Source organism: Haliotis asinina, chromosome 11 (genome assembly GCF_037392515.1).
Source record: "Haliotis asinina isolate JCU_RB_2024 chromosome 11, JCU_Hal_asi_v2, whole genome shotgun sequence".
NCBI lineage: Eukaryota > Metazoa > Mollusca > Gastropoda > Lepetellida > Haliotidae > Haliotis > Haliotis asinina.
In genome coordinates, this window is record NC_090290.1 from 47,314,161 (window position 1) to 47,443,097 (window position 128,937).

Below are 128,937 nucleotides of genomic sequence, written 5' to 3' on the forward strand. Positions count from 1 at the left end.
AAACATTTCTTTCATAACTGGGCAATTATATAAAAATTGGTATTCCCTTTGCACAACGATAAGGTGATGAAGTGTGGAGAGTTTAAAGAACTGACGGGCATTTACATACTATTTGGACGTAATTGTAGTTACATCAAGGCTTGGGGTGCAAAGCAATTCAGAAGTGACAGTGGGCCATACAATCCAGTGATCAACAACATGACCATCAATCAACGCAACTGGGATATAATAACGTGTCATCCAAGCCACTGAGCCCGATCTCCCGATCCAGTTTGTTGCCTCTTGCAACACGCATTGATAGCGGAAGACCAGTTCTAACCTGGGTTTTCCCAGGCCTTCTCAAAATGGAAGATAGATTCAACATTTGTATACTGTTTCTCTTAGCACTGAAACAAAACTTTCTGCACATGGTACAAACACAGATATTTTATTGAATTCACTTTTTACACACACAGGTTACATAAGAAGACTGACAACATACATGGTCAAACAAGATGAAAGGTCAAGGTTAAATGATGTACATCATTAAATGATCTGGTTAGTGCAGCTAAAACATCTGGATGAAGTCAAGTACTGCTGTCACTTGTAATGTCACACTGGAACAGATTGATGCCATAATACCTTGCAAAATAGGTACCAAACTCCTTTGTACCACTGTCCCATCTTGACACCAATGAAATATAATTTACAATGAAACTATTGCCGTGGGACGCAAGAATGAAAGTTGTTCAAACTCTGGAATAAGATGATGTCCATAACTCTCCAACAAATGTCTGGCTTTACAAAAATGTCGAACCTTGTACACACACCTTACCATAGTTCAGATTCACACTGTACATATCTGATCCTATGACTAGATTCAAGTACTACATTTGCAATAGTTATCATTAGAAATTGTTTACAATTATGGATATCTTGATAACTGACAGCGATGATAGAATGTTTAAAGGAAAAGAATAAAGTGCAATCAAATGACAAACTGTTGGAAGACAAAATAAATACATCCTGTACTTTCACTTCCAGACTATCTGTGAAATGAACTGAAAATGTAAATAAAACACAAATGATATAACTTATGGTCACCATTCTCATCTTGGATAAAATAACTGGGCAGTAACTACCTTCATTCATCAGACTACCATCACATAAATTATATATCTTATGCCAAAGAGAAGTATACGCTCAAATGGTAGGGATAATTCATTGACCACTGGGTGGCTAGTCTTCATAAAATTCATGGTCTAATCATAGATGTGTTTGTGTTCATGTGTGACCAATTCCCACCATCTGTGACTTTATTGGCTGTTCTCAACAGAGCTTGTGTCACCTGAAGACAAATCCTGGTTAGATTTAACCCAAAACATCTAAAGACTTCTCTGCAGAGGCCTTGAAACAGACGGAAATAAGCTACAGAAATCACCATTTACCATTGATCACTTGATCACCAATCATAAAATCAAATATATATCAATGATCCATAGAAAAGCAAAGAATATTTGTTAAATCTCTACGATCACTGATGTCATGAAATGTCTGTCTGATTAAAATATGTAAACTAAAGCTAAAAGTCTGCTTTTAATTTTCTCATCTTTACAGCATCCTGTGCCTATGTATGTCCTTTTTCTGTTTCTTCATAAAAGCCCACATGGCTGGTAACGAATGCGGCATTAATAAACAATGGCATTATGACTTACTTCTCCCATACATAGGTGAATTCTATGAGCATTTATGTGCTTACAAGGACAACTATGGCCTCAACAAATGAGAGGAAAATAATAATCTAAAGTAAAAGTCTTCTCTGATGATGTGCAGTGACAGATGTCCACAGCACAATGTTCCTTTCCCCTCTCCCTACCCAGGTGGTGTAATTTGTAAAGAACATGGTAGAGGTGTGACATGAAATGGTGGAATTATGGAACACCTTACAGTCATGTCTGCATGCCATGGCAATGTGCAACATGTTCCATTTCTAGTATAATGTATTCACACTTGGTTGGGTTATAAAGGGTCTGGCCAACTGCCTGAAGACACTGTCAGATTTATCACGCTACATGGCCTTCATCTTCATCATCTTCATCTTTGGCTGTTTTCTCTTCATCTCACGACGACTCTCACGTTCCTGTTAAAAGGAAATTACATAACGTATAACAAAAATGAAAGGATCTTTACTACTCCACCTGCATTTGAGTGAGTGAGTTTAGCTTTACACTGCACTCAGTAATACTCCAGCTCTATAGCAGCGGTCTGTAGTTAATCAAGTCTGGACCAGACAATTCAGTGATCAACAGCAGGAGACACAATGTACACAACTGGGAACCAAGGACATGAGTCACCCAAGTCAGTAAGCCTGACCACTCGATTTTGTTAGTTGCCTTTCATGACAAGCATGTGTTGCTGAAGTCCAGTTCTACCCTGGACCTTCACCAGTCAAATGCATTTGAGATAGATTTTGAGGTAGCTAAAAATATAACATTTGTTATTTGAGAAGGAAGACACATTGAACATCAGGAACTGCAACATACATTCAACACAGGAACACATATGGAAAACGCAGGTCTCCATACACTTACTGAAGAGGAAACAAGAGTTCTAATTATATTTATATTTGACTCATTCTTCAATCCCCGAGGACTGACATTTGATGTTTTTGGAGGAGCTGCTAGGCTTGCCTGCAAATAGATTTTAGTAAAGTTTGCCATTCTACGCAGACATGAATGGTCAAATGTATCTTGACTCAATCACCTATTATCTGAATCCCCCATGTTGATTTGGCATTAATCAAAGATGAAAGTAGAAGTGAATGCAGGTTTAATTATTCTTCTCACCTCCAATTTGCGGGCCTTGTCCGGATCTTCCTCTGACAGAAGCCGCTCCTTCTCCGCTCGTTTTTTCTCCTCTCTGCGAGCCTGAGCTGCCTCCTGTCTTTGGGCGTGGGCCTGCTTCAAAAATACTTCTTCGGCTTTCTGTCGATTCTTTTCAGATTTGTTCTTAGCCTGCCCAAAAACGACACATTAAATCAAGTGGAATGTGGAGTCTTGTTTCTGTGGGAAGAAACAGGGCTTTAAAGCCACATTCAAGACTGTTGCACTGAGTGAGTTTGGTTTTAGACTATGCTTAGCAATTTTCCAGCAATGCTACGATGTGGGACACAAGAAATGGGTTTCACACACTGTACCAATGCGGGGAATTGAACCCAGGTCTTCGGTGTGACGAGCAAACGTTTACACCACCAGGCTATCCTATCACCCCAAGACTGCTGGACTTACATAGGGACATGCATACATGTGCAGATCAATATCTCCTTGCTATAGGAACAGCTGAAATAACTCAGAAAGTGTGATGTCACATATATAATCCACATAATATGACACATATAATCCATCCATAATGAATTACAACATCCTCAGTGGCATTGTTACAGTCTACAGTACACTTCCCACTACACCACGGAGGGTCTGAGATATACTTACTTCCCGACTGAGCTGCAGCCGACCGACTTTGTCCATACAGTAAAACACAAGCTGCAGTAAGGGCCGGATCACCTCCATGTCAGAAGTTTTCGTCTTTCCTCGTCCAGGAACTGTCAAAATTAGGGACAACTGGAGACTGACAAGTTTCCGCCAGTTTATTGAAAATAACAAACCAGTTCTCTCAGGAATCAAACTCAAAACTAACTCTGATATTGTAAAAGGTACAAATTACCCATTGTTGATAATCTCCAAGGCACATATTTAGATACATCACCACTAGTACCCTGGATGCATCTACGTCTTAGCTTGAAAATTTTATTAACTCCCTTTGCTGGCTTTATCAGGTGTCTACAGATGGGAAGGGAAAAGTACAAATCGCAGTGTTTCTTTCATAACTCACTTCCATTTCTTAAGTAAACATTAATGTTAAGAGGCAGAAAGAGTTCCTGCATATATCGTTTAAGGTTTCAGACCCGTCAGCTCGTCTGCATGAGTTTTATCTGAGTTTCACAGCAATTAAAATCTTTTCAGCATCAGCCACCACCTTTGTTGACACTGGCAAGCACAGTTGTAATGGCTTATCCGATTGGCTAGTATGAGCAAAGGGAGGTAATAAAATTATCATGCCAAACCAAAGATGCATCCAGGGTAGCAGAGGAGTTTTTCGGGACATATGACCTGGAGAGTATCCAAGAAGATAACTTTGAGCAGATACTTACCATTAAAACTAAAGATTAGCACCGATTTGGTTGTGGGCATTTTGGTAGGCTGTGACTCACTGTAAAAAAAAAATTCAAAAATGTAATAACAACAATAACAACATATTACTGTTGCCAGAGATTCAGTTCACCAAATGAATGTTCATGGAACTACATTCACAAATCCATTATCCAGATCCAGCTTATTTTCATTTTCATCTCTCTTGTGAGTACTAATAAAATTAAGGAGCTCATCCCATCCTTCCTGGTACCCATTCACTGCTGGAACAGCAGAGCATACACTACCAAAATATAACTGCAACTAGACACCACATCTACTATTATTACATGTGCTTAAGTTTTGGCAAGACCAAAGCCCAAAACATCTCAGGATAAAATCTGTCAAACAAGATCTCCCATTCACCTACTCAATAACTTGAGGCTATGCCTGGTTGTTGGTTGGTTAATTGATTAACACTGAAGTCAGTATTCAAGCTGTATGGAGACAGCCTGACAATCCAGTGATCAACAGCATGAGCATTCTCCAACAAAACTGGGATGTACCATGAAATGTGTCAACCAAGTTAGTGAGTCTGACCACCTCTTACAACGAGTAACATAGAGTGAGTTTAGGTTTATGACGCACACAGCAATATTCCAGCTGTATGGGGGCAGTCTGTAAAGAATCCAATCGAGACTAGACAGTTCAAGGATCAACAGCATGAGCATTGATCTGTGCAACTGGGAACTGATGACATGTTGCAATAAGGTCAGCGAGTCTGACCACCCAATCCCATGGGTCGCCCTTTAGTATTACAACAATCATGGGTTACTAAAAGGCCAATATTCTAACCCAGATCTTCACAGGTAAAGTAACATAGAATATATCTAAATGGTTTGCAAAGTTTGGGTAAAATATATGCAGCATATTAGCATGAGGACATAGTCCTTGCAGTATAATAACTTGAACTTACTCTTGGTTTTTGGGGCCAGAGTATTGGTCGGAGAAATGCATGAAATCCACAAGACCTTCGAATTTTGTCAGCACCTGACACACCTGAAACAAGAACAAATGTGTCATAAACTTGTCTACAGCACTTACTTACAATCATACACTTTACATACAGCATGTCCACAGAACTGGGTTACACCTTTATACAATGTAGTTTGTAACTCTTGGTGCTTCCACACACTAAAGTGTTCATGATTACCATTCAGAAAATGTAACATATTTTACTTTTGGGATTAAATTTTCCAATTAAAGTACACATTCTAGTACTTTTGTTGGGCCAGGTCCCATCTGGGATTGGAACCACAACCCTGACGGTCTACTTTGAATTCTGGACGTCACAAAGCCCCCCACAAAAATAAGGAAGTCATCAGCAATATTCAATTCAAACATCATCTGAAGCCTACTGCTAATTACCTTCTTGTCAAGTATGGCAGATGTGGCTTCCCCTACTTCTGACAGCACTTGGTAGGAGCTGGGCAGGTCATACCGGTCAACATTCTTCCTCTCAGTGAACTGACTCTGTCAACAATAGGTCAGCATGGTGACACATGAATATAGCATGCTTTCACTTGTTCACAATCACCCACCATGACTTATGGACTACCTCGAAACATCATGTAATTCACCTCGATTGTAAATTTCAACCAAATCTTGAACATGTATTTGATAAGTCCCCACGTCAAGCCGTGCTTGTAAAAGACATTTTCTGAGACATTTTTGTGTGTGTATTTATCATGTCTCTGAAATCCACTTTATTTGTGTATATGACAAATCTCGAGAGTGTGAGTTCAGTTTTATGTTGCTTTAATTAATATTCCAGCAATATCATTGCAGGAGACACCACAAATGGGCTTCACACATTGCACTCATGGGGAATCGAACCTGGGTCTTCATAAATCTCTGCATCCCACCATGTTGTTACATTGATATGTTCCTCAGATCTATTATGTGCATGCATTTGATAAATCACAGTGACCCACTGTGTTCTCACTCCTCATTGTTTGTGTATTTGAGTAATCAATGAGGTCAATCATGCATTTGAGAAACTGCCATGTTCTTCTTGACTGCTTACCATATTTCAGTATTTAATAACACCCTAGAACCCTCCACTCAGTTGACTATATTTGCACATTTAATAATTTTGAGTCAACCATCACGTTTGTATAATTTGGAGACAACCATCACGTTTGTATAATTTGGAGACAACCATCATGTTTGAATATTTAAATCCATCAGAGGTTTCAGCTGTTCGTACATAACCAACTCACCAAGTCCTGCATATCTTTGTGCAGTTTGGTTGCGACCTTCTTGTGTGCAATACAGAACACAAACTTGTCCATAATAGCCTTCTCCATGTCCACAGTAACAACCTACAACAGAGGATCGCACAACATCAACAACAACAGACAAGTTCAGATCTAATTTCACACCTCACAACAGTGAGTTTGGCACAAGTGATGTAAGTCAGTGTCTTCAGAAAAATATCATTTATGAAGCAGGTTTCTGACAACATTCTTAGTTCACGTCAAAGATGGATTATCTCCCCTTGCAGAATACAGAGATACTCGTTAAATAGCAGTAAAGCTTAGTATTATGCAAATAATTCTCTCCCAGTGACAGCTCTCATGGAACACATGCTTTTTGTACACTGACAGTCTCATTGGATGATGTCAGGGCAAATAGATTGTAAAACTGTAAACCTCTTAGCAAGGGATATGCACCCATAAAAGACAATGTTTGGTTCCTGAATTCTGCTATTTGCTAGAGCTCTTGGCCTTACTTCTCCCGTATCCTCCAGTCTCGGGTCTTATTTTCCGAATCATAACCTCGGAGTCATGGTTTATCCTACACATAACACATGGTGCCTGCAGACTTACCACCTGGTCCGACGCTGGCTTGAAGAGACGCAGGAGGCAGTTGATGAGGTCCTGGCGTTTTAGCAGCTTCAGCTCCACCAACATTCCCTCCACACACGTGCGACCGCTGCACCACAGAGCGTACACATTCTCAGAGTCCTTCATCAGAATCCCTGAGGTCGCTTCTTTGGCTGAGCCATCATCACCTGGAATCAGAGTGAGAGAGTGAATGTATTTTTACGCCTCACTCGTCAATATTAAAGCTAAAAATAATCAGTCTGTAAATAATGGAATTTGGACCAGACAATCCAGGGATGAGCAGCTTCAGCATCGACCTACGCAAATGGGATATGATGTCTATCAAGTCAGCGAGTCTCACCTCCTGGTCCTGTTAGTCCCTGGAATCAAATGATCCTGGAGATAAAGACTCATGATCAACATAGTCGCAGTCTAAGTAAACTTAGTCTCAGTACTTTTCATTACACTCCACTACTGAGTCTAACAAAACCTAGTATGTAGCGTCAGGTAACCTTTGAGATTGACCAATCAGCTCAGCTTACCAAATCACGAAAGTGGACATTCGCACATACTTTTAAACTTTTAAACCTCAGAAAGGTCTGTACTCAAATGATTCCAAATGCTATTTTACATACAGTCACTACTGGGTACATTCGTAAATACTTGTATCATTCCGGCAAGCCTTCTTGCAGGTTACGGAAAGAGGCGAGTAGTTACGAATGTATCAGGTAATGCACATGGAACACGCTACACTACTGTCAACAGTGAGCAAACAGTTACTGAAAATAGCATTTTTGTCAATATTCAAGGATGTCAGCTTGTGGAAATATTAGCTCATGGTAATCATGTCGTCAAAAAGCCCTAAGCATATATACTGCTGACCAAATACTGACCAAATATGCAGATTTTCATTTATTGAGGAATCAGTGTCAGTGACAAGTGAATTTGTTAAGTCCAGCCAAACCCTAAACAGTAGCCGTTGTCTGATTGGTTAAAACCGTACAGCCTTCTCGGGTGTGATTGGATAGTCATAGGTCGCTCAAATGTTACGTGACACAACCTCCTACTACTTATCAGTTATGACAAAATTTTACCCCAAAACCACATGCTGTGACCCCAGAGAGACACATAGAAGGTTTAAGAAACTCTCAAACGAGGTTGGACAATATCTACTGAGCAACCCCAGCCGTAAGTGACGAGGTTTGAAGAAACTTACCAACGATGGCGAAGTTGGACTCCAGTATCTCTCGATGTGACCCCAGCCAACACTGGGCCAGTTTCCCATTCTTGGTCTTGCCTGCGAGGAAGTTGAGGAAATACACGCCGAGGCCTGCTATCATGAGCATCTCCAGGTAGAAGCTGTCCCAGTTGGTGCGGAGATGAAGAGGAACCTGGATAAGCAACATCAGCAGGGTTTCAAAAATAGGTTGAAATGCCACTTGGCACAGGGCAAGTGACTTCAAGAAAGTAACCTGTACTGACTAATTTTCCACTTGCCCTGATTTTATGACAATGTATGATGTTAATACCTCTACTTTATAATTATTGCAAACTTCAATAGTTTCATTATGAGCAGATATGAAACTAAACCCAAGATTACCAGCAGTTTCAAACCATAAGTGGAAATTATCTAGTAGTCCACGGAAAAGTAAGATACCATTAACTGATTGCCAGAAATGAAAACTGACTTGTCCCGGGAGTCGGGTTTTTGAACCCCTGATCAGTTTCTTTAAACCCTCAATATCCTCAGGGTGCAATATGTACCAATTACAGATGCCTCCACAATTGCCTCTATTACTGATGCTACAGTTACTAGTATACAACTGCCCTCGCTATATCTATGCGTGTAATTACATTCAACTGACTGAGATCGTCTCTGAGATTGCCCTTGTGAAGATCATGGTCTCACACATCACCAAGCATTGGTTCCATCGGAATGGCCATACCTCAACCAGACAATCCAGTGATTGATTACAAGCTGTGATACATGTTAATGTGGTATGATGACACTCAACCATATCTCCAAGGTGCTCTTGTACAAAAACACTACTGTCTTAGAACTGTCATTTCTAAGGTATTGGAGTTACCTTATTATCAAAGCATATTTGATATTCATGCAACTAGTGTTTGCTCAAGGTACTGGTATTTGCTTCCCTCGATCACTGAATGTCAATCTCAATAGCACATTGTACTAGCAATCTCAACTTCCTTGGGAGTACACATGTCTTGCTGCCTTCAGGTGCACAGAGTTTATTGTGGCTTTTCAACACTAACCTTGATGTGAAGGTTGCTTTGTACAACAGCACCGAGCCCTGCACACTGAACCTACTAAAGCACCTGTAAATATCAGTATAGGTGACTGGAAACATATTCTGACCTGTCCTGTGATGGCTTTGAATTAATGAACTGTATCCATCCTGAAATCAGCACTGTATATGGCCCTACCAATGCAAATATCTACTGCAGGTCGTCCTTTCCAAATGTACCCTCTCACCTTGGCCATCTCCAGATCAGGTAGCTTGTCCTGGGATTTTCCCTTGGTTGAACCTCTCTCCTTATCAAAACCTTCAAACTCTTCTTCGTCCTGAAGATGTTCAAACTCATCGTCTTCTGTCTGTAACAACAACAGGAATTTGAGAACATCGCACAGCTTGCCCTGACCATCAATAATCCATTAGTCTTGTTCCACACAGTTTGACTGAGTAATTTATGCATGGTACAGGCCACAAATATATGCCACAATCAAACTGTAAACTTACGAATTCTCTGAACAATTTGCATGTCTCTGTAAGACTGGCCCTGACAATGTGTAAGTAACCAGTCAGGCTCTAAACTAACACATCCCCTAATGGTTGGCATACCTCGGTAAGACTGGACCTGACCATGTATAAATTATCAGTCAAGCTTTGAACCTGTTGAACTAACATATCCTCTAATGTGTGGACTACCTCTGTAAGACTGGCCCTGATCATGCACACATCAAAACTGACACATACCTCTACCACAACTTCATCTTCCTCTTCTTCAGGTTCTTCTCCAGTGATGTCCCGCTGCTGCACTTTCTTCTCCACAATAGGCTCCTGCTCTACCACAGGTTCTTCTTCTGTACAACAAAGGTAGATGTATAGGAGAAAACATACCTCCAAGGATTTGGTAGACAATGTCAAACTGGAGGGGGAGGGATTTCCCAACCCCGATAGTTTTACACTGTCTACCAAAACCAAAGAGAAGTGTTTTCTCTAACTTATATACCATCAATGATGGGTAATTACAACATAGATGATCATTTAATGAAGCTACATAACAATAACTGGTGCGCGTGTATAATCAATTTAATGACAGTAACTATAAGTAGATAATTTAACCATACCATCTTCGTCAACCCAATGGCTGTGTGGTAGAACGTCTACCTATGAATCTGACAATTGCGGTTCTAATGGGAAAACATTTGTATCTTGAACAACATTGTTCAGTTTTCAATTCATGTATCATTTAAATGTTGACATAACATAATGTTAGGAAAAGTAAAACCTGGGAAGTGGTCTTTGTAACGAAAAGTAAAACCTGGGAAGAGGTTTTTCTAGCAAAATGTAAAACCTGGGAAGAGGTTTTTCTAGCAAAATGTAAAACCTGGAAGAGGTCTTTCTAACGTAAAGTAAAACCTGGGAAGAGGTCTTTCTAGCGAAATGTGAAACCTGTCGCTCCAAAACAAAAAACTCAATGCGGTTATTCTGGAAAAAGAAGAGATGACCAAATATATAGTGAGAAGCATACTTTAGCTTTACATAATGCGCTCAATACGTTAACCTTTTGGCAAACTAGGTGTGTGTGTGTGTGCTAAATTGCCAGAGGGATAGAGGCAAACCATTTAGTACAATACATAGGGTAACAGAGTTAAAATGTAACATTGCATTGCATACCTTCAGTCACACCATGACGACAACACTCAATAGAACTGGGGTTGTGCCAAATTTATATTCAGGCACAATGATTGAAAGCATTCTATGAGAGAGTGAGTGAGTTCAGTTTTAAGCTGCAGTTCTCTCAAATCGTTTAGTACAATACATAGGGTAACTTAGTTAAAATGTAATGTTGCATTGCATAACTGCAGCCATTCCATGAGAACACTCAAGAGAACTGTGCTTGAGCCAAATTAATATTCAGGCACAATGATTGAAAGCATTCTGTGAGAGGCTGAGTGAGTTCAGTTTTAAGCAACTTTGAGAAGTATTTCAACAATATTATGATGGGGGGACATCAGAAATGGGTTTACATATTGTACCCATATACCGGTAAAGTTATGAAGTGATTCTCGAACCTGGTAATGACACTGAAGACAGTTCTCTCAAAGTTTGATTAGATCATGGCAATGTCACGATGCAAAATATTTCTATCAGTGCGGAAAATAGCAACTGGTGGGTTAATATGTGGCTAGTGTGGCCAGTAAAAATCCTGTCAGGTTAGCATGTTAGTAAATCTCCATCGTCACATCATTCAACATCTGCCGTACAGCACAGGAATTTGGACATGTCTCATACAATACATGGAGTGAATTGAAGTGTCATGACCTCTGCTACATTTAAAGGATGGTGCAGATGTTGAATCAGAAACACAAAGGTCATCACTGAACATCTGCCATACATCACAGTAATTTGGACATGTCTCATACAATACAAGGAGTGCATTGAAGTGTCATGACCTCTGCTACATTTAAAGGATGGTGTAGATGTAGAATCAGAAACACAAAGGTCATCATTGAACATCTGCCATACAGCACAGGAATTTGGACATGTCTCATACAATACAAGGAGTGCATTGAAGTGTCATGACCTCTGATACAATTAAAGGATGGTGTAGATGTAGAATCAGAAACACAAAGGTCATCACTGAACATCTGCCGTACAGCACAGGAATTTGGACATGTCTCATACAATACAAGGAGTGCATTGAAGTGTCATGACCTCTGATACATTTAAAGGATGGTGCAGATGTAGAATCAGAAACACAAAGGTCATCATTGAACATCTGCCATACAGCACAGGAATTTGGACATGTCTCATACAATACAAGGAGTGCATTGAAGTGTCATGACCTCTGATACAATTAAAGGATGGTGTAGATGTAGAATCAGAAACACAAAGGTCATCACTGAACATCTGCCGTACAGCACAGGAATTTGGACATGTCTCATACAATACAAGGAGTGAATTGAAGTGTCATGACCTCTGATACATTTAAAGGATGGTGTAGATGTAGAATCAGAAACACAAAGGTCATCATTGAACATCTGCCATACATCACAGTAATTTGGACATGTCTCATACAATACAAGGAGTGCATTGAAGTGTCATGACCTCTGATACATTTAAAGGATGGTGTAGATGTAGAATCAGAAACACAAAGGTCATCATTGAACATCTGCCATACATCACAGTAATTTGGACATGTCTCATACAATACAAGGAGTGCATTGAAGTGTCATGACCTCTGATACATTTAAAGGATGGTGCAGATGTAGAATCAGAAACACAAGGTACCTTCATCTTCAAACTCTTCAAACTCTGCAAATTCATTATCATCAACATCAGCATCATGGGGTTGCCTAGCAACGGAGAGCGCCACAACAGACAACAGGAGCAACAGAATCAGTATCCTTTTCCCAGTCATGGTGTGTATATCTGAAAGTAAAGAAATGCATCCATCTTTATCATGTATCCATGGTAACAAGATTCATGCAGTGATGGATCTAGAGCATGCCTGGCACACAGAAACAAAAATAAATATGCAAATAATAAATATGATAAAAACATCTCCACAGACAAAAGCCCAAAAATAAACCATAAATATGAACAACCACTAAGACTGTTATGATTCACTCTGATAAAAGGTGAATCTAACTGTACCAACTGTAGCCCTACATAAATTCAATTCATTATTCATGGTTACCAGAACCTAATGTTAAGGAACATTTATGATTTTTTTATGGGAATATTTTCTATTTGAACCTTTATGTCCTTTTACAAAGTGAGACATCCCAGAAAGGAATACATATATACAGCATATATATACAGTAGCGTAATTCAAGTTAGTTTGCCAAGGCCACACATGGTACTGTCCACTATAAGTATAATTATTATACATACACACACACACACATATATATACATATAATTTGAGTGTCATGAGATCACTAGTGACTGTGGTGTGACAAATGAACACAGTCAACATGGATGTTCCACATTGTGTTTCAGTCACTGAACTACAATACAGTATTCACGAATAATTATTCATTTCACCACCCAATATTTGTGACACATATTATATTCACCACATGGTGTATTCATTGCAGCCCTAACAGTTAAACACTCATAATTTTAAGCGTAAAGTTTTCCAGAGAAAACTACCTTTCACTGACAAAAGCCTTGAGAACACAGATTATAATTTATAGCTGTCACACCTGCCCTTTTTAAAGTACATGTATTTGTTTGATTTTTTTCTCACTCTTAAAACTTTGTTAAAAAGGATTTCACAGAGAAAATATGCTTTACTTTTGAGCCTCACAATTTGTAAACACAAAGGCCCAAATATCATATATAAACCATGACAACAGCTGAAAGAAAGTGAGAAAGTATGGACCTGCAAAGGCCTGGGGTAAAACAGGCCTTCAGGAACCCATGCTTGCCATAACAGGCGACTTTGCTTGTCATAAGAGGCGACAAACAGGATCGGGTGGTCAGGCTCTCTGTCTTGGTTGACACATGTCATCGGTTCCCAATTGTGCAGAAAATGCTTGTGCTGTTGGTCACTGGACTGTCTGGTCCAGACTTGACTATTTACAGACTGCCACCATATAGCTGGAATATTGCTGAGTGTGGCGCAAAACTAAACTCACTCACTCACTGAGAAAGTATGTCTTCACATTTGTTTTTCACAATATCTCAACAACATCATAGTGAAGGGCACCAGATATGGGCTTCACACATTTTACTTACGATCTTCTTGGTTAACATTTTCAACTTAGGAACCAACACTTAAGATATTGTAAATAAAGATGTTATGAACAATACCGACTGACAAGTATTAGAAGAGTCAGCACAGTGAACGCATTTGTGACAAACAGGCGGGGCAAGTAAAGTGGACAAAAACACTTGGTTGTTACGTGTAGATTGGCGATTAAGCATGCGCAAAACATGCTGACCGTGGCATGAAAACAATACTGCTACTGTTTATTTAGTGTCTCGTAGAGCGATTTAGTTCAGCAAAGCAAAATCACAATACGATTTGCATGAGGAAATTTAACTTTTCAATATTTAGACTACAACCTGTTTCCCTCTTGTTTCAAAGGGAATGTTCTGGAGGGTGTTCCCATATATGCAAATTAGGGTCATTTGTCAGGTCATGGCTCATCTATTGCTTGTCAAGTAGTAGGACTGTACTGAAACAACATGATGCAGTTGTGGCTTGTTTTATGAATACAGTGTAACAAATATGAATTCTCTTTCATGAATACTTTATAGTTAATGTCTAGGCATGCAATTACATAGCACATGAAACATGTACATATTTTTTTTCAAAACAAGAAGCAATACACAGTGAACAATGCTGCTATTTGCCTAAAGACTGTGTGGTGAGGGTCTCATTTATATATAACCTAAACACTAATGCATGTCATGTCGGATGGATATATTCCACGTTGTGTATCTCATTTAGATCAACAAGTAAAAATACTCTCATAAAAAATTGCAAAGATTCATTACTGGTGACCATGAATAATGAATTGAATTCACAAGGGAATACAGCTCAATACACTAAATGCATACCATCAGACCTAATGAACATACTCTCAAAATCTCAACAACAAAAAACAAATGTGAAAATCTGAAAAAGAGCCTTCCTGTGGATAAGCTGTCTTCATTATCATTATTTTCATAAAAATGCTGTAACAGTGAATCTTAATTTATCACAACTAGTGTCTGCTTAACTGCAGCTAGGGACACCCAGAACTTGCACAGTGAAAATTGAAATGACATTTTGTTAAAACATTGCCAGTGTGAACAGATGAATTAATGCATGTAGATGACCTTGAACAACAGGTAATTATGTCAGAATTGCAGTACGAGGACACAATAAGTAATCAAAAAAACATGAATTCTGTTAATGAATACCATATGTTACATGAGACTAACAGAGGAATGTAGTACAATGGTGCATGCATTTCATTTATTGTACCAGTTTGTACATCTGTCATGTGGTCATGTCAGACAAAATCAACATGTTAATGTTTGTAACACGAAAATCAGCACTTTTCTTTCATCAAGACAGAAATAGTTACAAAATAAGCATGATAAATTAAGGACTTGTTACGGCAACAGAATTTAATGAGATGATGAAAAAAAGAATGTCCCTACATCATCCCATCCTTAATATTTGACTCCCCACTCAACTCCCCTTGCATGTTATGTACAAGATCAATGACTCCCCCCTTCCCAAGAACAAAATTTGTGAGACCCCTTAAACATGTTAAAACTATCACCACCCTCTACAGCCATAAATAATGAATAGTGCCTACAGCAGATAGACTACATCCATACCTAAATGATATAATTTTAATAGTCATTGTTATTAAGCCCAACTGTGGACATCACTAACATGATTTTCACATGCACTATTTGAGTTTATCAAAGAGGAAAGCTGTGTGAGACACCATGTCATCAGTTCAGGGATGAACATGAGCTGTAACATCACAAAATGTCACATTATTTTGGATCATTATATCGTTAAAAAAAACCATGACAACAAACAAGCTTCCTTGTACAGCTTGGCTTGCAGTGAATTCGTAGACCACACTGGTTCGTAGACGTGGAAATCCGGTGGATTCGTAGACGTTAGTAAATTATGTTAGTAACTGTTAGTTTGGTATTATTATTAATTCTGACATCAGTGCAAACAAAAAGTGTTTGAGTTTGGTGAAATAAAACAATATATTAGGTAATTATGGTCGGTGTTTCAAAAAAAACATGATGAGAGGTGTGCAAATAATATAATAATCTCTGAGTTTTCTGAAATAAATACCAAACCACACAATAGGTAACTATGATCAACATTCAACTACGGAAACAAGCTAACAAGTAGCAGTGGAGAAGAAAGATAGAGTGTGATGGTCACCGATAAATAATTAACAACACACTTGAGTATACATACATTATTTAACAATCAAAACAACTCACTACTTCCTATTCCCACTGAACTGACCAACATTCAAGGACACAGACACAAGCCCAGCAGCAGCACTGGAGAAGGTGGTTAGGTCACCACCAAAGTAATTAACAAAACATAATCAAAACAACTCACGAGTTCCTACTTAACATTCACAACAATTAAGTGCAACCGAATGGCTTAAATGAGTAAACAGTGATAACTGTTTAACTATTTCATTGTTTTCTTATTTGCGGAAAACAAAACAAAAAAATATTCACAATATATAAGCCAAGTGGTTTATCAAAATTAAGATGCTTGCAGAATAATATTATTCAATTATTTATACACGTCTATGAAACAGTCTATGTAACGAAATCACCGCGTCTACGCACTGGTTCAGTCTACGAAAATACCATCTCCCTACAGCTTCATTTGTATGATACATTGTTTTGTTTTGTGGATGTTCATGGGCGTATTTGCATTTCATCATCATTCTGTAGCAATTAGTGAAAGGCTTAAGTTAAATAATCACTGGTCACCTTGCTGTGAATGTCCACTACAACCACCTGTAGCAATTAGTGAAAGGCTTAAGGAATCACTGGGAACCTAGCTGTGAATGCCCAGTTCAACCAACTGTAGCAAATCATGAAAGGCTTAAGTTAAATAATCACTGGTCACCTTGCTGTGAATGTCCACTACAACCAACTGCAGCAAATCATGAAAGGCTTAAGTTAAATAATCACTGGTCACCTTGCTGTGAATGTCCACTACAACCAACTGCAGCAATTCATGAAAGGCTTAAAGGACCACTAAACTCAATTTTTTGGTACTCATTTTATCACTGCATATGAAAGACTTTTGGTTAGTCATGAATGAAACACCATTTTTTTATAAAAAAAAACTTGTGGTTAATTAATACCAAGCGCTTAAAAGTTGCTAAAAAGCCGCCTGCTTCTCTCTCACCAGCAAACGAAACCGCAGACAGGTTGCATAACTCTGTCGCCAGAGTGACATCATAGAAGGAACGATTTCCTGTTAAATGCATAGAAAGTGTGTAAGAAGCTCGTCATTTTGCCGATTTCTCGACGTCACCAAAGACATGCCGAATTGTTGTGTTGCCGTCAATTGTTCCTTGGGGTCGGGTGATCGTGTCACTATGCACAGATTTCCAACAGACTCTGTAGTATGTGCTTAAATTGGTTGTTTGTGTGTGCGAAGTGAGCCATGTGGAAGCCTGTGATATATACTAAAACGGATGGTTAGCCCCCTACCACGCTTCCAGGATAGAAAATGGAGTTCAAGTTTCATCAAGTTTATAAAATCAAGACTGCTTACTACATATTGCTGACCAAAAGGATTTTGCAAGGATAAAACACTTTCTTCCTCGGAAACGAGGTTGTGGTCGAAGTGACAATATTATCATAAGTAATATTATATTGACCCCTTATGTTGACCAATTCCAAGAGTGAAATTGTTATATTATAAGCAATGTCATGTAAAATCCTAATGTCCATCAATAAAATACATATTTTACTACCAGTGGAAAGTAATTTTGATTTTGTAAGTCGGTGAAAATAAACTTAAATAGCATTCATCCCAAGACAGGGCACCGCCATTTTTATAAATAGTGAAGTCAAATCCATTTGAATTGATGAGATTATGTATGGTTTGTTCATAGTTTGCCTATATGAATCATAATTCGCACGCACACCCTAGTGTATGTCGTCTGCATCATTACACTTCACGACGAAAACAATGATTCTGTTGAAAGCTACGACAACTTATTACAAACCAAAATGCAAATATTAAAATTAAAGTTATAGGAGCAATGTCAGGCTATTATCTTCTTCGAGGAATGCATCCATCAATATCCACAAAAACAAGTGATATATAATTCATCTGCAGATTTCCCAAGTGATGTGTCTTTTAACAGTCTAATATACGAAAACGTGACGTATCGTTTCAGGTTTTTCACATTGCTGTATAGTTTCAATGGTTACCCAAGATAGCACACCTGGCAACTAATTGCATAATGTGCGTCATTCTTTTTAAAAAGTATTTAGTTAGCCAATAATGAGCAATCAATCAATGTATTGGTGGTTAATCCTTTGAAAGAAGGGCGTTGTTGTACATAGACATAGACACGACAGAGTGTAGTCAGTATAGATTAGTAAATGTACATACGTACACACTACCTTTTGACAAATCCCCCATTTAAATCCCCATAAAACTAATTAATCAATCAGTGTGTTATCGGTTAATCCTTTGATCGATCCAGACAAAAGAAATGCCAAATGGGGGCAAATCTAAGTGGCGTTACCACTAATTATACCTGTTATAAATTCATTAACTGAGCATCATGTGAATGATGACAAATAACGTGTAGGTTTATACCACCTAACACGGATTACAACATAGCGACACCAAGTGATTTTGACAGAATCGTCTCTGAAAACAAGGGTTTAACTCGAAAAATAGGCAAAGCAGGAGACAAAACTAAATGATAGTAGATTGTGAGAACATATAGCTTTCATTTTTCTCAACAGCTTTTGCGATTTCAGGTTTGTACAAACCTGTAAATGAAATAGTTTAACCCCTGAAATGTAGATGAATACTGCACAGACCCTCATTTCTATACCCACAATTACGTCACGAAGACACGCCGCTCTGATTGGTTGAAATTTCGTTTGCGGCTGAGAATTGAGCACTGTTGACAAAAAGGTCGATTTAAGGTAATTAAAGATTGAGATGAGCAGTTTTAATGATGGGGTTTCATTTATAACGATGTCAGCAAGTGATTTTGCATTTGTACCCTTTTAGAGTATATGTGACCTTTAAGTTAAATAATCACTGGTGACCTTGCTGTGAATGTCCAGTACAACCAACTGTAGCAGTTAGTGAAAGGCTTAAGTTTAAGAATCACTGGTCACCTTGCTGTAAATGTCCAGTACACATAACTGTAGCAATTAGCTCTACTTAACTTCAGCAACATTTTCAGAGTGAATTAAAATTTAAAGTCAAACTGGCAAGATTCCGCATACACATACATATATGATAATTTTAATATCACTTTCCTCAATTTCATAGTCACATCTAATATAGTAAAATACTGTTGTAGCTGGTCTCAGTTGCATGACCAAATATGACCCCTATCAGAGCACCCCGACCCAATAATATTCAGTAGTATTCACATTCATAACACTTACTACGGCAAAATATTCTCCATCAATAAAGGCGATATATGGGAGAAACCGAGGTAGCTACTGGGTGTGGCTCCGAAGAATAGGATAATACCTATTACAGGTGAAAATGACGCGCGTCCAAATCAGCCCCCACCCCTTTCCATGTTCTCGAATCAATTATAAACTGACAAAAGCACTAATAAAATACGTTGTTGCTTTTGCATTCCACACAACACGGTCGTATTGTAAAACACATATTGCGATTATTCGTTTCTCACACGAAAACAGGTGACGCAGTTACCGGCGAAGCCATATACCGAGCAGTTTCAGACGCTCACTTCACAACTAAAGACACAATAGGTGTGTTTGACGTGTGGATGCATCGCATGACAAGTCGTGTGGCTGGTTTACGTGAATTTTGTTAACGAAAAAGCAACAGAAAATATAGAAAATATAGTTTCAATTCATACACACCCTTACCGCAAGATTTCCGATCTTCTCCTTGAAGAGTTCTTGAGCAATAGTAAAATGTAGATTACACTGAAAAGAAGAAATCTATTTCTTAGGATTGTGAAAGAGGAAACGGAATATGATTCCAGTATATTATTGACACTTTATATCCAGGGATATGTGAATGCACCAACGATATGTTAATATATCAGTCATATCGTGAAATCCAACAAAATATTAAATAGTATGAGTTCGAGAAAGTGGTGTAAGTACAATCGCATCCTTGAACCCTATGCTTAAACAACTCTCGTTTTGTATAGATAATTCTGTGTATAAACTTGTATTGAAAATCCAAAAGCTTTGTGTCTCTGATTGTTTGACTGTGTTGCGAAAATGTGGTCTTCCAGTCGATATGATGGTTTAGTTCTCTTTGGAAAGTTGGATTTAGACACTTGTCACCATGGGTACCTCTGCTTTCTGCATAATGTACCAGCAGGTTTAAAGCCCACCACAATGGCCTCGTGTGGATGTTGCAGTGCTAAACAACAGTAAAAAGCAAAATATTTACTTAAAGGGACACCTCAGTATTCACCTGCTTGATACCCATGCCGAAACGTCGCGCTCATTGCAATAAACAACTTGACTACCAATATAACCGTCACCTTAACAACTTCGAAAATGCCTCTCAAAGAAGTCAGGTGAAATGTACTAAACTTTTAATCACGTTGAATCCCATAGAAATAAAACCATTTAAACTTAACTGAAAGGAAAACCAAAGGAAAAACAATCCCCCCAAAACCAAAACATATCACAGTGTATTCATGTTTCCCTTTTATTTACTTTTTTCGACCCTGAATTGATCTTCAGTAACCCATGCTTGCCGAAAGAGGCGATTGACGGGACCGGATGGTCAGACTCGCTGACTTGGTTTATTATATATGACTGGAATATTACTGAGTGCGGCGTCAGTTAATGGTTGAAGCTGGATTTGAGAAACACATAAAAATATGAATGTCCTCATTCTGCACCTTCATACTTGAAAACAAATGACTGATAATTTTACTCCAACCTGATTTAGCAGGAGCTAACTACAGTGCATTTAATTTTACATGTACAACCACATTTTGAAATGAAAAGGCCATTTCTTGTCTGCATGAGTTCGGATGAAACGGCCTAATTTCGCACGTCAGCATAATTCTTCTCTGGAAACAGACACACGGAACTCTTTTAATTGATACCAGTGAATGTTATAATGTCCATTGATAGCACCGCCGTGCAGCAGGACGGTTTCACGTGACACCGGCTAGGTAGACTGAATCGCTGGAAAATCTCCAGCCTGGTTCCCTGGCCGGGGCCGGCGTCTGTCCGACGCTGAGAGTCAGAGTGCAGGCGCAACAGATCCAGGGAACCAGGCTGGGTTATTGCTGCTTGAGCGCCAGCGCAGTACAGCCCGGGGACCAGACCAGACTTTGCGAAGTGGCGTCAGTCACTGGGTAGCTGTCTCTGTAGAGATACCGAGGTAGGTTGATATGGACTGAATTTCAGAAGGAAATCTCGCAAACATGTAATCGTGGTTGATAATTCGTAAACTATACATTTGGCGCTCAGTTCAATTCGCCCGATTGTGTTTGTATATTGATAAAAACAGGTAAGCGGAGGTTGTATGCTTTTCTAGAATATTCTTAGCCCAACCAGTGAATCAAGTTCAGAGTGTTTTATCCAAAATGTTTTATTTTGCATTCACTTTTAACAGAAGGTAGCAACATGATTAAATGTTTGATAACACTGGTAGAATGTATTTCAGACATTCTATCCTTATGCGATTTCTCGGGTTACTGATGTGACATCGTGCATGTGGGGTGGGATGTTTTGAATATTGTCAAAGGACGCTGGAGACGTAATCCAAATATATACACTTTCGCCTAACAAGAATGTAAACAACACTTTGACCTCACTGAATTGTTACACAAAGAGAACATAGAGGCAACGAACATTTCAAGAATTTTCGAATGGTCTCCCCTGATAAGTGTATTGTAGACAGGTCAGTGTGACCTTTTGAGGGACAGTCTCAATGCATGCATACTGGATAAGCTTGGATAACCTTGACAACAAACATGTCCTTAGGACATTGTTCATCGATTATTCAGATCAAATTAACCTATTTCATTCAGAAGATGATTTCAAGTACCTAAAGATGACGTGGTAATAATATGAATGATACAGTATTGATGTGTTAGACACATTATCTGTAAACGTCTTTTGAGTGAGTTTAGTTTAGTTTTACGCGCTTTTAGCAATATTCCAGCAACACCACGGACGGAGACATCAGAAATGGGCTTCACACAATGTAGTAGTGACGAGCGAACATTCAAACCAGTAGGCCTTTGAAGTGGAGCGGCAGGGTAGTCTAATTTTACAAATGCAACCGTCTAAATAACCAAACCTGTAACAATAGTATTAGTATTAGTAATAGTAATAGTATTACATGTAGTTACAGTAATAGTAATAGTAACAGTGATAGTATTAGTATTGGTTACAGAATAGTATTAGTAATAGTAACAGTAACAGTGATAGTGTTAATAATGGTAATAGTATTAGTTATAGTAATAATATTAGTAATAGTTATAATTGTAGTAATAGCTATAGTTCACTTATATGGCGCTCATATCCAGGAACATTATACCTGCTCACAGCGCTACCTACATTGTTATTACTGATACGGGACGCCATATGGCATGATGCGATACTTTTGAACTCCCTGGGGAAAATACCGTCATGTTGCCTGTTATGCGCAAAGAACCGATCACTCATATTTGCAGCACGTCCTCACGGGTTCCGCTAGTATGACTGGGTGACCAGAAGCAATGTGGATTTAAGTACCTTGTCCACCCGGTACACAAACCTAGGTACCTCCACCGGGGATCGAACCTGGGCCTTCAGGCGTGGTAGGCAGACGCTTACCACAGCACTATGGCGCATTGTAAGTGAGGAGTGAAGGGGATATCGTTTCTATATATGAGCGTCAGGTTTCACAGAATTCTCAAAGAAGGGCATCGGGGATGTGTTTATTTGTTTGTTGTTAACGTCGCACTCAGCATATTCCGACTATATGACGGCGGTCTGTAAACAATCGGTTTGCACCAGACAATCATCTATGGATCTCATGATCATAGATCAACGCAGTTAAGGAGACAATGCCATGTGCCAACCAAGTCAGCAAAGTCGGCTCCTCTTAAAACAAGTGTGGATTACTGAACATCAATTCCGGATATTCACGGGTCGAAAATAAATAAAGAAAGAAATGAAGGGGAAAACGAATATGACCCTCTACTAAAGTATTAGGTGATCTTAGCGCATATGAACGTATATTTGGTCACACGACAAGTTAAACGTAACAAAATTAAAATATATATTTCAAGCTGAAAGAGGTCAAAAGAATAGTCGACGGGAAAATCTTGGAAGTTACCTTCGACTTGTGGCAGAATGTTTCCTCCATGTTGAGATAACTGAGGGAAAATCCTGACAGAAGGAGTGATTGAGTATGGTTTTACGCCGCATTTAGCAATATTCCCTCGGAGTCACAGCGGGGGTTACCAGAGAAGAGCTTCACACGTTGTTCCCATGTGGGGAATCGCACCTGACGAGCGGGCGCTTTAAACGTGAGCCATTAACTCTACAGCACAACATCGGCACCAGTCGTCATATACTTTTAGACGGATAATGTCGACACAGACGTTGAACCTAGAATATCTGATGACAGTATATCCATCCAAATGAACATGGTTTAGGGGATTTGCATCCCTAAGCGCAGTTCTTGATAAAACTGTACGGTCATGAACTACTAAATCCAGCATACTATACAGTAATGTAGCACTGACATTTTTAACATAAACCCCCACACGCATGGATTTATGTGCACGTAGGTGACAGGTGAACATTTTTCCCCACTAGCCAGACATGCTGTTTTATCACTATCACTGTTGTGATGTAATTAATAAGATTAGCACGGTCGTACTCACAGGCAGAACGGTCCAACACATACGCAGAACGGTGGTACACACAGACAGAATGGCCGTAAACACAGACAGAACGTTCGTACATACAACACACATTCAGGATGGCCGTACACACAGGTAGAACGGTCGAACACAGAGACAGAACGGTCTAACACACAGACAACCGTCGTATACACAAAGAAACAATCGTACAGATCTACAGAAAGGTCGTACACACAAACAGAACGACCTTACATACAAACAGAACGGTCGGACAGTTTGGATCCTGACTTTGCTGAGCTATACTTAATGCAAAAATGTACACAGAGGACCAACGTGGTCGAAAGGTTCACTGAGGAGAGCCCCACAACAACTACCATTGAAACGTCCCTTGACACAGATTACTCGTGAACACCCGGCGCATTGAAAGTATTTAGAGTGTGACTTAAAATTTTAGGTCAGATTTACAGGACTTCTTGTTTATAAAATTATATATGTTTATAAAATTCAGTCGACCGTAACGCGGTTTTTTTTTGTTTCGTTGAACTTGTGAGTACACAATATTATTGTCTTTGGCTACCCGCAGTTTGACTTATAACCTTTCGAAGCTGGGAGCCCTAGGAAAGTAGTAATTCTATTGATTAACCTAACGCTGTAGAGAAACGTTGCGTCGTATGTTGAAGCAGAATGTCACCTCACCTACTCAATGCCCCCCCCCCCCCCCTCACACACACACACACACACACACACACACACACACCCTCCCCATTCACCCACCCTTTCATCAGCCTACACGCTGAAACAGCTGAATTCCGTCTGTTCCACCTCCCCTAGCCACTCTCTCTCCCATCTATCCATCTGACACACAAAGACCCGGGGTAGAAATGTTCAGTGTTACCCATATTAATGCGCTTAATTTTTATACATGTGTCCCATCAATAATGTACCCGTGAACATCGGCTTCGTCTTCAGTTAGCCATGCTTGTGGTAAGAGGCGACTGAGAGGATCGGGCGATCAGGGTCTCTGGTTCACGTGTCATGGGCTCCTAATGGCGTAGATCTATCCTCCTGACGGTGATCAGCTTATCCAAACACGATTATTACCAGACCGACGCCATAAAGCTGGAGTACTGCAGAGTGTAGCGTTAAGCAGCAAACAAACAGACAATCTCCTTTTTTCCCTCCATGACACTGTCCCAGCTTCCACATCTTTCCACACCTGTATCCATTTTCTCATCCCCTCCACCCTACCCGCCCCTCTAATCAAACAACCACCAACTACCAATGAGGATAAACCACACATGCACTACAGCTTGTCATTTGCACCTGTTTATCTCTTGATGTCAACAGATATCAAACGGCCTACGTTTGCGAGGCAACAGTCCTTCCTTGGCTGTCCGGGTGAAACAGACTCGTCATGTCGACCGTGAGTGTTTATTTGTGTCGTCGCTTGAGTTCGGTAGCACTGTAGTCAGCGTGACTATTTTAAGTAAATATACTAAACATATCATATATATGATACACTGCACTTTGGTGGCCTCTATTTTGTCAGACATTGCATTTGTTCATAATACATGCGCACTGGATATACCGGAAACCCCCCTTGACTCCATATACATGTACATTGATGTCTGTGTTCGATTTCTCGTTATGCACCCATATGTGTAAATGCATGCTCGAGGATCTACCAGATTATCTGTGTTATATTAGACTGTAATTTTTATCCGGACACAGTTAGATAGTGGATCTGCCAGGTTTTCTGTGGTATATAACAATATAGAGTATGTCTGGACACGGTTGTGTGTTTCTGGGTTAGATAATGGATCTGCCAGGTTTTCTGTGGTATATAACAATATAGCGTATATCTGGACACGATTGTGTGTCTGGGTTAGGTAGTGGATCCGACCCGTGAAGGTCACGGGGTAGAATATTCCTTCAGCAACACATGCTTGTCATAAAAGGCGTGCTGTGCTTGTCGTAAGTGGCGACTTACGGGATCGGGTGGTCAGGCTTGCTGACTTGGTTGCCACGTCATCGGTTCCCAATTGCGCAGATCGATGCTCATGCATGTTGTTGATCACTGGATTGTGTTTTCCAGACTCGATTATTTACAGACCACCGTCATATAGCTGGAATATTGCTGAGTGTGGCATAAAACTAAACTCATTCACTCACTAGACAATTGATCTGCCAGGTTTTCTCTGGTATATAACATTATAGCATACATCTTTACATGACTGTGTGTGTCTGGGTTAGGTAGAGGATCGGCCAGTTTTTCTCTGGTATATAACAATATGGCGTATATCTTTACATGACTGTGTGTGTCTGGGTTAGATTGTGGATCTGCCAGGTTTTCTCTGGTATATACCAATATAGCGTATATCTTTACATGACTGTGTGTGCCTGGGTTAGATTGTGGATCTGCCAGGTTTTCTCTGGTATATAACAATATAGCGTATATCTTTACATGACTGTGTGTGTCTGGGTTAGATTGTGGATCTGCCAGGTTTTCTCTGGTATATAACAATATAGTGTATATCTTTACATGACTGTGTGTGTCTGGGTTAGATAGAAGATCTGCCAGGTTTTCTTTGGTATATACCAATATAGCGTATATCTTTACATGACTGTGTGTGTCTGGGTTAGATTGTGGATCGGCCAGGTTTTCTCTGGTATATACCAATATAGCGTGTATCTTTACATGACTGTGTGTGTCTGGGTTAGATAGAAGATCTGCCAGGTTTTCCCTGGTATATACCAATATAGCGTATATCTTTACATGACTGTGTGTGTCTGGGTTAGATTGTGGATCTGCCAGGTTTTCTCTGGTATATAACAATATAGCGTATATCTTTACATGACTGTGTGTGTCTGGGTTAGATTGTGGATCGGCCAGGTTTTCTCTGGTATATAACAATATAGCGTATATCTTTACATGACTGTGTGTGTCTGGGTTAGATTGTGGATCTGCCAGGTTTTCTCTGGTATATAACAATATAGCGTATATCTTTACATGACTGTGTGTGTCTGGGTTAGATTGTGGATCTGCCAGGTTTTCACTGGTATATAACAATATAGCGTATATCTTTACACGATTGTCCTTGTCTGAGTTAGGTAGTGGATCGGCCAGATTATTTGTGTTATAAGTATATAACGTACATCCGGTCAGGTTTGTCCTTGTCTGTGTTGTTAGACAGTAGATCTGTCAGAGTATCTGAGGTATGAAAGAATACAATATATGTCAGAGCACAGCTTAGATAGTGGCTCTGAAAGAGTGCATGTGTTATAAAAAATATAACGTGTATCTACACACGGTTGTCCTTATCTGCATTAGATGGTAGATCTGCCACATTGTCTGTGACATGTAAGAATATAATGCTTACCGGACACGTTTGTCGTTGTTTGAGTTAGATCATGGATATGTCAGATTACCTGTCGTAAATGAGAATATATTATATATCTGGACACCGTTGGCCTTGTCTGCATTAGGTATTGGATCTGCCAGATTATCTGTGTTATATAAGAATACAATTTATATCACAAGCATCTGCTGTTGGAAAGGTTGATTGCTTTTCCCGCTATGTCAGTAGGTATGCATATCGGCTGAAAATAAGCACCGTCGAGCTCGGGTAATCGTTTGATGGGTGACCGTGTTTGACACCTGGACTCTTGAGTGTTTTCAGGACTTCAGTCATGCCCCACAACGTGGTACATGTGGTCTCACCTTAGGCAAGAAAATGGGTACCCGGTCAGATAAAGTCATCTGGCTATAGCTTTCTAGTGCCTAAGAGGTAGCTTGGGTTATTCGGAGTAGTAATCAGATTCCAGTGAGCAAGCACTCAGATGGATACTATCTGCTATATAAGTTAATTATTATTTTAAAATTTTTGTAGCTCTACACTGAAACATGGTAATTACAGCAAGAAAAAAAGAAAGCGTAAAATGTGTTATCTACTGAATATGACAGCTGGTACAGTTTCTCTATGAATATATAATTTGCTCTATTACTTTCATGTGTAAATAGCACTCAGATTACAACAGTCGAGATACATGTGAGGGCTAGCCACTATGGAGGAGAGTTAGAACGTATATCCTGGAGATATCGAGGATGACTTAGTGGTTATTGTGGTCGTTCTTCACGCTAGAAGACCGTGTTCGATTAACCACATGAACACAATGTGTAATGCCTATTTCAGTTGTCCCCTGCCGTGATATTGCGGGAATTTTGCGAAATGATACAAAAGCCATATCCATGTGTATATATACAGATAAAAAACAAGGACACATGTAAATGAAACATATTAATGGAATTAAAATATACACGGCGTGTGACTTTAGGAGTATATATGTTATTAAATATGTTCAAAGTTTGATGAGGCACGTTTTTTTATAATTTTTTAAAAAGTGTTTTCATCTGTTCTTTTGGGTGTTTGCTTGGTTGGTTTTTTGTTTTTCATTTTGTTTTTTCTTTGAAGTCAACCCAGCAGCGCAACTGGAGAGGTTGCGGAGATATGTTTTGGCCTCTTCTTGTCTCTTCTTTGTAACTTGATCCTTTCACGCCCAGCATCCCTTCTCTATTCCCTTCTGCAATCTAAAAATCTATAAATTATATTGGTGTGAAAATTTTATTTGTGTATTTAAGAGTGTAATAGGGATGATGTTTGTGGGATTAGTTATCTCTCCTTTCCTGGGAACTCTGCAGAACCACGAAGGAGCATTTCCTGTGTCCACGAGAGAAGTAAAGTAATGGGCCGGTATTCTCTAAAGGAACCTAGCCACAGGATATCCTAACTTTGATCCTATGGTCTAGGATAGGTGTCCTACCTTATTCTTGAAAGATATGCTAGCCCTAGGACATCCCAACGTAGGACACATTCATCACTGAATTCTTTATGCATTTTAGAAACAAAAAGCAAATGGCTTTTCTCACTGAAACCAAGTGTCCCGATGAAATGAATGAACCGAAATAAGGTCGGTTGAATAACAGTAAACACAATGATCTTATACTATGGATACTTTCACTGTTATAATGTACATTTTGCGTATCGTTCAGACTTTTTAAATGAAACGAATATCATTTTCTGCTTTGTTCAGTATGATGTCATATACAGATAGAGTCCATAGATTTTTTTGTTTCATTTTTTAAAACTGTTTGTTTGAATAAACTGACGAGCAAAAGAAAGAACAAAGGGGTTGCTGTTGCTGCAGTCCCAAACTTGCGTTCTAATTCTTAAAAGTATTGAAAAACACCGATTGTATAGAGCGCATCCATCATGTTTCATTTGTCAAAATGCAACCAAAACATTTGTACATTTGTTTGTGTTCTGCACGAACGCTTGCAAAATTGTGATTATTGTCCTATGCACGATCATGAGTAGGTATCAAGCCTAACCTTTTGTTTGTCGTGAGCACTGAACAATCACTTGACAAAAATCTCATGAGAAAATGCCAAGATTGACGAGAACGGGCCGCAAGAATATCACAAATGGGTGCTTCCGGCAGCCATATTGCAGGGACATAGGGTTGCACAAGACAAACCATAATTCGGCCGTTGAACCGTTTCATTGTGACAGGTCAGACATGTGATCGACCCAGAATTGCATGTCCCAGAGTCACAATACCCTAAGAGTATATTCACCTCGGTGACGTCTTCAGCAGCCACGTGGCAAGACGACTTTGTGCTGCTGGTATATGGGCCCGCCGACAGCTACGTTGAATGGCCTTGACCTTGTAGCACCGTAGATAACTACGTCACTGTTTATTGTTACTATGTCATTTTGTTGATAAAACACGTGCATTGCAGTGTGCTGCATTATATATTTTCCATTTTATCAATAGTTTTTGTTATGTTTATCTTATTGGACGAAACACAATCTGTGTACTTTCGTTTTTGCCGTTAGTTTAGTATCTACAGAAGAAATTGAGGCTATGGTGTAATAGGAAACCATTTTAAATATTTACACAAGCGTTAGAGATAAAATGTCCTTATGCCGCGCAATATTCAATACTGGGAACAATATTACAATTTCATCTCAACAGGTTAATAAACCGCGATATAATTTAACGTCGTAATTAAACCTGAAAATATTCAAAAACATGGTTAATACATTTTAAAAAACAGCATATACACATACGTCTAAGGAACTGCCGTGTTTGTTGAATTTGTCCATTTCGATATTGATGTTTAATGACTGGCCATGTGCGTGTTTGTCTTAAATCTTTTCTATGAAATAATCAATTCATATTCGAAAACAAATATATTGTCACGACAGCACATCACACTTGAAATACATTTCTACGAACATGTACATGTAAATCATGTAATGGTTTACTGTGGAACAAACCTTTCGTCATATTCTGATAGTTCCATCGATAAAGGGTTATCAGTAATACGGAAGGCAAGATTTATCGATCTCAACTTCATTATTGTACTGTAGTGAATAAACAGGTTTCAGGATAAATATACTTACTCCTTCATGCCCCAGCATCAATTGAATGACAGTGTGTGTGTGTAGGTGAGAGAGAGAGAGAGTGTGTGTGTGTGTGAGTGTGTGTGCGTGGTGCGTGGCGGTGGTGGTGTGTGTGTGTGTGTGCGCGTCTGTGTGTGTGCGTGATGTGGGTGTATGGCATGTGCGTGTGTGTGCACTAAATCAACGTGGTCTTTAATGTGATAAGATATAGAGCAAAATGAGGAATTTAGAGGCTAGTGATAAGCCAAACAAATATTAGACTTGTCTCTTTGCTCAAAGGTGAACGTTACATCAGAGCACGTGTTCTAAAAGGGGGTCGTTTTGGAGGTAGGACATTATGACTTGAGATAGGATCACAGCCGCAGGAAGGACGTGTGTTTGAGGGGAAATTAAATCCTGTGAGTTGTCGAGAGGAGAATTTGCACATGGCTGTATTCTAAATCAGAGCGACCAGGGGTGGCAACGTTTCTACACGTGGATCCAGTTGTCTGGCAGTTTCTGAATCAGAGCAACGTAGAATTTGGACACGTTCGCTACTGACCTTGTGAACTCCTCGTGTGCTTTTAATCATTTGCAAAGGCGACTATGATTTTCGTAAGAGGCGACTAAGGGAATCGGGTGGTCAGGTTCGCTGACTTGGTTCTCACATGTCATCAGTTCCCGGTTGCGCAAATCGATGCTCATGTTGTTGATCACTGGATCGTTCACACTCGATTATTTACAGACCGCCGCCATATAGCTGGAATATTGCTGAGTGCGGCGTAAAACTCAATTCACTCACTCACTTAATCATTTGCACATGCAAGGTGCACTGTTCTTATGGACCGTCAATAGTTTCCATATCCATAAACAACGGTCTGTCCTTTTAATGACATTTCTTTCGCGGTAGTAATCTTTCGACACTGATTCTGCTTGTTGTTTATGTGTCACGAGAACGTTTGAGTAAAAGTTTGAACACGCTTGAGTTCTCGACTGAGTTTGTGTACCTGTCAGCCTGCCAGTGGTACATACACGGGGCAGCAATACATTAATGTCTCTTTATTTCAGTTCTGTACAGGCGAACAGTCATTTGAGTATCTCCATCTAGGCATGTGGGACTCTACCGCTAAAAACAAATAGGGTATATGTTATCACTATCGGGATTTCAGCACTGTATAAAAAAAGAAATGAGCGTAACAAGCTAACATTCCAAGTTCGCTTCACGGCGTTTGGACTAAACATGATGCAGTGGGCAATGCCAGAGCTAGACACACACGCACACGCACACGCACGGACATTACAGACGCACACAGACACATAGGCCCAGATAAATCCGTGTCAGCAGATAATCGTGACCATTAATATATTGACGTTGACGGTTTGGTTTTTCTTCCGGTATTGCTTCAGGAGTATGAGAATGGTATCGGTGGTACTGTCAACATGGCCATGTTTGGCCTTGGCCGTATCGGTAAGGTACATCTTCAGAATCTGTTGGACCAAGAGGATGTGTGTATCCGCTACCTCGTGGACGTCACGGCGGTACAGGGAGACCTGCATCACCTCGTGAGGAAGTATCGTTTAGCGGAGACAACGATGGTGTTAAGCACGGAAGAAGCCGACGTTGTTTTTAAGGATCCCTGGTAGGATTGTTCACAGTTCCTCTTGTTGAAACGTAAGAGAGATGCTGTTTTACGTCAGTTCGTTAGCTATATCCCATGGAATCGGAGAAGGGACACTGTGGCGTTGTCGCTGTCGCTAGAAGAAGCAAAATGAACCGAGCGCATATTAGGCCTTTTTCAGACATCTATTGGGCGACAATGCGACAACGCGACACTTTTGGCCTTGAAAACGTGATGGCAGTGTAACCTTTCGACAATGCAACAAATGGCCCAAATATCGCGGGTTTTTTTGTTTGTTAGTTTGCTTGTTTGTTGTTTTTTTTTGTTTTTTTTGTTTGTTTTATGTTGTGTCTGTGTGTTGGATACTTGCACATCAGCCTGAAAAAAGCAACCTCTTGCGCCCTCTCTAAATACATTTGTTTGAATAATGGGGCATTCGATTTCATAATCATGGTTTAAATTAATTAGCATAAATCATTCACATAATGATGCTTCCCTCATGTCCCAGACATTTGTATCTGTGTTCTACATGTTTATGGTTTTTAATAACGTCGTAATTAAACCGGAAAATATTCAAAAACATCATTAATACATTTTAAAACCAGCAGGGCTAGAACTGGTCTTCACCAACCCATGATTGTCATGAGAGGCGACTATATAAGGATATTGTGAACTTTGTGCGGCGTTAAACAACAAAAAATTACTTGTACACGATACGATAATTTACTCCTGGTAAGCACAAATATTATAATTTAATTAAATTAAACATTTGTTTGTTTTGTTTTAACAGCATAGATGCTGTACTCATATGCACGCCCTCGACATTCCATGAAGAAACAACAAAGAAGGCTCTCCAGGCAGGTATGTCTCCTCAAGCAGGATCCACTATCATCTATTCCGGAGGTCCATTATAGACGCATTATAATTAACATACAGACAGGCCTCGGTTTCACAAAGCGATCGTAGCGCTACGACTGTCGTAAGTCTATGTTTAAGTTACGATCACCGTAGAGCTACGATCACTTTGTAAAACGGGACCTGGTCAAGACTATAGTAACCCGACTGACATTGATTCCTTTGTTACAGATTCGACCGCCTCCGTAGAGCGTCTGCCCGGAGCGCGAAAGGTCGGTGGTTCGAACCCCGGCTCCGTTATACCAAAAGACGTTTAACAATGGTAGTTCCTGCTGGGGACTAGCAGAAGCAACCACAGGCACGTCTGTTGGTGCAAACACAGAGACACCACCCAAAGCAACAAGATACACACACACAAACACACACACACACAAACACACACACACACACATTCCACGAGCAGACACGCACCAAAAGTATACACACGTACGCTGACGTCGCTTCCTAAGCGTATAGATCGTAAACGTTACGTCTAACCCCCACCAATTCACTCCTAGACCATTCCGTCCAGTTTGAATGTATACAGAATGAAACCGGTTAAGTACATGTCATAATTAGCTTCGGAATGACCTGTGCCCTACGTCTCGCTTACATGCGTAGCAGTAGGTACATATCTTGTTAGGAAGATCTATTGAGTTCAATGCATTCTTTCGGTGCCTTTCGTCGCAGCATGGTTATTTAAGATGTCCGTGAATGAAGTGATTGTGTAAATCTGCATGGACGTGTGTGTTATGCTTAGTGTCTGCCTGCTTCTGTCCACACTGTCATGTGTGCAATGAATCCCTTGCGCGTAATGAAGGAATCATTGTCCTGGTCTGCTGCAGGGAAGCACGTGTTCTGCGAGAAGCCCTTGGCACTGACGCAGCAAGGTGTTCGGTCCTGCTATGACGCAGCAAGGAAGAGCGGCAAGAATCTCCTCTGTGCCTTCAACAGGTGAGTCGTTTGCGCGACACATCTCACCCATGCTTATGGATGATAGACAAACAGACAGGTGATATATGTCAGTATGAATGATGGGTAGATTGATAGGTGGATGGATAGACAAAGGTAGAGATATATACATAAATGGATAGACAGACAAGTGGATAGATAAACAAGAGTCTCGTCTTTTCTTGTGTTTTGTTATTTGAAAGAATAATTGTGTCAATTACATAATACAATATATATATTTACTTAATACAACGTTTACTTTAATACAACAATGCCATACAACTTTCTGTTACGTAATCACTAACTGTTTTCAAATTTGTAATGTAAAACATCCGCATTCAATGTTGCACTTGTTCTTTTGTTAACAGCTACAATATTCAGACCGTGTGATTATGAGTAATTTCGATTATTATGGACGCAACAAGGAATGTTTACTTCACCCACACACATTAGACTGTTGGCGAGGGGTGACGATGATGTTTATGGAGTTACATGTACAATGTGGTTGAACACCCCTCCCCTCTACAATTAATGTACAAAGCAAGTGCCCGCTCCTCCCACCCTCAACCCATAAAATAATTATCATTCCCCTAGTGGCCATAAATTATGAACGGTCCCTTACATCGTCATATCAGTGGTAGTCCGTCCCCTGATCCTACCTCCTCACTGATTCTGGATTGAATGTTTCTCGTAAGGCGATTTGACCCTGATCTTACCCGGATCCACAAGATGAAAGAAGATGGCGAGCTCGGCCGTCTCCGAAGCGTCACTGTGCTCAGCCTGGACAAGCACGTCCCGATCAGCTACATCAAAACATCCGGTACGTACATCGTGTCACTGCGCATGTCCCTGTTAACACAAAAGTGAAAGAAGTCGGATTGGAGCCGTTAGCTAGAACACTTCCCCGAACGTAGTTAACAAAAAGTCCCTCTACCTCACTCCGTTTCAAGCTGGTGGAATATAAGCGGCATAAAACAATACTCATTCACTCACTTCAAGCCGCTCTGTCCTAACCATCCTGTAATGTCATGCCCAACCGATTACCACCAACACATACGAATGCACTAGATCATCATTATAATGATTAAACATCATGGTATCAATACAGCCATGCATGAACTCAAGTGTCATACGTGTTAGAATTTATCACCCGTGAGTGCAAAATAAGATGTCACTTTACCGAATGTTCGTATACCGCACAGTATGTTCCTCAGCTGTCAAGGTGAATTTAGCCACAAGTTAGTTCCGTTAAAACCTAATCTCAGTTCACTTTCCGGGGGTTATTTCAACCGTTCAGCGAGTACAAACCAATGACAAACTAGTTTGTTTCTGAAAGAGCCCTTGATCACAAACGTGGCTCTTTCAAGATGTCTCACAGGGATAATACTGATTAACTTATGAAGATCATAACACATCTTGCAATGGAATAATTTTCGTTGTTTTCCAATTGTCGACAAGATGCTCTCAGCTGAAGTTACAGCTTTCAAAACATATCAATATTTTTAAAAAAACCAATCTGCAAACATAAATAAATGTAAAGTTGAAGAATTCTTCACTCTTTATCGCCTTCAACCTCTCGTAATGATAGGGAATGAGTCTTCTGGTCCGAAACACTGTTTCAGGTCCATACATCACTGAAGCTTTCAAGAGTATCTTATATTTTTCAATAAAATGTAAGATAAGTTCGTTAATGTGTTATTTTATATGTGAAGGGATAAGGGAAACTGGTTCTCAAAATTGTAGTTCTGTTCAAATGAACATGGAGGGCCACACATGTTTATATACATTTGTAGATGACTGGTACCAAGAATTTTAACTATTAACAACAAAATTGCTCAGAGCTCTGAGTCGCATTTACAAGACTGTGCAATTACAATGGACAGAATAATTATAAACAGATTTTATTCCTGACTGAACTAAAAACAGGTATGATGTAATAAAATATGACGAGTAGAAAGAGAAGCCTCCATGAGACAAGTATTAGTTGGTGTTAAGTGTGTATTTGTGTACAGTACCTAGGTCACAAAACAATTGAAGCTGAACAACTTTGGTCACAGAGTCTTGGATAGGTTACAGTGGTTGGCACCTTAACTTCGAAAGGATGGCCTAGAATTGTTATGTCCACCGGGTACCCATTCACTGTTGGTGAACAGAGGAAATTGTGAACAAACTCACTTGCCTAAGGAAACAGAACATCTCCCAATGCCCATCTCGATCTTCTGTGAAGGATCCATCATGCAATGGCGTACAGTTTGTTATGTCTAACATCAATGCTGTTCCATTATCTACAACGTCAAAAAGGATACTTGTACCCAGCTTGATGCTCGGCAGTATGGGTAAACAGGGACTGGTGATTCGGAGTCGCTATAATATATCTGAGAGGGGTATTCATGCTTGACTTCAACATGGTGTCTCAGTGAGCTTGCACTATAAACCAGCTTCTTGTCGAGTACATACAGCCACACACACACATCTGTATACGAGCGAACCATTCTTTAGTACGACGTTAAACCCTATTTCACCTAACCTCCACTATGTACAGTCCATCAGAAACCTTTGCGTCATCGGTCTGTCTGTGATTCATCAAGCTAATGAAATAGTCGAACTGATACAAACGTCTCTGGGCAGGGTGGAGGTTTCTTGTATATGTGGAAAGCCTGCGGCTGCTTTTTATTAGCATAGCTTGCATTGGCTTGTATAAATATATTCATGTTTCATACGATCCCAACTTTGTATTTTCTTCTCACTTGAAGTCAAGAAATTATTGACAGTGCAAAATAATTTACCTGACCCTAACATCGTTTTTTTTTGTCATATATTTTTTCATAGCCCCCAGTTCGTCCTGCTTATTCGATTGAACATCATTCGAAACTGATCTTTGATCATTATGAACAATAACCATCATCTTCCAAGTGTTTAGATATGCACATCTGTATGTCAGGACCAATAATCCAGGCTTTCTCTGTTTTGGTGTGGCGATGGGGTAGCCTAGTGGTTAAAGCGTTCACTCGTCACCCAGAGGACCCGGGTTCCAGTTCCCACATGGGCAGAATGTGTGAGGCTCATTTGAGGTGTCCCTCATCGTGATATTGCTGGAATAATGCATGAAGCGGCATAAAACTAATCTCACTCACTAACGTCGCTCAGTGGTAGATTGAAATTTTTAGGAATTTTAAAATGCCAATAGTAACGTCAGTACTGTGCAAAACAACTGGTGTGTCGCGCCGTGGTATATCTGGAATATTGCTAGAAGCGGTGTAAAACAGTACCCACTCACTCCCAATTTTGTGATATTTTTAAGAATATTTTCAGGAATTGTGTACATGTAATGTGTTGTTTTTTTAAATTCTTTTAAAACGTTTGTTATGCGATTTTTCTTATTGCTGGAAACATTTCTTCGCCACGTTGATCACGTTTTAACCCCTTCAGTTCCGAGAATTCCTGGCCAGAATTGGTCTTCAGCAATCCATGCTTGTAATTATTTAATGTTTGCATTTCAAACAAGGGTAAGAAAGACTATTTGGGGGACGTTTTTTTATGAAGTTCCTTGACAACAACTGCTTCCTGAGGCTACATATTGCTATTGATGAATGTCTGATTGTTGATATACACGAATGTCTGGTTGTACTACTGATAAGGCATTACGTCTGTGGTCATTTCAACTTCATAGTGTTTATCAGTGGCTCCGACTATTGTACGCCCGGTTTATCTTAAATAACATCAGAATGCCTGACCATAACATGGCAGGAAGATTAAGATAGATGTGCCAAAGGTTATCTCCTCTTTCCTTGGTTATCATGCGTTATCAGAGTGAGCGATAACAGGATAATAATGCCCCAGGCTTACTGAGCAAGGGTTTCTGTCTTCAGGAATGCAATATTGTTAACTCAAGGGAATTATCTATTGTACCTTTAGATGCTGTGTTATCAAATACGGCTCATGACAAGGAACTACCTACCTACATACCTACCTTCCTATCTATCTACCTACCTACCTACCCATCTACCTATATATATATACGCACCTACCTATACGATCTCTGTCCTTGTCTATCTTTATCTTTATGTTTCTACCTCTATCCTATCTCCATCTTTCTGTCTCTGTCGTGTCTTTCTCTGTCTTTTCTATCTCAACATTCTATCCCCGTCTTTGTCTGTCTATATTGAATTCGATCCATCAATGAATTTAAGTAGATTAATGCATCTATAGGTTTTTCTATCCTTCTGTCTATCCCATTGATCTATCTGTATCTCCTTTCTACCTTTGAATATGTATAACATCTTTCGATCTCTACCTCCGTCTGTATCTATCTTTAATGTCTCTGTCATTCTGTCTCTATCTGTTTATCTATCTATTTATATCTATTTTATCCTGTCTGCAAATATTATCTATCTATTTTGAGCATTTTTTAATTTTGAGCAGGGGGGTGTATTTGAGAACGGATATATAATTGTATACAGGTAGGACGCATTTATTCTGAGCAAGGGGGTATATACATGAGAACAGATGCGACACGTTCATCCTGACTGTGTAACTGTAGACACGTAAGACACCCTTTATCCGAAGAAAGGAGACATATAGGTTTGTAATCAGTTCTACATGTGTATACAGCCGTATATTTCAATGGTACAAGGAGTTGTATATCCCTACAGGCGGCATATATGTGGACAGTTGTGTTCATATGCTGGACTACGTGTGCTGGTTTATTGGGGAGAGACCGCTGTCGGTGTATGTATGTGGGAGCAACACCTCAGCGTACGCCGACGACTACGAGGCGAGTGACGACCATGACATCACTAACATCGTACTCACCTTCCCAAGCGGGGTGCTGGCTAACATAATGGCGGGTCGGGAGGTCACATATGGATACGATCAACACTTTCAGGTACAGTTAAACCAGGTGCCGGGTACAATAAATACTAGAAGTAGGTGCTAGGCACTGAAAATACTAGTAGTAGGTGCCGTGTACAATAAAAACTACTAGTAGGTTCCTAGAACAGTAAATATTACTAATAGGTGCCTAGTACAGTAAATACTAGTGGTAGGTGCCTAGTATAGTAAATACTAGTGGTAGGTGCCGGCCACCGTAAATATACTGAGTGGAAAAAGAAACTTCACAAAATGTAATATTTTAAAAAATGAATACTTTTCTCTGATGATACTTCTATGTATCCTAAATGGATTCCCGTTCTCTAGAAAAACGTTAGCAAAACCCACTGAAACCCATCCACTCGTCGTGCAAATGACGTTAGTGACAAATCAGGTTTTGCACGTGCTGTCGATCACGTGATCTTCACATCGAAGGTTTCTTCATTTGTTTGTGTTTGCATTGGCCTCAAGAATTGCTAAAAAAAATGTTTTCAATGCCACGGTTGTCAAATATGCAATGTGAACGTGCTGTTGGCATGTTGCAAGGAGGAAGATCATCTATTGACGTCGCAAGAGCAATGGGATGCAGCCTCGTACTGTGTATGATTTGCGAGGTCGTCTACAACAAACTGGCACCACTTCTGATCGCCCAAGGTCGGGTCGTCCACGTGTGACGTCACGAGCAGAAGACCGTCAAATCGTCCTACGTCATCTACGTGACAGATTTCTGTCGGCTACACGAACCAGGGCTGAGATGTTTAGAGGTCGACTGTCCTCACAGACCATTCGAAATCGGTTGCGGGCTGCCAATCTCCATTCTCGACGTCCATATCTTGGACCAATATTGACGCTGGAATTAGCTGCATGGACTGGTCATCGAGGTCCCCTGACCTCTAGCCAATAGAGCATGATTGGGATGCACTTGGGTGAAGGCTTCGTGGGCTTAGAATTTGCAGGAACTTGACGCTGCCTTGCAAGAGCAATGGTGCAGAATCCCCAAACATATGTTCACAAGCATCAGGCAGTCAATGAGGAGACCGTGTTTGGCAGTGGTGAATGCGCGGGGTGGCCATACACAGTATTGAACTGAGAAATTTCGACATTTTTTTCTTGTGTCTTGACATTCTGTATTCTCATGTTTTGGAACGGCGGTGTAGCCTAATGGAACTGATTGTGTCATTGTCAGTGTATGGAGTACATCACACAGATCTCAGCAATGAAATAATAACAGTTTAACCATCTTACCATCGCTTGTTCTTTAGTAGTGCCCTGAAGAAATAATGTAAAGTTTTTTTACTCAGTATACTACTAGTAGGTGCCTAGTACAGTAAATAATAGGTGCCGAGCACAGTAAATAGCAGGTGCCGATTACAATAAATATTTGGTTCAGACCAGCGTTTGCCTTTAACCCCGAAGAACTGCAGGCCCTAGGGAACCAGAGCCATAATACGTTTGGGGACCTGATCAGAATGTGTAGGTCCTGATATTTTATATAGAAATAATACTCTTAGTTATTGGGGATTAGAAAGCTGTCGGCCAGAACTCCCTACAGAAAACAAAAGCAGTGGGTCCAGGTGATTTTAAGTCAGCTTCGGTCTAAGGACCAACGCTAATTATAATACGCTGGTGCAGGCTACAGTAGTGAGTGAACGAGTTTAGTTTTACGCCGCTCTCAGCAGTATTCCAGCTGTATGGCGGCAGTCTGTAAATAATCAAGTCTGGACCAGACAATCCAGCGATCAACAGCATGACCATCGATCTGAGCAATTGGGAACCGATGACGTGTCAACTACCCGATTCCGTTAGTCAGCTCTTACGACAAGCATTTACCTTTATGGCAAGCATGGGTTGCTGAAGGCCTTTTCTACCCCGGATCTTCGCGGGTAAATACCCGTTGTTTTTTTTAGTGTTGCAAGTACCAAGCTGTGATGATGTTAGAATTTGTCTTCAGCAAACCATAACAGGCTGACAGGCGGCAGGCGACCACTGGATTATCAGATCCAGACTCAATTACTTTCATATCTGTAGATATTGCCGAGTGCCAAGTTAAGCAACGCAGAAACGAACAAACAAGCAGAAATTCCCGATTCCAGATACAGTAAAGATATAGTTCCGCGTTCGGTAAATTCCAGGCCCTCAATAAAGAATACACCAGATTTCGGGTGCAGTAAATATTAGGTTATTTGTGATTGAATTAGCAGTTAGAAAAGTTCTGAGGAGTCCAAAATTACTACCCGGGTACCGTGACCCCCTATTCATGTCGACCCGACCCGGATAGCCAATGTAATACTGGTAGCGAGTTATTTCCCTTAAAAAGCCAATCATGGCCGAGATTAGGTGGATTTGAGAAATATTTGGAATCCGTCACATCGCGCACAAGGACAGATACATGCAATGAATTTTTTATTTATTACTCACGTGATCAAAGTGGGTCCGGGTAATGTGATGGGCATCCGGTTTCAACTCTTTACCCACCCGTTCCAGTTATCCCGGTACAATGAACATCAAATGAAACGCAATTGGTTTTTTTTGTGTATGCTTATTTCTTTGTTTCTTGGGGGTTTTTTTTGTTGCTTTCTTTTGTCAGATTATTAATTGAAAACATAACATGAACGCTTACTTTTATGAGATTTCCGTTTTGTCGAAACCTGCGGGTTTTTTTGCTGTTCAGTGTATGTATTTCTGTGTTAGGTTCTGGGTTCAAAGAAGATGGCAATATCTAAAACCTACAGGAAGTCGGAGGTAGAGACTTGGGATGCAAATGGCTGTGTGGATGACAACCTGGTGGAGTCGTTCATCGAGCGGTGGAGCTCAAGCTATGCCAGGATTGTACGGCACTTCATCGATGTTGTTCACGGTGAGTGACAGAGAACAGTTCCACGTCGCATTTAGCAATATTCCAGAAATATCACGGCGGGGGACACCAGAAATGGGCTTCAAAAGTTATACCCATTTGGTAATCGAACCCGGGTCATCTGCGATACCTGTAACCACTAGGTTACCCCACCTCCCCAGCAATATATAGAAGAGCAGTAACTTCACTGGCTTCACACTTTATAACCATCTGGGGAATCGAACCCGGGTGTTCAGTGTGACGGCCTATACACCTCTACCACTGATTGTATCATGTTGTATACCCTCCTACCACTGACTGTATCATGATGTATACCCTCCTACCACTGACGGTACCACTACCTATAACCATCTGTGTCTGTACTGCACCCGTCTTCCACTGACTGTACTACGGTCTTTCTCCGTCTACCACTGATTGAACCACGGCCTACCACTGATTGAACCACGGCCTACACCCGCCTACCACTGACTGTACCACGGCCTACACCCGCCCACCACCCACTGACTGTACTTCTGTCTACACGTGTCTACTACTGACCGTACCTCGGTCTACACCCGTGTACCACTGACTGTACCACGATCCGTACTCGTCTACAAGTAATTAACTGACTGTAATGAGGACTAAACATGTCTACCACTGACTCTGCCACGGCCTATGTCCGCCTCTAGGTTAACTCTCCAAAGGCCTATACCTGTCTACCTCTCTGTCTCTCCCCCCCCCCCCCCCACCCCCTCTCTCTCTCTCTCTTTCTCTGTCTCTCTCTCCCATGGGGGGGGGGAGGAGGGAGGGGGTGCAGTATAATTCTTTCAATCTTGAAGGCGGCCTCGATCTGAAACTCACTAATATTTTTGACGCCACAGGACGTGAGGATTGTATGGTGTCAGCGGAGGAGTGTATACAGAGTCTGGAGCTAGCCAAGCTGTGTGAGGACTCTGTGAGGACAGGCAAGGTCGTCAGTGTTGCCACGAGAGCTCAAACGTGATGTCCATGGAGATCGTTGTTACCCAGAATGATGGCGACTGTATAATGGACATGTATCTATGCAATAAAACAAACTTACAATGATATGTGAAACTGTTTTTTCTGTACTAATTCCGTTTTATTTATCCCTAATGCTAAAGTTGTTCCTGTAGCGTAGACTCAGACTGGGTTCGTCAGCGAGCCTGACCATCTGAACCCGTTACTCGACAAACACGGTTTCTGAGCCCATTTCTTCACGGGTATGTGAAACCACTTGCAGCATGAACTGTTTGCGGAGGCTTGAAAGTGCCAGTAGCGACACAGGTTCTTTCGTATCCGTCAAACCCCATGGATTTTATTGCATTTTATAAATTTCATTACGTAAGCTTTGCCAACGTCAGCCTGTATGGGTTCAAAAAGGAACGGTGGATGATAAATTAACCCAAAATAAGGATAAGCGCACAAAACATAATAAAGACAATGAAACCTCTGTACTTGAAAGGATCTAAAATCTGGCATTTTATGATCGATCAAGGAAACAGTTGTTTACGAACCTGTCAAGTATACAACATTGTTCTGTTTTCACTCTTCACATCGGGGTGTGACAAACAGTTGTTACAACAGCCCCGGCATGTTCTTCGGGTGGACTTAATTCTGCACAGTTCCCCTTTTAGTCAAGAGATTATTCCAAATGCGCAGATCGATGCTGATGCTATTGATCACTGGATTATCTGGTCCAGACTCGATGGTCACCCGATCCCGTTAGTCGCCATTGACAACAAACATTAGCTGCTGACGACAAATTTTGATACGGAATCTTCACGGGTCGAACAGTCGAGTACAATTTCGATCGACTTGGTAAAACTGAATCTGATCGGTTCGCCATGCGAGGAAACATGGATTCCCACTGGTACACGTGATTATCGTATTTCATACCATCCTGCTGCATGCATTGCACCAGATGGTTGTTCAAGATAACCACTGATTAGCAGCTACAGTTTCTGTCGGTAAAGGCAGTGGAGTCGACTCTCGTGCTTTGCTGGTATCGCTGAACGACAGACTGGATTCACCACGGCGGCAGTATCGATAGCATACCGTATTTCCTCTTTAACTGCCCATTTCCAATAGCCGAGTTCATTTGGATTTTAAGTCACATCGGCAATATTCCTGCCATATAGTGACGAATAAGCGCAGGGGATAATGCAGCTGTTCAAGAATGCACTGGGTGTGCCACGTTTACAGTGGGAGTTCATAATATACCAATGGAGACTCTATATTGTCTGTGAAACAGTAGGCTGTTTTACTGGTTCCTGAATTAATAAGCACCCTGACACTTGTAAGAGGAAATAAGTCAATAAAATGGACACTTACATAGGGCTAAATTTTACGCTTGTATCCGTACTGCATGTGTGATATTGCCAGAATATAATTTTGTCTGTATCCAGCATTATCCAGTACTATGCATGCGGGATATTCTCAGAATCCACCACTACAGATCGGTAAATATTGTCTGAAATTCCAGGGTATACATATGTGATATTGTCTGATGTGTGAATGTTAAAGATGACAGGAAAGGAGTTCAAGACATTGCATTCTGTGACTGCTTCTCGTGACAGCATGGACAACTACCACATCTGAAAACTTCCTTGACATACACAGTCCATCCTCCATATGACAAGAAAGATATGCTAATAATGAAAGCTGTAAAAATCTTTATTACAACATGATGTCTATGACAACAGAAGACAGCAATAGTCTAGATGATTCTACAAGTTAGGGTTTGGCCAATCACAGTCGTTGTAAAATTTACAATGGTGTGGATGGTTCAAACCTGCCACAACCTCTAAGCATCACATCCACTCTTGCAAGCACCTGTCCCCACTGAACAGGCCAGTACGGGAGGAGTCACATAGGACATCACTTTGTACCTGTATCTGCCTTGTACACAGGGACCAAAACTGGCATTGCAGTAGTTAACAGTTGCATCTCCCAATCACCAAGGATCCGCCATTGCATAACCAACTGCAGAGTCAAGATGTCCAAGCACATTTACCAAAGGGATACAAAATATTATCCTCCATCAAACAATTAAAAGACTTTGTGCCTCTAAGCTTGTATTGCTACATTTATCTCCCAAACACTAAACATTAGTCTTTGTGTTAGGGTCATCCTGGGCCAAAGTCTTCTTTTCTGAGTATTTTAATAAATTTCATGTCACACCGCTGGATATGGGAAGAGGTTGTTTAGCATTTACCCTTTAAGACGCATGAAATAATAAAGCCAGAGAGAAACTGTAAAACTAGTGTTTTGTTTTCTAAAAAGTGACTACAAAGCCATGTAGATAAGATATTGTTCGTAGTTATCTTGAGTCACATAAAGTATACATGATTGTGGAAAAACACTAAAGTTTCTTAAAACTATAAAAAGCACACGATAAACTCCCCAAAATGTGTGGCCCACTGACTGCCAGGGGTGTTCAGTTGGCATCTTTCAATGAAGTTTGCTACTAATCACCCAATGTAGTTGCTACACCCAGAGTTATCTCCCTTCCACTGTAATCACACTATCGACAATAAGCTGCATCAGTCCAGTAGGGGGAATGGAATGTATAAATTTTGCATAAAGGAAAAGATTACATATCAAAATTGGACGTATGTGTATGTCAGTGACAGGGAGATAACTTTTGTTGTATAACACAGTTATAATGACTATAATCTATCTGTACACTGAGCGTCTCACCAGACCAACATGCACACAAATATTACATGGTATCCCACTGTTGTAACCTGTGCCACACTTCCCCATGAAAGTAGAGGTAGATTGCAAGTGTGTGGCTCTGTATTCTCTAGTTCTATAATAGCACTTGTCCAAGGCGGAGGCCGTACATGAATATACAAAACAATTTCCTTTCAGGCAAAAATAGTGTACATAAATACAGCATTTTTCTTAAAGGTACACATAAAACAACAATGAAATGCCCTTCGAGTGTGCCCATAGTGGAGTATATACTGAAGCTAGGGCTGGAGGGCAGGGATTGTTTATTAGGTAGGGACAGGTAGAAAAATAAATTTGCAACTACTTTCTTACGCTGTGTTCAGTGCAGGGGTAAGGGGAATCAAAGATGCATATTTAGGGTTAGGGGGATGAGGGTGGAGGGTTAACGGAATAAGGATGGCTGTTTAGGGTGATGACGGAAGGTTAGAGGGGTGGGGCATCCGAAATATACGAGTGGAAACTAAGGTTATCTGGGTGGCAGGAAAAAATATACCCTGAACATTAGGGTGAAAACTGTAGGCACAAGCACAAGGGGTCTTCACAAAATTTGAATAGGAATTATGATTGAATTATGCAAAGTGTGTTCTGGCTATTGAATACTACCTGGTCCGACGACAAGTGGGGATACTGGTATGTGATCAACATAACCATGTGGTTCAAATACATCACTGTGGAATATATACACGTATTGCAGCACAGTTTGGTCAGACATACAAATATGTTATATAACTAAGTTGGTACACTATATAACGACATACATACTGCATATTATTGCTGTGCATCAAACATTTCATCACATTAGCTCACAAACAGCCAACCCCAAGTCGGAGGACCACACGCAAGTGTTGATTACTAGGTTCGAAAATTGTGATGAACAATGAAATCCGTGTTTGTGAATATCAGAAGCAGTGAACTCATACGTTAGTCAATACTTACACGGCAAAACTCAGGCAGTAAAAACCTGTATCAAAGGTAGGCATAATTACAAGAATAACAGAAAGGCCGCTAGACAGAGAACTAAGGGAGACAAATTTAAGTAAGAATGTAACACACCTATACAACACATGAAGACGAACATAAGTATGGAACAGAACACACCATCTCATTGGATGATGAACTGAAGGATGACGTAATGTCTTTTTAACACAATACAGGTAAAAGTACTTCTGAAGTTAACACAGGTAACAGTTTTAGAACATGTATATACAAAAACATTGGTCTTCGAAACTAAAAAAGGCTGGTGAAAATGAAAAGTATCTTTCTCAGTTGTCTTCCCTGAATCAATTACACTTAACACATATCTGGATTTCAGGCAACAACACTAAACACTTAAAGTCCATCACAACTTAAATATTATTGCTGAGATGGAAAGATGATCTTTGACTGTCTGGAATAAAAGTCTATAAAACAACAGTGATCTGACTTGTAATAAAAGCAACCTATAGTAAGACAATGGCAAGAAATATTCTCTAAATAACCTTGACGTTCTGATAGTTGCAGTTTCCTTAAACTGGAACTGTACCTTTTTGAAAGCAAACTGTCACAGTAACCTCTTTATGACTATTATCTGCCCAAACTCCTGAGGTTTTCTCAGCAAACTTTTGATATATCAAACAGCCAGTTAATATTGTCAGCTGTCTGCCGGCTGAGTGGTGGGGAGGTCAAGTTGATCTTGTCTTGCTGTTGCCTCTTCAGCACTTGTAGCTTCTTAATCCCTACTCTTATTACTGTATTAAACTTCTTGCATAATCTCTGATGTTCATAACACCTTCTGAAGCAGTCCAGCGAGCAGGCATACCATCAACAGAGTTATGGCCCCTGACAGGGAAGTGGCACCATTCACTGAAACACAAATACCACAACATTAAGTGAGTTGGTTTTTAGCACATTCCAGCAATATCACAGTAGGGCACACCAGAAATGGGCTTCAAACATTGTCCCCATGTGGGGAATCAAATACGGGTCTTCAGCAACCCTCTAACAAATAGGCTATCCCACCTCCCTCTTAACAGATAGAAGGGCTGTAACTTCAGAGAGAGAGAGAGAGAGAGAGAGAGAGAGAGCAGGTTTATGTTCCTGATATTTTGAGCAATGTAACAGGAACATCACCTCTGAGGACAAAGGTAATCTGTTCCACAAACTGCACCCACATGGGGAATTGAACCCAGCTCTTTGGCGTGACGAGCACATGCTTTAAAAACTAGGCTTCTCCAGAAACGTATGAGTGCACCACATACATGTAGAAGTAACTGCAGATACACCTGTGTAAGGTTTACTCAAGACATCATATTCTTATCATTACTGGATCCAAATTAGGAATCGGATGGTCGGCTTGCTCAAAAACGTTCCAATGATTCGCATTTCGGTAAACCAACAATACCCCTTAATGTATTTCGGTGGAAAAGCGATTTCAAATTACGCCTCCTCATACTTTTGCTGACCAATCAGACAGTGAGAAAAAGAAACGAGAGTTGGTGAGTACGCTTTTATGCCACTTTTACAATATTCCAGAAAAAAAGACATGAGTTTCATGCATTGTACCCATGTGGGCAATCGAGCCAAATCTTTTAAGTGATGAGTTAACACATAAACCACAGGGCTAACACATCCACCAATAAGAAACAACAAACTGTTATGAAGACAAATTGCATTGCCATGTTGATACCATCAACCACGCATTGAGACTGGTCTGTTGATTCTATTCTGGCTTGTTCAATAAAGAAAGGTAAGTAGCTGACAAAATCTACCAAGGAAATGTCAAGGATGGGTACTACAAAATGACAATGGCTCTACGGTTAGTATCGGTTAACTGAAGGACATGCCCAATTGACAATGGTTATGATATAAACGTCACACAAAGGTAAACCGACACCCACCACCTTCATAAGAAGACAAAGGTTAATATGGGAGAGTTTAGTTTTGCACCACACTCAGCAGTATTCCAGCCATTAAGTGGTCTGTAAAGAATCCAGTGATCAACAGCAGGAGCCAGCACAATTGGGTGACAATGTGTCAACCAGGCCACTGAGCCTGATCACCCAATCCTGTTAGTCGCCATTTATGACAAAGCATGGGATGCTGATGATCAATTTCACTTGGATCATCAAAGGTTCTTAAGACATGTAAAACATGACCTACACAACTACGTTCTTTGAGCCTCTAAGATTTACGCAAGTTCTGCAACCAACATTCTTTTCTCTGCTAAAATTCAGTAATTTATGTTCTAACTATTAGAGTCTCAGCTACATTTACAACTGAATTCTGTGCGTTCTTATCAGTACTGCAGCTCAGATGAACATAAAAAGGCCAGGATCTCATACATTTATGAAAACAATTATAGTGCACATATAATCTGGGCCTGTTCAACTGCTTTCTTCCATGTCTACATGGAGGATGTTGAGCCTATACAACAGCATTAACTTACATCTGATACACAGGCAAAACTATATAAACAGAGGTGGAATTCAAACTTGTTGCAGCAAACTTTACGGGTAACAACTTCTTTTATTCATGAGTGTGATGTTTCCATGCAGACTCTTGTTTTGTTGTCAAACATGAATAAAAGAAGTTGATATCCATAAAGTTGGCTCTATGTTGTACTTCCCAACTTCCAAAATGCCACTCCAAGAAGCTTGTTGCTGCAGTCAACGACTGCGACTGTGTATGCGTCACCATTACCAAGATAGAGTGGTGTTGAAGAGTGAGAGTAAAGTTTCTGTCATATTTAGAAATATTCCAGCAATATCAGTGTGGTAAACAGCATAAGTAGGGTGCACGGATCGGAGGTGCTGGCGCAACGAGGTGATGAAAGAAATGGGTTTGACTGACAGATATGTGCTTGTGAGAGCTCTGATGGAGATGGTTCTGAGGGAGGTGATTCATAAGGTGTAGATGGTAATGTGGCAGTGCCGATGGGTGGGGCTGGTATGGAATGGGATGGGGATGGGATGGGGATGGGATAGGAAGGGATGGTGGTACTTCATGAGGAATTATGGAAGTGTAGGGAAGACAAAGTTGGGTTAGTGTAGGGAAGGCTGGTTTGTTGTGGAAAGCTACACTCAACAATATTCCAGTTATATGATGGTTGTCTCCATGAAAAAACTGAATCTGAACCAGACAATCTAGTGATCATTACATTTGGGAATATATTGTATTATCTTCCCACACATATAGTATGCTGAAGACCACTTTTAGTCAAGACCTTAACAAGGGTTGGGCTGGGTAGGTGTTTTTTCAGAGGCTAGGATTGGGGTATGTAACACAGGGTTAAAATGAGCAGTTGTGTGGCAGAACTGCATAGTGGGTGGGTAGGTTGGCTTGGCCATGGGGTTGGATGGAGAGGTTTCAAGAGGTCAGGAGAAGAGAGTCTTGGGGGTAGATGGATACTGTATGAAGCAGAGGGACAGACCCTAGATGGTAACAGCATTTCATTTTTCACCTGAAATAGTTCTTTGCACATAAAACCACACATCTATTTAGACCTGGGTAAAAACGCTTGCTTGCAACTTGATTACATGATATCAAAGCTATATGATCAAGCAGGGAAAGATAATAAATACTGTATTAACCTCCAGCAGCTGTAGCTGAAATAATGAAAAAAATAAATCAAATATTTATTACAAGACAAATGTTGCCCAGCTACTGCCAAGTAATCTAATGTACCATGTTATGTACCAAGACTCCAACTGGTAAATCATGTTGGCGCCAAAGTGTGGAACTCTCCTGCAATACTGAACTCAGAAGCAATGGTTTCCCCTCTCCCTTGTTGGTGAGTTGTTAATGAAAGGTTATGCAAACTCAAAGGCAACCTTGTAAGTCAACATGGTCAGACATGCAAAGAATTGAACAAGCCTGTAACATCAAATGGTTTGCAACTGCCACTACAGATTCTTGGCATGGCAGAAAATTCTGCATTACCCAAAGCTTGCAGGCAATGTGTCAACCAGTGCTGTCAGTCAATGCTTTAACCAGGCCTCCTGCCATTCCACAAACGAAAATTTGCAGTAGCTTGTTGTCAATGTGTGCCAATGCAGTCCTAGGCTTGATCAGTGTTTGCAGTAAACATGTCAATCAGTGCTTGCAGTCAGTGTTGGTCAGTTCTTACAGTCAGTGTGTCGGTCAGTGCTTGCAGTCAATGCATCAACCCAGATATAGAGTCATTGCTTAACCACATATTGCCAAGAGCCTGTCAACAAAAACTGGCTAAGTCCAAACAGGCAATGATGAGAATCAGATCTGCTTGAAATCTCAGTGTGTATACTTCTGAATCACAGGTGACTGGAAGAAACTGGTGCAAAATTGCCACATAATGGACTATGGCATGATGAATGAGAGTGAGTGAGTTATACAACAGTCAGCAATATTCCAAGCTCAGCCAAAAAAAAGGTGATTTAACAATCAAGTGTGGACCAGACAATCCAGATATGAACAAACAGCATGTGTGTATCGATCTACAAGTCTGACCACCTGATCCCATTAGTCGCCTCAGTTCTAATTGACATAGTTGGCATATGTCAGCATATCGTAAGTGCAGAGCAATCATGACGCTTGACAACTCCTGTTGTCAATCACTGGATTGTTTGACCCAGAATTGATAATTTACAGACCGCCACCATACAGCTGGAATACTGCTGAGAGTGGCATAAAAGTAAACTCACTGACATGTCTGTCTGAACTTTGATATGCAGTGGGGCACCTCACTCTCATTATGTCAGATACCATCATAATCCACGGTTACTTGTTTCTTTTTCACACCAGGTCTTGGATACTGAATAAGGGAACACATGAAAGCACAGGTATTCCTTTATCATTTTCAAGGTTTCTTTACAAGCTTTGTATCGCACTGTGGGTGAGAATAAGAGAACAAATAGTGGAACACTGCAATGAAGTGGTGTTCCCTTATTTCTTTCTCTCGGTATATGTTAGCTCATCAACCTCAACATGGTGTTAGTGAAACAAGCTGTCTACCCAGTCCTGGAACAGTACTTACCGTCCTTTTCATTGGGAGTATCGCCTGTCATTAGAAACACACATATTTTCACCCTTGTGACTAAATTCAAATTAATACATTCATTTTTACCGTTACTAGAGTAGGAACTAAGTTAGACATTTATCTTTGAAAATGATCATTCAGTCTCAGTGGCATGGTCAGTTAAGTCCCCTTGATCTCAAACAATGCTATATACACTGCTCTCACATACAGCAAACAAATATGTAATGATAACTCAGAAAATGACCAATGTATCTACTTCAGGCTATTTTAGGCTAACCTATGTTGCCAAATATGGTAATTTATCATCCCAAATTCTATTCCACATGAGATACTGAGATGAAACAATATCTCCTAGGAGATATCACTTTCATAGCAGATTTTGTATCTGACAGACTATGACGTCACGAACTTGATGTCACAATGATATGAAACTACACTGAAAGTCTAATGGCAGAGGTGTGTTCAGAGATGTACATTTTTCATTGAAAACTAATGAAGAGTGATTTTTTTCATGATAAACAGAATCTCATCCTCATGTCTTCTGACAGCGAATATATCAACACTCATTGATAAAAGTAAAAATATCCTCAGCAAGCCTAGGATATATGTAACTTTATCAACTTGTGGTGTTATACCTGATAACAAAAGACACTCGTGTGAGATTCTCAATCTCTGCACCAAACAGGATGTAATGCACACCAAGTCATAAACGATGAAAATGTATTTTTTATTTACAAATTTATAATATTTTGTAATATCTTACTAGCTTATTTGTGAAATATTTTACCAACTGCAGAGCACAGTCTGCCTATAATCAGTCACAAGCTGACTCTAACCTTCCACACTGAAACATTATCAAAGAGAAATCACACCATTCAATCAATGTTGATTCAAAGACTTACTTTCATACAGTACTTCAATTCCAAACCAACAATAGTTAGGGGTGAGCACTTTACCAAATGAGGATGGCATGTTTTTACAGACACAAATCTAATTCATAAACTACACCGCCCAGTGCCTAATGCTGAATAGTTCTTGGTTCAGCTAAAAGCTATCTTCGAATGCAAAATTGGTCCATTTTTTATCAGTATGTCAGTCTAGTAGCCCTCATAGTGTTAATATAGATACATGCCACAAGTTGAACACTGGGGTGTTTAGTGAAGGATATACGGCATGGCTGAACCTAAGCTTATCTGCCTCACAAGCATTAGCTGCATATACAAGTGAACAGCAACCTACCTTTCAACAAATAGACTGGATATTGGAACACCTGATCGTCGAGTGTCTTGACATCAAGGTAGATGTTGGCCGAGAAATGCCATTCCTCCATTTCGTAGAACTTGAGTATCACTTCATCGTGTGTAGCATTGAAATTCTGAAATCATTACAACCCATCTTGAGTATATGAACAATTTGTTCGTTGTTTAACAGTATACTCAGCAATATTTCTGCGCTCAACACATAAACCAGTTTGGATGAGACAATTGAGTGATCAACAGCACGAGTACTGATTAGTCAACAAAGAAAATCTTGTTCTCATCAGCAAAAACACACCTTTTGTAGGACTTCTGTGAGAGATTTGGTCTGGTTGCCAGGATACAGTTGGTGCCTGTTACCGACATTAAAGAGGACTGACTTCACTGGGGGGTTCTTGGACACAAAGCATGTGAGGGTCACTCGGCGATCGTTGATGCCAGCGGTATTGTTATGACATACAACTGTAGGCTTGTCTGGAACATGCAAAAACATCATCAAATAATACATGTAGCACATCAAACATAGTTTGTTTCCTGATTAACTAGCACTTTATGACAGACATATTTGAGACGAAGCTGGATTTGAGAGGTGCTAACTACTCACACAAGGTCCAACCCCGAGACAAAAACCTAGTTGCACCAGCCAAATTCAAGTTGCTCTGCTTTTACTGCAGTATGTCATGAAAAAAATATACTGTTCAATTTTGTACACAAAGTGTATTGATACTTTTAAAAATCATAATTCCATTAGTGCTTTACTGTACACAAGTGACAAATGCTAATTTTGTTCAAATTTGCACATGAAGTGTATTGTTATTGATTAAATGTCATCATTCCATATAGAAGTCATTGCTTTATTGTTCCTAAATGACTAAATGCTGAATCTCATTTAACTCATAAACTGTAACATTTCGATCCTGCAGTAAGGACTGAGCGAGTTTAGTTTTACGCCGCACTCAGCAATTTGGCGGCGGTCTGTAAATAATCGAGCCTGGACCAGACAATCCAGTCACCAACAACATAAGCATCGATATACGCATCTGGGAACCGATGTTATGTCAACAAAGTCAGAGAGCCTGACCACTCGATCCCGTTAGTCGCCATATACGACAAGTATAGTCGCCTTGTATGGCAAGCATGGGTTCCTGAAGGCCTATTCTACCCAGGACCTTCAAGGGTCTCAATATAACCAGGGTGCACCATATCATTACCATAGAGCAACCCTCACTCAGATCTTCACAGATTTTCCGTTTAGGTAGTGAGTATGGTTTTACACCACTTTCTAGCACAATTCCAGCAATATCAGATCGGGTGACACCAGAAATGGGCTAATCCACCAGTGCTGGTTGATATCAACTATGCATAACTCACCAGTGATTCCCTTAAGATTGACCTTGACTGTCATGTCGGCTGGGCTTGGTGGGGTCACACCATCTGGTAAGTCAGGTTTGGCATGGCATGTGAGGGCTTTATTGAACATACTGTGAACAAAGTCCAGCTCAAAGGTGACAGAAGACATGAAAAACCGTCGCACTTTATTTGCCTCTTTGTCCAAGATGGTGTTGAGTGTACCGGTTTCAATCGTCTGATCTCCCACCATCACGTGTATCAAAGGAGGTGGGTTGGATCCCACTGCTTCGCAGGTCACTGTCATTGTTGCTGGCTTTGATTCTATGATGTCTCCATCAGCTTTCAGCTCCTCGTCAACTTTCAGCTTGACTTCAGTTACAGGGGCTGAAGAAACAAGCACAATTCAATGAGATCCTGGATAGATTTCTGCCCATATCCCCATTAAATCAAATTTTATATATCCTCTTCGTTAAAATGTAGGGGGAATGGCAGAAGACAGAGGGAGAGGGAGTGAGTGAGCAGGGGCGAGATACAGATAAAAAGGTCGGGTTAAGATTCCAGTCCTGGTTTATCGTGAAACGTAACAATGATTCCAAATATACCCAAGAGGAGAAATCTGGTCAATATCTTACGTTTCCTGTGTAAAATTAGAATTTCTAAAATCCTTAGAAAATTGTTGGTTTTTACCCATGTTTATCGCAGATTCAGGCCTAATATCGGGCTCTGAGACTCAGGAATACTTTAACAGGAAAGTGAGTGAGTGAGTGAGTTTAGTTTTACGTCGCACTTAGCAATATTCCAGCTATATGGCGACGGTCTGTAAATAATCGAGTCTGGACCAGACAATCCATTGATCAATAACATGAGCATCGATCTGCGCAATGGGGAACCGATGACATGTGTCAACCAAGTCATCTAGTCTGACCACCCGATCCCGTTAGTCGCCTCTTACGACAAGCATAGTCACCTTTTATGGCAAGCATGGGTTGCTGAAGGCCTATTCTACCCTGGGACCTTCACGGGTCTTAACAGGTAAGACTAAAAAGAAATTTGTTCCGGGTGAGTGGAGAAACAAGTTTCTGCCCTGAACAACAAACTTCAGACTGACAAGCTGCAAAGGATTGATTGTCTACCTGACTCGTAAGAAGAACTATTTTTTCACTCAGATCACAAAAGTCAGATCTAAAACAATGCAAGATTAGTTACTAGTATTACTTTATTTACCTCAGATGTATATTCCTATCTAGAAATTTTCATGCATCCTGATATCATCTGCCCCAACTGGCCAGCATAATCTAAAAGGACTTTGAAGCGTTAAGTTGGGAATGTTTTAGTCAAACAAGTTTGTTCGTTCTTCTAGTACATACTCGGCAACATTTGAGATATGTGGTGGAGGTCTGTACATAATGAAAGTTGAGTCTGACAATCTAGTCAGAGACAGAGAACTTTTAAAATTTCCCACTAGACCATACACAGTAGATTTGAATGTATGGGGTGCAGACGCACGTATCAACTGTCAGTATTGGTGTGTATTAGGGATTGGACGGGTCCAAATTTTCGACCTGGGTACCCTGCACCTATTTCCCAACCCTGATACCCCTTATGTAAATTCCTGAACATCAAATGTGTAAGAAATAGCAACATATTCTTCAACTCAGAGGGTAAAATTGGGCACATATTTAGTTAGACACCGTGTTTACAAGTCATTATGCTTTTAATTTTGAAAAGTGTTGAAAATATGGTCAAGGACCCCAATCGACTGGTGTCTGTGTTATCATCCAATGAAGGCTGTCACCAAGTTTGAAGCTACTGGGTACAACACTACATGATAGACAGGCATAGTTACGGACAGATGTACAGGTGCTACTGAATACAATGTCCCCATTTCTCGTTGCGGTACAAATATTGTCTATATGTTTTGAACAAAAAGATAATTAAAACTATCGGTTAGATGACTGCAAACACCAAATTCATACCTCAGTGAGTACGTTTCTATCCTGCTTTCACACACTTCACAACTTAACCACCAATATCATGACTGGGGGCACCAGCAATGGACTTTACACATAGTGCCCATGCAGGGAACTTTCATAATGATGAGTGACTACCCCTGCTCTCAACTCACCGACAAACACCACCTCCTTGGTGGCTGACTCAATAGCGTCACTAGTCCCAGTCTTCTGTGTGCGGCAAATGTATTCACCATCATTGGCTGCAGATGCTGTAAAGAAATGAACCACTGTTCAGAATGTGCATTGGTATTCATTTTTCAAGATGTATCATATCGTGAACAACCGTCTCCATACTAAATTCAATCTTAGTGAGTAATCGCAGGGTTCAATTTTTTTCAAAAACCACTTGCCACAGGGCAAATGACTTTATGAAAGTAACTTGTTCTGAATTTTTTTCTACTTGACGTGATTTTGACATAATCATGATGATGCAATTAATGAAAGAATAAATCAATAATTGATGTTTTCTGGACTATTTATCGAAAAGTGATAAATGGCAAAGAAAGGTAACTCTACTCTATTATCACTGTGGACAAAAATAGCTACATTTTGAGCAGATATGAAATTAAATCCAAGTTTACTTGCAGTCTGAAACCATTAACTGGAACTGATGTAGCAGCCAACAGACAAACAGATACCATTACTTGATTGCCTAAAATGAAAACTGACTTGTCCTAGGCACTGGGTGATGGAATTTTTTAACTCCCGAATCTACTCATTATTACACATCACATAACAAACAGACTTTGTAGAAACAGTGTGAAATTGTTACAGTGTAGTCTAATTTGTTTGTACTGGTTTGACTTTAACAAAGTAGGCATGCAGATTTTATTCAAGGCCTGTAATCTTAACACCTGCAAGCAACAGCAGGCCAGCTGGCAAATTACAGTATTGCAAACACTGCACACTACCTACTCAATACAATAAACTTCTTATTTGTGAAAGCAATTTTTTCCTCCTCAGTGAGTGAGTGAGTGAGTGAATGAGTGAGTTTAGTTTTCCGCCACACTCAGCAATATTGCAGCTATATGGTGGTGGTCTGTAAATAATCGAGTCTGGACCAGACATCCAGTCATCAACAACATGAGCATCGATCTGCGCAATTGGGAACCGATGACATGTGTCAACCAAGTCAGCGAGCCTGACCACCCGATCCCATTAGTCGAATCTTATGACAAGCATAGTCGGCTTTTATGGCAAGCATCAGATGCTGAAGGCCTATTCTACCCCGGGACCCCTCAGCCATGTGACAGATGTGACAATGAACATGTTCTAAACTTCAAATGGTGCTGTGAGGATTTGTTTGGACTATAATTAGTGTGTGTTATGTCTAAAAATTTCTTACATTTTACTGGACATCATCCTTGCAAAGCACACCAATACATCACTGGTATCAAAAGGTGGTGGTGACTGAAAATGACTTCGGATTCAGTGGATACATTCAATGTAGACCACTCTTAGCAATATTCCAGCAAAATCACAGCAGGAGACACCCGAAATGGGCTTCACAGATTGTACCCATGCGAGGAATCGAACCCGGGTCTTCGGCATGACGAGCACGTTTTAACTACTAGGCTACTCCATGACTCCAGGCTTATGTTGTGATACATGTCCTAATATTAGCGACTGAGGTTTTATGCCATTTTTAGCAATGTTCCAGCAATATCTAGATAGGGACACCAGAAATGGGCTTCACATGTTGAACTCATATGGGGATTCCAACCCAGGTCTTTGGTGTGGTGAGTGAACGCTTTAGCCACCAGGGTACCCCAATGCCCCCATATCCATTAGCAATGCAAATGGTTGTATTATGTTAATACCACATATTTCAACCCGTCCTGGATTCCTGGATTTTTAAGAATTCTGCGGCAAATATAAGCAAATTCTGCATCCTATCTTTCAATATTCTGCAAAACATTCTGCGGTTAAAACATTTAGGAAAAAAACAATACAAAAAACATTATACACACTTTCATAGTTTAACACAGGTATATAGTTAAGTTGACAGTACACATTACATCTTGATTAAGTTTGATGACAAAGCATCCACACCTTTTTCTGTGTTGAAGAATTAAACACTTGCTAAAAGTTATTTTTCTTCTCTCATTTGTCACTTTGAAGCAGACGTACAACTTCTGGTTTCATCCACATAATAATTTTATATTTAAAATAGCAGCAAATAATATATTTGAAATAATTTCAATTTTCAAAATGATCGATTTTGAAAACATAATTGCTGTGTCAAATTCATCTAATATTATTTGAAAGAAGCCTAAAACTTGCTTCACTAATAAAGATCTATAATTATGATTATTTTGAAAATGTTGGCAGTAAATGTCAGTTCATTTTACGTGTAACCGATCCTACTTTTGACATTAACTCTACTTTTCATTTCGCCTGTCATTCAGTGTGCACTCAGTTTTTAAAATATGCCAATTCTGTGGCAGAAAAGTGGCAAATTCTGCACAAAAATGTGTTTTCCGTGGCCAAGACGTTTATTTGCATGGAAAGTTAAATTTTAATTTTTTTCTGCAACTACAGAATCCAGGAAGGATTGATATTTTTTTTCTTAAATGCTGCAACAACAACAAAAAATAAGTCTCTCTATATTACCTGTGAATACCTAATGCCAATTGGAAAGCAGTCACATGGAATGTTGTGTATGTTTTGTTGGTGAAATTGGAAGATGCAGAGACTGACTTTGTGTGCTGGTGATAAGGTTCCTGACTTCTGTGCTTCAACTTAACAAATGTGCTGCAATCGTCCCTTACTGATAAAGCATAATGCCAAATCTAACTCTTTCTACACACTTACCTGCTTTTATTTTGAGAGTGACTCGCACAATCGGTATCATTTCAAGCTTTATCACATAATTATCTGAATCGCTGGCCAAAAGGCTCTCTTGTTCTGAAATGACCTTCTCATCATTAGTTACAAGGTTTTTGTGGACTATAGCCAGCTGTTTGGAGGCCATGAACTGCACATCTGCTGTCGTTGTACAGGACAAGTTGATTTCATCTCCTTCACTGACATAATTAGGTCCGGCATCGTCAAATGTTGGGTTATCTTGGGCATGGCTAATGCCTGGAACAGACAAAGGAACACATTACCATGGTTGTAGCAACATTAACCATTTCCATGGTTACTACAAATGCTCAGTGTTACCATGGTAACTGCAACACATGGTTACTGCAACACAGCCTAAAGTGATGAAGCTGTACATGGACAGATACGGATAAACATGATCTCAATTTTTTCTTTTTAATGTTCCAAGACATACCTGAGATCAGGTCCAATGTAGTGCTACACCATAGATTCTTAAAATTCTTTGATAAAAAAAAACATTTTTGTGATAAAATAATCAGAAATCTTCAATAAATCTGATTTCAATGTCAAAAGTTACAATCTGTCAAGGTTGTCCATACTACCTAACATGATCTCTACAATGTACATGACCCAAGCAGTGAGGGAGACAGTTTATTTTTATGCTGAACTCCACAATATTCACGCTATATGGCATATATACAGCCTGAGCATCCAATCCCCGTAGTCAGCTCTTACGACAAGCAATGGTTAATGAAGATCAATTCTAACCCTGGCCTTAATGTGCACAAAAGCAGTGATCTAGAGACTTAAAATTTAACTGACAACACATCATATGGTAAGGATGTAGCATCCCTAAATATCCAACATAATTTGGAAAATGATATGAATAGGAAATAGGATCTGCAGATACAATCATCATCACCAAGTGTCAAACATGTTGCCTACCAATATACAACAATATGGATACACACATCACAATGCATTGCACTGAAATATATTTACCAACAGTCTCACCCGATAGCTGGGTTATACCCAAGGCATAAATGTTCATAACGTATGCACAAATGTAGAACAATCAGAAAAACATCGAGTCTAGCGAGATGTACAATATATTCACTGTAGCCAGAAGTCTGTAAATCTGCTGAGTATTTGCTGTTTCTTTCCGAGCACTATTTCATCATCCAACCTTCATGATCATTTATTCCAGGTTCATACAGTTCAATACACCCGCAGCTTCACAGGATTCTCACATAGCCCGGATAGAGGCTTAAAACCTATATATTGTCCTCTGGACCCATGTGTTTGAGTGAGTGAGTGAGTGAGTGAGTGAGTGAGTGAGTGAGTGAGTGAGTGAGTGAGTGAGTGAGTGAGTGAGTGAGTGAGTGAGTGAGTGAGTGAGAGAGATTATTTTTATGCTGCACTCTGCAATATTCCAGCTATAGGGAACCGATGACATGTGTCAACCAAGTCAGCATACCTGACCACCTGATCCCGTTAGTCGCCTCTTATGACAAGCATAGTCACCTTTTATGGCAAGCATGGGTTGCTGAAGGCCTATTCTACCCCGGGAGCGTCACAGGTTTTGTAAGTGTGATAAAACCCTGCCCCTCACATTGTGTAACTTGTCCTTAGGTCTTGGGAAGGTTGATGCATTCATATTCTTGCTTCTAATTTAACAAACTTCAGTTCCAATAGCTCAGACAGGATCTATACAGACATGAAATGTACTAAATCATTTAAAAACTGATAGTGGGTTTTACTGTGCGTCATCGGCACGTGCTATTTTCTTTTATTTTCCTATACCATTATTACCAACGAACTCACATTCCTGTGTCATGTAAAACCCTGTCCTAGTCAATAAGGATTATCAGTACTAGATTTGTATTTGTCCTGGGCTAGCAGATGAGTGGAATAGTAAACTTGTGAGTGTACACCATTGTGTGTATTAGTCAGCAGTATTACCACAGTATCAGTCATGTGACCATACAACTGTGTGGGAGTAGGGCCCTGCTCACTGAACCAGACAGACACCAGACATGCCTGTGTGCAGTGGAGTGTGACGTGGGCAGACCTGGGCCTTAGCTGTCTGGCAAAACTACACAATACAATACATGCTACACATTTGACAATTCAGCATCTACACTATTCAGAGATATGAAAATGTCCTTACGAATGATTGATCAACTATTATCATCATATTTATGTCACGATCATTAACATAGCAATTTGAGTACCGACTCCAAGCATGAGAGAATCTCCTGTGGTAGTGTTGAACATTCTCAAGTATTTGTGGTATTTCAGACAGAATTTGCGTGAAATGGGATACAAACTGCTGGAAATATTCATGTTCTTTCAAATGAGTGCATCATTAAGTTAAATCTGTATCAGTGTATCATTATCTCCGAGTGTCAGCGTCATCTCTGGTTACCATGACACCAGAAATGAAGCTGTTTTGTGTGTGAAATCCTGCAGACTTATATCTTGCCAGCTGTTTCCTCATGCAACAGATTGATAAAATTGCTACTGCATGACCCTTCAGAAATATTCCAGCAACATCACGATGCCCTTGGGATGAACACATGTCCACCTGGGGCAATGTATACAGTCTTACACAGTTAAACTATCTCACAGTAATGCTGTAGTATAACCCTCGAGATGAACACACTATTCGTGTAGGCCCATTTTACAATATTCACCCATGCTTGTTGTTAGAGTCGACTAACAGGATCGGGTGGTCAGGTAGATGCTCATGCTGTTGATCTCTGTATTGTTTGGTCCGGAATCAATTCTTAACAGATCACAGCCATATGGCTGGAATATTGCCGAGTGCTGTGTAAATCTAAACTCATTCACTCTTTAGGATGAAGTCACCTCACACAAACTTCTTCAATTAAATCCATGGCACTTTTTAACAGTTTAAAGTCTTCACGTGTTAGTAAGCTTGTACGCCAATGTTGGTAATTTGTCATATGAGTGATGCTTCAGTGTTTGTTTCACTTTTAAGATTATAATGTGGCAAGTTATGCAAAAGGACTACAATAGTACTAAACCAACAATAAAAAATTCATAAAAACCCTGTTCGATTGAAATAAACCCAACAATTCTGATATTTTCCTTTTCATCAAACTCACACAGGGTTTATCATGACATGGAAATGTTTGTCTAATAAGCACTTGTTAGAGAATGGATGCAACAAAATTCATAGTGAGGTGGGCAATTCCAGGAAAATGTAGAGTTGAGGAAAATAACGCACTACAAGGAGTGAGTGAGTTTAGTTTTACACCACACTCAGCAATATTCCAGCTATATGGCGGCGGTCTGTGAACCATCGTGTCTGGACCAGACAATCCAGTCATCAACAACATGAACATCGATCTGCGCAAGTGCGAAGCAATGACATGGGCAAACCAAGTCAGAAAGCCTGACCACCCCATCCCGTTAGTCGCCATATACGACTAGCAGGGTCACCTTTAATGGCAAGCATGGGTTGCTGAAGGCCTATTCTACCCCGGGACCATCACAGGTCGTAGTACAAGGACTGACAGACAACAAACAATTCACTGTGTCCTAGCTAATGCACATTATTCAGTCAACTCGCGACACACATAGGACAAAGTTTTCGGTTGTTTCTTTCTGGGCAGTTATGTGCATCCGCATGTTCAACGATTCATTCCAGGCTCTGAAGAAATGATCAAAACGTAGAGTTTTCCGCACACTTACTTCACAGAACCCTCACAGTGCCTGCAACTAGTGCAAGGACCCCTAAGAAGCCTAATTGGGTGTTTCTGGGACCTGATGTTAGTGAAACATGGTAGAACCCTCCACATGGTAACTGTTTGAAACTGTAACAATCCTTGCCAATAAAACACACAGCCAGATTTGACATTCACATAATATACACATCATTTACAAACTACCAACACTATCAGCTGTTATTCACGATACTGACATTACTTTGACATTTTGAAGCTCAAAACAATTTCAAATAACCACTGAGTAGTGAGAGTGAATTCAGTTTTTACACCACTTTTAGCAGTATTCTGCAATATCATGATTGGAGACAAGCAGAACCTGGCTTCCAAACATTGTGCCCATGTGGGGAACTGAACCAGGATCTTTGGCCTGGCAAGCAAACACCACAAGGCAACCTCATCATCCCCACCATTGAATAAACAAGTTCATATTCAAATACATCTTGAAAATTCTCCTTCGCCAAGTTAAATTCAAATATTCTAATATCTGTTCCTACTAGGTTTTGTTTGACCTAGTGTAGGAGTATGGGGCTACGTTCACTTAGACTGCATGAACTACAAATCTGTAGATATTAAGATAGGGCTGCAATTCCTCATAAACCTACCTCTGAAAGTAGAATTTGGAAAACCATGACAGTGATACACCATAAATTGACCCACACAATCACAGCATATTTAGGCCACAAATCTACCCCAGGCTCAAACTGAGTAAGTTGACAACCACATTGTTGTCAGCTTTTTGTTTACTGTTTAGCTTGATAAACACATAAGAATCTACACCAAAATGTCATCCTCTGTAATAAACAGGAAGTTGGTATCCAGGAAGTCGTAATCTTTGCTACTGACCCACAAATTCAGAATCCCAATCAAACAATTAACATTAGAGCACGAATATGCAAAGAGTGCACTTAGTACTGTAACCTTTAGAACTAACTTTATTTTTAGACATCTGTGCTGGAGGATTCAAATTGGGTGTGCAGAACAAACCAAAGATGATTCAAAGATCACACATGTAGATTACAGGTCTCTCTTGCCTACACCCACTCATGTGACCTGAAATTCATCTGCAAGTGTACTGAGATGTATTTTCTTTTGTCCTAACAGACCTGTAGACAGCTGAGTCAGCCAGCCCTCTGAGTATGGAGCATGTTACACACTGATCAAAAAGAAATATGTCATTGAATTTTGTTCATTAAACAGCTAGAGTATTCAGTTGCTTTTAGCAATACTTCAGTGACAGGGGAAAGCACAAATGGTCTTGACATTGTACCCATGTGAGGAATCAAACCCAGATTGTGACAAACATAACTACAAGGCTCCCAACTGACAGTGGTTATATTTGTCTGAAACTGTGACTGGCACATTACTGAAAGGAACTTCAGATGATTTGATCACGTGTCGTATACTCACAGAAGCGGAAATAAACAATTGTCACCATTGTGACATGGCATTTGTATCATAACATTAAATGACTGACGAGACAAATACAAATCTCCTTCCTGATGTTAAACGCAATCTGTACGTGATTAACCTCCTGTTCATAGCCATAACACTAAGATTAGAAGATAGAATCACAAGTCACTGTATCTACTAATATAGATACCGGATGTTTAATTTAAATGACAACTTCCCTGACATAACCTGGCACGATTATGGGAATAAACAACTATGACAAGTAACTTTTCTATCCTCTGCAGAGACATGGTCACATGAGCGAACAGTTGGTCAGCAATATTCCAGCTATATGGTGGTGGTTTGTAAATAATCGAATCTGGACCAGATAATTCAGTAACAAAACATCATGAGCATTATTCTACACAGCTGGGATAAAATGACATGCGCCAGTCAAGTCAGAGAGTCTGACCATGTAACCTTGTTAGTCGACTCTTACAAGCATGGACTGCTAACCAGAATCTTCACTGGTAAATAAGCAGACAGTACAGACCTCAGTAAATAAGGAGAATGTGTTAATGTGATTGATACTTTTTCTGAAATTATAATTCTACCCATGACACATTACCTTAGAACCTAATGTTTAATGTAAGAGACCAATTTCCTTGTCATAAACCAAGCACTGCTATTAAAATATTTCGGGAAAGTTAAGAACAAGAACCCTTCTGCCTGCTTGCCACTGTGCATCTTCTATGAATTCATCAAAGTTTTAATACTTTTCTATGTATATTCAATATGTACATACTCCCTTGGGTACTTCAAAACCATTCAAAAGACGTTTATGTCAACCAGTTCATACCAAAATGGTGATTTTTGTCCCTAGTGGATTTAACTTTGCATAACTCACAATTTTGGGAAGTACATGAATAAGTTTAGATGGTGACAGTTAACTGAGTTATATATCCTACATGTGTATGTTACCATAGTAACCATTTACCAAGGTATTTAACTTAATTCACTACAGCATTCACAAATCCATTTTGTCAAGTAATATATAATATATTTTAGTTAAACGATTTGGTAATTCATACAGCATTGCTCTAGAAAAGTGTTTTATTCAAGTTTCTTCAAGATTTCTTTAGGTCCATTTGAACACAAGTAATGCAGAGTTATTCATAATACCTCAGCATATTTTACACCAACACAGAGATTTCAGAGCTCCAGTACAAATCAAGTATACCTTGCATAACTGAAGCACAGAAATACAGTTTAGTTTCCAAAATATTCAGTTGCAGTCATGATTGACTATGGTTCTGACGAAAATAAAGCAAGATTTATCGCCAACTCAAATGAGTCCTTTGTATGGTTGGTGATCTCGAGTGTGTCTGTGACTAACACATTCATGACTATAGATTAACTATTAATACATCAACAGCACAGTCGGCCCTATAGTCCCTGACACATAACTTTCAAATCCACAATAATACCCTTCAACATAGTAATAATGACTGAGAACACAAACCTGTATAAAACTCAAAAGGCTACTGTAAATATAGCAGGGGGAGCTTTGTACTGTAATGATAACGTACTAAAAATAAAATGTCTTGATTTTCGATTTGGTTTTATGCTGCTTTTAGCCATACACCAGGTATCATCAAGGTGGGCAGACAGTGTTTGACCATGTTATAAAAACTAGAGTCATCATGACAACCTGGTGTCCTGAGAGGGAGTCATGGACATACGAGTTGACTACAGGTTGGTGCTTTTATCAAAACATCACTGTGTAATAATGACAAAAAAAACAAAACAAAAAAGACAAGGTGAAGTAGGTCAGGTAATAAATCAGCACTAAGCAGCTAACTGGCAAACACTTATGTTTTAGAAGCTAAGATTACCCTAACTAAGGGTCCACTAGCATTGCTTTAGCAATCACAGCAACCACAGTAATCACGATGTATTGAGATAATTTGTGCGTGAAATATGCAGTTTCCTGTATCATGGCAAACACTGGAGTGAAAGCACAAGTGGGTATCACAGTGTAATCCTGTCGGGAATCAAACCCTGGTCATCAGCATGATGGACTGAGCTTTAACTAGGCAGTCGTAAGACCCCACAATATGAACAGAGACATTGTGATCACCATGAAATTTACAGGATGGGCTGTGACTAGGTTTATCAAGGGAATGACTACAGCTATGCATCATCTTCAGGTCATCCGATCCTCTTAACATTCATCAATAAACATTACAAAAGTCAAACTGACAAAAGCATGTACACTGACCAGAAGACTTGGTGGAGGAACAAAAGATGGGAGAGGTTATCAAGTCACACTGCTCTGTGATCTACCACAAAGAGCCTGAAATGTTGGCATGAAAGAGGCTATCAGGAATTGTGACACATACTGAATCAATAATCTTTGTTAACAAATGGAGGGATGTGTTATTTGGGATGTCTCAATTCTTAATTAGTATATCAGACTCCTCTTGTAGATACCTAAGTCTCTCAGTCCCTGAACCACATTATTTTTCCCTACTGCCTAGCCCTCCCTTCAAAGATTGAATAAAAAAATGCAAGTCTTAAATTTAAAATGTCTGGAATTTCTTACTGGGGCTTGTTTTGGTAAGAGTTCCACCCGCTTGAAATGTATTCTGTTTATTGGGAATCTTTCGAGGTTTTAGGGTTAGAGTTTGGGTCTGGTTTAGGGTTAGGATTTGGGTGTGGTTTAGGGTTAGGGCAATGGTTAGTTACGGATTTTTAATAAATAAACATCTGTTAGCAAGGTTTTCATGATAATAATGGGTCATGTGTTGGTAAGTTTAGTTTTATGTTGTTTTCAGCAATATTCCAGGAACTTCTTAACAAGGAACACCAGAGATGGGCTTCACACATTGTATGACTGTGGAGCCTCAAACCTGGGTCTTTCATGTGGTGAGTGATTAATTTAACCACTAGACTACAAGTTACCATTCCTATGAAGAGTTTTATAGGACCCGTAAGTAAAACAAGTTTAACATGTGTTAGTGTGTACCACTGTAACAATCATACAAAACAGGCAACAAAACATGATGATCACATCCCAATTATTCACCATTTTTCATATCCATATATTGGTACAAAATAGTATATGTGTATCAATGTAAAACAGTGTTACAATGGTAATAAATATCAAGGTCATATTATCGTTATACACTAGTTGTGACACCCGTATCAGCAGTAAATACGACATTGAGGTTGGTGTGCATTTGAACTCTGATAAAAATGATATAAAACGTACAGGTCAAACAATGTCGTACACAGCCTTCGATCAATATTGGAACACACAGATGAATTCATTGTTGCATACACGCTCAAGAGTCGGGCAGTGTGATTATTGCGTTACATAAGCGGATTTTTCCGAACCGCCTGAACAAGCCGTAGGCCGTTGAGCTCTCTCTGCGATAATATGGGAACAGAAGATACTACAAACACTAAAACTATTTTCTGCATAACGCCAGACAATCAACTGTCATCAGTGACACATGGCGCTATTTGTTGTCACGATCGATGCTTGTAAATGTGTGTTCCTAGATGTGTTTAAGATGTGTTAAACATGAATCGATCCATTTACACAGATCTAGGATCGATACTTTTTAAACGGTTCACGTGTTCAAATTCACCAGACGAGCCGGCATGTTGCTATGAAAAGCCGGCTTTTCGTTAGTACAGATCGGACACACACTGAAACGAGACATAAGAATTATCAACGTTTTATTCACACTAGAGTGTACTTTCAAAATCAAAATGTCCCGAGAATTGAGAGCCGCCTGCATGACTTGGCTGCGCCGATACTGTCCCATCAGCAAGACATGGCGCGCGTTTGAAACCGGCAGGTGCAAAACCAGGTGTGATCATTAAAGTCATGGCAATAGACACTGGCATTTGGAAAACACATATTTTCACGTTTGTTTGTAGATCTTACCTGCGAATAAAACAAAAACCGCTGCTATAATTATCCTCGACATGTTTCCTGTTCAACATCCAACGCACGCTATCTCTGTCCCGCTTCTACCTGCTAAACAGTGACGTCACAAAAGTAGTCCCGCACTATTTTCTCTTCAGTGAGCTGTACATACATGTATATATAACCTCTGTTACTTTGATGAAACCAGACAGTACACTCACCGGATGTTGCTTACACGAGCCTGGAGCGCAATTGATTCGTGGATTATCTTTTAATTATGTGTCACTGGGATTATTGTTCGCTAATTCAATAAGTTTACTGTCTCCACAAATTACAGTGACCCGAGGCAGTGTTTGTGGCGAATTTCGCGGTGACGCAACATGCTACCGACAGCAAGTGGAAATGAGAGCGGAGAAAATTGTTGTGTCCAGTGTACATAAAAGTAATTTAGATGTCACAATGTAAGTGCGTGCAGAAGCAGCTCTGTAGAATTGGAATGTTTGTGTCAGTGTGTTAGTCTTTGCAGCTAGTGTACCTATCAATGCAGTGCCAATACACATGGACGTTTAAGAAAAAATAAATACGGCCCTGGATTGTCTGAATTCTCAGAAACCTGAAATAAAATACGCCACCAGACTGAAACTGATATTCGTGAATAGTTTTCGAGGACTCTTACAAAAATGAGTTTTCTGGTTGAGGTGCATCATTACGTTATTATTCAATGTCAATGAATAATTTCAACGCGGTGATGTAAGACATATTTTAAAATGAGTTTTCTGATTGAGGTGTGAATGTAGGCAGTTGTTCAGTGTTTATGAATGAGTACAGTATGTTAATTGCTCTGACGTTCACTATCCTTCCATATCAAGTAATTCGTTCTTAATCAAGACACACGCACGTGCACATTAGCCAAGTAACAATGGTTGCTAGTATCAGTTCTGTGGGATGCTGATCCGAAATGTGAGTCTGTCACAAGACACATTCCTCTTCATTTTTTGTATTTTGTAGACTAGTTCGTTCTTCATTCCGAGCACATTGGTTCGATTCCCAGTGTATGGATACCTCGTGTGAAAGCCGTTTCTTGTGATATCTTTGACATGTTGCTAAAAGCGGAACAAAACTATACTCGCTCACTCTCATGTACCACGCCCCACATATACATGTATACCAAGACACGCAGCTCAAAAATCATTCACAAGGAGACAACTGATAAGCATAAATTATAGAAACCTCGAGGTTTTCATACTAATATCAGGTGTGAATAATCTCATACACAACTTGCGTTTAATATAAACGTGTGTAATGATATAGAACGAAACGTATATAAATTGTGCACCGATCTACCCTTTATATATAGATGTATATTGTCATGACGCAGACAGCGATCTTAATAATGTTTCAAACTTTGTGTACTTATACCTGGAGGGGCAGTTGGGTAGCCTTGTGATTAAAGTGTTCGCTCTCCACGCCGAAGATCCGGGGTCGATTCCCCTCATGGAGAGAGAGAGAGAGTGAGAGAGGGAGGGAGGGAGAGAGAGAGAGAGAGTGAGAGAGAGAGTGAGTGAGAGAGAGAGAGAGAGAGAGGCTGTCTAATACCCGCTACCTAACACTAACACAGCTCTGACTAAGCTCCTCTATCATCAAGCATGATTCCCTATCTCAAGAATGCACATGAAATACGCCTGCAGCACTGGAACATTTCACCGCGAGAGAGTATAGTAGTTTTATAATTTCAATGCACTGCAAATCCCATAAACCACGCACCTTTTGTAGGTAAGGAGAGCCCTGGTAGAGATGAGGAGCTTAGCTATCTATTCCCATTGGGAATATCCTACATCATGTTCAGCGATAACATACCCATGTCCTTAATCATCTGTTTCAGAGACGCATTTCGTTTTTAACATTCCCCTCTCAGTTCATACCAATTAATTACTGTTGAAGTATTTATAGTTTAGGGGTCATTAATTTGACGGAACCATAATTTGTGATTTTGTGGATAATAGAAGAGTTATTGGAGCCTGGAGTAGAAGTTGTGTCATGCCTAATTGTTATATTAAGCCGAACTGACAACGTCCCAGCTGTCCCAGCCAGGCTTATCAGGATCAGCGTGTTTATAACCAGCTCTCAGCAGCTGCTGGTCAGCACGGTGTATTGTCCCAGCTGTCGGGTTAACAATATTTTGTTAACCCATTTCTACTCTATCCCCATCTTCTGTATCCCCGTCCCATCCTTTGTAACCTAGTTGATATCCCATCCTTCGTAACCCCTCTCACCTCTGTCTCCCCATATCCCATCCTTCGATAACCATTCTGTGCTATCGCTCACCCCATCATCTGTAATCTTGCACCCCATCCTCCTTTACCACCTAGCCCATCCTCTGTAACCACTCACGGCTTCTGTATCCTCTTATCCCATCCTTTGTAACAACTCATCCCATCCTTTGTAACCACTCATCCCATCCTTTGTAACCACTCATCCCATCCTCTGTAACCACTCAACCATCATCTGCAACCACTCACCCCATCCTCTGCTATTCCTCACGAGGCTTCAGTATCCCTCATCCCATTCTCACTGTTCCTTCCACTATCCTCATCTGCCCCCAATTCTTAGATCCTCCCTCTTCTCCACCTCACCTCCACTGTCCTTCAAACCCATCGGCGGTCATCCCTTAACCACCCACCACCACCACCCCCACCACCACACCCATATCCTCCTCGCTTCCCGTCAGTCCACACCACACAATCCAGCCGTCCTGGCTAGGCTAAACTGACACCCAGTCTCTGAATATAATGTATAATTTTGGCAGAATTCCTTTAAACAGTCCGAAAAGGAGTCCTAGAGAGTTGGGAGATTCAGAGCCCAAGGAAATCTCGACTTCCGGGTCAGAATTGATCTTTAGGAACTCGTGTGTGTCGTAAGAGGCGACCAACGGTTTCGTAGACTTGTCTGATACATGTCATTGCATCCCAGCTGCGTAAATCATGATGTTGATCACTGCATTGTCTAGTTCAGACAGCCACTATGTAGTTGAAATATTCCTGAAGGCGGCTTTAAAACAAAAGAAACAACCAGTTTAGGAAAGGCAGAATTGGCTGTGTGGAAAACTAAAGTGGTTCAGGGACTGTGACACAGTCTACCACCATACATCCATGGCCATACAGATCTGTGACTCCACTTGTCCCACCGCCATCCGGGCGGTCATATGTCTCCCCCTGATCCCTCCTTCCACACGTCTACATCATCCCGCCAACCCAGCGACCACAGGATCCCCCCCTCCCCTTCACATAGACCGTCTGTCACCACCTACGAACCGCATGTCACATGTGCAGTGAGGCGTGGAATCAGAAAACTTGCCTAACCGGATCACGTTCTTGTTATGCTTGACTAGATGCGCCTCAAGTATTTTGTCGACTGTGGAAGTGGAGTATGTATAAGTGTGTATATGTGTGTATGTATGTGTGTGCATGTGTGTGTATGTATGTGTATGTATGTGTGTGTTTGTGTATGTATGTATGTATGTATGTGTGCATGTATGTGTGTGTATGTGTGTGTGTGTGTGTGTGTGTGTGTATGCGTACGTATAAGCGTATGTATGCGCCCGCGTGCGTGCGAGCGAGCGAGGGTATGACAGGGTTTTGCCTTGAATCATCAAACATGGGGGTCCCGGGAACCCATAGAATGAGGGTCCTGTCAAATAGCACCGTAGAGAACTGTACATCATGAACCAGAGCTTGGAATAACTATGTTCCAGTAAATCGGGTGGCGCAGGGGTAGCTTAGTGGATACAGCGTTCGCCCGTCGCGGAAAAAGCCCGGGTTCGATTCCCAGCGATTCTCACTAACTGAAACAAAAATAAAGCATGAGGCAGTAATGTAAGTATGTGATATTTTAAATTTCTCTTTGAACGTCTCTAACTCTGACTGCAGGAAAGGATGTGTGAATTACATCCAATATGTCGATAAAAGCAGGCACAGATACCTTCACTTTCGAAGGATGCGTACATAATGGATGCCGGTTTGTCTCGGATCCGTCTAAGAACTCCTTGCACGGACTAAACTTAGATGTCGAATAAAGACAATGCTGTTACAAGAGAATGTTCGCAACATCACATTATTGAGCCATGTATAATTTATATCTATTGATTTGGTCAGTACATCGTACACAATATAGACAACATGTCTCGTCTTGTGGATCTTGATCGAAGATAGAATAGAACCGTTTCATTTTCGCTTTTAAAAGATTTTTTTAAAAAGGTTTGAAAAAATAACGTGTTTGTTGCTGCTGGAAAATATCTGGTTTTGCAGTCGTTGATGAAATATATATAGAAATACTCAATAGAAAACATACATGACTCTTTAAGTACCCGAACATCCTGTCTGTCCACTGACAGGATGTTTTATTGCCTTTTGCCGGAGGAGAAATCATTCTTGTTCGACTTTATTAAGGAACAAAAAGCCCCCACGCAATATGTAAAACAACAATGCCTCACACCAATTTTTACTTGACACACGATGTTGATTAGTCATGCAAATGGTACCCGTGAAGATCCGGGTTAGAATTGATCTTCAGTAATTCATGCTTGTCGTAAGAGACGACTAACAGGATCGGGTGGTCAGGCTCGCTGACATGGTTGACATACGTCATAAGTTCCCATTTGCGCAGATCGATGCTCATGCTGTTGATTACTGGATTAATTGGTCCAGACTCGATTACTTACAGACAGCTTCCATACAGCTTGGGTATTGCTGAGTGTAGCGTAAAACTAAACTCACTCACTCACGCAAGTGGATATGTCAATTCTGGTTTTGGATGCAATTACATATGCTTCTTGGCAACGTTTCAACATACTAATGATTCTGTATAGTTTTATATGTTTTGTGTAAGAATCATAGCTGACATTTCTAATTTTGACACGTCCATGGACAAAAACGGTTTTCGATGCGGTTAATCTATTTTGTGAAGTTCTAGCGTGTTTTATTAAATGAATAATTGACTAGTGTCTGCCCGTGTTTGTGATGAGTGGTAGCAGAATAGGCTCACGATAATGGGATGTAGGGATGTATGGAGCATCGTTACTAACCCCGTCGTCGGTGAAGCATTAGACCAACGATAAGTCTGTTAATATGTATAATTTTCAAAATACCGAGCAAACCCACCTGAAGGAGTCCAGGTGAGTTGGGAGATACAGAACCTGAGGAAATCTAGACGTGTTTCATTTAGGACTTCAGCCTTTCAGGGAGAGCTAGGTAGTCTTTCTTAGAAACCATGAAGCAAAAGATATCGAAGAAAACCCACCTAGAAAATGTGTCAAGTCTATTTTTTTTTTTGGGTGGTGGTGGTGGGGGGGGGGGGGGGGGGGGGGGGGGGGGGTAAACTATGTTCATTTCAGAGACTATAGTTGCCTGTCTAGGCATTAGTAGAAATAATGTGCTTCAGGAACTGTGAGACAGGCCACTGATTCATGTGTATTTGGAGTCTGCATACTTTTGATCGCGAAGATAAAACACCCACATTTCTGACTTTGCTCCAAATAACAGAAGGACCATTTATACTCTGTCACATTCTCCTACTTTATCTATATAACACATTATATTGACTACCTGTCCATTAACGCTAATAGCTATCTCTATATCACTGGGCTTGTGACAACTTTATGGCCCCCATCTCGAGGCCATGTTGAAAATACCGGCATATTTCATCGCGAGGACACTGCTGGACACTTGACCGCTATGTGCACGTTAACGACAGACGGGATCAACACAAATGGTTTACATGCATAAAAGTATCTTCTGAATATTTTTAATCAGCACACCATTTCAACAGAAGAATAAATTTGTCGAAAGTCAGTATCGAGTAGGCGTGACGACCAAATGCCGTTTTAGTACATCAGTGTGTTTTGTGTATGTATGTTTGTAAATCGACATGTGATACCATAATTAAATATATTTCTGCTTCGACGTTTCTTCGTCGTCTTCGCTTCGTTTTCTTCCTCTTCTTCTTCTTCTTCTTCTCCTCCTCCTCCTCCTCCTTCTTCTTCAAGTCTAAGAGTATCGTTTGCACAACAACCACTTAAAAGACTGTTGATGGATATAAAATGTATGATATTTATGTACAGCATATAAAACATGTATGATATGTACGATACAGCCACCCACGTGTGTATCAAATATGACGGTATCATATACGATACGCCCGTTCTTAAGGATAGATATATGTAGACCATAAAATATTAGGTGCTGTATATGCGATAGGTGCATCGTGTATGACATACACGATACACTCAGTCCTGAGGATGTATGGTGTATAGTGAGCGTGATATATATGCTCTCTTTCTTAAGAATGGATATGGGTACAGCACATACGATGCATAGAACGTGCGATACGTACATTTTCAAGGAGTGAAGCGTGCATAACATATATTATGACAGGCATAATCTTCTTTATAACTTCCTTTATGGATGTACATATATCAAACAATTAATCACAATACGTACAGATGACTCATTCGTAATGAGGCATACGAATGTTAAGTGTCTAAGTAACGACCCCGGTAAGGATGCAACGCAGATCACGTATGAGTGATTCTGTGCAATACCAGACTAGCTATTCGTAGCTCAAAACGTTCGTAGCCCTGCGAGTGAGTAAGTTTAGTTTTACGCCGCTTCATTGCAATATTTTTGCAACACCACTGCAAGCGACACCAGAAATAAGCCTCACACATCGTTCCCATGACGGGAATCTGAGTCTTCATGTCAAATTTTCTGTACGCTTGTCAACCAATCTGGGACGCTGCTGTAGCAGATACGCGAATTGTTTCCATTTCAAACGATCAGTTTCCGTTGCAGAGCGTTCGTTTCGTTTTTATAGGATATTGTTGCTGTTTCGGAAGTTTATTTTCCTGTTTTGGTGGTTTTTGTTTCTGTTTTGGTGTGTATGAGATCAGATTTGATGATATGCTCACCGTTTTTATGGTAGGCATGAGAACAATGTTTTATAAATAACAACTTCTTTATTTCGTGAGTGCGATATTTTCGATACAGTGTCCTGTACCGTTGTCAGGGAAGTTATTATCCATAAAATATTGTTCTATATTGCACTTGTCAAATTCTAAAATGCAACTCGCAAAAGAAAGTAAACTTTTTCTTCGAAACAACCATAACAGTCGACACATAAAAGTTCCTGACAACGGTATGTGAATGTGTACCATAACTGGTGTCCATCTATTGATGTATATTCCAATTATGATTTATGAATGTAGTGTATACAATTACCAATTCATTGTTTTATATAGGAGTTGGGTGTTTATATCAATGTGGACTCGCAGTCTTAATGGCAATAGAGACCGTCAGTACATCTATTATATCGACAGCCAGTCAATTTTTAAACCCCGATAACTTTTATTTGCAGCTGCTAACATGACCACAAGCTGCCAATACAGTGGAATGAATATTTATCTTGGTATGACCCTTTTATTATAATTGGATATCGCTAACAATTAAGGACTAGATGTCTTGTTTGGATTTATGACCTTGGCCTTTTGGTATTTGGTTAACCTTGACCTCTCGTATCGCGGACAATATCGACGTGTAGGACTGCTCTTTGATGCGAGGAACAGGTCAGCGTGGAGTATTTTCCACAATATAAGTTTTCAAGGCGTGGATAAGGCTTCTTAAATTGGTAACAGAGACGCGGCTATTTTGACGAATCTATTCATATTTTAAAGACTTTTTTCGTCTGCTTCAACTTGCTTCAGCTCTGATCAAGCTAAGAGGAAAACTTGGAAGAAGGTTTGGTTTAGGTTAGTTGTTGTTCGACGCCGCACTGTGTAAAAGTCTAGTTATGTGGCGGTAAATAATCGAACCTGGACCAGACAATCCTCTGATTAATTGCATGAGGGTCGATCTACGCTCTGTGGACGCTCGATGTTGAAGGTAAATGACCAACTTCCTTGACCTTACCCAACATTAATATTAGAAATATAACGTTATAACAAGTCATTTTTCTATCCTTAGAAGCGACCAAGTCAGTGAAAATGACCAACCGATCCCTTTAGTCGCTTCTTAAGACGAGAATATGTTACCGAAGATCAGTGTTAACCCGGACCTGATTTCCTGAAGATCAGTTCATACCTTGACTTTCACTGACCAGAAAGGGACAAGAGAGCACAAAACTGATACGAGAAGGTGAAGCACGGGTGGGGTGACGATGGGGTGGGGGGTGTACGTGCCTGTGTGTGGAAGGTCGTAATAAGAATAGCTCAGTTATCACCTACTCAAGCATTATTTTGTTTGTTCTGAGATCGTGTATTAAAAGTATCCGGTCGAGATGCAGAAAATAGCCATCGGTAGGTGGGAACTACTCTCTACAGTATGAGCCGGTTGCGTGTTATCCAAGGTCTCATGATAACAATGCGTGTTGAGATAACAGATCTCGATGATAGAGACAAAACGGGCAAAGTGGAGTTATATTAGAATTGAGATGAGCGGAAACCACAAGGGTTAGTCACGACAAGTATGTATGTCAAGAGGGGTAGTATGTTGTATTCGGAACTCGTCACGCGAGAATGCTACGTCTGTTGTGAGCACGAGAGTTGCTGTGTTATTTAAAATTAATATTTGTTCTCAGGTCAAACGAAAATAAGGGGGCGGTTGGGTAGCCCAGTGGTTAAGGCGTTCGGTCGTCACGCTTAAGGCCGTGTTCGATTACCCACATGGCTGCAATGTGTGAAGTGAATTTCAGTTGTACCCCGCCGTGAGATTGCTGGAATGTTGCTAAAAGCGGCATTTAAACCATACCCACTCACGGTAGAATCAAGGGGTTTGTTTTTAATACATGTAATTTTTTTCTTGAAGTCTTTACTGCTGTCCTTACGCATTGCTCGAAAGCTATTAAAAACAGATTTTAAACAAAGTTCATAATCTGCCTGTAACTCTGATATCTTTCCACGTCAGATGAAGTCTCTAATAAGCCATTTGGCGTTGACGCTAGGAGGCATCTTTATCTCCTTATCGGGCAATTTTGAGTGGAGAACATTAGAAACCCTTCTGTAATGTTTTTGCAGGCCGATGCAATTTAGAGTGTAAAGGGCGTGCAGTCTATGAAGTACTGATGTCTTTGTCTTGTTTATCGTTTGTTCAGAAAAGCCTGTGGTTAAAGCGTTTGCCAGCCACCGCGATGTCAAAGGTTCGAAACCCAACATGGGTACAGTGTGTCTCCAGCTGCAGACAAACACTGTAGTGTCGAACAGTGATATGTCGAAATTTGACACATATGGCACGGGTGTTGTACAACTGATCTAATAGGGGGCACGAACTTAATACCGAGGATTTGTTGGAGGGCAAGGGTGATGTCCAGTATCTGACACAGGGCACTGATGTTATACAGCTGATCTAATGGGGAACGCCAGTTTAACACCGAGGATCTGGTGGAAGGCAAAGAGTATGTACAAGGCATCTGAAGCAGGGCACCCATGGTATGCAAAGCATCTGAGGAATGGTCACCTAAGGAAGGGCCGTTGTGTGAGGGCACCTGTCTTGTACAAGTCATCCGAGGGCGGGAACCGGGGCTTCACACTGCATCTGAGTGAGGGTACCTGGCTTATACAAGCTTATAACATCGGTATGATAAATAAATAAATAAATAAATAAATAAATAAATAAATAAATAAATAAATAAATAAATAAATAAATAAATAAATAAATAAATAAATAAATAAATAAATAAATAAATAAATAAATAAATAAAAATCTGTCAGCTGCACACCTCAATCAATTAAATTTTGAACAAATTGTTCACAAACCTCGTGGACTCTTCGCACATTTACAATCACACCAGTCTGTCTGTCAGTCCTGAAACAAGTATACCCGATGTTGCCAGTGCAAGTCTAGAATGTGTGGCAAGTCTAAAGGGAAGAGAGTCCCTGAGCTCCTTATTATTTTTTTCATTTTCATTTCAGAGACAAACTGTTAGTCTACACAAGCGACAAGACGTTACAGAGGCCTATCTCGTCGTGCATCGCATTGTTCCGCCATTTCAGACCTAAGCGGCACACGCAAACACCTCACTTCCTCATACTTATTTCGCAACATATAGGCCAGTAAGGAGATATAGCACGTCGGAATAACACGCACTGTTTAGCCTAACTGGACCCTCATGTGACATTCGACCATTTGTGATCGATTGGTACATACTTGTAGAACCGTCGCCGACATACCACTGTGACTTGTTGCATGGCGTTGAATGTATTTATACTTTAATGAGTTGCGAGTGACGCTGGTGTTAAGTCTACGCAGTCAGGATCCAGTACATAAACATGTACATACCATTTACTTATAGTGAGCCGATTGTTTTTTACATAGTTATATATCGATCAGTTAAAACAGCGCAAAATCATTTCAGTTTCGGTCTGGGCAGAAATCACGATTGAAAACAAACCACATAAAGGAAACAAAGCATATGGCTGACATGAACAGTGAGTGAGTGGGTGAGTTCGGTTTTACGCCGCACTCAAGAATGTCCCAGTTACATGGCGGCGATGTGTAGGTAATCGAGTCTGGACCAGACAGACCAGCGATCAACAACATGCGCATCGCTCTCCGCAACTGGGATACTGTGACACGTGTCAACCAAGTCAGCGATCCTGTCCACTCAATCCAGGAAGACAGATTATTGTTTCAAAATATATGTCAAAGAAAATAGATAAGTATTACTTAAAAGAAGTAATGAGAGCAACTATTTATTTTGGTCATCTGGGCACATGTCAACGTATCCCAGTTGCGAAGAGAGATCCTCATGATGTTGATCACTGGCCAATCTGGTCCATACTCGATTACGTACAGACCGCTGTAGCACGAATATTGTTCATCGTGGAGTTGAACAACAGCAACAAAAATAACACGACAAACTCAAGTTGTCCCCATTTCAAGCTACTCCACATCCATATCTCGTCTCCTAGCACACTAGAACACCCTATCACAGTGCTTAGCTTATTAAACCAGAGACAACATAATCTATTATATGGTCTCTGATCCAACGCAGCCCTTCCTGTCTCATCTTAGCCGGTATCGGCTCTTTCCTTATCTCACACTCAACCATATCAAAAAGCTGACTTGCTGGTTAGCGGTGACCAGCCAAGGTAAAGGTCACGCATGTCTGGCTTGGCAAACTGCTGACTCAGGTGTGTTTGTTGAGTTGTGTGGAGTCGTTGAACTGGAACGTAATGCTCGGAAGGTCGGCCGTCACGGCTGGTTGGGTCTACAGAGGAAAAGTACAACAGATTGCTTGACAGATTAATCATCTTCATTCCGACCAAAATGTCATCCTTTAATCTTGCTTAAAACGGGCACTTCCACTCGCTCTTACCAGGTGAACACATCCCTCAAATCCTTTAATGTGCTCCTAATTACCTTTGAGGTTAATTCTTTCTCGCCGAATACACCCGAAGTCATCCTGCCAAGTCCATATTTTCCTGTCCAGAAACCCGACCACCTGTCCCACCTACCTCTATTCCGACCCCACAACGCTCCCAATTCTGACCCCCGCATACTGAACCCCCACCAATACACACCTTCCCTGCCCCATCTACTCCAAATTCTGCACACCCAACAACAACTCCAGGTCCGAACCCTTCATATTGAACTCCGGCCAATACAACCCCCGTTCCCCACCTACACCCAATTTCGACCCCACAACACTTCCAATGCCAACCACTGCAACACCTTCAGTTCCGAACCCGCACGCATACTGAACCCCGACAAATACGTCCCCACGTACACACAATTTATAATTCTACCCCGACCAGGTCAACCCTCTCTGGATACACAGCCTGCTTTTCTCCAGACTGTTTGCTTATACGACGATTTTCAAGGTGACATTGCATGTTATACGCTTTGGTATATTTCACAATTGTAGTGTGTAAAGTTCAACAGCGGTATAGGTATTGTATGTCCTTGTATGCCGTACAGTGTATACACACAGCGTAAATCCTACAGCAGTGGTCGGCAGCCTGTGTTGAACGATTAAATAACCATACTTAATAAATAGATTAACGGGTAGACAGCTTCACCTTGGCCTATTTGGAAAGCGTATGCCAACGCCTGAGAAGCAAAGTACAATTCAACGTTAATCACACGCGACTTGAGAAACCATATCATAATTAGTTCAGATATAGGTTGGAACATAATATAAGGGATCCTGTCACGACCCTCGGGTCGTAACTCTACATAGTGAATGAAGTTGCATGCTGACGTATGGACTTCAGATAAAATAGAAAGGTGCAGACAACGTGAAGGTAACCCGATTAAAAGCATCCTGAGACATTTAAGGGTGGGGGGGGGGGGGGCAACTCTACATAGTTAATAATATTACATTCTGACATCATTGACTTTTAAAGCATTAAACAGGCGTTGACAGCATCAAGGGACCATTTCACAAGACCTTGTCACACTTGCGGGACGCAACTGTGCGCACATGCTGACAGCTTGGGCCTTCGATATAGCATACAAGTGTCTACAAGGCGAAATCAGTCGAAATCATTGAACACCGTACAGGCACAAATCTGCACAGATGCTGACGGTACGAACCTCTGGTACGTTATAGTCAGGTGCAGACAAACCTGAATCGAAACAAACAGACACGATCCCGTCACACCTAAGGGACACAACTCCGAACACATGCTGACAGCTTGAGGGTCTGATATATTAGACAGGTGCTGACAAGGTAAAGTCGCGTTAACCCAAGACAGGTGTCAGTTAAGGAGCTTGTTATAGTGAGCGGGCTAACATATACACAACTGTCACTGAGACGGATGGTAATGGATAGTCATGTGACGTTAATCACGGCCACATTCTCACAGGATCAGCCGACAATCGCAGAGTCAGGTATCGCCTATTGTTCTCATGTGCAGTCACACGTCATCTGTCCAGTGAGCCAGTGAGAATGTCGTGTTAGCGTCCCTCTCCGGGGTGAGTGAGTGACTGATTGACGCTTCTGTCATGTTCTGTTAACCACATGACGGCGTGTGGCGGTTCAAGCGCTGTGTTGTCCATTTAGGTTGTCTGTCATTGTATGTGTCGATATGTGAAGATTGTGGATTTGTGATGATGTGGATGTGGAGCTTGTATCACGTGATCGTGTATATTGTGTTGAAACAGAGCTGCGCATACTGTAAACACGAAAGTATTGTTGCTAAGAAGGTGTTTATGGTGTTTACAGAAGTGGAAGCTGTCCAAACCGGCATCTGTCACATCACAATATGTAAACACCAGCATAAAATCTCAGTTCCATCTGTGCCTTGTACACTTATCATCAGCTCTACAATCCTGCACATTGTCTAAACTGTATTATTTATTCAGTCCCAGTGAATGCCGGTTTAGACAGCTTCCACCGTAGTATAGACATGACGGTGTATATAGTATTGTTATGGAGGTGTTGTCACGAAGGTGTAGTGTTTTCATATAGTGTTGATACGAAGGTGTACATAGTGTTGACTCGACGGTGTACAGTGTTGACACAAAAGGGTATATAGTGTTGACACGAAGGTATATATATATAGTGTTGACCCCGAAGGTTTATATAGTGGTGACACGGAGGTGTTTATAGTGTTGAAACACGGGTGTATATAGTGTTGACATAAAGGTGTATATAATATTGACACAGAGGTGTAGATAGTGTTCACACCAAGGTGAAATACAGTTGACACGAAGGTGTATATAGTATTGATATGGAACTGTGTAGAGTGTTTAAATGAAATTGAGTACTGTGGCGATTTTGACAGTAGTGGTTCAAATTACTCTTGGAGATGTCAACGCATGTATATGTTTAATAGACCTAACAACCTCAATTTCCACTCCCCACTCATCTCAAGGTTCATGTACCCACTCCCATGTCTGTAATTGAGAACCTTGATGGTTCTGTAATACAGGAAAGGTGATAGTAAGCAAGGATTTCTTCATTTGTGTAGCGAAATGTATCACGTTCTCACGTGCATATTTTGTAGCTGCTTGTACTAATCCGATCTTCTTCTGCCCAGTGGAATACAATACCGAAGTCTAACACGGATACCAGAGTTCGCTTCAAAGCAAACTGCATGCCCTCGTGTCCATCTGTCCCCCTTTTTGATCCCAATGACGAACTTTAGGCTGGGTAACAATAATTAACATATTTTAATGTCTTTGACTAATGACTAAGACGTTGACCACCAACACTCTGCTCTCTGATACAATTATTGTGCAGTCACCAACTGAGGTAATTGCCGCTGTAAAGTCTTGTAGAAGCGCCACCCAAAATACCCACAGATTTAGTGGCCTGGGTGCAATTCTGTCAATGCCCTGCCCTCACCACTCATTCATCCAGCGGCCAGGCCTGTCGGCGAACAAAGACGTGGGGTCAGAGTGACAGACGGGACAAAGGATCACAAAGGGTAGAATTCGTGGACAAAGAGTGACCTTTACAATCGCATTGATAATGATGTTGACGGAAGTGATGTCTCAGCTGAACATGAAAGTATGTCAATGGACAATTGCAGCCACATCCATGCGCTGCATGAAAAACTCTGGTGTGCTACATGAAACATGGATCAGACTTGATCAAATGCTTGATTGGTGTTGTGTGTTCTGCGAAGCATTCGGTGTACGAATGCTTGAACCATTAGACTATCCTCTCGCTTCTATAGGAGAAAATATAGAATATATGAAAGAATTTGACATCCCCCCCCCCCCCACACACACACACCATTTCATGCGTATCACATCTGCATTTTTAAGAGTCTCGAGTTAAAAGGATTCAAATATTGATAAATAACGAATAATTTTGCCGGGTCCGAGAAATTATATCGAGACATCCGAGATATGGACATATGAGAGTTCGACACAACGGTATTCGACTGTATACCTGCCTAAACTATACCTACCTATAGTATTGTGAATATACATTGCCATTGTCCCGATATAGGGAATCGAACCGGATCTTCGGCGTGACGAGTGAACGATTTAACCCCAGTCACCTCTATTTGTGGCAGTTTCAGCATGAAAATGAAAAGAAAATCTATGGTTTCCTTTTCAATACAATTCATGATTATTTTTATGAACATGCTCATTTCAAACACAAGATGTTTGTCCAATGCCAGTAGATTCTTACTATGTTGATACAAGCATAGACTTAGTTTTCGACGATACACAAGTTTAATAGAAACAAATAGTTTAAAAAAAAACTGAAATGGAACCCTGAGAGGCAAGGAGATTCAAGACATAAGTAAAAGGTAACCTCCGCAAACCCCTACAGCTTATAACAGCAAAGTTCACGGTCCCGTGCACTGCTAATCTCCTGCCTATTACATATTTCATACAATGGACCGACCCAAGCGCTTGCAAAATAACAGAATGGGTTTAATGAGCAATAGCAATACTGAGAGTTTGAGAGGATGATTTAATGAACGATAACAAAAATGCTTCAAGATCAGTTCGACAAGTCGTCGAGGATTGGTTCCACATGGATCTTCAACCAGGTTCTCACCCTAGAGTCGTCGAAGGAGACTGTGCTTGGTACGTCGGGAGTGTCGTCCATGACGTCAACCCAAGACGACGTAGGCAAGAGCTTCTTCTGTTCCCCAATCCCAAATAATATTTAGAAATTAATATAATCTAAAAGTATTAACAAACCCTAATACAAAAATTACGAGAGAACTCACAAACATTGCACCCCCCCCAAAAAAAAACAAAACAAAAAACAACAACAAAAAACAAAAAACAAAAACAAAAAACAAACAAACAAACAAACCCAAAACAAAACAAAAAAACAACAACAAAAAAAACCCCCAAAAACAAACAAAACGTAGTTACAGTATACAGGGTCGAACCATCTTCATCTCTGTTAGTCTGCTGAAGAAGAAAGAACATCTTCCGTTAATCTAAAGAAAGAAGTGGGATAAGGGAAGAAACGTGCTTCTTTTAGGGCTTCTGCACGGCAGAAGGGCTGGGCGGAAGGCAAATTCATACGACCCAGGGGTTGTCTGACAGACGACGGTATTGAAGGTTGAGTCTATTTTGTTGAATCGCCGCATGCTCTGTCTGTGGCATTACCATACAAATACAGGCTATAGTGTTACCGAAATGTCAACTAACTTCAAACCTGAATCATCTCCTCCACCGGCGAGCCCAGCTGCGGCAGTAACAAAACATTCTCATAACATTTCTTTACTTGAAACCTTCTGTATCCATGATTGCCATTGAGATTTTTGTGCTGAATTGCGTCACCGACCCTGGTGAATAGCGCAGTTGCCCGAGGCGGTTGTTCAATGCACGAATTGCCCGCAGGCAGCGTAGGGGATTAGTTGCTTAAGAAAATGGGCGAGGATGACGCGAAGTGGGGATGAGGTGGAGGTATTGTGGGGATGAGGTGGGGGTGGAGTGTTTTTTGTGCAATACAATCATTATGTAGACAGACAATGTGGATAATTTGGTGTAGAACAACGGTGGACTCATGTTGGTCTCAAAGATAAAAAGATTATTAGTTGCTGGTTATTGACTTATTGTGATTTGTTCAAGATAGGACATCACACGTGGCCCTATAAACAATATCACGAATATACCACGTATGTCAGAGGTCAAAGTAATCTAACCGGTCATACAGACCCTGAAACAAATATACTCATATCTGTGTCTCACAGCCCCTGAACTGCATTATTACCTCTACTTCCTATCCCTCCCTGCAATTCTAAAGCTCTTACAATCTACATAAAGCAAGTTTTGATGTCCTCTAATCGCCCATGTCACTGGAGCTCCTTACCAGTTTAGAAGATGGTATTAAAGTTTGATTCTGTCAAATTATTTATATTCAGACACCGAAATTTAACCTGAAATACGCAATGCAGCCAGTTGACTACAATATCCGTCAAGCATGGGCAACCACGGTTTCAGAAAATGAAAATGAAGGTAACCCTGGGCTCCTTTTATTGACCTAATTAAGACAGTGTTTTTTCTTTACGATAAGTTCATTTCGGAGACTAAATGTTAGCCATCCTGCCTGTGGTTTTAGAAACCGGCAAGGATCCTGTCCACGGGAGGCAGGTGATCCTGTCATAGGCTTTAATGATCCTGCTAGTAGGAGTGATCCTGTCAGTGATTATTCAAAGGCCCTGGCAGCAGATATGGCCTTAGGTTACAAGCAACATGCCAGATGTTAACAGTGATCTTGCCAATTGTAATAGTGATTTTGTCAGTTGATTTGATAATCTCATGAGTCAAGGAACATGCCAGATGTTAACAGTGATCTTGCCAATTGTAATAGTGATTTTGTCAGTTGATTTGATAATCTCATGAGTCAAGGAACATGCCAGATGTTAACAGTGTTCTTGCCAATTGTAACAGTGATTCTGTCAGTTGATTTGATAATCTGGTCATGTGTCAAGCAAACATGCCAGATGTCAACAGTGATCACGCAAAAGGCAATAGTGAACCTGTCTTCGGTAAATATCGTTCTGCCAATGGCTGTAGTGATTCCGTCAGTTTATGCGCTGTTTTTCATCACAGGTTATAAGGAAAATGTCAGATTTTGAGAAGTAACCATCTTGTGATTCTGCCATACAGGCTACATGAGATCTTAATTTGTCAGTCGTTATACTGACCACAGAAGTACCTTTGAGGGTACTGACCAAAGTCCAAATGGTCCTATGCAACCCTATTCCTCTCATGATAGCCATAAGTTATCATGGCCATTGTGTAGCGATTTTGCTGTGTCAGCTGTTTACAATTGACAGGTGTTATGTCTTGACTCCCGAAACACAAGCGTTCGTTAACAGGGAAAGAGCTGCCACAATGTTTCACAGCCTATTAATACGATATCTACCATCCACCATGAGTCACCCCTAAACCAGGTCAATGCATCGGGGTCGCTGTCGTGTCAAGTGAGATCGACATAATACCACAGCATCCTTTCAAGTGTAGGGCCCCGAGCAACCTCTTCTACCAGCTGTACTGAACTGGTGGGGGTCATTCTTTGTGAGGCTTTCAGGAAAGTGATTTATCAAGATCAAAGCAGTCATTGCATACCTACGTTCGATGTAGTCTCCTGTAAGCTTCTATAAATCCTTTTTAAAAACCAAGTTTTATGTGACGTCATGGTTAGTCGGTTGTTACAGTCGACCTGTTTATTGAGGCGTGACCTTTCCGGGGAAAGGACTCGGTGGTGTCAGAGAGATGAGGTTAAATGGGGTTGAAGGTCAAAGTATTGCACTAGCTGAATTGTTAAGCGTTCGCTCGTCACACTGAATCGCGTTCGATTCCCCAGGCGTGAGCAATGAATGAAGCTAGTTTCATGTGTCCCTAGTGCGTCTTGTAGTCCCTGAACAGACGCGCAGCAAGCCAATCTCGCGCAGGCCCGATATGTTGCAACGCGTTATATTTAGATAACATTGAGGGCTTGTCAAAATCAAGTGTAAGTCTGTTTTACTTTTCATATTAGGTTGCCACGCACCTGTGTGTGTGTGTGTGTGTGTGTGTGTGTGTGTGTGTGTGTGTGTGTGTGTGTGTGTGTGTGTGTGTGTATGTATAATCTTGATAGTAAGAAACAAATAAACCTATATATATATATTTACTGACTGGACTAGAAATTTAACGTTATCTGCTGTCTAGCTACCCTGTTTAAAAGATTGGGATTGTGTCAGCAAATGAATTAACTGCATTGCTTGTGTGTCGGTAGGGTTTAGGGAGATAGTCACAACTCGTTCCAGTACATTGCCTACACATCTGCACTGAGACGGAGCCGTCAACATTTTGCCATCTTGCCTACACGTTTCTACCTGCCATCAAACCGTAAAGTATTAGCAATGATACGTTCACTGCACATATATACCTGGGTATGTAAGTGAGCATTTGCACCTGTTCACACAGAGCATTCAAGTCTGTCATGTAGACTCTGATACAAATACATATACCCGATGCAGCACATGCAGGTCTAGGAAAAAATCTGAAAATGGAGAATATTTTAAACTTATTTTTATTATGTTGAATATACAATAATAAGTATTACATATCTCTGTAATTTCTAGCCTATAGCTTGTTTCAAGGCTGTACTGAATGCTAGGCCCGTTGATGTTTTGTAACCCTGTCCCTTAGAGAGGCAACTATCCATAAACGATCAACAAGGACTCAGCCTGCTCGTTGTGTTGTTTTTTTTTTATTTTTTAGCATTATCATTTGAATTATTCTTTATTACCTCAGAGACTTTGCAAGTCTATGTAACGCCATCTCCGCCGGTTCAACGTATCCTCTTGGATGCTTGACAACACTCTTTATATCGCTTACAACGGCAACAATAAAGTTAGACATTAATCCGAAAACACGTCCCCGCAACACTAAATATGTCGTTGTCACCTAGTAACGAATGGAACACCCCCGAGGACGAACAAGACAACATAGCTCATTGTGTCGTGTCTGGTGATCGACGGTAGAAACTACAGGGCAAACACTCGTGTTGGGTCAGGGTGGTGGGTTCGTGCGTGGGCAGCGTTAATGGGGTACGGTGTCCCGGTTTAACTTGTGGGCCATTATACCCGTCTTCTTAAACCGTTGTGTTAGTATAGCCCGTGCAGGTCGCCTTTAAATAGTTGTACTGTAGGTGTCATATTGATATAACTGTAATATTTCGCTTAAATACATATGATATGGATGTGTTTGGGTCTGTGATATCTATGTGACATGAACATTCCAATGATGAAGTAGGAATACCCTTGTGTTGTGGTTGTCATCCCCCTTAGATGCAGTTGGGATATTCTTGTGTTATATTGCGTGGTATCTTTTGTTGTAGTTTTGATATCCTTAATATGTTGTAGTTGTGATATCCTTATGTATAGTTGTGATATCCTTATGTTGTGGTTGTGATATCCTATGTAGTAGTTTTGATATCCTTGGGTTTGAGTTGTGATATCCTTATGTTGTTGTGATATCCTTGTGCTGTAGTTGTGATATCCGTGGGTTGGAGTAGTGATACGCTAGTGTTGCACTTATGATAACCCTTTGTTGTAGTTACGATGTGGTACTGGTGCCATATACATTCCAATATTGTAATAGTAATCCCCTTGGGTTGTTGTGATATCCTTATGTTGTAATCATAATATCTTTGTGCTGCAGTGGGGATGTTCTTGTGTTGTAGCTGTGATACGCTTATGATGTGGGTGTGGTGTTCTTGTGCTGTGATATCCTGGTGTTGTAGTTGTAATATCCTTGTATTGCAGTTTTGATTTGCTTTGTTGTAGTGGCGATAATCTTCTGCAGAGGTGGTGGTATTCTTTTGCTTTAGGATAGTGACAGCTTTGTGTTGTCGTTGTGATATCTTCTGCTGTAGTTATATTCTGCTGTTTTGATGTTCCCGTGTTGTTTTGATATCCTTGTTTGTAGTGCTGATACAGATATGATATCCTTGTGTTGTAGTTGTGATGTAGCTGTAATGTCCTCATGTTGTACTTGTGATATCCTTGTGCAGACGGTATGATACTGTTGTGTTGTAGTTGTGATACCCTTGTGTTGTAGCTGTGACACCCTTGTGCAGAAGTTATGATGTCCATATGACGCAGTCATGCTATCCTTGTGTTATAGTTGAGTATAGTTGAGACACTGGGTATACATTGGCCAGTTACATGGTGAAATACGCGTGATGCCGCAGTGTTAAAGTTGGCTGTCCGTAACAAATATGTTTGGCCATTGATATCATTGTCTCATGAGGTACGTAATACTCGTGTCACCGAACTATACTGCTGAAGATATCATTGCCTCATAACGGCTGTATAGTCGCGATTTACAGGTACACATGCTGAGATATCACTATGGCATAATATGATATATTCGCGTTTCACAGATGCACAGTTTACGATGTAATTATGATATATCTGTGACGTTGGTCGCGTGGTTTATAGGGACTATCATTCATATCAACATATTCTATGTGTGATGTTGTCGCGTTATGGAGACACTGAGATCCATCAAGGGTATAGCAATGCCTGTGCTTCAGCCCAACACAGAGAGTGAGTGAATTTAGCCCTACGTCGCCTGTAGAAATATTCCAGCAATATCAATGCTCGGGACATCAGAAATGGACTTCCCACACTGTACTCATGCGGGGAATCGAAGTCGGGTTTTAAGCGCGACGAGCGGACGCTTTAGCCGTAAGTCTACCCAATCGTCTCCTAGTGTAGAAAGACTGTATTTATTATCACTGTGAGGTAACCATAATCTTGCTGTGACATTTCTGTCGTAGCTGTGACATATCTGTCATGGATCTGTCGTAGCTCCTGTCACAGTCTGGCATGTATTACACATGTGTTGTGTATCCGGGAGTGGGGAATACCTGTCCGAGTGTTATGAATAACACCGCTACACTATGGCGTTAACATACATGCATTGTCTCAGACTATATGCCCCAACTGGACATGGGTCAGGATGAATAGCATGCACTTTATAGGGGTTGATTCTAGTGCATGATCATTAACCCGAAGGAACTGTTGTCACATTCCTCGTCATGTTCCAAAGTCAAGATACAACCATTTATACAATGTCAACATGGCCTGAAAGAGTTGCTCTGATTACGAACTGGCTAAGCCAGCCAGCCACATGCACGCACGCACTCGTGTTAGTCAGATTTAATCTTTATCATGACACGAATGAATGAATAAATTTGTGATAAAAGATTATGTTCTCTCATCAACATCTAAAGACGCCGTATTTGGTGAAGTCGGCACACTCAACCCGCGCATCCTGGTACAATTATGGGAAGTAACTCAAGTCACTGTGCCCTACCCTGCACATTTCTTGTTTAGACACATGGACGCGTCTAACACGTTCATGTTAGTACACTTCCTTCTCCAAAGGCCATCCGAATTTCTCAAGATCGCTTACACGCTGTTACCATGATATTTCTAAATGGAAGGAAACTGGTTGTGTAATTACGTGTCATCAAGCCAAGATTCAGGGTTTGCCAGTTTCTATAGCTATGTTTTTGCACTGAGAACAAGTACTTCGTCTGCTCTTAGCCTTGTTATCGTTCAAATATGGATTTTGACGTTTCTATTGCGTCCTCAATTGAAAAATCGAAGACTGGGATTTCTTTCTGCATGTGGATATAGTGCAGTATTGACAACACATAACGTAAGACATCTCGTATCCATATGGCACAGAAAGTGTATTGACTAAACTATTTTCTTTCATTTTCCTCCAACATGGCGAAACGGAAGTTCCAAAACGTTCGTGTTACATCATGTTTGCCACGATTCGATAAGTGAGCGACTGGGTGAATTTAGTTTTACGCCGTTTTAGCAGTATAGCTTGAGTAAAAATATTATAACGACAAGAGAATGGGCAATTCCCATTGTATCTTTATCATGTGTTTGTGAGTCACTATGAAATGTAATTTTCAAAGATAGTGCACTACACTTCTTTGACTGTGAAGAATGTGAAGGTAATAGCGATCACATACTTTTTCCCAAAAAAGACTTCTAATAGTCATTAAGCATCATTGTTAAAAAAAACACGATGCCAGAAATATGTCGTACATGAAGTTTCGCTGCTATGTCAGAGAATAAAATAGCCTTGATGCAACAGTAAGTATGTTTTTCCACCCTACTGGACAATATTCCAATTATACCGGGGACGGCAGAATCGAACCCTGACGTTCTTCACGACAACCGGACGCGCAAACCATTAGGCTACCACACCGCCCCACGTGAAGATAAAAAATGCTGAATATTTGAGTTGCGGTGTTTAAAGTAATAAAGAACATTATTCCCTGAATCAATATATCGTCAAATAAATCAACAGAAAGCGTCTCCGGTAGCATTTGCGATGGTGAGAAGCGCTCATTATTTCTTGCACTTGCTGTCGTGAGAAGCGTCCATTATCAAACATCCTATCTAAAATCAGCACACTTCATCACGGGACTAATATAGACAATCGGTGATAACAAGTGCTGCACTCGTTGAACTGTTACAACTTCGGATGGTTTCTCTATAACTGTTGTATAAAATACGTGAACAAACACTCCAGGACAAAGCGCGGCTGGACTGATGGTGCTCCATTAACCATGCTCATCTTCTCCCATTCACAGTTGAGGGACATATTAAAGTGGGTGTATTTACACGCTGATAAAATGTTAACCACAAGCGACACCTAATTTGGTGTTTCATGTTCTCTCGGAAGTGATGTTTCATTGTGTTGTCATCACCTGAAGTGATGTATCAATGTCTTTACATCACCTCCGACAAACCCTCCACCATCCCCGTCCCCTTTAACTCCCCCCACACACACACACTTCACACACTTCACACACACACACACACACACACACACACACACACACACACACACACACACACACACACACACACACACACACACACACACACACACACACACACATATACACAACCCCACCGCCGATTACGCACATCCGGGTCACCTATTAAAATCCTGATAATTCAAAGCTAAACAAACAGGACTGTTCAATTTCTATATTAAAAGACAATACGAGTTTGTCATATATTTGTGAAATTGTGCGCGCTCATTTGAGAAGCTGAAAAAACTTTCGTCCGAGGAACAGGGTGTCATTGATCAGGACAAGCTTGGCGCTCAGACCACCTTAAGTCTATATTAAGGTATGGGAGTTACGGCCACCTTAGCGCTGACATCCCTTTGTACAATGGCATCCAGCTCATTAACTGCGTATCGACAAAACTGTTGAAACACTCGTCAGCCCAATATTCATTTGAATGATGCACTTTTTATTGGACCGTTGGCAGTCGCAAAAGGGATATAAGGAAACAATGAGAAAAGGACAACGACAACAATCCAACATTTTCTTCTTGAGAAAATTGCGCACCTGGTACTTGTGGTACCACCAATACTTGAGGTTAGACTGTATATAATAGTGATTTTGTCTTTCTGGAGGCATGACAACTCCTCGCCTACCAAACAAAACCCCAAATGATTGTTCAATGGCTAATATACATAAACCACTTTGCATCTAAACCGTAAGACAGTTGGTGTGATGATGTTGTAAAATTGAGTGGGTTCACCTGAAGTGTTGAGAATACGAACTATTAGTATCAGCTTACTGATCTCGCTTGTCCAGAAATCGTTTCAGAGCATTCTGTTAGTGTAATTCACAGTGTAATCTGATAACAGGTGCCAGATAAGAGCAGTCAGCTTCGAGATTTTTATATCTACTACCGATGCTCATTCGTCCTTCGAGAAGTCACAGTCAGGAGTTGCAATATATATTGAGTTACAAGCTTGGACCTACTGATGTTGCCTTCAAATATGTCTTACAGCGGAGCACATTCATGACTGACCACCATCACGGACTGGCTAGCTGCGCGCAACTGATTGATTTCTAATAGAGGCTAAGTAGATGAGCGTAACTGTTCGACTTCTGGCTAGCTAGCTGGCTAGATATATGTATTGATCGACCTGTTTGAAATACTGACCAGTATAAGTACCTGAGTAAGTTCACTCAGAGGATTTCAAGGTGTACGTGGTTGGCTGATCCAATTCAGTCTAGACAGGTGTACATTTCTTACTTTCTCATTCAGAGTCTAGACCACTGTACCTGATTTTTCTCATTCGAAGTCTATACAGGTTTACTTACGAAATTGTACTCATTCAGAGTCAAGACAGGTATATGCACCTGATTGTTCTCACTCAGTCCCGCGATGTATAGCTTCGTAATTGTTGTCACTGAGAGTGTAGACAGGTGTACGTAATTGACTGCTCTCACTGAGAGTCTAGACAGGTGTATGTAATTGACTGCTCTCACTGAGAGTGTAGACAGGTGTATGTAACTGAGTCAGACTGTTCTCACTGAGAGTTTAAGCAGATGTATGTAACTGACTGTTCTCACTGAGAGTCTAGACAGATGTATGTAACTGACTGCTCTCACTGAGAGTCTAGACAAGTGTATATAACTGACTGCTCTCACTGAGAGTCTAGACAGATGTATGTAACTGACCTCTCTCACTGAGGGTGTAGACAGGTGTACGTAACTGACTGCTCTCACTGAGAGTGTAGACAGGTGTATGTAACTGACTGTTCTCACTGAGAGCCGAGACAGGTGTATGTAATTGACTGCTCTCACTGAGAGTGTAGACAGGTGTATGTAACTGAGTCAGACTGTTCTCACTGAGAGTTTAAGCAGATGTATGTAACTGACTGTTCTCACTGAGAGTCTAGACAGATGTATGTAACTGACTGCTCTCACTGAGAGTCTAGACAGATGTATGTAACTGACTGTTCTCACTGAGAGTGTAGACAGATGTATGTAACTGACTGCTCTCACTGAGAATCTAGACAAGTATATGTACCTGATTGTGGGTATTCTATCCGATTGTTTTGGAAAACGAGCAGCTCTTAATGTATATCCGTGCTGCGAAATTCTGCCTCATCAGCTCATTCTGTGTATCGAGAAAGCGTCATGAATACTTGGCAACCCCATTCAGCTGTATTGTGCATATTTTATCGGCCCATGGTCAGTCACAACAGGCATATAAGGAAGTAGCGAGGAAAGGGTTACATTATCGCCTGTTTTATTGAAACCTCACGGTTTAAAAAATCCAGTCGCCCAATGCCCGTTTTCATTTCGGGCAATCAAATAATGGCATCTTACTTGTCCCTGGACTACAAGATACTACTAATTTATGCTTGCGGTTTCAAACTGCAAATAAATTTGGATTTCATTTCATATCTGCTCAAAATGTAGCTATTAATTTAAACAATGATCATGAAGTAGAGTTATCTTTCTTTGCTATTTATCACTTCTCAGTAAATAGTCGACTAAACATTAACATCATACACCATGTTGATTGATGCTTCAAAATTACATGTTGAAATAACCCGTATTTTTCTCACCTTTTCACTAATAATTGGTTGTGTAAAAGTATTGATTAAAACCAACTCACTCACTCAATATTTAATTTGATAACACTGGAAAGTGAACTCACCTAACCCCACGCTCCCACCCCTCAACTGAATATTTCATTGGTCTGACTTTTGTATGCCTCCTCTTGGTAAACACGGTAGCTAAGAAGTTGAAAGTCTATACAAACTCGATGCTGCTTTTGTTTGTGTAAACATTATCATTGTAAATGTAATCTTATCCAACAGACGCTCCCAACACAATCACTGGCCATTGACATATACTTTCCCCAACCCCAGGGCTTCAATACCTGTCACGCAACCGCATGCGCTTGAATTGGAACGTACAATATAAAAAGCAGCAGTTATGAAAGTTCAATAATAGCTCTGTGTGCATTTCGCATCCGTTGAACTGTCTGTAGAATGCACCGACTGACTACTGGCGTTTTGATGGGGACCTTTACACAGCCGATTATTCTACAAGATTGGATGCATTGAAAAATACCTGTACACGTCCGTTTCTATTCATGGTTTGAATTTAGTAACTGTGTGGTTTTATTGGGATCAGTCAATACCCTGGTTAGTGTTGCCGGCTGGTGACTCTCTAAATAGTATCAGCTTACCGTATTACATCTAAGTTGCTTAATATTTGATAATACAGTTCTGTTAGGAATAACGGAATAACGATCTACTCTCTGCGTTAAGTATATCAGGTAGGGTTCATAGGTAAGGCATCAGGCGTACCTTGGAAAGTATGCTGCTTAGAGAGGGTGAGTTTTATTTTACGCCACAATGTCAGTGGACACCGGAAATGACTTGGAAAACAACTACGGGTTAAACGAAAAGGTCATGCAAATTATAGACACAAAGAACCTTCAAATCCCAGTAATTGACTTCACACATTGCACCAATATGAGGAACCGAACACGAGTCTTCTGCGTGCTCACTATTGACTACCTCACAGCCACATAGTTGCGTAGACTAGGTGGATGTTTTACTGTGTTCAGCTGGTCGGAGAGTCCTCAGTGGTCAGCCCAGTCATGTCATAGGACATGTTATAGTCGTTGTGACCTACGGCTAGTCATGGTGCAGTAAATGGGTACCCGACAGGTAATGCAAATGCTAGCCGTTAAGTGCATAGTAGGCTTCATGTGATGTATGTTTCTAAAGAAGCTGAGGACACGTGTTAAAATCTATACTTTATGGAGTCATGTCGAGCCTTTTTCTTGTAACCCAAAACAATATAAGATATAAATAGTCTGCTACAGAGATAAAGCAAGCGATAAATGTTTGATGCACATCTGGTCGTAAATTCCCAGGAAAAAGAAAGCTCAGACTTAAACTTAAACAAAAGCAATTTACAGATATAAAACATCACTTCCCTGAAACCAGTCACCGGAACAATGTGTTGAGTGCAAACAATAGCTGTTACATCCTTTTCGGTTTCTCATCATTGAACTATTCCTGTGGACGAGAGCATCGAGCCCATCCATTATACACCACAATGCAAATCTTTGGGTGAGTGCGTATGGTTTACCAATGTTCCACACGAAATGGGCTTTACACATTATACCCATGTGGGGAATAGAACTTGGGTCCTCGGCTTTACGAGCGAACGCATTAACCACTAGGCTACCCCCGCGACCCTGAATGTGGGCATACATATCATCGGATCTCAGCTGTACATGTTGTGTTTTGGGCAGAAGTATGCTGGAGCGAAGAAAAACTGTCATGATGATGATGATGATGATGATGATGATGAAGGTTGAACTTATCGGTACTTTTAATGTGTTTGCAGTGAAAACGTACTGATAACAACCTTTTCTTTCCAAATCTGAATAACATTCTGAGATTTAAAAGTTACACTGGCAAGGTCACATTACTAGGTTTCGGAATCTTAATTTTTTCGATTTACTTTTTTGTTTAAAGTGAAATTCATCGGTACGTTTTGACTGCAAACAAATGATACAAGGTGCCAACACTGGTAAATCCCAGGTATACTATCTCTTGCCCGGCAGTTAATGACTGGTACCACATGTCACTGGTCAAAGCAGGACCCCTGGCTACTGACCCTGGTTATCTGATGGTCACACCGATACATTTGCTCTGTAGACGTCACGTTACTTTTATTAATGTAGGAAGTCAGATGTCTAAGGTTGTTCACATCTCGCTGGCGATCCGCGAAGATCCAGGTTAAAATTGATCTTCAGCTGTTTGTTTATCACTGGATTGTCTGGTCAAGACTCAACTATTTACAGACCGCCGCCATATACCTTGAATATTGCCGGGTGTGACGTAAACCTAAACTACCTCAATTCATTGTGTTCAGTGTTGCCTCTCTGATATTGTTTGTTTGCTTGTTTGTTTGTCTGTTGGGTTTAGATGCACATCATACATTTTTTATCAACACTAACTTGAGTGATCTGGGAAATCAAACCCGAATGTTCGGCGTGACGGACGAACGCTTTAACTACCAGAGTATGCCACGCCCCATCAGAACTAGAACCATTCCCCAGAGCCTCAATACATACGCACACTTGTCAGAAGTTACTTTCCTGGCCTATTCAGGTATTAGAAAATTGAGCCGTAGAACAATACACCTCAGCTTGAACATTCTCTATGCATATTTCATTACCCGAACAAATTACAAGTATTATCAGAACGTGAATAGGTCCATTTCTTTGAATAAGAAATAGCAATCTATAACCCCCTCCGCGTATTTCACGTGTATGTTTGTTGTGAAGATAAAAGACATACATGTATGTGTTTACTCTTCATTTTCACTCGCGTTTCAATGGTCAGTTAAAATACATTGAGGACAAAAGTGGATGAGGGCGCACCCCTGCACCCCACCTCTGGATCCGCCTATAAAAGAGTTGAATCTAAAATATAAGTTACAGAGTAAAATGTGTACAACCTCGTTTGACATGTCTGAAATGGTTCATATAGGAAAAGCTCATTCTTTGGTAATATATGTAATGCAGGTTTCATTTTAATGTTTTCCGCATGACGTTTGTACTGTGACGACTGTTTCAGTGTTATAGCGTTTTGACAGAACCCCGGGCAATCTGGGGTTAGAGTTGATCTTCAGTAACCCATGCTTGTCGTTGGAGGCGACTACTGGGATCAAATGGTCACACTCGCTGACTTGATTGACACATGTCCTCGTATCCCATTTGTATAGATGGACGTTCTTGTGTTGATCACGGGATTGCCTGGTCTTGATTCGACTATTTACAGACTGGCTTCACATAGCTGGGACTATAACCCGTGACTTTAAATAGACACAACTAACCAAAAGCCCAGAACATTCGTACCCCTGTGACCACATGCTATTTCTCTATGTTTTTTTGTTGTTGCCAGGTCTTAGTACATGTAAGTTCATTCAGTAATGGTGAGGTGATGGTGGTCGCTTGTTTTCTGCCTTGATGTTCTCTTAGATTGTTACATGAGAGAAAAGTTTACACTCTTATGTACGTCTACGGTGCTTGACTTCCAGTGAGAGAATACTGCTGAGAACAGTGTTTAAGCTATTTAAATTCGTGTCATTTATATTTGGGAGGGTAGTTCAAAGCGATGCATATCTTAGGCGCTTGTTGTACTGACGAAACTCTAGGAAAAAGTAAGGTGATAACAATTATTTTGACAACCATCACCACCATCTACCTTCTCCTCCTCCTCATCATCCAAATGATGTGGCAACGACACATCTATCATCATCATCATCATCATCATCATCATCATCATCATCATCATCACCATCATCATCGTCGTCGTCGTCGTCAGCATCATCCGCATCAGCACACCACCACCACCACCGTCGTCGTCCACGTCGCTGATGTTATTTATCGTCATTATAGTAGCACCTCCTTGTGTGTGGCACACATGTCAAAGGGCACCTGTTTCTGCGTCCTTTACTCTTCACCTAACCAAAGTCTAACACATTTTAGATTCTACTCGTTCAGAAACGAATTCCTCCAGGCACAAATTAGTTTCCGGAAGCGTTAACAAGATGCGCCAGGTAAGGCTATATCTTTGACAAAAACATATATTTCAGCAACTGTCAACGCGAACATGGAAAGGTCAGGGGTCGCAGAATTAGCCTTCCAAATATGACGTTTTGGTGATCATATCACCCGAGGTTGACAAATGACCTCGTTATAAAGTTGACTTTAATCGACGACTGTGTCAGATATAAGTACCGAGGTCAGCAGTCGAGTAAAGCGTCAGCTGATGCCTGCACAGACTGTTTTTAGAATAATCTAACCTTGTATAAATAGTCTTTCTAATAGCCACGGAGGATATGTACAGCAAGCAGGGGCCAAGCCACACACGCTAAAGCAGGTTAACCGTTTCCCATTAATGCACATCTTGTGTGTCCCGGATCGATTCAGCGAGCCAATGCTTCATATTTTTGTTGCGCCGTGCATTCATTGCCACTTGTACTGCACTTGGTGCATAGCTATGTAGTATATTGAATTTGTCGACATCTGTTACAGCCATTTAAAAACAGAGTTATATTTGAATAACTCGGGTTATGAACTTGACATATCGTGTTGGAGAGTGACAATTTTTACTGCATTTGTGTACATCATTTAAAATGAATGTTATATTGGAGTAGCACGGGTTATGAGTTGAGGGGGTTGAATACAATCTGCATGAATTGTCAAAGGGAGGGAATAACAATATCACGACATCTGTTCATATATCGTTTCAAAAGAGCGACATATTCAACTCGGAGTTTGACTTCAGGTTGAATGCAAATGCATGAACAGTCGACGCGAGAAAACAACAACTTGTTGACATCTTTTTTTATTATTTATGGTATCATTTTATTATAAATACTGCACTTTCTGAGATTATGTAACTATATTCAGTAGAAAGGCTACAGGCCCATGTAAAATGTATAATACAATACAAAAGAAATAATGTGCACAAAACCTAGAACATATTTATGTAGAACTTTACAATAATAATGCAAGAAGAAGAAGAAAGAGTCATCTTAGGTTCTGTTCCAGATTTCGTCTGAAGCGTCCCTCACAAGACTGACATTGACAGCACCGGTGATTGACAGGGTTGCTATAGATGAGTCACGATACAAATGGATGCTCACAGGGACGATATACCAGCCGCTCTGTGCTAACAGCTCAACAGGTGCGTGCTTTGTTTTCATTCAGTGATTCAGATAGGAAAAATTCAAATGCAATAAGACGTTACATTCACAAGCTGATGAAGGTATGTAGGTCGCTGGGTGTAGACGACCTTCATCAAAGCATTGCTGTGGAACAGGTTTGATTGACATACGTAACTATCAGGGATGGATAGTTATCAGCTGCAACAAGAGGCAGTGCAGGAAGACTGACTGAGTGAGTGACTGAGTGAGTGAGAGCGTGTGAGTGTGTAAATGAGTGTATGAGTGCACAAATGAGTGAGGGAGTGAAGAGGTTTGACACTGCTCTGAAAACAGTCCACGCTTACCAAGAGGAATGTTTCACCCATGATTTATGGCTAAAATGAAGTAAACGGGACATGTGTATTCAACAGTGTATTTTACATCACAGTTTTGATGTTTGGGGAAATTAAGTAAAAAGGGATGCACTTCTCAAACATGTTTCTTCATTGTTCTTGCGAAATCCTTGAGCACAAGTAAAGAATGCTATATGTTGGTCTGTTCAACTCGCAACCAAAGTAATTCAAGACAGCAGCAAGGATCGGTACAGATCAGCTTTAAAAACGATCAAACTGATCCCTTTAATACAAAGTGTCTCGGCATGCCTCAGTGGTACGAATATGCAGTCATTAACAGGGGTGACTGAGTGGGTGAGTGAGTGAATGATCTTAACGTCGCTTTTAGCAAAATCCCAGCCATATCATGACGGGGACACCAGAAATAGCTTTGGACAGTTGTACCCATCCTTGGAATCGAACCTCTTCGGCGTGACGAGCGAACGCTTTACCGCTAGGCTACCTTACCGCTCCAGACCCCAACAGGAAACCTTGACAACACATGCCAGTACATTGCCACATTGACCTGAGAGCGCGGACCTCAAAGTACGGTTGGAGAGCTGGCTAAAACGCCAGGCTAGGTCATGAGGTGTTAGGATAGAGCCCACCTGTTGTGGAGTCAACTTTTTGAGCAGACTCTTTCAGTATTGTCAACACCCCTTATATATATTACACAACCCTCTGCACTTAAAAGAAATCGCGAGTCCGTTGGTATATGACCTAATGGTGGCTACATGAATACGTGCAAAGACAGGTACAGCAACGTGCAGTACACTTGGTCAATGTGTTCCAGTCCAACCAGCTGTAAATGTGTACCTCGCTAGGATGAGAAAGCCACATGAAGTCGGTGCACCTAGTGGCAGCAACAGCCGTATACTGCTCAGGGCATAGAGATGTATGTATGTGTGCATGCACGTATGCATGTATGGTCAAATAGCTTTCTTCGAGAGATGTGTTTCAACGCGATGTTATGTACGCAATGTGAGACTACAAGACTTGTATTGTTGTGAAGGTCTTTCTTTGAAGTGACTTTCTGAACACTTGCATTTCCAGCTTAACCGGTTTCCCCTATTTTACCTCGAACCCGTAGTTCAAAGCTGGAACTGCACTTCGAGCTAAACGTTCTTTAAAAAAATTAAATGATTAAATTAAAAAAAATGAAAAAAACCTACCCGAATATTTCTGGGGTGGTTTGGCTTTGGTGTTGAGTAACGCTGCACTCGGCAATATTCCAGCTATATGTCGATGGTCTGTAAATAATCAACTCCGGACAAGGCATCCCAGTGATCAACATCGTGAGCATCAGTCTACACAATACGGATCCGATGCCATGTCAACCACGTCAGCGAGCCCGATCAGTCATGAGTCGCCGCTTATGACTGACTAGCTTGGGGGTGCTGACTAGTTCTACTTCAGGTGTACGAGGGGGGGAATCCAGGAAAATGATGCGATGGAATATCATCATCTTATACACTGCCATTTGAATAGGAACCACTCACATTGCAGATCCAGCATGATACAGCTATATGATGTAGTCTATTGGTTAGTTGCATAGTAATCCTCATTGTGTAAAAAATGCTGCATAGAAAAAATAAACTCACGAGCAAAAGAAAGTACACACGTGGAATTGTTGCTGCAATTCCATATATGCGTTCAAACTAGTAAAATTGCTGAAGAACATTGATTGTTCAGAACGCAATCATCATGTTTCTTTTGTCAAAATGCAACCCAAAACATTTGAACGTGTTTTGCACGAAGTTTCTCAAAATTGTGATTATTGTGTCAAGCACGAACAATTTTTGTACAGAGGATATGAAATATGTTTGTCGCGACACATTTGACAAAAATCTCACGACAAAATTCCAATATTGACGTCGGCGCCGCGAGAATGGAACACATGAATGTCACAAATGGGTACTACCAACAGCCATATTGCAAGGATACTGGGTTGCACAAGACAAACCATAATCCGACTGTTTAACCGTGTCAGTATGACAGGCCAGACATGTGATCGACCCAGAAGTGGACGTCCCAGAGTCACAACACCCTATGAGGATCGCTATCCGCGAGTTATTCACCTACACAGTTAGATGCTCAAGTGACGTCATCAGCTTCCACATCACTGGGTCGTCGCGTGAGCCGATTCACAGTGACCAGACGACTTCGTGGTGCTGGCATATTGCCCAACCGACCTCTGTGTGGAATGACCTTGACCTTCCAGCATCGTACGTACCTCTGCAGTGGTCACCACTACGTCACTGTTTATTGTTACAATGCCATTTTACTGATAAAACACGTGTATTACAGTGTGCTTCAACATACATTTTCCATTTCATCAAATGGTTGTGTTATTTATATCTCACTGGAAGAAACATATCCTGTGTACCTTCTTTTGTAAGTAATCCTAATCAGATATCCTCGGAAACAATGAGTACATGAGATGGATTTTTCTGTGCTTTCATTAAGATTCCAACATAAACACAGTCACAGACCAGAAATGGACATCACTAATTTTCCCATGTGGGGATTCGAACCCGACCCTCCGGCATCAAGAGAGAACGCTATAAGCACAGGAACGCACCTCCCCTGATTTGCGGTAGGAGTGAGTGGATTTTTAAACACTATGATTTTTGTAATGGAGAGACTTTACACTATGTACTGACCTTTTCTATGAAATATATTGACAGGGTGGGTGAGGCTTAGGTCATTCTGGCAACGGAACAGGTAATAAATACTGGTCAGTCAGCTGATATGCTAATATATAGCCGGACATTACCCATATCTGTGTAGTATCGCTTTCTTTTTGACGACTTGTATGGCATTTTGTAGTGCCACGGAAACGGATACATCGTTACGGACATGGTTGATAATGCGTATTTACTATCAGTATGCTTGGTTTTGTTTTCCGGTCACAAGGCTTTGTGAATCAATGATTTGCATATTTCACTGTTACCTGAAGGTAGTCATTAGGGTTGGGTATTGCCAAAGTTTTCATATTTCGACATACTGTGATATGTGTTGGCGTATTGCAATATGATTAGCAATGCATTGTAAAAGTGTAACGAATAATTTAAGGTAATGGTTCCCTTCTTATGAAATAATGCCACTGTCCACTGTGAGGATTCAGATTTGATTGTTTAAGTCATCAATTGAAAATGTTTCCAAGTGGAAGACTTCGCTCGTGGGGAACTCCAGAAAAACAAGTCTGCAGTTTGGGTTGGATTGTCTATACAACGAGTGCCGGTATTTTGTTTTTATTTTAATATATGGTTTAAACGACATATAAAAGCCATCATGTGACCAATAAGCATTCTCAAAACTAGTAATATATAATAATATAAAGGAAACACAAAAAGTTACTTGTATTGTTTTATTACATGACGAAAATTGCTGATCATATGGTCACGGAAATTACCGACCGTATCGGGAGAAGCAGGAGAAGTGTATCGCAATATATCGTTTTCCGAAGATCGATTTGCAATATACCGATTTACCGATATTATCAGACCTAGTAGCCATGAGAGGTTGATTCCTAGCGCTGCCAAGCCACAAACTAACTTTACGCCTCCATGTTTTGTCTTGCTCCAAGCCTATGCTGAATGCTGAGCCTATGAATATATAGTATTTCTGTCCTTGATGGAGATAAGCAGAGACGCTAGACTTCAAGACGGATAACGTGTTGACTTAAGATATATCTTCTAGAAAGTGTCATTGCAGCTATTACTTATTGCTTTTGAGACTTATGCCTGTCTATACTGTTATTTGTGGGTGCTCACAACAGCACAATTGGCCTACACCTACTGCTTACCTACGCCATACCTACACCTTGAATCTGAAAAGTCTTCTTTCTTACTTTCAAATGTTACTATATATTATTATGCACTGCATTAGCTTTTGTTCCATATTATTGCTATAAAATTACCTACGGTTTAGACACACTGTCACGAGTCTTGCAGTGGACGAGCATTTACCATGAATGCTCGCATGTACTCTGCTGTAGAACATGAACATGTACCTTGCTTTAGAATATGGACATGTACCTTGCTTTAGAACATGGACATGTACCTTGCTTTAGTACATGGACATGTACCTTGCTTTAGAACATGAACATGTATCTTGCTGTAGAACATGGACATGTACCTTGCTTTAGTACATGGACATGTACCTTGCTTTAGAACATGGACATGTACCTTGCTTTAGTACATGGACATGTACCTTGCTTTAGAACATGAACATGTATCTTGCTGTAGAACATGAACATGTACCTTGCTTTAGAATATGGACATGTACCTTGCTTTAGAACATGGACATGTACCTTGCTTTAGTACATGGACATGTACCTTGCTTTAGAACATGAACATGTATCTTGCTGTAGAACATGGACATGTACCTTGCTTTAGAACATGAACATGTATCTTGCTGTAGAACATGAACATGTATCTTGCTGTAGAAAATCCACTAGTCTGTCGTACAGACCCTGAAGTGTATATATCCAATAATGCCCACGCAAGTCTAGAAAATGTGGCAAGTCTAGATTTCCTTGAAGAAAGCCTCAGGGCTCCATTTCATTATATTATTTTTTTTCACTATGAACGTTTTTTCAGTAAATATGTTCATTTCAGAGACTAGCTGTTAGTCTAAAAATCCACAAATGCCTTGCTTGGAAACATGGACCTGTAACTTGGTTTAGAACATGAGCATGTATCTTGCTGTGAAACATGGACGTGTGCCTTGCTTTGAATCATGGACATGTACCTTGCTTTAGAACAAGGACATGCATCTGGCTGTGAACCATGGACATGTACCTTGCTTTAGAACATGGACATGTACCTCACTGTGAACCATGGACATGTACCTTGCTTTAGAACATGGACATGTACCTCACTGTGAACCATGGACATGTACCTTGCTTTAGAACATGGACATGTACCTCACTGTGAACCATGGACATGTACCTTGCTTTAGAACATGGACATGTACCTCACTGTGAACCATGGACATGTACCTTGCTTTAGAACATGGACATGTACCTCACTGTGAAACATGGACATGTATCTTGCTGTGGAACATGGACATGTATCTTGCTGTGAAATATGGACACGTACCTTGCTTTAGAACATGGGTATGTATCATGATCATTCAGTTTTCTGTGGAGCATGAGATATATGTATCTAGTTCACTTTGCACAAAGGACGTTTACGGACAACTCACTCCAATCACATCGTATGAAACTGAGGGGCAGTGATGCAGCCTAGTTGATAACGCCCATCATGTCGAACAATGTACAGTGTATGCAGCCATTATCGGTGTCTCATGATATGACTGAAATGTTGCCAAAATGACTTCAATTTACTCACTCACGGACGGCATCAGTAAGCCTTTAAAAATGTAAACTGATTTGAACCCGTGTAATAAGAGCGAAACTATTCGGTGTCAGCCTCGAGGCCGAGGATACCCTCTGGACCACCTATCTTGTTCAGGCTAAAGCCTAGTAATTCAGAGTACACTGAACAGAGCCCGAGAGACAAGCAGAACATGTGTGTGAATGAAGCTACAACAAGCACGTGTGCCTGAGAGGAGTCGCGCGGTGCGACAACACCCACAAACGTGACAGGGCAAGGAAAAGTCCATTATCGGATATGACGTGTCATAGACCCTTAAATATGATCCGCAAAATGTTTAGTGTTACAAATACCTTCATAATCTACCTACATGCGGAATGCTTTCTTCACATAAGATCCTATAATCATTAATGATCGATACGCACTCCAGCGAGACCATCTTTACAAACAGGTATGCGCATCTTCCACTTATGAGAAAATCAAAAGTGACTCATCTGGTTACACTTCAAGGTCACACCAACTTTCGCTTTCGCAATATAAAGTATGTACATACCAGCCAAGATATGTTATACATGGCCATATGTCAGAGTGCGGGGCGGGTGTCACCTTGTGACCATAAATATACAAGTATGCTACTTTCTCAGTGTAATCGTGTGGGAAGAATCAATCTTCAAGTGAGAACTGTTGAGAAGATTACATCTAAATCGTGGGACCAACAGCTCAAACTTGAACTGAATGAATAAAAGGCTACTAATTTGGTGGACTTATTAAACGGCAAACACATTTTGGAGCGTCCTCGACGTCAATCAAACCTGCAACATCGCAAGTTTATTTTTTAGCCCATTGTTGTAGCACTGAGCTTCTTTACTTTGAAGGTATCAGATAGTGGCCAAGTTGTAGTATTTATTGTATTTGGACAGCTCTTGGTGTTTTGTACTTAATAATTCTCGATCTTTCTCATTAACACTTTAAGTCAAATCCTGATTAAAAAACTATAAAACAAAGGTAAATCGCAAGCTGTTGGCATGACCACCTGATCCCGTCAGTCACCCGTATTACAAATATGGATTGCCGAAGACCTCCTCTAACCCGGACTTTCAAAGGTAAGTGTCGGTTTTCAAAGCTACTGACGTCACATCTTTAATGATAATTGTCGCTAATTATGTCAGAGAAGCTGGTTAGAAAAATCAGAGCTTCTTGACGTTACAGTCATTGACAACTGTTCCGATACATCACAGCTACATGGCTTACAGTCAGTGACAACTGGTTGGATACGTTTTTCAGAGCTACATGTAAGTTTGCGAAACCACTAACGTCACATCTTTAGTGATAACTGTCGCCAATTATGCCACGTCGGAGCAATTGGTTAGATAAATATCAGAGCTACTTGACATTACGGTCAGTGAAAACTGTTCAGATACCTCACAGCTACATGGCTTACAGTCAGTGACAACTGGTTGGATATGTATTTCAGAGCTACATGACAATTGGTGAGATACCTCAGAGCTACTTGACGTTACAGTCAGGGACAACTGGTCAGATACCTCGGGGCTACTTCAAGTTACAGTCAGTGTCAACTGGTTGGACAACTAAAAGCTACACGACATTACAGCAAGTGACAACTGGTCAGATACCCCAGAGATACTTGACGTTACAGTCAGTGTCAACTGGTTGGATACTTAAGAGCTACTTAACATCACAGTAAGTGACAACTAGTCAGATAGCCCAGAGATACATGGCGTTACAGTCAGTGTCAACTGGTTGAATACCTAAGAGCTACTTGACATTACAGTCAGGGACGTCTGGTCAGATATCCAAGAGCTTCAAGGCTTACAGTCAGTGACACCTGGTTAGTTACCTCGCAGCTACATGGCTTACAGTTACTGTCAGTTGGTTAGATATCTCAGAGCTAGTTGGCTTGACAGTCAGTGACTCCCGACTAGACACCTCACCTACTTGGCGTCACATTAAGTGATAACTGTTAGATAGTTGAAAACTACACGACTTTACAGTGTGTACCAACTGCCTAGATACACCAGAGCTACATGCCGTCATAAACAGTGAAATCAATTAAGATACGACAGAGGTACATCACATCAGAGCTGTCACAACTAGTGGATTCGTCAGAGCTACATAACCACAGCAACAGAAAACCAATTAGATAGGGACGAGCTGCATGACTTCAGAGCCAGTCTCAAAGATGAAGATACAACAGAGCTACGTTACATCAGATGTATACAAGTGACAGTCACTTTGATATGTCAGAGCTACATACAACACAACCAATGACAACACTACGTTAGGGCTCCTTGAAATCAAAGCAAGTTTTTTTCCCTTTGATATGACAGAGTCAAAACCAACAAATGAACATTAAGCAATTTAATATCCCAATTTCCTAGAACGTGTCGTGTTCATACCTAATATGTTCGAGAGCTGTTTGAATTGGCAGGAAGTGATGTATTATCCATATAATATAGGGCCGATGTGGTATGCAAGTTTGCCTTCACAGGTTGACAGGTTGATAAAACGCAGCGGATATCTAATATGTCATTGTTACACACTACAGGATAACGTGACATCATCGTCATGTGACACCAACACATTTGTACAATGTCCCTACCTGCCAAATCCAGTTGTCCCCCTTTGATGGGTGTATATGTCATATGTTGCCATAGAATTACACGGGTCAAAGTAATTTCTGTTCCTTTCAAAACTTGCCAGCTGTAACACTAGGTATTAGTTTCAAAATTTCCAAATATGGATATGAAGCGAAACGAAAATAGGCTTGGAATTATGTGAATGCGTTTCTCTGTGAAATGGGAACAAGAGGTGGACATGTAATATCTGGCGGGTTTTGCTGCACGAGTTACATCGACGCATTCTCTCTGTTATCTCAACCGCTCTGCAAGCTGTGACGACTTCTACGATGCCCATGTCACAGCGTGCGCCATCGAGGAGGGTACACAGTGACACGGCAGCTATCTCAGACACCCATGCTGGTCTTGCATTACATTCACAGCGCTGTTCTTACATGTATATCTACTTGACCTTGACCCTTTACCTTCTCCACCCGTGTCGGGGTTGACAGCAGGATAACTGGCTCGCGCATAACTGTTGCTTGTCGGGCACAGTTTATGCAGGCGACGTTGGGGAGCCTAATAGGTAGAGGGTCCGCTCGTCATGTGGGTTCGATTCTGGATTCGATTCCCCATGTATACAGCCTATTTCTGGAGTGCCCGGTCGTGATATACCTAGACTATTGCGGCGTAAAACCATATTAATTCACTCAGTTTATGCAGAATTCAAGATCATCTACTCATTATATATCTAAACTCATTTTTGGCAAAGGTATGTAAATAATCGAGTTTGGACCGGACAACCCAGTGATCAACAGCATGAGGAACAATCTATGCAACTGGGACACGATGACATGTGTCAGCCAACTAGCGAATCTGACCACACGTTCCAGTAAGTCGTTTTTTACGACAAGCATAGGTTGGTGAATACCAATTTTGACCCGGATCTTCACAAGCAAATGTTTCTATGTTACAAATATCTTCATATGGACATTGTAACGGGTGAAGCAATATTCGTGAATGTATTATTTGTCCTCACAGTGGGATCAGTGTTTTCAATATCCGATATGGGACAGGGAAAGATTTAAACAGCAAGTATTGTACGTTGCTCTTGCATGAATATATATAGTCGTAAGTGACTATAACAATATCTAGATATGACTTATGCTATTTAGCTCTGGCATGGTTAAATATACTTCTAGCTGACTGTAATGTCATGTAGCTTTGACATGTCTAGATGTAGTTACAGCAGACTATAACGTCATATGGTTGTGGCATGTCTATATATAGTTGCAGCTGACTATAACGTCCTATAGTTGTAGCATGTCTATATATAGTTGCAGCTGACTATAACGTCCTATAGTTGTGGCATGTCTAGATGTAGCTGCAGCTGACTATAACGTCCTATAGTTGTGGCATGTCTAGATGTAGCTGCAGCTGACTATAACGTCCTATAGTTGTGGCATGTCTAGATATAGCTGCAGCTGACTATAACGTCCTATAGTTGTGGCATGTCTAGATATAGCTGCAGCTGACTATAACGTCCTATGGTTGTAGCATGTCTAGATATAGCTGCAGCTGACTATTACGTCATATAGTTATGGCATGTCTAGATATAGTTGCAGCTGGCAATAACGTCATACAGTTGTGGCATCTAGCTGACTATAATAACGTCATGCAGTTGTGGCATGTAGCTGACTATAACGTCATGTAATTGTGCCATGTCACGAAAGTTGCTAAAACACAGGTCAGACCCATTCGTAACTACTCGGGTCATTCCGGAAAGCCGGATGCAAGTTGCGGAAAGAGGCGAGTAGTTACGAATGAGGTCAGACCTACACCGATAGTAATGGTCATCTTCAGTTTCAGTAGCTCTGACGGGTCTATGGATTAGTTGGTTTCAGTGAGGGTGTGCCAATATCTGGGGAATAGATTGTTGAAACAATGTCACCCGAGGAACGTTTGACTAGAACAACGTGTCTTCGACTGCCATCTTGATCAGGCTTAATCTGTACTGCGTCTTCGATTCCCATGTGGTTAGGGTTAACCTGTATTGTGTCCAAGATTGTCACTTTAATCAAGAATAACCTGCACTTTCCCTAAATTGCCACTTTGCTCACGGGTAAATTGTATTATGTCTTAGATTACCAGTTTGATTACTTTTAACCCGTATTGTGTCTTAGATTGCCACTTTGATCAAGGTTAACCTGTATTGTGTCTTTGATTGCCACTTTGATCAAGGTTAATCTGTAATGTGTCTTTGATTGCCAAGTGGATCAAGATTAACCTGTATTGTGTCTTAGATTGCTACTTTGATCAAGGTTAACCTGCACTGTGTCTTAGATTACCACTTTGATCAAGGTTAACATGTATTGTGTCTTAGATTGCCACTTTGATCAAAGTTAACCTGAATTGTGTCTTACATTGCCACTTTGATTAAGGTTAACGTTCACTGTGTCTTAGATTGCCAACTTGATCGCGGTTAACCTACACAGTGTCTTGGATTGCCAATTTGATCACGTAATGTAAACGTTTTTAGATTGCTTCTACTTTGATCAAGGTGAGCGTGCCCTGTGTCTTACAGTGCCACTTTGGTGAAGGTTAACCTCTATTGTGCCGTTGTTTACCGGCCTGGTTAGTGTTAACGTCTGTCTTCCACCCTAGGGTTTAATGTTTTCATTACCATTAACAATGCGTAGCGCCCCATGTGGATTATAAAGGGTGTACTCTCTGTTAACGTCTCTGTTGAAATCCCCAAGTTTAATTATCTTACCCCAAGACATTTAGTGCTATGTTCCCGAGTGTGGGAAATGTCGGTGTTCTGTACCTTGATGGATTCAATCCATGTGACATATACAGATGGTAATGCTAACGACTAATTACTCTGTCATACTCGGAGCTTTTTTCTGTGAACTATGTTCATTCAGAGTTGTTATTGTGGTCTGGAGACTAATAATAATACGCACTTGTTGATGATTATCAAGGGGAGAGACCAAGACTGAAGTCAGCGTTATGTGTCTGTGTAAAGTGTCTTTATCTACTAACACAGCTACGTAATGCAAAATATATGAGCTCCAGAAACCACATTAGGGCGCACGTACGTGCAATGCAGACAACCTGCATGCTACGTTAAAACTATTCTTCACCTTTTCGAAGTGTCACACACACTATGATTAACAGGCTGAACACTCCTTCCGTGGATAGTTAACATGGGAGGATGGGAAGGGGGTGGGGGAAAGGGGACTGTTCTGTAGTGACGTTTAGCAACACGGACTTGTTATTATCGTGCAATTCTTCTCTATCACTGAACTTTCCATTGTCAAAAATATTTCCTGTTTCCTTCGGGGTATACTTGTGACTATGTATATACAATGTAGTTCTGTATCCGTGTATCAAATGTATAAATAATAATACTTTTGCGTCTTACGTATTGGTCTAAAGGATAATGAACACAGAACACATATTTGGAACGTCCATTGCATGTTTCTAATGGCTGATTAATATTTTTCACAATAGAATGAAGATTAACCTATCTGTTATGTGAATAATGAATTGCGTTTACCGTTTATGGGAGATACTTCACTTTCACACTAAGAAGTGAATGAGTGCAGTTTTAGGGCGCGTTTACCAATATTGCAATATCAAAGCAGGACACCAGAAATAGGCGTCACAGATTGAAGCCATGAGGGGAATCGAACGCGGGTCATCGGCGTGACGAGCAAACGCTTTCACCACTCCTTATCCCATCGCCCCTCATTTCATAACAAGTTTGGGTTATTGATCCAGCTTTGAGTTTTCAAAGCTCAATCACTGTCCATATTGCCGATGTGTTTGATAGGCAAAGGCAACATCAGGAAGTTAGTGACTGCCGTTTGATGCCACAGTCAGTAGTAAGTTGTACGTATGTGAGTGAGTATGGTTTTACGCCAAGTTTAGTAATATTCCAGCATTATCACGGCAGGGGATTCCGGAAATACGCCTCACACATTTTACCCAGGTGAGGAATCGAACCCGGGTCTTCAGCGAGACGGGCGGACGCTTTCACCGTTGAGCTGCCCTACTTGGTCAGGATCAGTGACTGCATCATGACAGCATGAACTACAACCAATAGCTTCGTGGAATCATTACATCACAGACAACGACCACTGCCATGGTAGGATCACGACAGAACAGACAACGACCAGTACCATGGTAGGATCACTACAGAACAGACAACGACCACTGCCATGGTAGGATCACTACAGAACAGACAACGACCACTGCCATGGTAGGATCACTACAGAACAGACAACGACCAGTACCACCGCAGGATCACTACACCATAGACAACGACAACCACCGTAGGATCATTACAGCACAGACAACGACCACTGCCATGGTAGGATCACTACAGAACAGACAACGACCAGTACCACCGCAGGATCACTACACCATAGACAACGACAACCATCGTAGGATCACTACACCATAGACAACGACAACCATCGTAGGATCATTACAGCACAGACAACGACCAATACCACCGCAGGATCACTACACCATAGACAACGACAACCATCGTAGGATCATTACAGCACAGACAACGACCAATACCACCGCAGGATCACTACACCATAGACAACAACAACCATCGTAGGATCATTACAGCATAGACAACGACCAATACCACCGCAGGATCACTACACCATAGACAACAACAACCATCGTAGGATCATTACAGCACAGACAACGACCAATACCACCGCAGGATCACTACAGCATAGACAACAACAACCATCGTAGGATCATTACAGCACAGACAACGACCAGTACCACCGCAGGATCACTACACCATAGACAACAACAACCATCGTAGGATCATTACAGCATAGACAACGACAACCATCGTAGGATCATTACAGCACAGACAACGACCACTGCCATGGTAGGATCACTACAGAACAGACAACGACCAGTACCACCGCAGGATCACTACACCATAGACAACGACAACCATCGTAGGATCACTACACCATAGACAACGACAACCATCGTAGGATCATTACAGCACAGACAACGACCAATACCACCGCAGGATCACTACACCATAGACAACGACAACCATCGTAGGATCATTACAGCACAGACAACGACCAATACCACCGCAGGATCACTACACCATAGACAACAACAACCATCGTAGGATCATTACAGCATAGACAACGACCAATACCACCGCAGGATCACTACACCATAGACAACAACAACCATCGTAGGATCATTACAGCACAGACAACGACCAATACCACCGCAGGATCACTACACCATAGACAACAACAACCATCGTAGGATCATTACAGCACAGACAACGACCAATACCACCGCAGGATCACTACACCATAGACAACAACAACCATCGTAGGATCATTACAGCATAGACAACGACCAACACCACCGCAGGATCACTACACCATAGACAACAACAACCATCGTAGGATCATTACAGCACAGACAACGACCAATACCACCGCAGGATCACTACACCATAGACAACGACAACCATCGTAGGATCATTACAGCACAGACAACGACCAATACCACTGTAAGATCATTACAGCATAGACAACAACAACCATCGTAGGATCATTACAGCACAGACAACGACCAGTACCACTGTAAGATCATTACAGCATAGACAACAACAACCATCGTAGGATCATTACAGCACAGACAACGACCAATACCACCGCAGGATCACTACACCATAGGCAACAACAACCATCGTAGGATCATTACAGCATAGACAACGACAACCATCGTAGGATCATTACAGCACAGACAACGACCAGTACCACCGCAGGATCACTACAGAACAGACAACGACCAGTACCACCGCAGGATCACTACACCATAGACAACGACAACCATCGTAGGATCACTACACCATAGACAACGACAACCATCGTAGGATCATTACAGCACAGACAACGACCAATACCACCGCAGGATCACTACACCATAGACAACGACAACCATCGTAGGATCATTACAGCACAGACAACGACCAATACCACCGCAGGATCACTACACCATAGACAACAACAACCATCGTAGGATCATTACAGCATAGACAACGACCAATACCACCGCAGGATCACTACACCATAGACAACAACAACCATCGTAGGATCATTACAGCACAGACAACGACCAATACCACCGCAGGATCACTACACCATAGACAACGACAACCATCGTAGGATCATTACAGCACAGACAACGACCAATACCACTGTAAGATCATTACACCATAGACAACAACAACCATCGTAGGATCATTACATCACAGACAACGACCAGTACCACCGCAGGATCACTACACCATAGACAACAACAACCATCGTAGGATCATTACAGCATAGACAACGACAACCATCGTAGGATCATTACAGCACAGACAACGACCAGTACCACCGCAGGATCACTACACCATAGACAACGACAACCATCGTAGGATCATTACAGCACAGACAACGACCAATACCACTGTAAGATCATTACAGCATAGACAACAACAACCATCGTAGGATCATTACATCACAGACAACGACCAGTACCACCGCAGGATCACTACACCATAGACAACAACAACCATCGTAGGATCACTACACCATAGACAACGACAACCATCGTAGGATCATTACAGCACAGACAACGACCAATACCACTGTAAGATCATTACAGCATAGACAACAACAACCATCGTAGGATCATTACAGCACAGACAACGACCAGTACCACCGCAGGATCACTACACCATAGGCAACAACAACCATCGTAGGATCATTACAGCATAGACAACGACAACCATCGTAGGATCATTACAGCACAGACAACGACCAGTACCACCGCAGGATCACTACAGAACAGACAACGACCAGTACCACCGCAGGATCACTACACCATAGACAACGACAACCATCGTAGGATCACTACACCATAGACAACGACAACCATCGTAGGATCATTACAGCACAGACAACGACCAATACCACCGCAGGATCACTACACCATAGACAACGACAACCATCGTAGGATCATTACAGCACAGACAACGACCAATACCACCGCAGGATCACTACACCATAGACAACAACAACCATCGTAGGATCATTACAGCATAGACAACGACCAATACCACCGCAGGATCACTACACCATAGACAACAACAACCATCGTAGGATCATTACAGCACAGACAACGACCAATACCACTGCAGGATCACTACACCATAGACAACGACAACCATCGTAGGATCATTACAGCACAGACAACGACCAATACCACTGTAAGATCATTACAGCATAGACAACAACAACCATCGTAGGATCATTACATCACAGACAACGACCAGTACCACCGCAGGATCACTACACCATAGACAACAACAACCATCGTAGGATCATTACAGCATAGACAACGACAACCATCGTAGGATCATTACAGCACAGACAACGACCAGTACCACCGCAGGATCACTACACCATAGACAACAACAACCATCGTAGGATCATTACAGCACAGACAACGACCAATACCACCGCAGGATCATTACGGTATAGACAACGACCAATACCACTGTAAGATCATTACAGCATAGACAACGACCAATACCACTGTAGGATCATTACAGCACAGACAACGACCAGTACCACCGCAGGATCACTACACCATAGACAACGACAACCATCGTAGGATCATTACAGCACAGACAACGACCAGTACCACCGCAGGATCACTACACCATAGACAACAACAACCATCGTAGGATCATTACAGCACAGACAACGACCAATACCACCGCAGGATCATTACAGCATAGACAACGACCAATACCACCGCAGGATCATTACAGCACAGACAACGACCAGTACCACCGCAGGATCACTACACCATAGACAACGACAACCATCGTAGGATCATTACAGCACAGACAACGACCAGTACCACCGCAGGATCATTACGGTATAGACAACGACCAATACCACTGTAAGATCATTACAGCATAGACAACGACCAATACCACCGCAGGATCATTACAGCATAGACAACGACCAATACCACTGTAGGATCACTACAGCATAGACAACAACCAATACCACCGCAGGATCTTTACGGTATAGACAACGACCAATACCACTGTAGGATCATTACAGCATAGACAACGACCAATACCACCGCAGGATCATTACGGTATAGACAACGACCAATACCACTGTAGGATCATTACAGCATAGACAACGACCAATACCACTGTAGGATCATTACAGCATAGACAACGAGCAATACCACCGTAGGATCATCATTACATAGAGAGCGATCAATGCGATCGTAGGATCATTACAGCCAAGGTAACGACCAATACCATTGCAGGATCATAACCGCCTGGCCAACCACCAATACCACTGCAAGATCGTTATTGTATAGGCAACGACCAATACCACCGTAGGATCATTACATCAACGACCAATACTATAGGAACATCGTTACAGTCTAGGTAACGACCAATCGGATCATCATGACATCCCCGGCAACGACCACTACCATCGGATGAGGATGTGAATGACAAGCAGACATCCAGGTCATAGAGCTTCACTGTTTTATCACTTCGGTCACTCAGCAAACTGGGCACAGGTACTCCCATAAAGGGCAAAGTGTTTGAACAATAGATTAGTAATGCGTTATGTTCGAAATCGCAATGAGGAAGGATGAGTCAGTCTGGCCACTTTGTATAGATCAAGCCCATCCGGCTTGATGGTGTTCGGCATAGTTTCGATACACGGAATACAGGAAAATAAACACCGAAACAATGTCGTCAGAGAGTGGCTGATATTCTCACTGGGTGTCATAAATATAACACATGATCTGGATTCTGCTGTTTACAAATCGACAAAGATGTATGACACTACAGTGCTCTGATATTCGACTACAGCTATTGACCCATACACTTGTGGATATTAATGTTAATGTCAGCGAATTATTAATGTCAGTGAATTGTTAATGTCATAGGACGTGGGTTCATTTACACACATACACAGTTATATACACGCTTACACACAGACTCACACGCACAGAGAAAAACGCTCACTGATTCGTGATAGATTACCCAGACCCACTCGTGTACCACAAACTGATGATAAGATGCTGGTGAAATTTAAGTTTACCGAGCAATTGAATCCATTCAGAATAGGATGTGCAAAATAACTTTATGCAAAACAACAATAATCTGTGATATGCAAACAACCAAGAAATTTTCAGTAATTACTAGGCGGCGGGGTTGCCAAGCGGTTACAGCGTTTGCTCGTCACGCCGAAGTCCCGGGTTCTATTCCACACATGGGTTCATCATGTGAAACTCATTTCTCGTGTCCCCTGTCATGACATTGCTGGAATACTGCCAAAAGCGACGTAAAGCCATTCTCAACCACACATAATTGATACAGTGCTATGGTTTCTAAGACTGTTATATTTTTTAGACTTATTATTATAGGATATTTACATAGCGCACATATCCACGCAACTAGTACATGCTCAAGGCGCTGATGATTTACAGCAGTGAGACTCTAACACATTGTTGTAGATCATCCCTGCTGACAGTGATATAGCTTTTCCCGTATCTCCATGGAAGATCATGGATATGTTTTATCGATTAATAAGAATGATAAACATTTAGTCTTTGCACGAGATATGTGTTGATTTAAGTTGTAGATCCTTAGCAGAGAACAGTAACCTGACGTAATACTTTTGTGAGAGTGAGAATGAAAACTAAGTACTACTCTTGCGATGGGAGCATTAACATGGCGGCTGGACTTTGATTCATTTGGAATTGATTTGTTATCATCATTTCAACAGTACCGCGTACCACGTACCAAGTACCACGATATTCTGTGTCTGTACTATTCGATCTTCAATGGCGATGCTTGGGAACGACATCAAGTGCGTTACATAAAAAAACAGCGTGCAGTAAAGTGCACCTTGACTGACCCCTACTCTTTTCCTGCACACGTGTACAGTCCCTCATGGTAAAACAACTAACGAGCATTCAGCAATATATAATTGCAAGACCGTATTGATCGTGTAGCCCATCGTCCCCGGCTGCCTTGCTATCAATGTTTTATTAGCCTAACACAGCAATATTGCAGTACGCTGGGTGGGCTATTTATATCTATGTACAGTGTACTTCATTCACAGTGCTCTGTGTCAATAGCTGGAAATACAGTCCAGTATAGATGTCCTTGCAGCCGACTAATCTGTTGTAGGACTGAATACACACGTCTGACACTCGACTGGTCCTTTTATTGTAGTGAAAAACGTTCCATCTCTCGGCGAACTATTCCTTATTCGAAGTCAGAAGACATGACCTGTCTCGCTTCCCACATGACTAAATATTGAAGTCACCCTGAAGAGTCGCCCATTTTCGATGAGTCTCTTGAGACAGGGAAGACTTGGTTGGTTGGTTGGTTGGAGTGAGTGAGTGAGTGAGTACAACTTTTGTTACGTTTACCACACGGCTTGAATCCAGAGACACGGATATAATGCTAAAAAACAAGAAACAATTAGGGCGCATTGGGATTCGAACCCACAGTTATAAGTGTCTGGTTCCACAGGACGTACATATGTACAGCAAACTTTGGCGCCTTGTACTACTGAACCACCCGTATCTGTAGTAACAGCTTGATTCCGTAACACACAAGTTATATCCCTTCCACCTGTCACATTGACTTTAACGCTACACACATTACACAAGCAGGAGCATAGATAACATATCTTGTGGACATGACACAAACAGCACCACTTGTACATATACCAAACTACGCGTGAATATCATTTATCCTTTGTATATATATCGCACATAAAACATCCAGTTTCTATGTTTCACTGAGCACACAACATCCCTTACTCTTTCATGTATACGTATTACTTATCAACATGACACATGTAACTCGTCATTATAAAAGTGAAACTGATTGAACCCGATTTAAACCTCATTTCACTTCAGCCAAAAATAACATTGTGCTTTCCCTGTACGTTTCTTATGAACACCCCTCGTATGTATCACTGATACAACATTACCTGTACTTAGCTTACATCTTGCATTCATTGTCTATATCATACAGGCAACACCCATTGTATATATAACTTATACATCATCACTTGAACATAACGCAAATATTGTATTCATTCTCTATACCACACAGGCACCACCCATTGTATATATAACTTATACAACATTACCTGTACTTAGCGTACATCTTGCATTCATTGTCTATATCACACAAGCAACACCCATTGTATATATAACTTATACAACATCACTTGCACATAGCGTAAATATTGCATTCATTGTCTATAATCACAGAGACGTCAACCTTGTATATAACTCACATATCTTGTTATATCACAAAAGTATCACACATTGCACATGATACATATACATCACTTAAAAACACACTGCACCCTTGTCAATATCACACAAGCATCACCCACTGTACATAGCAAGGAGACAGCATGTCTTGTCTATATCTTACATGTCACTTCCCTTTCATATATCACATCGATTGCATGGCACATCAGTCGGATCATACACGTCATGCTTACGTCACAGTTCACGTGACACATGCACTGTATTGCATTTATCACGCCGATCATATGGTCAGACACGACTTCCGAACAACAAGTCAGATACAGAAATACCAATTGGGCATTCCGCCTCAACGTACACCTATAGTTGATGTGAGACGTACAAATAGATTGGAAATTACGTAGTTCTATATTTAGAAACTGCAATGACTAACCGTCAGGCGGTGACATACAGCCCACGCATACTGTTCGAACGTATTTATATATCGGTGAACCAGATAAAACGCTGGAGGTCGAAAATCTATTGTCAATAACGTCTGGACTCTTTTGTCAATAAAACAGCTAAACTGTCAAGTTGATTAAAAAATGAAGAAAAAAACCCCAAACTTTGTACGCGAATGCGATTCGTCAGTCTGTAGGCCACACCTGGGGGATACCTGGTTGAGCTTTCATAAATGCGCTGATTATTTCGTGTTGTTCCATCCTGTTTATATGATTCCATGACGAACACAGTGATAATTGGAATTAATTTTATGGGTATCTTACATTGAAAGTTCAGGATAAAAATTCTAATCGGCACATTGTGTAATATTATTTACAATGAGCAGTAATTTCTGTCAGTATCCTAGAGACATCTGTCCAAACTAAATCCTCCTTGTTCTGGAACCTTTTCAATCCGACCACTCCAAATTTCGAAAACAAGTACTGTTTGGAGCAGATAAATAGGAGGAGACAACCTGTACCTAACCCCCGTCCTCATTAATCAGTAATTCTGTTTATCCGTATAAATTCCGTGGGGACGTTCTGATTAAAGAGGGTTCGCTTTTCATTTTAAAATAGGCTAATCCCAAAGGAATATAGGCTAACACTTTTTCTCTGAATACATGTTTTAATGATAGTAATAAATATGTTCCATTCACTTGAACTGAAAAAGCAGCCCCTGTGAGATGTGAGATTCAGAACCTGGGGAAATATGGACCTGCTTTATTTAGGACTGCCTCGGTCCACGGACTGAGGGGACAGACTAGGACGAACATTGGACAGTATCTAAGAGAGACGGCTTGGTATACACAGGCTTTTAGATAGCCCTCGGGCACATCTCTACACAGTTGTCACGGTTCAGTAACGCCATCAATATTCTCCCTCGATTCACCTGCTCTGGGAGTACACATATTTCATCGACATGTGCAGCTGTAGGCGGAATAGCTCGCCAATCCGTTACGTGGAGTCAGTCACTCCGAGTATAGTGCCACCTCACGCGCATCCACTCAAACGCAAAACACAAACGCAGGTTGTAAATTTGAATCCACTATTCTGAGATGCGCCTATTTAAAGAAAGGCCGTCCACTATGCATTTGTTGCGTGACACGATAAAAGATGTGTGTACAACCTCGTCACACTCATTATATTTTCTTAAGGACAGAGGAAAAAAGAGTACGAATTTAGGCACGGGGTTCAAGACCTCTTTGTATATTCAAATACATCGGGAATGACTAATGCCGTTGATGTGGCGCTCTCCCTCTCCTTCGGCTATCCCCCGCCACTCCCGCTGACATACACACATCAGCGAATCTCGAGGAAATACCTGCCGACTGTTGCACACGCAAATCTCAATCACAGGTGTGTCGTCCGGCGCAAGGATACAGCAGCGCGCGAATATACTGAGCAAAAGGGCGAGCTCATTGTAGCTATTAACTAATTAGCAGTTAATCAGAAAGGGTGGCTGGGATTATAGACGCCGAGGAACTACAGTTGAGGGATACAATAAACCGCTAGGGTGGCAGATATTACCATCAATATCGTGCTATGGAAACAAACGTCAGGGAGCCGGCTTGCAGAGTCGACAAGCGCTGCTGACGCCAGTCGTAGTAACAGAACAACCAATAGCAGAAAGAACATCGCTACGCTTGGAGCTCTCTTTGTTTTCCATGTATGGGCATAATGTTGATCATGCGAGTACATGATGGATTTTGTAAACCAAGGACAATGCTTTTTATGTGAGGACGTCGCGCCCTCTCATGTAAGGACACACTCTATTTCATGTGAGGATATGATTATATTTTTAATTAAGGATTTTTTTCAATCAAGGACGATACATTCTATGTGAGGACGTAATCTCTAATACAAGGACAGGGACGGTAGGGTAGCCCAGTGGGTAATGCTTTCGTTCGTCCAGCCGAAGGTCCGGGTTCGATTCCCCACTTGGGTTAAAAGTGCAAAATCTGTTCCTCGTGTCCCCCGCCGTGATATTGCTGAAATATTGCTAAAGGCGGCATAAAATCATACTCACTCAGTCGAGTAAAGGTATACTTACTTTCATGACAGGACATGTGTTTGGTGTGATAATATTCTTTGTGAGGATAAGGATAAGATATGCTGTCTAAGGGCATGACATTTTTCATGTAGTGACAATATTCTCATGTTAAGGTACAACGTATTTCAAGTCTGATTACCTTTCAATCAAGGACAATGTCTTTATGTCAGGATATAAAGGCCTTTCACTTAAGAACAGTGTTTTGATATATTTTTAATTTAACGTTTTTAATATACGTTTTGTGAAAGGGCATTACATGTTTGTCAGGACAATACATGTCGAGTAAGGATATAATGTTGTCTGTCCAACAACACTACTTTTATGTAAAAGCATGGTGTTACGATATGAGGGGACATGACGTTTTTATGAGAAGGACATTTCCTTTCGTGTAAGAAGAAAATGTTTTTCATTTATGAAAATCATCTTTATACACGGACATAATGATTTTTTGTGTGTAACGGCATAGAACCCTTTCTTGTCAAATCGTAATGTATTGTCCATGAATTTACATTGTCTATCGGCAAAACTAGCAGCTTTACATCGACTCGTTACACGTGTTTATTCAGCTTCTGACTACAGTGTCCCTATTTTAGGCCACTGATTGTTCTGACAGTTACAGGTTGGTAGGGTAGCCTAGTGGTTAAAGCGTCAGCTCGTCATGAAGATCCGGGTTCGATTTCCCACATGGATGCAATGTGTGAAGTCCATTTCTGGTGTCCCCCACCATGGGATTGCTAGACTGTTGCTAATCACACTCACCCACTCACTTGAGAATTACATGCCCCGCTACAATGTTCCTCGGTGTAAGTGTCCACAAAGTGTCATTACCTTTATATGAATCTTAGTGTAAACTTTCCCACCAGAGTAGTCACTAGTGTACTTAGGGTGACTACGCAGGGCAGGATTAGGACTTTAATATACGCACATCAATATCAACGATATCTAGTTTCATCTAGTGTCATTAGTTATACCAGCAACGCCTGTTCCTGTAGGTGTTCCTAAATGCACTTTAATGTCTTTACCTGTGACCTTGAAACAACCCTGGGATCCCAATGAAAAGTGCTTATATTAAAATACTCTCTGTCCTTACAAATGACCTAAATGACCATCTTGAATGTCCCTTCTAATGTCTTAATGGCCTTCCATCGACAAAATAGGGATCACAAACACATAGACCCTCTGCATGTGGTCTTCTCATGTGATTATATTGCCCCTCCAGCTGCCTATGGCCACTACTGGCGCCAACATGTGTTTGAGACGTACACACACACAAACACACACACACACACACACACACACGCAAGCGCATGCACACACACGTATGTGTGTGTGTATGTATGTATGTACGTCTCAAACTCCACGTTCCCCTCAAATAGATCAAATCCTTCCACCACCAAGGCATGCCCTACGTCATCCAAAGTGTGTTCTTCCTATTCTTACCAATGTTTCCGCTTCACCAACGTCACCACTCATGCTGCCCACCACTTCTACATAACAACTGTATAAAATTTGTATAATCCCTTTGTATACAGCCTACAATCGGCGCCTAATGAGATGCCATATCGTACCCTGTCGAGTTGTCGAACTAACACAATCAAGCAAAGAGTGTCAAAATAAACTAAAGAGTGATAAATTAACAACTCGACTTTTTCGCATTGTCTTTGAATAAGACATTCTATCCTACAAAAGGTCGACAATGTACCAGAAGGACATATCTTGACCTTAAAACTGTTGCAATGTGGATAGCAAACAAAGAGTAAGGGCGACAACCTACTACGTCCCTTCTGGAATTACGGTCTCTGCACACAAATCTCACCTGACACATCTTATCTATACGAAATCATCACTCATCTCTGATGTAAAGCATTATGCAAAACAGACGCATGATATCCTCACAGAAATCTTCATCCAACGCCCAGATGACCCTCTCCAGTTCCTGACTCAGGGATCAGCGCCTTTAGATACATACATATGCACGCCTAGTCTCCTCCCGTGCGTCCTAGGACTGTCAGCGGTGAAATAATCCGCTTATGAGGAGCAAACAGTGTAACGAGTCTGGCAAATACAGCTGCTGGTTCTCCTGCTATCTACGGGACACGCTCGATGATCCGCCACGTTAGAATTGACGCAGCAAAGGTCAACATTTACACGGAGGTATCAGGTCAGCAAGGGGTCATATAGGCAAATTGATGTTGTAGAATATTGTAACATTCATATGAAAGATTTATAGGCCGTGCATTTTGTTCCACTATCAATCCATCAAACATCCCAGATGGAGATGATGTTTGAACTATGTACCGGCATAAAAGCATAAACCCGTGTTAATGATAATCAGCCACATATTGACTAGTATCATCTGGAACAAATATAGAAGTGTGACAAGTCTTGAAAACGATTTTTCCGGTAGTTCCTGGGAGAACACAGTGTTCAAAGGAAACACATGCAGCCTTTGGAATGGCAGCATCTTAAAAGCGGTGATGTCTCGGGGGATGCAGTCTCGTACTATATTCTCTTGTGTATACCTACTGCATGAGGAAGGGGGTAACATTTTTACGCCGCTCTTAGCAATATTACAGCAATATCACGCCGCAAATGGGATTCTCACAGCTTACCTATCTGCGGAATCGAACCCAGGTCTTCGGCGTGATGAACGAACGCTGTAACCACAAGGCTCCCACACCGTTCCGCATGTCTTAAGAGGTAACAGTGAGAATAGGATGTACTTTTTCTTGTGAAAGCATACCGACATCTGACGAGACCGGTAATCGATACTGGTCAATGACCGAAAAACCTATCCACTGCATTCATATCTGGGTCGTATATCACATTGTGGAACGACCACTCGAAAGTACAGAACCCAAGGACTGTTCTCATTTGAAAACGTGTAGGCATGGCTAATAACAAGTATGAATAATTCATATGCATTTAAAGCAAGTAATAGAACACGATTTGACATACAGTCTCGAGAGGGTGGACAAACAGAAAATAGCAATACGAACGTTCACCTTCCAGACTCTCAAGTCCAAACTCTCCACATGTTTCAGTCAGATTGTGAAATCAGTCATTTTGTGAAATGACTAAGAGTGTCAGGCATTTATTATTTTATGTAACAACAACCAATATACTTCAGTCATTTCATGAAATTTCACTTAATAATGACAATTTCAATATCACTTACTGTCACCGTCAGTTTAAACTATGGTGACAGCGACCGTTGCACTTCATCTTGGCTTTGAAACATTTACACCTGTTTGTTTGACACCTGCTGTGTTCAGAGCAGCCACACCTCATAAACCCCTCTCCACCACATATCGATGAAAGGAAAATTCAAAGTCTCCATGTGTGACACTGAATATTAGCAAAAGAAAGTGTATGCCTGGTAGTTTAGAATTATTTGAAAATAAGGAAAAACAACGTGTGTTGGGAAGTGTTTTGGGTGAGTGAGTATGGTATACACCGCGTTTAGCAATATTCAAACAATACAAGACACCAGAAATGTGGAATGTGTCTTTCCAAACACCCTCCGCCCTCCCCTCCGAAGCAATATGTATTGTTTCTTCTGTACTTCAGTTGATTTTTAAAATAGAGTAAGGAGTTGTTTAAATGTCTGTATGAGGCTTCAGTCGAGTGGCCCATACGTCATCGGTTCTGCAATGCTTATCGGAATCCTACATTGTATTATCCATGGTATCTACACTATACACATGCACATGAATTCATCAAACAGATAGACTTCGTGTCATATATACTGCCTAAAGTGTGCAAGGCCATTTCTGGAGAGTCCCGCCGCGATATTGCCAAAATACTGCTGAGAGCAGCAAAATACCATACTCACTTAATTGTCACATATGGATTGCCTTCAATAGTGAGCTGTTCCCGCCGAGATGGATCTGAAACTTATTTCAGTATGTAGATGACTACGAATGCGGTGAATATAATGACCCAGGACTATACTACTCAAAGTTTGTTACGGATCATCGCTGTTAAAGGTAGTGCGTTACATTGTGTCCATCTCTTGTAGAAATCCTTCATGAAAAAATCAAAAGGTTAAAAAATACCTCGCCAGTACTGAAACGTAAAATATCACGACAAAATAACAACAGCAATAACAACGACAACGATGACAACAACGAGGCCACCGTCAACGAAAAAGTCGTTCGGAACAATGATCATGCGCACAAAGTAGGCATCCGTGACCTTGGCACTGCTATCAGGAGGAAATCCAGCCCAGATGCCATTGCAAACGGTGTCAGGAAGACGTCCAGAAAGTCTGAAGAACCAATTGTCAACGTGACCAGCATCAAAACTCGAAGCTGTTTTCCTCCAGCTCCTCTGATCTAATCCCAAGTCATGAATGATGTACTTCGGTGGTCACGAGAGAGTTAAAATCCAACGTCACACTGGGGGTGAGTGAGTGAGTATGGTTTTAGGCCGCGTTTATAGTAATACTCAAGCAATATCGCGGGGAAAATTGGCCAGAAATAGGCTTTACATATTGTTACCAACGCCAACACTTTTACCACTGGGCTACTCCACTGCCCCGTCTCACTGGCAATAGGTCATAACTGAGTGAGTGAGTTTAGTTTAACATCTCACTCAGCAGTATTCCAAGTATTCCAGTATTCGCAAAGATCGATTTGTACAACGGCACCTTGATCCTCAACAAAACTGAGTAGTATGTCTCAGAGAGGTTTCTTTGTTGCCATGGTTGTCGGATAAACGAATATGCTACCAGACAGGTCATGCAGACTGATTGACCAAGGGATTGCTGGCCCACGCGATCACTCATGTCAACGTCCATTCCCGGTTATAATTGCAAGTCCTTTGCATCACGCCATCTCTAGATAACTCAAGTAGCCTCAGCAATGTGTAGAAACAGACAAATACAGTCGGAGAATATGAAGATGTTTAGCTTACACCAATACACAGCTTTTACTAAGTACGGACTGATTATGTTATTTGAGAGATTATGTTGTCTATATTTAGTACAAAAATACAAAGCGGGAAAGATGAACTGGAGAAAAATCCAATAACATAAGACCAGAAAAAAATTGATAAGCATACATTCAGTCTGGCTATCTTCCACAAATGTCCCGTGGAAGGGTGGAGGTCTGGGGTGAGGGAATATGCACCCTATTGATAAGGTGGGGAAGGGGGTGCACACTTCATTCTCACGAGAGTTTCAATGGCCGTTTTGCAAACATTCACGACAAAAAGGTGGGGATGCGCTGACACACCCCAACCCCCTCTGGATCAGCCAGTTGTTAACCCGACTGTGTCTTCCTCAGTATCTTTTTAAGAAAGACACATTTTTAAAACTGAGTGGGGACCACAGTATCTCCACTATAAAGACACATTCAACCCGACTGTGTCCGACACTAGTTTCATGATGAGACTGCATATGCCCTAAAGTGGTCCTAAAATGAGACACGGCTAAATCCTAGAGTGTATCCACCGAATTTCCACAACAAAGACACACTTCCACGTTAGCTCTGTACTCCACGTTAACTAAATGAGTTCAAATGTACGACGTAAAATATATAAAATATGTTAAATATATTTCCAGTGTATAATCAAACAATTGATGTTAAAGAATAATGAAGAAAGTACAAAACAAAATTTGAAGACGACTGAACGTACAGTTTTCCAACAATGTTTGAAATCTTGCACTATATGCTCGCTCACGCACACATTCATTTCAGTGTTCAGCAGGTGTTCAGTCATTACATTGTTTGACACGTCACCGAGTCCCTATTGCATAGATCGATACTCATGCTGGTGATCATGCTGGTGATCATTGGATTGTCTGGTGCATACCTAACACTGACAGACTACCGCCATAGAGATATAATATTGCTGAGTACAATAAACCAAACAGATATACTTCCCATCGAAAGTTTAGACACACTAGTGTAAACATAACCAAATGCTTGAGGCAACTGTTTCAAACTAAATTTCCCAAATATTCAATACTATTAAAAGATATTGTTTGCACGTGAGCTGATATTTTGTAAAACAAATTCATAACGTTAAAAAGATTATTGTCATGAGTTCAGTAAATGTTACAATTCATTGAAAATGGGCGATTTCTTAACGAAAACGTCGCTTTAAAACGCAGCTGTTAGCACATACATTTCATCAGTCTTTGATGATACATGCACATAGTAAAACATGCTTTTGAGTAATTGATTCACGATGCTTGTGCAAATCATCTGAATATAGTCTTTGACGTAACCATATATACATACAGTAAGTGTTTTAAGTGAGTCTAAACTTTTGATGGGAACTATATTTTCGTGGGATAACAGTATACGCTGAACTGGAATCAGATGACTCTGCCGGTAAGCTGGCAAGAGTTATCATTCTTCATATGTACATGATTTTATACAGTCCAGCGTTTCTTTCAGTTCTTCAGACACGATCAATAAATAGCTGATTGGTCATACGTAAATGAACCTGGTTGGAGCTATATGCCAGTTACTTCATGGCAAGCCGGTTTTATAACAAGGAGGTAAACAATATGTGGACATTTACACTTTTTGGACACTCGCGAGTATGTAACGATCATTGGTTTCTGGAATCTCAAAGGCAGCGAACACTAAATAGCGATTGGTCAGTCTTGGCCGTCTGACTATAAGGCCACAACATGAACTATCCAAAGAAACACGTTGAGCTTTCTCCACACTCTCACCAAATTCATTTATAGTAATCTGTACTTCATTCATAGTTTAACCAAACGTACTTATCGCATATATGAAGAGTAAAATAAGTGTCAAAATATTTCTTTAATAATCGCTTTTTCATCTGATTTTGCACGTGCCAGAAACATAAAGCTTCAAAATGTTTTTCATATCTTTGTACCAAACATCCACCATCTGTGTTTGTTGGTTGGTTAGTTGGCTTGCACTCGGCGGCATCATTCTAGGTATATGGTGGCGGTCTGTAAATAAACGAGTCTGCACAAGAATGTCCGGTGATCGAGAACATGAGCATTGATCTACGCAATTAGGATACGATGTGATGTGTGAATCAAGTCAGTGAGCCTGACCACCCGTTCCTGTCAGTCAGCTTGTTACAACAACCATGGCTTCCTGAAGATCAATTCTAAACCGTATCCTCCACTAACTCTGAAGATATTTCATGTTTGCCTGATATTGCCTAGGAACAGAACAGAACTTAAATGCGTCTGTAATAAGTACATAACTATCGAATTCGAACTTGACATAAGTGGGTATTTTGTTCGTTGTATTTGCCTCTTTACACGAAAGTCAGCAATATTTCACTTATATGACGTCAGTCTGAGAATAATCGAATCGAGAATAACAATCGAGTGATTGATATCATGAGCATCGCTTCAGGCAATTTTAGTTACACTAAGCAACGAGTCTGAAGTAAACACCTCTTAAGACATGCATTGGTGAGTGACCCTCATAATCGTACATGGAGCAATAATTATTAAAATTTAGTAAAAACTTCTGATTTAACAGATTAATAGCCTGAACAAATCTTCGTGAAATGCTACCCGTTCAGCTATTACAGACCTATTGCAGTAGTTGGGGAACATAATAAAGAAACGCCCATGCACGTGCCCCAATAATTATAATCGGTGACTGCGAGGCCTTCATATTTTCATCTGTTCTACCGAACATATTTAACATATGACAATGAGTTTGTGATTTCCTCTGAGACTGATTTCAGCTCTACATGGCAACAGATGTGATGTTTCCAGAGCAATATATCCCTTGTCAAGTACCTAAAGGTGAATCGGAAAAATGTGATGATTTGTTCAATAACCCTTATCGTATGTTAGAAGAAATTTTGTTGTTGAACATATATAGTGATATGTGCTTACATCGTATATCGGTCAGTAGCCATGAAAGGCAAGAAGAAAAAAATAGAAAATTCAATGATTTTTGTGACGTC

At 40.8% G+C, this 128,937-nt stretch overlaps 3 protein-coding genes across 9 annotated transcripts; 1 reads left to right on the top strand and 2 right to left on the bottom strand.

Annotated features, from left to right (window-relative positions):
• Positions 1-406: 406 nt before the first annotated feature.
• Positions 407-19,968, bottom strand: LOC137256079 (PAT complex subunit CCDC47-like). 4 transcript variants are annotated; one of them, XM_067793773.1, is made up of 13 exons: positions 19,915-19,968; positions 12,592-12,732; positions 10,051-10,157; positions 9,549-9,668; positions 8,271-8,445; positions 7,058-7,242; positions 6,449-6,550; positions 5,595-5,699; positions 5,143-5,225; positions 4,190-4,248; positions 3,471-3,580; positions 2,826-2,993; positions 407-2,119 (listed from the first exon to the last, which is right to left on the bottom strand). In XM_067793773.1, exons 2-13 carry the CDS (start codon positions 12,719-12,721, stop codon positions 2,048-2,050), a joined length of 1,416 nt encoding a protein of 471 aa, XP_067649874.1. In that variant the 5' UTR covers positions 12,722-12,732; positions 19,915-19,968; the 3' UTR covers positions 407-2,047. The 4 variants fall into 4 exon arrangements, with proteins under 4 accessions (XP_067649874.1, XP_067649876.1, XP_067649877.1 ...); XM_067793775.1 differs by having other exon boundaries at positions 19,909-19,968; XM_067793776.1 differs by having other exon boundaries at positions 10,051-10,154; positions 19,915-19,958.
• A 1,376-nt stretch (positions 19,969-21,344) lies between these two features.
• Positions 21,345-42,580, top strand: LOC137256082 (inositol 2-dehydrogenase-like). Its single transcript, XM_067793780.1, has 9 exons — positions 21,345-21,403; positions 25,230-25,305; positions 31,736-31,968; positions 32,738-32,808; positions 33,687-33,795; positions 34,488-34,612; positions 38,445-38,677; positions 41,353-41,518; positions 42,376-42,580. Exons 2-9 carry the CDS (start codon positions 25,297-25,299, stop codon positions 42,495-42,497), a joined length of 1,068 nt encoding a protein of 355 aa, XP_067649881.1. The 5' UTR covers positions 21,345-21,403; positions 25,230-25,296; the 3' UTR covers positions 42,498-42,580.
• Positions 42,581-44,170: 1,590 nt separating this feature from the next.
• LOC137255185 (uncharacterized) lies at positions 44,171-67,924 on the bottom strand. 4 transcript variants are annotated; one of them, XM_067792591.1, is made up of 9 exons: positions 67,789-67,904; positions 58,675-58,944; positions 55,974-56,069; positions 53,870-54,232; positions 52,797-52,972; positions 52,482-52,617; positions 51,240-51,263; positions 49,819-49,833; positions 44,171-47,092 (listed from the first exon to the last, which is right to left on the bottom strand). In XM_067792591.1, the coding sequence occupies exons 1-9, from the start codon at positions 67,829-67,831 to the stop codon at positions 47,010-47,012; spliced, it is 1,206 nt and encodes a 401-aa protein (XP_067648692.1). In that variant the 5' UTR covers positions 67,832-67,904; the 3' UTR covers positions 44,171-47,009. The 4 variants fall into 4 exon arrangements, with proteins under 4 accessions (XP_067648692.1, XP_067648693.1, XP_067648694.1 ...); XM_067792592.1 differs by lacking the exon at positions 49,819-49,833 and having other exon boundaries at positions 67,789-67,924; XM_067792593.1 differs by lacking the exon at positions 51,240-51,263 and having other exon boundaries at positions 67,789-67,887.
• Positions 67,925-128,937: the final 61,013 nt, after the last annotated feature.

Coding starts and splice junctions, on each gene's coding strand:
- LOC137256079 (XM_067793773.1), bottom strand. CDS start 12,721: ATGACTGGGAAAAGGATACTGATTCTGTTGCTCCTGTTGTCTGTTGTG. Junction 4,249..5,142: donor TCTGGCCCCAAAAACCAAGA/GTAAGTTCAAGT, acceptor TTTTTTTTACAG/TGAGTCACAGCCTACCAAAA. Junction 2,120..2,825: donor ACAAGGCCCGCAAATTGGAG/GTGAGAAGAATA, acceptor TCCTTTTAACAG/GAACGTGAGAGTCGTCGTGA.
- LOC137256082 (XM_067793780.1), top strand. Junction 31,969..32,737: donor GTTGTTTTTAAGGATCCCTG/GTAGGATTGTTC, acceptor TTGTTTTAACAG/CATAGATGCTGTACTCATAT. Junction 34,613..38,444: donor CAGCTACATCAAAACATCCG/GTACGTACATCG, acceptor ATATCCCTACAG/GCGGCATATATGTGGACAGT.
- LOC137255185 (XM_067792591.1), bottom strand. CDS start 67,831: ATGTCGAGGATAATTATAGCAGCGGTTTTTGTTTTATTCGCAG. Junction 56,070..58,674: donor CACTCTCAAAATAAAAGCAG/GTAAGTGTGTAG, acceptor ATTTCTTTACAG/CATCTGCAGCCAATGATGGT. Junction 52,618..52,796: donor TCACAGAAGTCCTACAAAAG/GTGTGTTTTTGC, acceptor TAATGATTTCAG/AATTTCAATGCTACACACGA.